Source organism: Caloenas nicobarica, chromosome 19 (genome assembly GCF_036013445.1).
Source record: "Caloenas nicobarica isolate bCalNic1 chromosome 19, bCalNic1.hap1, whole genome shotgun sequence".
Classification (NCBI taxonomy): domain Eukaryota; kingdom Metazoa; phylum Chordata; class Aves; order Columbiformes; family Columbidae; genus Caloenas; species Caloenas nicobarica.
The window spans coordinates 5,451,904-5,596,082 of record NC_088263.1 but is presented as its reverse complement, the minus strand read 5'-3'; the positions used below and the strand labels follow the sequence as shown (position 1 = coordinate 5,596,082).

The 144,179-nt window shown below is 43.1% G+C and overlaps 2 protein-coding genes across 2 annotated transcripts in view; both read left to right on the top strand.

Annotated features, from left to right (window-relative positions):
* The window catches only part of MEGF9 (multiple EGF like domains 9), a 48,185-nt gene extending 4,222 nt beyond the window's left edge, over positions 1-43,963 (top strand). The window contains exons 2-6 of the mRNA XM_065648662.1: positions 19,308-19,509; positions 32,377-32,516; positions 36,225-36,359; positions 37,319-37,591; positions 41,516-43,963. Coding sequence (XP_065504734.1) covers positions 19,308-19,509; positions 32,377-32,516; positions 36,225-36,359; positions 37,319-37,591; positions 41,516-41,970 — 1,205 coding nt within the window. The 3' untranslated portion in view covers positions 41,971-43,963. The remainder of the gene's footprint in view (positions 1-19,307; positions 19,510-32,376; positions 32,517-36,224; positions 36,360-37,318; positions 37,592-41,515) is intronic.
* Positions 43,964-49,881: 5,918 nt separating this feature from the next.
* On the top strand, positions 49,882-125,606 carry CDK5RAP2 (CDK5 regulatory subunit associated protein 2). The gene is made up of 39 exons (XM_065648579.1): positions 49,882-50,023; positions 50,185-50,243; positions 51,506-51,573; positions 55,671-55,781; positions 57,208-57,284; positions 58,465-58,588; positions 59,869-60,020; positions 62,198-62,354; positions 63,765-63,818; positions 64,218-64,337; positions 64,933-65,025; positions 66,744-66,962; positions 72,501-72,671; positions 73,430-73,603; positions 79,744-79,841; positions 82,897-83,027; positions 84,529-84,644; positions 86,118-86,246; positions 90,788-90,883; positions 91,602-91,649; positions 92,276-92,463; positions 93,744-94,209; positions 97,090-97,327; positions 98,739-98,855; positions 100,934-101,534; positions 103,526-103,758; positions 106,162-106,210; positions 106,566-106,750; positions 107,890-108,015; positions 112,261-112,377; positions 112,591-112,780; positions 112,996-113,117; positions 114,505-114,753; positions 116,378-116,443; positions 116,570-116,829; positions 119,082-119,228; positions 120,692-120,830; positions 124,074-124,120; positions 124,977-125,606. Exons 1-39 carry the CDS (start codon positions 49,971-49,973, stop codon positions 125,034-125,036), a joined length of 5,850 nt encoding a protein of 1,949 aa, XP_065504651.1. The 5' UTR covers positions 49,882-49,970; the 3' UTR covers positions 125,037-125,606.
* The last annotated feature ends 18,573 nt before the right edge of the window (positions 125,607-144,179 follow it).

The following is a 144,179-nucleotide window of genomic DNA, read 5'->3' as shown; positions in this document are numbered from 1 at the left end:
ACAGATACAGCCAAGTTGCTGAAGGCAGTTTTGGGACATCTTCCCAGTGCTGGTCCTTTGCAGCTCTGGGTGACTTCTCTTCTTCCCTCTTTCCATCCAACCATTAACCCTTCAGTAGAGCTTTCCCACCCAGGTTTGCCCCGTGATCATATTTTTCCCCGTGCTCAGTGCAACACAGGACTCTCTCCGGGATGCACGTAAATGTTTAATGCCCTTGCAGCAGGTTGGGTTTCCAAGGCTGAGGCTGAGCAGTAGGTGAGGCTGAATGTTTGCGATGGAATTTTGCAGCCTTAAAAATCTGTCTCTTGAGGTGCAAGCACAGGTTCTGCCCTTTGGGGCTGGGCTCCTACGCAGGGACCTGCCTGAATGCCCCTGCTCATCGCTTAGGCAGCTTCAGCTTTCCTCATATGAGGGCTTGGGATTGTGTTCAATGTGGTTACCAAGATAGCTTGCTTTCAAAATGTCAGTGGGATTTACATATATATTTTTTTAAAGAAATGGAAATTACTTTACAGACACGAAGGCTGAGACTAAGGAATATGGTTGTGTTACTTGGGATCAGTATGGGAGCAGTCAGAGCAGAGAGTGCCTTTTTGCAATCAAGTAATAAATTGTGGGGTTTGTATCTTTGAGCTTAAAATTAAGGGACGTTGCCCACAGCAGAAAATGTCACTCCCTTGCCTTTCTCCCTGCCTCCATGCTCCTGAGTCATTCTCGAATCAGATGCATCCAACTGTCCTCACTCAAGATTTTGAGATTCTTGGACTTAGCGATGCTCATAAAAATCAGGATCTTTCTGGGAGGATCTGCAGAGTATCCAAGGTTTTGATTGTCAGTTGCCCTCTGCAGGGAACAGTGCTGGGATTTTGCCTTTTTTTTTCTTGTAAATGATAGCTGGGATTCAGACATCATCACATCACTGAGCTGCACCTTAGAAAATACCACATGTAAAATAAGCCCACTACTGCGTGGTGTGTTAAAGTTGTTTATCTGGATGCGCCTGATAACCCCCGAACACCAGCCTGGGGGGTGACCCCTGCCAGCCTCTGCAGCAAAGCTGCCGAAACACCAAAGAAAGTGGTTTTCCTGGAGCTGTGTGGTGGGCAGGAGGTGTCCCAGCCCCGTTTGCTGATGCCAGTTGTCCTCTGGGCTCTGCAAGGAGGGTTGTGGTCCCCAGGGGCTGGGACAGTCCGGGCAGCGCCCAGGGGTCCGGGTGCCAGAGTGTGACCAGGGAGACTCTTGGAACACAGACTGGAGTTCGTGTGGGGCGCAAAGGTTGTGCCCGTCCGAAAAGCTGGGAAATGTGTGCGATGGGTTTCCCAGCCAGGGGCTGGTTTTGTCCCTGGAGCATCTTCCCAGGGCTGTCTGCTGCCAGAGAGGTGGTGGATCATAGAATCATAGAATGTCCTCAGTTGGAAGGGACCCACAAGGATCGTCAAATACAACTGGATGGATGCCCCATCCCTGGAGACATCCCGGGCCAGGCTGGACAGGGCTCTGAGCAACCTGATCTGGTGAAGATGTCCCTGCTCATGGCAGGGGGGGCACTGGATGGGCTTTCAAGGTCCCTTCCAACCCAAACTTTTCTATGGTTCTATTAATAACCCCATCGTGGAGGGGACTGTGGTCCTTGTGCTGCTCCGGTGCAGCCATGGAGGTGGCTGCAGCATCTTGGGGTCTACCCAGATGAGTGGTGGTGACAGGGCGCATCAAGCCTGTCCCCAAGTCTGTCCCTACCGGCTGTGCGCGGTTGGGCAGCATGAGGACAGGGACATTCAGGACTTTCTACACCTTGTGGCTGTGGGCAGAGAAGCACAGAACAAGCTGTCCCTGAGGACATGAGTCTGCTGAAGTCAGGGAAACATTTCGGAAATTTTTTTTTTCTTTTTCTTTTTTTGATGGGAGCCCATAGCCTATAAATACGCAGGGCGAAGTCATTGTGCTGCTGCTCATATTTGCAGAGCCAACGCCAGCTGACTGTCAGGAAGTGCTGCTGCAGATCCGAGGTGCTCGCTGGTGCTTCCAAGAAGCAGCCAAGATCTTAGCAGTGGCGTGATGCATCTGCCATCATCAGAAATAAACTCATGCCTGCGCTGGGTGCTCAAGGCAGGGATTTCTCTTGCAACCATCTGGCTGGAAGGGAAGGCTCCTTCTGCTTTACCTCTGACAAGCACTTAAAATAAAACCGAAAAATTTAAAATGTTAAGGGGCTGGATTGCTGTGTGGCACCTCGGCTGCACCTGAGACTTCATTGAGCTCTTAAAGGAGGTTGCAGCAAGGGCTTGGGCTTGGCTCAGAGGTCCTGGAAACCCTCAGGCTTTGCTGTCCCGGCTCGTGCTGCATGTCTGAGCCCAACAGAGCTGCCTTGTGCAGCGAAGCATCGCTCCGTGAGGGCTGGGGGGCAGAGTCTGGCACTTTATAATTGGTTGTGGATATTAATATGTTTTATGAGCTACAGGCTAGATTGCAATCTAGCCATCTGCCCTGCCTTAGAGGGGTCGTGTGTCTCCACCACCCCAGGAGAGCAGAACCGGTGGCAATTCAGTCTCATTAAACGGGCTGAAAACCAGGATTTCTGGTTCACAGGAAATTACTTGCTTTTTTTATTTTTTTAATTTGACTTTTGGGTTGAGTCAGACTGAAATGAAATGGTGGTTCTTGCTTTGCTATGCTTCCAGTGAGCTCAAGGGTCCTGCACCTTGAGGCTGCCCCATAAGGTCATTGTCTGGGTTTCTCTTGGGGTTAAATCCATCCCCAGTGCAGAACTGGGGGCTACTGGGTCCTTACTGAGGGGAAACGCTCCCAAAATCCCAGCTGGGTTTGTCTGGAGGGATCTTTTATTGGATTAAAGCTTGTCGGTCTGGAAGCATTTTGACCAAGACATTCTGGACTTCAAATAATTGAATTTTATTTGTTTGGACAGAACTCTTTTCCTCTAATTTGATAGGAAACTTCCCGATGGTGCTGATCCTGGCTCCTCTGCAGCTGCCTCTCCTGGGGGAGTAGTGGAGGATGTCACCTCCTCTGATGGGGACATTGGCTCCCCAAGGGCTCCTCTCCCTGCTTCCCCCCAGCTGAGGATGCTGGAAAAGTGGTCCAGCTTCTCCTGCATCCCATCCGGCCGGGCTCCTGCAGCTTGGGGGCAGCCTGGCTGTCACCCCTTGTGTTCACCAGCTATTTAAAAAGGCAGTGAGTACCGAGGGGGGGATGCTGGGTTCACGTGGTTTTTCTGGATTGCGCCTAGCTGCCCGTGAAGAATAGACCCTCTGAACACACTGCCGGGGCGCTAATCAGCCGGGGACGGTTTGAGCTGCCCGAAGCGGCTCTTTTGTCAGAGCCTGAATTCCTCCTCTGACTGATGCTCGCCTGGATCTTCCCATGCAAAATTCCTATCGCCCTTCGTCATGCAAAATGCAGCGGAGTCGTGATGCTGGACAGGCTGCCAGCCCTCGTGTTTGGCAATAGCTCTGCTCATCCGCTGTCAGGATTTTTATTCCCCTCTCTCCCCTAAAAAGATTTTTAGGGTCCCTGCTCCTGCTTTATACACACATGGGTCCTATTTCAGTAAATGAGGAGCTTCCCCAGAGCTGCATGAACTAATGCAAAACCTCAGTTTGGTCTTGTGCTCCTTCCAGTAGGATTTTTTTTTTTCTGAACACCTGCTGTATGAATTAAAATTTGCCTTGTAAATGTAACCAATTCAGAGTCTGCGCATGAAAGATGGGTGTTTGCTTTCTTGCCTGGAAAAAGAAAAAAGCAAAACCTCAAAGGTTTTGCTCTTGAGGCAGCTTGGCCACAAAACAGGACAGAAGCCCAAGTTGCTCTTTTCACCATTTTCTAATTCAGTTGCCCCCTGTCCTTATAAATAAGCCACCAGAAACATGACAAGGCAAGCATCTCTCCTATTTATAGCTCGTGCTGCTCCACATGCCTGTTTTAAAAATCAGCCAGCTAAATGGCTCTGCAGCCTTTCAGCAAAAGGCTTAATGACACCGGCATTCGATATGCACGGGGAGATGGATGGATATTTAAAGGCCGTTGCCCGTGAGCCTTCAGCCGGAGCAGGCGGGAGGGGGATATTTCACCTGGGTGAAGGGGAGACCCTCTAGAGCTGCTTTGCTTCTGGGGAAGGGGCTCTGATTTAATCTGCACCCCCAGGGCTCACCCCTGCTCCAGCCATCGCCATCCAGCCCCAGCATGGGACTGGTGCCACTGGGGATGCGCCCAGCAAGGTCGGTCCTCCCACCTCTCCCCTGCACCTTGGCTTTTCTGGAGGATTACCATTAGACAAAATATACATTGATATTCCCCAAGATTTTTTTAATTTTTATTTTTCAGCTGCATTAACCCTTCATTTTTTTTTTTTTTTTTCCCCCCTTTTGTGGCATCACCTCCGTGTAATTCAGAGGCTGCCGGTAACCTCTACCCGTTTAACTGGTCATGCCACTTCTCAGATGAATCTACTTTATTCCTGGCAAATTACACTGCCAGAGTTTTCAGGCAGCTTTACTCTATTTTGATTGACTGGCTGACTATATTAACTGATAGTGCTACTTGGGCTGCTTTGATCCTGTATTATTTATGGAAATGATGGCACATAACTCTGCACAGCTGATTAACGCTGCATGTATTTTTAATGTGCTAGTTCTACTGTTTGATCTGTGCTAAATGATTATTCTCTGATGCGTTCCTGGGTTCATTTTGCTTCCTTATGAAAAGGATATTGAAACGGACTGTTTGTTTTGTTGCTTTCTTTTCCCCAGTGGTCTCATCTTGTGCTGGTTTTTAAGCTTTCACAGATCGTTTTCCCAAGCACAGCTCTGCTGCTATCACGTGGAGCATTTACACTTTATTGCTATTAATTTGAGCGTTTCATTGGTGGCATTACTCCAAATTCATCGCTCTGTGTGACATTTCGGGGAGATACAAGGTGGAAAAACAACCATTCGGGTGATGCTCAATCCTTCCTAGTGTGTGATTGCTGAATCCCAGCTTGGCCGTGACTCAGGTCCAGCGGCATCTGAATGAGAAAGAAACCCGTCTAAATGGGAGGAGGTTATAATTAATATTTTCTGTGGCCCGTCACAGGATGCCTGGGACTGGTTGATATTAAGAAGATGATTTTAATTGCCAGGGAGGTGTGTGCTTGACTCACGTCTTCCTCCTCCGCGGCGTGAGTCGTGGTTGTGGAGGGACCGGTGGGCGAAGGTGACGCTTCATCCCGGGAAATACCCACCGCATCCCGCGGTGCGTCCCCTGCACGTGCAGCTGGGGACGGACTCTGACGTCCTTCATCCCTCCTCCAAAATCCTCCCCATTAACCAGACGTGGCCAACGGGGTGGAAAGTGGGAGGTTGTTCCAGGAGGGACCATCTGTGAGCTGGAGGATCAGCATTTCCCTTCCCTGGGGGCAAAACAGAGTGGGGGAAGCTGATTTTTTTTTTTAATTTTAATTTGTTTTTCCGCCCTGCCTTTTATAACACCTGTTTATTTTCGGGGTACACACAAGGGTTGTCTCCTAAGCCCTGCCCGTACCCAGCACATGGTCAGACACACCTGGGCGCACCGTGCTCCAGCAACAACAGGTTTGCAAGGATGCTTTCATGACCAGCGCCGTAAAGCTGTTGAAAACCTCTAAATTAAGGCTTTTTTTCCCTCCTCTGAACAGGGCTTTTTGTTAAAATCAGCAAGATGTATATCTTTCTGCAAAAGATTCCTTTTCCATTAATGGACTTTATATTGAAAACAGTTTAAAGTTGACATTTTGTTCCTTCCCTCCAAATTTTTAAAGCTGCTTGTTCCATGAAAAACTTCAATAATTCCATTTTCCTCCTGCCTTCTATTTCAAAGACGACAGATGTCAATACACATAGGTATTATAAGAGAGAGAATTTTTTTTGTTTCCATCAGCTATAACTCTTACCTTTTGCCACTGGGAACAAAGCAAACCTTATAGCCTGTTTTCTGGCGTTCTTCCCCTGCCCCCAAACAGAGACGTGCCAACCTGAGCTCTGGTTATTTGGGTGGAAAATTGAGGATGCGCCACGTCGGGTGCTGAGGGAAGAGGCAGGATTTTTGGATACGGCTCCGCAAACCAAACTGATTATTGGCAACGCGTCTTGATTGCAGACGTGTGAGTAATGAGGCAGAAACATCCACACCTTGGGTGCTGTCGATGGGGAGAGGAGCCTGGGCAAAGCACAGCGCCCGGCGCTGGCAGAGCTGGGGGGGGTCTTTCTGTGCACCCCAACTACCCCAAACCACAGCCCGAGGGGTGCGGGGAGCTGCACTGGGATGCGCTGAGGACCCCAGGATGTCCAGAGAAGGTGGAGAGTCTGCTCCAGGTTGTTCATCAAAACAAAAGGGTTATTTGAATTAAAGCAGAGCGCGCGGACCTGTCGGCTCTTGCCTGGGCTGGGTGTTTGCTCCTTTTGTGCCAATACAGGAGACGTCTTTGCCGGAGCCTCCCAGCTTATGTTCTACCCTGCCATGGTCACTTAGGGTTTTTCCCAATCCTCGAGGAAGGATTTGAGGAGTGGTTTTCCTGTTTTAAAGCACCCCGAGAGACTTGGACAGGAGTGCAGCCATCCCATCTCCCAGAACTCCCCTCCCCGCCAGCGGCTGCGTCATGTTAAGATCTGTCTTGCGGGGTTTTCCAGCAATGCCCCCCAATTCCCAGGCAGGGCTGGGGTGCCCCCGTTTGTGTCAGGGGAGCTGTCGGTCTGTGTGGCATCGCCACATCTCGCCCAGCATCCCCTCGGCCGCGGGTCCAGCTGGCACGGGGAGCAGATGGGGAGGTGGAGCCGCGCTGCTCGCCTGGGTTTCAGGCTACGATAAGGCAAAGTGACGTAGAAAACTAAATACCTGTTATCAGAGAAAAGCAAACAGAGCCTCCACCTGCCTCCAGCCTTTCTCCCTTCAAGGGCAGGCTGCATGCCCGGTGTGTAGCTCCCTGTAAAAGATGTTTTATTATTAACGTGCGTGCTTTGGCTTGGTTGAGTTGTTGAGAAATCCAGGCTTGACTCTAGATAATGAATGACAAACATTTGTCTGGACTTAACCATTTTATTCTGACTATTTTTTCCCCTCCTGGAAGTTTACAGTAAGTTGTCAACAGCATGCCCTTTGATGTGGATTAGTGCTGACGCCTCGCAGTTGGATCTTCCCATTCTTTTCACATCTTGGTTATTCCTTTTCAAGGGAGGCTTTTGTGCATGTCTAATCCATTTAAAATAAAAAATAAACAAGTAATGGGCTGATCTCTGAAGGGGCAGATGGGTACGAGGGTGGTGCTAGATCCTTGCAGAAGACGACGATCTTTGGGGTGGGATGCAGGGAATGATGGTCCTGCTGTACCCAGGAGAGGTTCTTTCCCCCCAGCATCCCAGTGTGGTATCGAGGGGTGCCTGGAGCAATCATTGTTACTGATTTTTGGCTTACAAACCCCTTAAAAGCTTTCCAGTTGGTGTGTAGATGGTGAATTTGAGCTTGTGGGCTGGGGAATCAATGCTTCCCTCTCTCGTCTCCACCACCCATCACTTTGCGATCCCTCTTGGGGACCTCCCGTTTGTCCATGCTCACATATGTACATGAGCTGGATGGCCCTTGCCTTAGACCAGAAACCTGTATATGTGTAGTGTCAGGTTATATGTGTAATAGTGTGTGCAATGTTGGCCAAATCAAACTAGAGCATCTCTGCGTTGCCAGGGTTGTGTCAGGTGCCTGCAGCTCCCTCGGGTTTGGTAGGATTTTGGATGCCCCTTTGCAGATGGGATGCTCTTTTTTGCAGAGTTTCTCTTCGGCAGCAGAGCTGGTGGAAGAGGAGGCACTGCTCCTTCTCCCACAATGCCAAAACAGTCATTATGACGCCCTCAAAAATTGGAAAATGGTTGAGATAGAAATGTCAGCAAACCTCTTCTGGCTGGTCTTCTGGCTCCAGGGGAATCCCTGTGGTTTTGAGCATCTCTGATCTGGGATCAGGCTTGGTTTTGCCAGCCCAAAACTGAGCACGCTGCCTTTGCTAAGGGTCGTTCCCCCTCAGTGATGCCGTCCTGGTTGCGAGACGCAGGTGATGTGGTGCTGCCGGGGGGGCTCGGGTCTGACCCTGCAAATCAGCGGTTTGGGTTTAGTGTCTTGGCTCAGACTTGGTCTTAGCTTAGTGCCTAAGCTGTGGGTGAGATGAGTAGCATGTCACAGGATGCCTGAAACCCTTGAGCCTGGCTGTTTCCGTCCTCCCCATCACACTTTTAAAGGGTCTGCCTATGTAAGAGGGTTTGGCTTTTCTGCGGGACACGGCTGCTGCCTGTTGTACTGCACTGGATAGCCTGGTATTTATTGTGAGGTTTTCAGAGAACTGGCCTAGACTTTAAGTCCCTGTTTATTTGTGGTGGCTGAACTTCTGCTGTTTAATGGAAACACTTTCCTTTTTGAAGGTGAACTATTGCTGGAAATAAATACAGACGATACCTCGTGGCTGAGGCAGAAGCGAGGGCTGGACGGAGCTACAGCATCTGTCGGTGTCGGCAGCAGCAGGATGACTAAGCAGGGAGAAATTAAAAGCCGACATGCAGCCTTGATTGAAGTCATTAATCTGCTGCAGGGCTTGGGGGTTTAAAGCAAAGGTGAGGGGGAGGCAGGGGCTGGCGGCTGCTCTCGGGGGGGGATTCTGTTCCTGCTCAGTGTGCACGGGGTGGATTTGTCCTCTGTAAATTGATGCCATCCCTGCAGCTGATGGAGAAGGGTTTGGAGTATAGCTTAGATGCACCGATGCACTTAGATGCCGAGGGGAGACCTTATTGCTGTCTACAACTACCTGAAAGGAGGTTGGAGCATGGAGGGGGTTCGTCTGTTCTCTCAAGCAGCAAGTGATAGGACGAGAGGAAACGGCCTCAAGTTGTGCCAGGGGAGGCTTACATTGGATATTAGGAAAAAATTCTTCATGGAAAGGGCTGTTGGGCATTGGAACAGGCTGCCCAGGGCAGTGGTGGAGTCACCAGCCCTGGAGGGGTTTAAAAGGTGTTTAGATGAGGTTCTTAGGGACACGGTTCAGTGCTAGAGTTAGGTTATGGTTGGACTCAATGATGCTGAGGGTCTCTTACAACAGAGATGATTCTGAGGTGTCCCCTGCTCCTGTCTGCTCCTGCTCGCCAGGTCCCCAGCAGATGATATTGGAGCTGCTGCAGTTCCTGTTTCCAGCGATAAGTGATGACGTTCTCCGTCCAGGTGTCTTTCTTTCTGTGACATGGGCTGGGCTCATATCAGTTCCCCCTTTGAAAACTCAACTTTTGCTGCATGGATTTGCCAGTACATTTCATCTCATGGCAGTATCTGCAACCCAGTTCTGCTGGTGCTGGATGAAAGCAAAAGTGAAACAAGTTCTCAAAGGAGGAATTAAACTCACCCAATGTGAGCTGGAGTCAATACGCCACCCTGTCCCGTGCAAAGTGTAGCAGGGCGGGCACAAGGTTGCGTTATAAAATAAGATAATAAAACTTACGGAGCAGGAAAGCTCTTTTCTCAGCTCAGAAAGCATTTTCTGTGCCCTGTCCCAGCAGCTCTCCCTGCTTGCAGTGCATTATAACTCACAGCTCCTTGTCTGGCAAGAGTTATGGTAACTCCAAATTAGCCCTTAGCTCTGTCGTCATAGCCTTGAAATGGGCCCGAATGGGAAAACCTGCCCCAAACCAGTTGTGATTAATCATGCTTCGTGCTATCCCTCTCCCCTGCTGGAGTTTCTGCTATGGTAATTCCACTTATTAAGGAAGGAGACAAAACACCTTTATTAAACTTGGAACTGAGCTCAGGAGCAATGAGGGAACTTCAGACTGTCAAAAGGATTTTCTTCTCTTTGAGCCCCTTCTCCCTTCCTCTGCACAGCCTTCAAAGTGAACGGGAGAGGAAGAAAGACACTTTGCTGTTTGTGATGAATAAAAATCTACATTTAAGTATGTTTGTTTAGAGTAGGAAAAAAATTAGGAAAGTGTATTGGGAGTGAATCCTGTGATGCTGAGACTTCACTTGATCTCCAGGCTTGGAAATGCAATGAGCTGAGGTGGTTGGGGTCTTAGCCCAGGCTCTGTAAAGCTTCTTTTTATTAATACTTTCGGTAAGTGTTAATAAACACTGTGGCTAAAAGAAGCCTTTGTTAGCAGGTCTGTCCCTTTGCTTCTCCAGTGGAGAAACTGAATCTTGAAAGGAATTGCCCTGGGCACCTGCTGGAGTTACTGATGAAAGTTTTCATTCCAGATTTTCTCCACAGGCTTAAACATAAAACAGCCTAAAACCCTCCAAAGCAAGTCTGCCCTCTCTTCCTTCTTAAAAAAGCAAAAAGAGAAAAAAAAGTTGTAAAAATGCCTTTAGCTGCCTGTGTGTGGGGCCTTGTGCCCCGTGTCTGTGGAGAGCATGGCTTTGTGCTAAAACAGCCGAAAAGACGTGCATGAGCCCCGTCAGCAGTTCTTCTTGAGAGGATTTGAAGAGAGTTGCTCATGTTGTCGTTGGCTTTTGTTCGTCTGAACTGCCGTGGCATGGAGAGGAGGGGGGTCTGCTCTGGAAGAGGAGGGTGTTGTGTCCATCATGGAAGCACCTGCGCAACCGGGGGATTATCCGGTGACAAGGGGGGACACGTCTGCCTGGTCCTGTGGTCCACAGGGCGCACTGGAGGAGCCGGTCCTGCCCCAAGGTGGGACTCAGGGTCTGACCTTTCTTCTTGCCTTGCAGCAGTGTGAACCCCCCTTGGTCCATCTTCTACTTCTTGTGGATGTCCAAAGTCTCCCTTTGAAGGCACCTTGGGGAATGAGGTTCTTAGGGACATGGTTTAGTGCCAGAGTTAGGTTAGGCTGTGGTTGGACTTGATGATACTGAGGGTCTCTTCCAACTGAAATGATTCTGTGATTCTATTCTATGATGAGAGCAGTTTGAAAAGCGTTCCTGGTCACTCAGAGAAACCTGCGTGTGATACTTGTGCTGCCCCCAGAGGTGAAGGCCTTCTCCAGAGGTCACGCATGCCCAAAGCTGGCCGGGTGGCCCTGGCAGCCCTCCGGGGAGCACCTGCGTTCTGTCTTTCCTCCCAGTGAAAGTGCGATTGCTTTAAATGAGAGAAAAGAAAAGGGTGATTTCTCGCCACATCCATCCTATGTTGAACCAAGCTTTGGTAACTCTGGTAGCAGTGGTGGGGGAAAGCTGCGGCTCCCTTTGTATGTTGATGGAGCACCTGGTTACACCATGGCTACACCTGGTGTAAAGAAATCAGTTTGTCTCTGCTACCAGAAGAAAGATGCATTTTGCGGTGAGATCAGCCATGTGTATTTGCCACCTCACCAGGAAACCTCCCCAGAGGTCCAAGCTCTGCAGCTTTTACCATGATGTACCTCGGCGGAGGGACGTAGGCTGTCGGTCCCCAGCAGCTCACCTCCCTTGGGCGCACGTTTCAGCCACAGCAGCTGAGGGTGCTGCAGCAGATGCATTATCACCTCCTGTATGACTTCTGTACTGAGCAAAAAATGCCTTTAGAGCAGTCTGAGCTTGGCCATTCCCTTTTCTTCTCGAAGGTACCATCAACACACCATGTGATGCTGAGGCTTCACTTGATCTCCAGACTTGGAAATGCAATGAGCTGAGGTGGTTGGGGTCTTAGCTCAGGCTCTGTAAAGCTTCTTTTTATTAATACTTTCGGTAAGTAGGGCAATGGTGGCCCGGGACTGCAAAAACCACTTGCCTGCACCCACATAGCCCTTGGGGTGGGTAGTTCAGTGGATGCTCAGCACTGAGCTGGGTCCAGGCTGGTCTGGAAGGAGGAGGTTGGAGGTCGCGTCTGTTCCTGCTGAAGCTGAATTTGGCACTGAGCATGAGGAGTTAATTGCGGTGACTCAGGAGAAGAGGAGCTTTTGTATCCCCAGGTGCTGTCAGCAGGCAAGGTCCAGAGGGGAAATGGCTCCAAGGCTGCACACCTTGCAGCAATGGATTTTGGCTCTAAGTAACTTAATTGTGTGGGAGCAATGTGCAGGCAGGAGGCAGCTCCCGGAGCTGGGCAGATGAGTTCTTTGCAAGCTGGACAAAGTCCCCACTTTGCAGCCTGCACAGCTTCTCGAGGTGGGGGGGGACAGGCAACAACTACTGCGTTTGTGCAAAAAAACCTGTTGGATAAAAGAGGAGGAGGCGGCAAGCTCTGGCTTTGTCAGTAGAGCAAAGGAGTCCCCCTGTGCGTGTTTTTCATGGGTTTTATGGTTGAAGAAGATTTGGGTGATAAAATACTGGCCCAGGTTGCCCAGAGAGGTGGTGGATGCCCCATCCCTGGAGACATCCCAGGCCAGGCTGGACGGGGCTCTGAGCAACCTGAGCTGGTGCAGATGTCCCTGCTCATGGCAGGGGGGTTGGACTGAATGAGCTCTGAAGGTCCCTTCCAACCCAAACCAGTCTATGATTCTATGATTTGCCCTTCTTGACTTGCAGTTTGTGACTGTCTTAGAGATGGAGGTGTGGAGAGCGCAGGTCTCTGGTGATTCCTTCCTTAATTGTTGTATATTTAAGGTATCTAGTGGCTGTAACCTGCATTATATTGGAATTCCTTGCAAAGCAGTTAGTATTTGTTAATTCAAGCAAGGAGAAATCACTTGTGTTATCTTCCCAGCACGCAGCTCTCCTGCCAGCGGGGTGCTGCCTTAATGGGTCTTGGTGTTCACTGGGCGATGGTTGGACTTGGCAGCACCAAGGGATGTGGGAGCATCTGCTCTCAGCCGGGCGGCTGCTGCCGAGGAAGATCTGCGGCCGTCAGGCAGACGATGCCTCCAACCGCAGCGGGGCAAGCAGATGCCGTCAAGTGCATCAAGAACAAAAAGTTGTCTTTATTTCTGCTGCAAAAAGTTTCAGCAGTGAACCTGACGGTTATTTAAAGGAAAGGCTTTACGGTGCCCTCACTGAGATGTCACCTGGAGGAGCCTGCAGCTTGTTGCTGAATGAGAAGGATGCACGAATCGTTTTCTTTGCTCAACTAATGGTGATGTGGCGTTTCCCCCTTGAGATGTCACACCACATCAGTGGTACAGAGGCAGCTCTTGAAAGGTTTGGACGTTCACTGCAGAGAAGCATCTAAAAATTTCTGGCTTTTAAAAACTGAGGAAGCAATTGGGTACATCCCCAGGACTGGAGTGAACCTCTTGCTGCATGGCTCTGAGCCTGGGCTGGCATCACCTGCCCGTCTTATCTCAGCATGAGCACTATGTGAGGTTTTAACCAATTTATACCAGTCTTGAGGGGAAGAAAAAAGGTTAATTCTTTTCATATGGAAAGTTATAGTCTTAAAAAAGCCTTATTAGCCTTCTGTTTGAAAATCTAAAGTCATGCGAGTGTCTCATCTCATGCATTGCTGTTCTCCTTGAAATGCAAACATAACTGGGTGGTTTCCCCTTCTTCTGCTCCAGCCATGTCTGGGCCAAAAATTAAGGAGTGAGGGATTTGTCCTCAACGGATGATTTATCCCTGGGCTCCCCGGCAGAGCAGACTCAGTGACCAGGAGGGCTTGGCTCCCCCCTTTCTCTCAGCTGTTAAAAGTGGGAGCAAATCCCCCAAAGCGAGGGGTGCTCATTGCTGGCATCTCCAGATTTGGTTTGGTGGCTTGGGAGATGCTCACCTGGGTCACCTTGGAGACATGTGGCTTCCCAGACCTCTGAGTAGTGAGGGTAGAGCTTCCCCATCAAATCCTGTAAATTCACATAAATCCAGCCCTGCAGGGTCCCTCCTGGGAGATGTCTGTGGTGCAGTCAGGTTTCTTAAATAGGAGAGCAGGGAAGGCAAAGTAACTTGGGTTTTCATGCATGTGCAGGAACCTGGAGGAGCCAGTCTGAGCTTAAACCCGACCCCATCCCTGGTCCAGGCTGGTCCCAGTCCCAGCTGTGTGCTGGGAAGGCTGGGGAAGCGATAAAAGGTGGAGGCTCACCTGAACTCATCCTCCAGCTCATCTCCCAGCCTCTCTTTTCTTGCCGATTATTGATGCAACACAACTTTATAGCCCAAATACAAACGATTGAAAGGACTATTCTTGCTCAGGGTTTTTTCTTCGTAGTGCCTGTAAAGCTCCTGTATAAATTCACATGTTCATTCATTAGCTGCAATTCCCCAAAGCACCCACTAAAGTTTGTGATTTTAATTACTTTTTGCAGGGATCTGAGCGTACGGAGACTTCAACAGGTTATTATAGTTCATATTATTCATGCAGCTTTTTTTAATCCCTTTCTCTGCTAGGACATGGTCGATAGATACTAAAATTGAAGTCTGATAATAAATTCCCAGCCCCGTCCCATGTGAGGTGTCTTGATCTTTGAACTAAAGCATTTTGCTGACAAAACAACTAAGCTTCCTGAGAGGCGCTGCAGAAAATCTGTCTGTAAGGAGGGTGTGAGCTGCCAGGGTCGCTGTCTGCTGTTGTGGAGGCATTTGCCAAAGTTACATTTCATCCTGTTTATCTCTAAACCCTGAGCTGGGCTGGTTGTGTCACACACTGGGTGGTAAAAAATACGAAGATTTTCAAACAGAAGCACGGAATATTTATATGATTGCAGACGTTTGTGGAAATATTAGTGGGAAAATCTAACCAACTAAAGTAAAACGCCAAGAAAACTGTTTTCGAATTAATTAAAAGGATTTGGTCCATTTTTTTTAACTGTTGAGATTTTAATCCGCAAGCATTTATTTGTTTTGTTTGAAGTCACTGTATCTTCTTGTACGATAAACATTTTAGAGCCTCATTCTTCTTTGTACGTAGTCTGCTGAGTAAAGACCCAGAGGTTTTCTCTGTTTAGGGAAATTCGTTATATAGGAATAATTCTATGTAATCCCTCCTGTACAGCTTTCTGTGTCCTAACCTGGTTTTTAATAACTCTTGGACCACTTCTGTGACATCTCCTTGTCTCACTGATGGGAGCTCCTTGGGTATTTGCCCTGACAGTGCCATGAGCTGGGGACCTCCCAGTGCAGGAGGGATCCGAGGTTAATGAGAATCCATATTTAACTTTATTTTTTTGCTTATGTTTACGGGGTTTGATCGTTTAGTCTCCCAAGACAGCTTTGCACCTGTGAGTCTGACGTCTTTGATGCACGTTTACTGGGGGATGAGCTGGTTCAAAGCTCCCTGTGCAGGTTGCTCCTTGTTTAGCATCCAAAAGGAAGGGAAAGCAACAAAATTGCTCGGTGCTTGCATTGCACGGAGGAGCTTTCAGGAACTCCTCAGAAACCAAATTGCCTCTATGTTCGATTGCAGGTGCGGGAAAGGAATAAAAATAACTAATCCCAGGAGTGAGCAGCCTTTGCATTTGTTTAAAGGCTGAGTCCTGGCTGGGGTTAGCCCAAGGAGGTTTGCTTGGGGCTGTGAACTGATGCGGGGAGCGATGCTGCATCCCTCTGAAAACACAAAGAAAAAGGACGACAAGGTCTGGGCTGAGCCGGAGTTTGGCCAAAACCCCACGTCTGCCAGCTTGATGCGCTGAAAAGCGCTCATGTGGCTGCTGGAGACCCCGGGAGTTGGGGCCTTGGCTTCGTACTTCTTTCCAAGTGATAAGAGAGATTTAATCTCATTTAATTTTCCTCAACAAATATGTTTAATCTTTTAACGATATCGCAAGGGATGTATAAGCATTGAGAAATCCTCGTCTTTCCCCCCCTCTTGACCCACACAATCCTGTTATGGAACAGCACAAGTGACTCGTGTAAAGCTTTTAACAGCATTAATGTGAACGATGCTGTTCTTGTTGCCGGCAGCACGCCTGACTCTGCGTTGGGCTTGATGGAGGCCGTAAGTGCCCTGAATCTGATGCACTCAGTAATAAAACGAATGCAAAATAACGGAACACACTGCTATATGTACATAAATTTTTTTGGGGGTAGGCAGGGATCCTCTTCCTACCACTTTGCCTTTACATTGTAGCCCCAAGTGAGAGTAAATTACAGGTCTGAGCACTTTAATACACCTTTGTAATGCAAGAGTCAACTATTATTTTGTGCTGAGCGCTGTGTAGATGCAAATGGAGCCCAGGACTTGACAGCACCCCTCTCTTTAAGAAGTTAGAGCATCAGCTCGTCTCTGATCCTGTTCTTGCAGAGCTCTTAGCCCATGGCAGATGTTCCTCAGCACAACCAGATCTGCTGCAAACCACAGGTGAGGGCACGTTGCCTGCAACGGCTGGATGCGAAAGCATCTTACAGTGGACTAACATCTCCCGTGTTCATGGCATCAGCTTGGTTGCACCAAGCTTGGAGTGATGGAGTTGAATGCAAAAGCCAGTCCAGGGCAAGACTTGACCACGTGGAGACGGTGGCATCGGAGGTGCGGGAGGGACGGGCTGGAGCTCAGTAAATTGTTTTACAAGGGCTGCGATAAATAAGACCTTTGCTTTTAAGAGATGGCAGCTTGTGGGGAGGCTCACAAATACTCTTGTGATTGTATATCCCGTGCTGGGATGGTACTGTCCAGTTTGCTGGGGGAGGTTTAGTCCACTGGTGCATCATATAGAGAAGATGAAATATCTTCTCGAGGTTAAGGGAAATATCCTGTTGAGAGATGAGGGGGAAAGAGCAGCAATGCAGCACAGCTGCATCTTTGGCTGTAATAAGAAGAAATTCCCAGTGGAAATCACCATGTCTGACTGTTTAAGGGGGATTTATGTGTTTGGGGGGAGGAGTGGAGCTGCAACCGGCCCTGAAAACAGGGGGAAAATCAAAACTGCCAGGCTGGGTCAGACCAAAGCGTCACCCATCCAAGACTGGCCAGAAGCAGATGCCAAGGACAGGGCATAATTCAGATTTTTCGCAGCCAGCGTTTCAGGGACTTTCCCGTCACGATGCCTCCTCCAGATCCCTGTTGAACAGCTGCCAGCAGACCTGTCCTCCCTGAGCTTATCCAGTCCTCCTCTGGAGCTGTAGGTATTTCTGGCTCCCAGAACATCCCCTGACAATGAGTTCCACAGTTTAATTACAAGGGGGAAAGGAAATGGCCTTGGATAGATATTTTTTTTTTAAACCCTTTGCAGGGTCCCTTTATTCCTGTGTTGTCAGAAATGGTGTCTGGAGAGGGATTGTGAAGGGGCAATGAGGGAGAAGAGAGAGAAGGTAGGGCTTGAATTTGGGAATAAAGTATGGGGAGAGTGGAGTAAACTGCTCAATTAACACCAAAGCAGAGCCTTTCCGGGGATGAGATGTGTTATTTTTGATTAATCAAGTCTAGCAGGCCTAATGGCACTGCGCGCAATGAGCTCTGAAAGGTAAATTTGTTTTGATGTGTGTTTGACAAACTCCAAAATGCTTTTGCACAACAAGTTTTCACGGCTCCCGTTGGCTGGGAGAAGCCCAAGTGCCCAAATCGATAAGGTTCTGCTCGGATAATTGAGGAGGGAATTTGGTTCATTACGTGAAGTGGATGCTGAAGTGGATAATTGCAGATCTTGAGGTGTTTGTCCTATATGCGGGTTTAGATTGAAGAAAGTTTAAGTGCAATTTCACAGGTGTGTAGGTACAAAATGACTTCTGTGGGGATACTGTGCTTGTATCGATAAGGTAATAAAGCTAAATAACTCATCCTTCTTGGCGTGTTGGAAGAAAACAGATGAAAAGTAAAAGCTCTGAGTGCTGCAGCCGGGCTGGCTGTTGGTTAGAGGTCCTGTGGTTTTGCATGGTCCCTTTTCTTTGTGCAGGAGAAGGGATCCTTCCTTCCATTTGGCTTGGAACGTTCCTTGAAAAGTCAACCTATAATTCTGGTTTTACGGTCACTCCGTGTTTGCCGAAGTGCTCTATAATCTGCCTCCTCGTTCTGTCGCGGTCCAGTGGCGAATGCGCCCAGGGAAGGTCATCATGGACCCGTTACGGTGCTGCGGTGATGGGGAAGACCTTATAGCTTGTATTCCGAAGGCTCTGAGGTCTTCAGCGTGGTCTGATTTCAGATTACCTATTTATTCATGAATTAATCTTCATTCAGTCACTAGATTTTAAGTGTTGTTTGATCCAAGCACCTGGTGAGGTCCTTTCTGTTGGATGGGGGCATGAGCGTGCCATGTAAGTGTTAAAAAGAAATACTAGTGCTGAGGTATAGCATTTGTGTTGAGTTTTCTTGACAATATTTGAGCTTTATGTCAAGTTTTCTTGGGATGGGGCCCTGGTCTGTCCTTTTATAGTGAAGTGCCCTGAATATTGGCTTTTCTGAGGGAATAACAAATACCAGCGGTTATGTAAAGCCCCTGATGCTCTGTGCACTATTTCTGCAAATAATCCTTGTTTATAATTCACCCTTGGCAGAAAAAGACTTTAAATTATTAAGGCACTAAACACTTCGCAGTGAAGGAACAGAGATAAACCTCTTGGCGGAAACAAATTGCTGAGGAGAGGTTGTTCTCTTTGGTGCATTTGGTACTTTAAAGTATTAGGAGAAATAATGCGCGGGGGGACTGGGAATTCATTACTTGATCCAAAGATTTGTCTCTCTCTTTCAAAAGCAGCTTCTCGGTGTGTGCTTTCCATAAACCCTGCAGATAAGGAGTGTCCCCCAGGCACCGGTGTGGGTCCCCGGAGATGTCCCCGCTCACCGGGCAGCAGAAGGTGGCCCCATGTGGTGATGGGTGGTAGCCAGGAGGGCTCTGTCCTGCCCCCAGCTCCACCACCCCAGTTTTTAAAGCCTTTTTCACATTCTCAATGCTCCCTCAAGGACAGATTTCCAGGGGTGCAGTGGGGACACCCCCATCGGCCCAAATTCCTGGAGCTCCCCTGTTCCCGGTCGGGGGATTCTGTGTCTGTTCTTCAGGAATGGGAGACGCCGGTGCCGGTTCATCGTGTCACTGTGTTGTGTGTGTCCCTGTGTCAGTCACCAGCCTGTTGGTAAACCAGGGGTGTTCCAGTGGTGTGAAACAGAGGGTCTTATAATTGGTGATTTTTGCCACCTGTTGCTTATTTATCCTGTTGTTACAACAGCTGGCACGCATGGGCTCCTGGAGTCACGTAACCACACAACCATCCGTGTATATTATATACAGCTACATATAAGCATGTACATATAATACATATGTATTTAAGTAGTTATACCTACAGTTTTCTAGCTCTGTTCTGGAGAGAAACTTAAAACATGAACCATCAAACCCCAGGGTACTCCCAGGTTTTTTTATCATCTCAACACTTTAAAGCAAATATCATCCTCAATGCTGACGATGTTTCCAGCCTGGGGTAAGCAAGGGGAGGGCAGCTGTGCTGACAATGCCCCATGCAGGCTCTTGCTCCACATTGTACCTCCTCCAAACTGGTTTCATCTTTTATTTTAATTTTTTCTTTCCTCTTTGCAGGAGACTTCTGCAACTGCAGCGCCGTGGGGAGCGCCAGCGCGGCCGAATGCAACGTCACGACGGGGCAGTGCCCCTGCCTCGACGGCTACGCCGGGCTGCGGTGCGAGATCTGCGCGCAGGGGTTCCACGCCGAGCCCAACGGCCCGCGGTGCCGGCCCTGCGGCTGCAGCCCCAGCGGCTCCAGCAGCGCCCAGTGCGACCAGTGAGTAACGTGTGCGTGGCGTTGGGGTTCGGGGGTGTTTTGGGATTCGGGATGCGGATCAGGCAAGAATGGGTCTTGTCATTTGGTGCTAGTAGTTTGTTTTTTTTTTTTAAAAAAGGAGGCGGGAAGGAAGCTGGGCTTAGAAAAATTGATGAAGCTTACTCTACCTCTTTCAAGATCTGGGTTATAAAAATATCCATAGCTATGGCAAAAGCCCTGGCAACCCACAAGGGAGTAAAATTGCATTTCTGAGTTGTACAGATGCAGAACCTCTCCTCTAATGCAATAGACTGTATTGGACGGGACAGCCTTCATGCTTGAGCTGGGGAGGGGAGCGGAGGCTGGGATGGAGCACAGGGCCTTTGGAGAGGTTTATTTTCCAAAGGGATATTTGTTACAGCAGAGGAAAGCGAAGCTTTGTGCTCAGCCCTTGCTGAGCATCGCGACAGCAGCGGTGTCGGCTCCTGTCTTGCCTGGTGTTTAACCTGCCGTCCCCTCACCTTTGCTGTGTTGAGAAAATCACCGTAGCTGATGCTTTGAGCTCTTGGATGATGAATGTGTTCCTCTTCATCTCGCCTTACCCACTCTCACATTTTGCCTTTTAAAAGCTGGCATGCAATTATTTTTGTGGGTCTGCAAAGGGAAGCGGTACCTGCGTGCAGATGCAATGGGCTCCTCGTTGTCTTTTAAGGTTTGGTCCAGGTACAGCGGCTGTCGAATGAACACCTGCACTTTGCTGGCAAGGCTGGGGCTGACTCAGAAGCAAAATGTTCTGCAGGGATGTGCCATTTGTAATTATTTTATACTTTTTTCTTTTTTTCAAGCCCCATATTGAGGTCCTTTTTGTTTCATTGCTGCACTTTTCTGCTTGCATAAGCTCCAAAAAATCAGAACTTATAAGCAATGCTCCAGCTGACTAGAGTGACCTTGTTACTAAAAAAGGTGATTCTTGGGGGTGGAGAGTGTAGAGTTTTTCACTTATTTTTTTTTCTAGTGGCTGTTTTGGGCATGGGAAGATGTGCCTGAAGCATCAGGGTTTGCCACAGGCAAGAAAATCTGATTTTGGTCAGATCTACTGGAAAGGCAAATTGGGCAGAAAGGCAGGTGGGGCAAATCTTATCTTTGAGGACTGGGAGAGGAGGGAGGTGCTGCTGGAACAACTGGGTTAACTGGGATGGCACGTTCTCGCCCTGACTCTGAGTCACGGGCAGCGGGTGAAGGAAGGATGTGGGTGACATCTCCCAACGCGGAGCGAGACAAGAAACACCCCTGGGGACTTCAGGTGAGATGATCCAAGTCGTGATGGAGAATGAGGTGGAATTTGTGCACATAGGGAAGCCATCAAACCCAACCACAGCGTGTATGGACGCAGAGGTGGCAGAGGACCTTGCTGCCTTCTCTTCAGCACTGTTTTACAGCCTTGAGGGACATGGGACATGTGGATCCTTGGGCATTTGGAAGAGGCAGCACAGGGCAAAATTTGGAGGAAGACTTGGGGAGGAGGACTGATGTTAACAGAGGTCGCTCTGTGTTTCTCTTCCCTGCTCAGTGGGGTTTGCTGCAGATGGAAATGACCTCTGGGTGTTTAAAAAGAGGAAAATAGGTCAGTTGTCTGTGTTGTAGGGCTGAGGGCATTGGTTCGGCTGCGAGACGGGCAGCGTCCTGCACAGCGGTGTCTGTGGGGAAAATGAAGCGGGATGCAAAATCCTGTGGGGCGAATGCACCATCGTTCCGATTGCATTAAAGTGGGACAGCTGTGGGCAGCAGAAGTGCGGTGCCAGACACATCTACTGCTGCTCTGTGGCAGGGATGGATGGGGGAGGCATCTGGGATGCGGGTACCGAGGTGCACCCCTGCAGTGGGGTCTGTCACGATGGGTGGGATGGCCTCTTCTGCATTGCAAGGAGATGCGTGCGTGAATCCAGGAGCGAGATTTTTTTTTTTTTTTGGCTCTTGTGTTGGAAACATGAGGTCTGGAGCTCTGGGTTTGATGTCCACCTGCTGCCGTGTCCCTGGATGAGTGGTACCTGTCCCTCTGGACATCCCTGCTTGGGATGAGGCATGCGAGCGTTGCCCAACACCAGCAACCAGCTTCTGTTTCATTGACAGTAAAAATACTGTAAGCTGTATATATTTTTTTTTAAAGCACCATCCCAGCTATAACTTGCACAAGTTAATTCCTGCTTGCTGGCTTAAGAAAAAAGGAACTGCTGTTCAGATGAGTCTCTGAGAAAAACAGCAGCATGATTTTTGGACTCTGACCCTGCTTGACAGCGGCTGGTTTGAGAGGCAGAAGGCTGAGCTCTCGGGGCACACAAAACATGCCTGAGAAGGTTCAATCGGCTTGCCCAGGCTTTTGTAAAACTGCCTTTTAAAGCACCACCGTATGATGATGATTAGTATTATTTCTAGGCACGCTCTATGGCTGGCCAGATGGCACACCTAAGTACACTGTTTATTAACTAGGCCTCAAGTGCAGACCATCAAATAAAAATTTAAAAAAACCCCTTTCCCGAGGCAGACAGTTGATTTTGGGAGTGAACATTGACCTGACACGCTGTCGCTATGAATGGACTCCACAGCCACTAATCAAAGGTCTGTTTTGGTGGTGTTAAAAATTTGATTATCTGAGGAGATCCACAAAGATCCCCCTCTGGGATGGCAGAGGATTTCTGTGCTCTGGTTTGGGTGATTTTTTTTTTTTTTTTTTTTGTTAGATGAAAAGCCATGTGCAGTTGAAGCTGGGGCCTGTTCTGGGGCTGGATGCAATCCTGGGCTGCACGGAGCGGGAGGGGTGTCCCCCATGTTGTGGTAATGCCTAGAAACCTCAGATAAAACCGCATTTCACTGGGTTGGATGCTGCGTAGATCCTTGCTAAAGACAGCTGTGGCCTGGAAGCATTCATAGTCCGTAGATGAAGGGTGGAGCAAGAAGTGACGTTTCAAGGGCCATGGTCAAGGTCATGGAGCAGTGGAGAATGAGGATGGTGACTCATGTGGGTGCACAGGCTGAGCTGGAAGGGGATGGTGCCTGGGCAGGGAGGGCGTCTGGTGGTGGCCCCAGCCCATGGAGATGTAGCCCCAGCCAGGAACGGCCCCCACCAGCCTCATCTCCCTCACCATCTTTTGGACACCTCAAGTTAAAAGCCGTGTTGTCCATCAGTCCATCCTCCCCGGGAGCAGGGATGTCCCTGCCTGGTGGAGGAGGCAAAGGTGAAGATGATGCTGCTGGAGAAGGTCATCATGTCCAGGCTGCCCAGCTCAAATCTCCCAGGCTTGCACCCCCGGGCATTTATTTTTCTTTATGTGAGCAGAATCCTCTGCCTGAACTCTCATCTCCTACTCCCTACAGCCGGGCAAGAAGCCAAGCTAGCGGCAGCAAGGATAGTCCGGGGGGGACAGTGGTCTCCAGCCCTCCCGTCTGGGGCTCCTCGCAGTGTCTTTTCCCAGGCTGTCACTCGTGTCCCTGGCTGGCTGGTGACGCAGGGACCTGGCACAGTGGGCAGCCCCGGGAGGTGACAGGAGATCGGGGGGAGCCTTTCCCTGCTGCAGAGCAGCCGTCGTGCACCGGCATGAGAATGATCTGCACAGGCGTAGCTGTTTAAATGCACGCAGAAATAATTTCCCTGTGTAAACCCGTCCTCTGGCTGATCGATTTAAAGGGGCAGGACTGAGCCCGGCCTGGCAGAGGCAGCGTATGGTGCCCTCCTGGTGAGGAGGACATGTCAGATGACTCTGCATTTTTATTTATTTTTGTATTTTTTTACCTTGCCAGCAGCACTGGCCAACCCCGCAGGGGGCTGCGAACATGAGTAAAAGCTGGCCAAGGGTCTCCCAGTGTGTCCCGGTGGTCTCATCCGCCGTGCTGGCGCCAGACCTGTCCCTGCCCCTTGGTGAGGGAGGGAAAGGTGTCACCGTCCTGATTTACCCCTTGCAAGGCGTTCAGTTGCGGTTTTCTTAGCCCAGCATGTATTATGTTGTGGCTTTTCTCCAAAGCATGAGCCCATGGCCACAGGGACAGCATGTTTAACCCATGAGCAAGTGTCCCCCCATGGGTGCTTTTGCACCCCACAATTTGCGATGTGAATGGAGGAACTGAGCTGTGAAGCAGAGAAGATGTTGAGATGCTGCTGCCCAGCAGAAGGATTCAGTCCTCGGTTCCCTTTTTCCCCAGGAGGTTTTGTATTTTAAACTAACCCCAGTTCCAGGGCAGACAAGGCCATGCACCCTTCAACTCTTGTCACACTGTCACCTGGGCTAGTGAACAAGAGGAGAGCTGTGGCTGCTGTGGGCTGTTTGAGGGCTGCCGTGTGGTTAGCTAAACCCAGCTTAACCATCTAAACTGGCTTAGGTCTTTCCAGTTCCCTTAAAAAGCTCTAAACTAAACACACATAATATGTTGTCGTTGTCCCTAATGAAAACAGATGCTCGTTAAACTGGGGTCGGCGAATCAGTTTAAGTTTCTCCCTCTCCCTGTGCCTCAGTTTCCCCACAAGCAGAAGGGTGATGGGAAGCAGAGGCTCCGACATGCTGTTTGGAGGCCACGTTAGCTTTGGGTTGTGTCCTGTGGTGAAGCACAGTGTGCAGCTCTCAGCTCCTCTAACCCAGCAGCTGCCGGCTGGGGAGACAGATCTGCAGCCTGTGATCCCGGTTCACGCACAGTTTGTGCCGCAGGCTCGGCGTAAGTCATGTTAGAGGGAGCTCCTGTCACTCATTTCCGCTTAAAAAAAAAAAAAAAGATAAAGCATTCATATAAATGCTCAAGTGTTAATTCAGAGATGTTTTGCCCCCTCAAGGGGTTCTGATCCTTTGTGTTTGCATTAAAAGGAATTAAGGCAGAGTGTCCCTGTGAGCGTTTATACATGGCTGTCCCCTGGAGCGGGGACGCTGCGAGGCTGAAAGGGGGTTGCTGTTGCCATCTCTACGTGTCTTTTTTTGTAGTGGGCTTCTCTTCGGAGGGGCTGATCTCCTGATCCTTACTCATATGGATTTGCACGAGCGTTGCTGGCGAGAGCAAGGTCAGCGGTGCTGGACAATGTTCTTTGTTCAGGTCTTTGAATAAGGGCTGGGGTTTCTGCCGGGGCTGGGCAGGGAGAGCCGCACGCTGGGTCTGCAGAGGTGGCGGGATGTGAGAAGGTGCAAAGAGGTGATGGAGGGGGGGAAGCGACAAGAGCCATCGGTCCTGATGGCCTTGGGAAGCACCTTGGTGGGTCACAGACTAGATGCACCTTGAGCATCATGTGGTATGAAGCTACGTAGGGCAGAATTTTGGGTTTTTTTGTTAGAAAATGCAGATCTATTGAAATTCAAGGCTTTTGTGGAACTTCTCCAGCCTGGGCAGGAAGGGTGTTTGTGGCAATGGTTTGAAATGAGAAAGACCTCATGTTCCCAGGGCTTCTGTCCGTCCCAGCCACGGGAGGTTATTTGGGGGAAGGCGGTGGAGTTCTCTTTCTGCAGCCAGAAAATCTTCATTTTCTGTCTTCCGGGTGTTATCACACTTCTGAAATGTCTCTTCTTTGCGTGGGAACTGTATTTCCTTCCTACTGTATTTTTGCAGTCCAGTAAACCGCATTGGGCACTACCCTCCTTTGCAGATAAGACCTTGGGAGCGCCTACTCCTCAAGGAATTGTATATTAAAAAAAAAAAAAAAGCCACAATCTCCCCCACCTTTTTTCCCTATTTTAAAAAGACTGCTCTCCCTTTTATAGATTAGCTGAGCACAAGTGGTGGCTCATTATCTCCCAGTAATGCCTTGTCAGCATCACTCTGCAGAGAACAGAATTTTTTTTTTTTTGTAGCGGAAATTGTTACATGTGGACATCATAAGAGCAGAAGAATATCCCGTTAGAGCATATTTTTCTGTGTGCTTTAATTATCTCTCATCCTTCACATCCAATTAGCTCCCATCCTCTCTATCCTCACCAGCAGGTAAATATTGTACCTGCACCCATTTTTATTTGGTTGCAGACAGGGATGGGAAATAAATGAGTGACTGGACACAGCAGCAGCAAAAGGTAGATTGTTATCATCTCCCCTACAATAATTGTGGCTTCTCAGAAATCCTGTTATTTTGTTGATTTTTTTTTTTTTAAATTTTAATTTTAATTTTTATTTTTTTAAATTTATTTCCAGCAGTCTTTGCCCTTTTGGTGTTTTCTGTTGCAGACTTGCTGCTCATGTAAACATTGGCTGCCCTCAAAATAATATTGGTTCAACTTTTGAAGGTCTTGTGGGTAAATTCTGTTTTGGGGGCGGTGGTTGTTGCCTGCGCCTCTTTCTGCTGCCTGTGAGGAGGCATCTGCAGAGATTTGGAGGATGGAGGGACTATGTTGGGCAAAACTGGTGTGTCCAGTGGGGACCAGCCCCGTCTCCCTCCCTTCCTCATCTTTTCTTGCACTGAGGTTGCCTGTCCCATCCCCATGTTGCTGTGATCTCCAAGGGATTATAGAATCATAGAATAGTTTGGGTTCACGGGACCTTCCCAGCTCCCCCAGTGCCCCCCATCTGCAGCAGCTCAGGTTGCTCAGAGCCCCGTCCAGCCTGGCCTGGGATGTCTCCAGGGATGGTTCATCCACCACCTCTCTGGCCAACCTGGGCCAGGCTCTCACCACCCTCAGTGGCAAAGTTTTTTTACTTGTGTCTAACCTGAGTCTTCCCTCCTGTAGTTTAAAACCATCATCCCTTGTCCTGTAGCAACAGGCCCTCCTAAACAGTCTGTCTCCATCTTTCTTATAGGCAGAGGGGCAGAATCCTCTCCCTTGACCTGCTGGCCATGCTGCTTTTGATGCAGCCCAAGGTACAATTGGCCCTCTGGGCTGCAAGCACACATTGCCAGCTCATGTCCAACCTTTCATCCACCAGCACCCCCAAATCCTTCTCCGCAGGGCTGCGCTCCATCTCTTCATCCCCCAGCCTGGATTGATACCGAGGGATGCTCTGGGAAGCCAGGAGCTGCTGGTTTGGGCTGAGATTTTGCAGTTAGTTAGGTTTTTGCTGCTTCTCCTCGTGCCACGCTGTAGAGGACCCCATCCAACCTCACTATCCAGGGTCATCATGCTCTTTCCATCGCTTCCTCCTTCCCCAGCCGCCGAGGTCGTGGCGGGGGGTGCCGGGAGGGCACATGGAGGAGACAGCACAGCCCCGGGCTGGACATCCCCGGCTTTCCCATCCTCGGTGGGGGAGACGGGGTGGCGGAGGCGTCGGTGGCCAGACAAGGTGGCCCTTTGACATTTACAGAATGGCCTTTCAGAGCTGTGAAGTGTCCCCGCTCCGTCGAGAGGCTGCCATATAAACAGATGCCGTCCCCCGGCACAGAGCGAGGAATGCGGCGCACAATGGCCTAATGTTCCCCAAAATAAAGCTCCTCTTCTTCTGACCTCCACAAAGGCGGCTCTGAGAGGGGCGCAGGGTCCACCAACCCTTCCACCAACGGGTTTCGGCTGCTGGTGGCTTTGGTGTGAGCCGAGGGAGCAGGGAGGTGAAACCCAACCGTGTGCTATATGGGGCTTTTTCCTGCTCTTTGCATCCCCACGTGCTGGTATTCAAATTAATTGACCTAAAGGAAAATCAACACATGGGTTATGAGTGTTCTCGGTTTGCTCAGGGTGAGTGTTAACAGTGTTGGTTTTCCACAGAAGTGACTTGGAGCGTTTAGCTTTCAAGTGTTAACCCCTCTACATTGCTCAGGAAAATGTAAGAGAGATTTATCCCCTTGTTGCTGTCAGACATCACAGAAGATCAGCACAAAAGGAGCTGAGCTTGCTGGAGAAACGCACCATTTTCAGCGGCATCTCTTCTGAATCCTAATCTCATGCAGCATCCTTTTGTCTTATCCCATCAAAGTGTGACAAAGCCTTTTTCACGAGGGTTGTTTTACAGATGCTCGTAGTTCAGCAACATGTTTTTCCTCATTCATATGGAGTGCTGTTAATTGTGTATGTTACAGGAACACCTCCAGGCCCTGCTGGGATGGGTGATATCTGTAACCAGAGGCTGGCACGTCAGTGGCTGGGAGGGGACAGGGTGGCAGGTGAAGCTGGAGATGCCGCCGGGTCGGGTAAGGGCTGGCAGGACCCTTGGTTTCCATCTTCCCCAGGGCAGCGTGGCCCCTCGATGGCTCTTCTGGGGCTAGTCCTGGCAGGTGGTGTTGTCCTGGGAGATGCTGAGGTGCGAGGGGTTTGTGCACCCGCTCTGTGCTTCAGGGTGAAGATGGTAAATGTGTTTGGCAAAGCTCTTCTTGAAAGCCATGGGGGGTTTTGGGGGGCTCACCCACCCTGGTTTGAGACCCATGGGAGCTCCTTCCTTCTCTGACTCTGCCCCAACATCTTACCAGTCTCATGGGTTTTAAAAATAAAGGCACCAAAGCTTGGTGCTGTGCTGTTTTGGCTGGCTCTGACTTGGCCAGGCAGCCCCTGGGCTCTCAATGGCAGCTGGGAAAACATTCAAAATGAATCTCTCCCTTCTCTCCTCCTTGGGAGGAGGAAAAAAAAAAAAAAAGGAGAAAATAAATTATCAGAGCTTGCTAAGGGTTTTCTGTTACATCATTAAAGCGTGCACAGCATGCCTGCAAACAGCCCTTAAGGCGATGGTCCTGTGTCCTCCCATCCATCCTGTCTGTCTTGTCCCTGCTAACTTCAGGATGTTTCTGTGGAGGAGGACGAGAGGCCCATCGCAGGTGCAGCTGGACATAGCGATTGGTCTCAGATCACAAATGTTTTAATGCTGTTTTGTTTTGGGTTTTTTTGCCCCTTGTGATGAGGCTTCGAGTTCCCGTGCTGTCCTGTGCTAAGGGCATTGCCTGAGGTCCCAGACAGAGCCTGTCCTGTCGGCGTGTCCTTCCCTGGCCGGCAGAACCGGCAGAACGTTATGTGTGTGATGCTCTGCAGCTTCAGGCCATGCACAAGATGGGATTTTAGAGGTGCTGCCTGTTCCCCGTGCTCTGCTCCTAGGATGCTTCCAAGTGGGGTCAGAACTACCTACAATCCCCCTCTTTAACAGCACCCGGAGCAATGCACAGAGTGGGGGGCTCTGGTGTATCCCCCATAACTTCTGTGGCAGTAAAGCTGCAGTCCCGTGTGAAATCCCACCCTGGGGAACGTTTCGTTGCCACCAGCGGCACAAATCACTTGGCGAGCGATGGGATTTCTTGCATCCCATGGCTGTTTCCCCTTGGGTGGGCGGAAGTGAAATCAGCCTGGCTTTTGTAGACGTATTTTGGGGTGTAGGCTGTTCCCCTGGCCCAATATTTTGGTTTTATTTACAGGCCCGTGGCCAGTGTTGCCTGCAGGGCACCAGCATCAAGACAGCAGCTCTTGAATGTGAAGCCCAAGGGCTGAGGGCAATTAAATGCCTTGGGGGGTCCCCAACCCACGGGCAGCCCTCACCCCCAAAGGGCTGGATCACTTGGTGTTGCATCTGAGCCTTGCGCATGGTCCCATTCCCACTAATCACCGCCTGCTCCGTCTGCCAGGATCTCTCGTGCTGGTGATGTTTTTAATCATTAGGAAACGTATATAATAAAGTTGATGGATGATGTGATGGTGATATACACTACCTGCACGGTCTTTAAAGTAAGTATAGTCGTAAAAATCTAGTAGAAAGCAAAGCTGGCAGGGGACTTTTGTAACAAAAGTCTGGTTTTGTCCCAACACATCCTTCCATCAATTCTTTTGTGAGACCTAAAAATTGGCTGGCTTCAGTGGAGTTAATAATCATCCGAAACGGAGTTGAGCAATTGATGTCGCTGCGTCAAAATGTTTCCCTGTTCCTGTTCCCTTCCCCCAAAACAGAAATTCCTGGCTGATACTCAAAATCCCCTTCAGTTCTCACTGTGCAAGTATTAAACTGTGGGTCTTTTCTTTCAAGTTTCTGGGGTTTTTATGGGCACAATCGGTCTGTTAACAGGACTTTTTTTTTTTTTTGGTGGTTTCAATGCATTTATATCATTGACCTTTGCTTTAAAAAGTGTCTGACAGTCTTTACTGGACTGGAGCTATGAAAGGGAGTGTTGTAAGGGGGCTTTATTCTATGGAAGCAATGACCACAGGCAAAGCTTTATATTTGCTGAGTGATTTAATTCTTGCACATGCAGAATTTGGCTCCGTGCCATGTGTAACATGTTGAGAAAAGGTCTGCTTGAGAGGCACTAAACCCAAACTTTCCAAAACTGTCTTTTTCTTTTTTTAAAAATAGCTTTCTTTCCTGTTATTTTTAAGCTAACGAGTAAAATTGAGGGACGCTGCACCAAAATGCTGCGTTGAGCTCTAGCAGAGTCATTGGGGAAATAAACCTTCCTTAAAATAATGAATGGGAGTCTGGGAGGAGGGTGTCGTTAAGATAAAGTCTTGATCGGGGGACAGGAGAGAGAACCTGGAAACTTGGGAAGATGAAGATTATCCAGCGCTAGTGCTGGGTCTTGTAAAGCCCGACTCACAGGGCACATCCCCCAGAAGATGAATTTTCAGGCTAAAAATATCAGATCCCCACCGAATTAGTTGCTTTTCCTTGCTTGGCTCTGCCCATCCCCTGCCCGCTTACAGGAATATCTGTCCAGTAGCGGTCAGAAGCAAATACAAATAAACCGCTTATTGTTTGATCTTGTTTTAAACACTGTGACAACATTTGGATTAATGGCAAGTCTTGTGAAAAAAGCTCTTTAAAAGTCATACTGAGTTGCTGAACAGCAACCCTTTGAATTCTGCATCTGCCTGCTCCATTTCCAGAGAATGGTCTGGAGGGTGAGAAAACATTGTTTCTTTTTCCTTGTTGTAGTCTGTCCATTAAATATGCCTCAAATTTCATACTCTGAAACTATTTAATTTTGTAGCCACTTGGGCTGAGTTCTGTATTTTGATGTGCTTTTGAGTATTTCCTCTTCCTTTGGCAAGCAAACAAACAACAGAAATACTAAATTACGTTAATTTCTAACAGAAGCAATGTCTTCCCCATAAACATTGCAATCTACTGCATTTTAATTAAAAACAACACATCGACAGCGCATCAGGCCATTTGGAGCCTCTATTAGGTTTAATCAACAGATTTTTCTGGGGGCTTTTAGAAGCAAATTGTGTATTGCTCGCTCTTCCCCAGGAGGAGCGAGGGAGAACAATAGATCATCTTCGTGCAGACAGACCGAACATGGAAATACTGGATTTAAAAAGTGTGTGAATAGGGTGGGTGTTGTGTACGGGCAGAGCTAAGAGGAGAGTGCGCCCGGCGGTGCGCAGCGGGGTGGCAGCCGCCTCGTCTGCTGCAGCCGCAAATAAATCTGTCTCCTGGAGGAGATAAGTCCCGTTTATTCGGGTTGCTGTCCCGTGTCCCTGCGCGGCACGCAGGGTCTCCTGCAGGTCGCTGTCGGAGGTGTGCAGAGGCACTCCTGTGCTCTCCCGTCCTCGGCTCCCAGGGATGCAGGGGATGAGCTGCAGCCGCCGTGCGGGGAGTGGGTGGAAAAGGAGCACGAGTGTGATGGGAGCGGCTGAGGGACCTGGGGGGTTCAGCTGGAGAACGGGAGCTGAGAGGAGACCTTCTGATCTCTCAGCTACCTAAAAGGAGATTGGAGCATGGAGGGGGTTGGTCTTTTCTCCCAAGGAACAAGCAATAGGACAAGAGGAAACAGCCTCAAGTTGCACCAGGGGAGGTTTAGATTGGATATTAGGAAAAAATTCTTCCCGGAAAAGGTTGTCAGGCATTGGAAGAGGCTGCCCAGGGCAGTGGTGGAGTCACCATCCCTGGAGGGGTTCAAAAGACACGTAGATGAGGTTCTCAGGGAGATGAGTTGGCGCTAGAGTTGGCTTCAGTTATGGCTGGACTTGAGGATCCCGGGGGTCTCTTCCAACTGAAATGGTTCTATGATTCTATTTCGTCACGTGCAGCGACAGGAGTTGGACTCAATAATCCTTGTGGGTCCCTTCCAACTCAGGACATTCTATGATTATGTTCTATTTTATCCATTCCTGTGACTGCTCTGAGAGCTGAGCCTGAGTTCTGCTAGTCTATAAAGTCGCTTACAAAAGCAATAGGTTTGAAGCCTCTGTGTGGAGATGCTGGCATGGAAAGCCAAAGGAATGAGGGTAACCCCTGCTCTTTGTAGCCTCCTGGTATTTTCTTGTGCCAACTAACACTAATACCCTCTATATTAGACTCGGTGCCCAAGCAAACAGGCTCCTGCTGGGAGTTCGCTGTGCTGGAACCTGCTGGGGAAGGGAAAACCCTTTGCCTTCCCCTTGATCCACTGGGTAGAAGTCGACTGGAGAGAGGGGCTTTGCCTGGGTGGCCATGGGGAGGTGGTGTGGAAGGGATAAATAGGATGATGGAGGAGAAATGGAGGGAGGGTGGGTGGCCAATGCCCGAAACTCCAGTGAGACACCCAAGGGGCTGTACCAGCTCTGGGGGAGCCGGGACAGCAGGTGTTGAGCAGGGGATTGTCCAAAAATCTGGGAGGTGCTGCTCAGCGCCGATGCAGAGGGGAGGTGATGATCCATGTGGGTGCTTTTTTAGTGGTCAGGGTGTCCCAGTGTCCTGCAGGACCTGGGGCCGGTGCTCGATGGAGCTGGGAATGGAGAGGGGCTGTCGGAGCATCTGCTGGCAGCTGACGCGTGGGGATGGCTTTGGGCCAAGGCTTTCCAGAATGAGCGATGCTTTCTGGTGCCCAGCTGGAAATTGCTGTCAAGGCAACTGGTTTTGCAGAGACTCAGCCTTTCTTGAACTCCCCATCACTTCTTAGAAATCGTTGCCCGTGGGTTTCATGTCTTGCATTTCTGCGCAGGGTTTCCCGCTCTGGAAAGAGAATCCAAAATGCCGAGCACAGGTTTGTACTTTGGATGCCTCCCAGCACATCCAGATTTCAATGTTTGTTTTGTCTCTGTGCAGCTCTGGGAAATGCCAGTGTAAAGTTGGTGTCACGGGCCTGAAGTGTGACCGGTGCAGTGATGGATACTACAGGTTTAACGAAACCACCTGCGAGCCGTGTCAGTGCAACAACCACTCCAAAACCTGCGACAGCTCCACAGGTAACTTCTCGTGTGACCGTGGTGGGTGCAGACCTTGCCTGTTTCTTCTCTCTCTTTTTTGCCATTTTCATTCAGCAGACCTCCTGCATCTCCGTGTTTATACCTTGACTACTCAGAATCTTTACCTTAAAACCAAAATTAAAATGCAGGGCAAGGCTGGAGCTAGTCCGCTTCTTGAGGAAGTCAATAAAAGCTGCGTTATTTACCCCAGGCTGCAGCACAGAGCCTCTATTCCACAGTCTTCATTGGAAATCAGTGCTCTATTGTTCTCTGCACTCACACAAATACACAACGTGGGCTTTTAAAGAGCTTTTGTTTAACAGCTGTTTACCTGGAAACATATACGGTACTGGCATTGACGTAAGGTGAGTGCTGTTGCCACAGATAACATGATTAGCGCAGGAAAAAACTGGTGGCTAATTAATATTGCCCGCTTTTTCTGAATGGGCCGCGTTCATTTTCCTTGATCATTTCTTTGACTGTCTCTCGTATAGATGTTGACGGAATGCAAATGTGGAAGCACCTGTGCTTGAATAGCTCATGGGAGGGCAGGGGGAATGTAATTGCTTTCCCATCTCTACTGAAAGGGGAGATCCCGGAGGAGCAATGTTATGTGACCGCCTGCCCAATCCGCGCTTTAGCAACAAAACTCACCCTTCAAAACCCAAATTCTCATCAAAACTTCCAGGCTGAAATGCAATTCTGTGATGTTTATCCAGGAGCTTAGAAAGGGCAATAATTTTAAAAATGTTGCAGGTTTTTTTTTTTCCATAGCTGGCAGAGAGGCAGAGCTCATGAAATGTGGGATTTCTGGGCAATTTCAGCCCCAGTGCCTGTTCTCTTGTGGCCTGTGCGTTTGCAGCAGAGGAACGAGCGGCCGCAGTGCTGGCTGCGCAGGGCAATGTCCTGCTGTTTCTGTGGGTGTCAGGGATAGCAGCGGCCACCAGATCTGTGCTCCTTGAGGTTGAGTTATTGCATTCATTCCTATACTGAACTTTATGTGCTTAGGAGTTACTGATACTGAAGGATATAAGGCTGTGCCTAAAGCTGTGCACACATCAGCTGTGTTACTGATTTGGAGCTGCGTGTGTGGGTTTTGTGAAGGAGCTAGATAATCTGCTCGTCCTTTTTTTTCCTCAGTGTTCCCCCTGCTCTTGATTTTTTTTTAAAAAAAAAAAAAGGCAAAAAACCAAACCAAACCGCAGTGCAGACCTTGCCTGTGGGATGGGGCTGCTCAGGCAGAGCTGCTGCTGGGACCGTCCAGCGCTGCCCCTGGCTCTGCAGACACCCTCTTTTTCCTCAACGACCTATTGTTGATCTGACAGAAATCCTTTTTAAAAAATTTTCCTCCATCTGCTTTATTTGCTGCCGGGGGTGGGGGAACCCAACAAAACCAGAACAGAGAACAGTCGATTAGAAATGAGGTCTGACGTCTAATAAGTAACGCGGCGCACTCGGCCTGCTCTAGAGACTGCACTTTGTGTGACCTCCCCAGCTTTATATCAGCTGTGTGCAGTCTTTGTCAAATTTTCAAGGGTTTTTTTCGCATTAATGCTGTACTCTGGGCTCCCTCTGCTGGCTCTGCCACTGGCCCCGCTCAGCGTCGCTCTGGCCAGGAGAAATATTTAAAATTACTGGGCTGGAAATGGGGCAGCCAGAGCTCCCCAGGCGACAGCATTTCCTTCGACACGACCCTCGGGCCCCATGTTGTGTCTGTTCGATGAGTTTAGTTGTTTCTTCCCAGCTGGGCTACTGTGAGGGCTGATCCTTCCTGAGGGCATTATCAGGGTGGGAAGTGCTATTAATTATTAAGGCTTTCCACAGCGATACCTGCTTGCGAGCCCGTGCGTGCTTTGCATGGCTGAGCCGCTTGCTGACTCACTGGCAACGCAGCCATTTCGCAGGGTTGGTGTAGATAAATGCGAGTAATTTCCGCCGATGGGAAAGGCATTGGTCCTGAAATGACCAAGACTGTACAGAAAACGCAGGTGCGATCCCAGATTTATACGACCATTAATTCATACAGAGCACGGTTCACTGCACCCTTAGTGCTCATCGGGCAAATTGACCTTCCACAAGCTGGCCTGTCCCAGGCATCCTGATTGAGGTTTGCAGCTGGAAAAACCAAGCCCAGCAGATAATTTCCCCCTCTAATCCTGACACCTCTCCCACAAAAACCACCGGCTCGTGTCTGACAAGCTGTTGGGTGAAGAGCAAACAGTGTGTGGGAGCCGAAGCTGTGCAAGTGTCCTTAGTCATCGGGTGCTGACAGCCCCAGAGAGCTGGTGGAGCAGCCGCTTCCCAAAATCGGCAGCTGCCAGGGTTTGGTTCCTGCCCTGGGTGACACGTTTGGCTGCAAGGACACACCGAACTTGCAATGAGGGTGGTGGGAGCCTGGCCCGGGTTGGCCAGAGAGGTGGTGGCTGAACCATCCCTGGAGACATCCCAGGCCAGGCCGGACGGGGCTCTGAGCAACCTGAGCTGGTGCAGATGTCCCTGCTCATGGCAGGGGGGCACTGGGGGAGCTGGGAAGGGCCCTTCAACCCAAACCATCCTGTGATTCTATGCGCAGGGATGCTCAGCTGCAGAATTTTCACTGTGCAAAGAGAAGAGCAGGAGCCACGCAGCGTGTTGGGCTTGCAAGGGAACCAAACTGTTCCAATATTAAGAAAATCTGCTGTGTTTTTTTTAACAGTCAGCATTAGCCTAATTCAGGATTTTTTGGTGTGTGTGTGTGGTTCGTGTTGATATGAGACTTTTCCATACCCCTGCAGCACTGCTAGATTAGCTCAGTGAATCTCCTGTCTGTGCTTATGTGTACAGTGAATAAACTGCTCTGTGCTGCCCTGGTTTGTTAGAAGGTGGCTGTTGCCTTTTCAGAGTCTTGTACATGGGATTTAATTAAATAAGCTTCCCCTGGGTCACTGCCACCTCAACAAGGAGCCTGCTGCTGATGCTGTTGATGGATGGGCTTTTGATAGAGGCTGTGCTTTTATAACTAGGGAGATTTTTCTTTCTCTGGTCACAGCAGTATCAGAATGCAATTTAGAGGGCCGTTAGGACACAGCCTCTGCTCAGACACAGCACGTTGATTTTCTGATTCAGGGGCTTCCCTAGGAAGAGGAGGTGGCTCAGCTGAACCCCCAGTTCTCCTCTGTTTCTCCACGAAGGTCAGTAATTGCTGCTGCCTCGTGCTTGTGCTGGGGACGGAGGAGCTGGAGCCGCACGGGTGGGATGGAGCCATCTGTCCCCAAAGCAGGACGGTGGCACTTCCCTACCCCTGACCGCCAGCTCTGTGGTGCAGGAATAATTTGCAAAGGTAGGAACTGGAGGGACCCCTCGTGAGAGTGGGGGGTTTGAAGCATCAAGATCCAGGCTCCCTGGCGCAGTTGCAAACCAAAACCCATTCGCTTGAGGACCATTTAATATTGAGAGCGTGTGTTTGCCTGCGCTGACCTTTTAAAGTGACGAACCATGGGCTTCTGTGCTGCAGCCACCTACTTTTTCACATTGTATGTGTGTGTGCGGAAGGGGGAACGACCATCAGAAGGTCATAAGAGGCCAGGATCATGTTTTGGCCGGAGGGCATCCAAAATCACCTCTGAGCTCTGATAATTGAGAGCACTCCATGCAGATTCTTGCTCCAAATGTTCTGCTCCAGTTCCTGCTGCCAAATGGGGTTTTTTTGTGCTCCTGTCCCTTCCCCAGGCACCTGCCTGCACTGCCAGGAGAACACCGAGGGGAACCACTGCGAGCTCTGCAAGGAGGGATTCTACAGAAGCGCCCACGGCTGCCACCGCTGCCCCTGCTCCACCGTGGCATCCAGCGGCACTTGCCGAATACGTAAGGCTTTTATTTTGGTCTAATTTCTCAGATAACGAATGTAGCTCTTCTCAATTAAATCGCCACTCGGAGTGCATCAGTGGTACGGGAGGTGGCCAGCAGTGCCACATAACCATCCATACCTCTGCGAGCCCCCTTCCAAACATCTCCGTGGGACTCCAAACCTCAACCTTCTTGCTCTATTTTAATGTAACTGAGAGAAGAAATCATAGCTGCAATAAACATATGTAAGACTTGTTGTTATTTCCTTAATCACTTTTGCAATGAAGCCGCCCCTGGCTTCATGTAGGCCAAAAAGTTCCTGCAGGTTGCAAGAAATAGTTCTAGCTGTTTTCTGAAATGGCTGTTTGAGATGGAAATGTTCAGGAGTAATAATCAGTTTGCTTAGCAACGTGCCGAGCATGCTCTGTGCTGCTGGTACCAGGCATCAGAAACCCCGAAAGCTTTTTTTTTTGTTGTTGTTTTTTTTCACCTGGAAAGAGAAAATGCTGCAGTTCATAAGTTATACAGGGTGTTTCAAAAAGGTGGACCCAATTTCAAAGATCTCTTTGGCTCCGTCCTTTTGAAACACCCTGTATTTTTAGCTTAAAATTCGAGATTGGTTAATATCCTGTTTCCCTGAAAATAAGACCTACCCCAAAAAAAAACCCTAGCATGATTTTTCAGGATTTTTGAGGATGCTTGAAATATGTCCTCCTCCAAAAATAAGCCCTAGTTACAGTTCATAAAAAAGTCAATTTAAATTGTGTCCAGGCAGCTATACATGTAAAAAAAGTAATAAGTTTTGAAGCAAAAATTAGTATAAAACTCTGTCTTATTTTCGGGGAAACAGGGTGCTCACTGGCTACCGATTTTTATCGTAGTGACTTGTGGTCAGGTCCCACAGAACAAATCCCGCAGCGGGAGTTTCTCTGCGAGGGGCTCTGGCACGCACCTGGTTTGTTTTCTGTGTCCTTTAGCGCCCGGTGAAACCGCCCCGAGGTGTGACCAATGCAAAACCGGCTACGCCGGCCCCAACTGCAACCGGTGCGACAACGGCTACTACAACTCCGACAGCATCTGCGTCGGGTGTAAATGCAACGGGAACGTGGACCCGGCGCGGTCGCCCCGCGTGTGCCGGCCAGACAGCGGGGAGTGCATCGGCTGCCTGTACCACACCGCCGGCTTCCACTGCCAGGACTGCGAGGACGGTTACGTCCGAGAGCCCGAGGGGAGCAACTGCACCAAGAAAGGTAAAAGATGCTCGTCGAATCGGTGTCCAAGCTCGCTGTGCGGCGGAGCTGGGCACAAGCTGCCTGGAGGCTGCCGAGGGAGTACTGGGAATGGTTCAGATTGGTTTAGATTCATCTGGCCTGTGGTACAGGGAAGAAAAATAGAACTTTATACACATTGGTGCCTCCCAGCCTTGAAACCTGCGGTTTAGAGTTAGCTCTTTAACCACCCTGATTCCCGCTAGTGAACAAGCTGGAAAACAAAAATTATTGGCAGTGTTTTTAACTCTTTCAGATTTCTGTTGCCTGATGTACTTGATCTCTTAGTGCTCAGTGAATTGTCCTTACTGACTAGTCCACTCAATAGCACTATCTAGTTCCCTAGAAAGAGTGTTTATAATAAATTTTGTTACTTCTCGTACTCTGCAAATGATCAGTACTTGGACCAAGTTTAGATTTTTTTTTAAATTTTTTTTTTTTTCTTCCTAAATAGGGAAGCCAAAGCTCAGAGAGATGAGATCCAAACTTGCACAGTGAGTTAACACCAGAATTTACTGGTACCTGCTCTGGAGTCTCTCATCAGGCTTCAATCCACATCTGAGACACTGTATGCAGCATCTCAGGCACAAACTAGCTCTGGTACTTAGAGAAGCTACTGCATAGCAGGAGGACTTAGAATAAAATGAGATAAAATGGTTCTTAAGTTGCTCCTTCAGTGCTTATCAGGAGGTTGGTCCACAAGGTGGATCTCCAGCTCCATGCATGGAAACATTACAGGTGTTATGTGTTAGTTAAGAGAACCCAGAGTTCAGGAAAGCGTCGAGGCCCGAATTTGTCATTGTCACCAACAGAGATTTAATTCAGATCTTCCATTAGGAGCTAATGTGGTTTTCACTCCCGTGCTGCTCTCGGGAGGTGTAATCACAGAGTCCTCTGCGCAGGGAGATGATCAATACAAAAAAAGTTGAGTGCTCATTAGCTGGAACTGTACAGTTACAGGGCTGGAAATGGCACTTTTGCATCAGCTCATCCGTTATCTCCCCATGCACAGCTCTGTTTTTGTGCAAAGAGCTACATGACCTTGCTCCGTTAAAATCCATATGTATGGCTTTGCCTGTATACTTGCAGTTTTCACCGTTCAGATTTATTTTCATGGCATTGTTATAGCCAATTCCTGGTGTGGGGAAAGACTGTCCCACTTCAAAGGGATCGGGACTTGCTCTTCTAGCTTTCCTGTTTCCTCAGCACCTATTTTTTTCCCATTCTTATTAAGTGATTAAAAAGGTGTACAGTTTGTTTCCAGTTTCTTGCACACAGTTTGCCTAAAAATGCTGAGGTGCTGTGCATTAGCTAGTTTTAGGTTTAGATTTTCATCAACCGCTGGCGCATTTGAGAGGCCTGGTTCTGAGTGGCTTCTAGAGTGAAATCATCACCCAGGCTCGATTTAAGTGGTCGCAGCTGAAAAAAAGCCAGTTTGTTCTGTACAGCCTGGGCAAAGCTAAACCAAACCTCGAGCACCCACAGGGACTGTTTGGGGTCTTAAACCTGACCGAGACGTTGATGCTTTCAAGGCTGATGGAGAGAATTTCCAAAGGATGCAGGGGGTGACCCAAGTCGATACGTGTGACCCCTGGGTGGGTGGTGTTCCTGCTGCCCAGGTGAGGCACAGCAGTGTGGATTTAGTGATGGAGCGTGGCACCGTGTCACCCAACCGAGCATCACAGTGTCCCCAGGAGCCGCTGCGTGGGCTGCTGCCCGTGCCAGTTCATTGCAGGAGCTTTGCAGAGATGGCATTTCCATCAAGCAGCTGGATGTGACGCTTGTGCCAAAGCAGCCCATTGACTGAGCAGCTGCTGCTCTCAAGGAGCTGCTTTGGGACATCTGGAGCGCTGGCACAGCCCCGGCCAGCGGAAACAGGCATCGCTGTGTGACTGCCCGAAAGTCAGAGCGCGGCACTGTGTCCCCATGACGTTACCGTGGGTTCCAGGAAATGTTTTCACCCATGTCCCCTTTGCCAGCGCTTTGCTGGTGCTGACTCACAAATAAAGCCCAGAGAAGTCCTGCTTCCTCGCTGGTAAATCAGCCATTGTCTCTGTTCTGGGTTTTTTTCTAATTATAGCTACTGGCAGGGTTTGCCAAGAAGTGAGTGGTGATGAAGGAATTTGGAAAGGATGACTGAATTCCTCATGCCTTTCTCCCAAAGCTGTATCCAGGAACCCCTTGCTCTTGTCACGTTGCTTCCTACTGTGAAATTCTGCCTGTTGCCCCATAGAGAAATGGTGTTTCAGCATCCTGAGTATCCTCATCAACCTAAGGCAGGACCTGCAGGGAACAGAGGAGCTGCTGCAGGGAGGAACTCTGAGCAGGACCCTAAATTAGGTGTGTGGTGCCCCCTCCAGACGGATTTCTTTCTCCATTGCCTGAGCTGGGAGTGTGACAGCGCAAAGTTAACTCGTGGGAGTTCCTCCCGTGGCAGGAGATGCGCTGAATATTTGCAGCTCCTGTTGCCAATGGAGACGCATATAGTGCAAAAATTAGTCCTTCGGAAGTGACTCTCCTCCTCAGTCATAATTAGTAGATGTTCTCTTCAGGAGAGCTGGATCCATACAACACGGCACCGGCAGCTGTAATTGCTGCAGCTGTAAGTGGGTTTCAAATGAAGTTGCATTTCTGAAAGCAGAAAGAGAAACGAAAGAGAGAAGGAAAGAGGGTGCAGAGAGTCTCATGGAGCAATAGATGTAGAGAACGTTTGGGTTGACTGAGGGTTCAGCTTCTGGAGGGTTCCTGCTGTCCGGACTTGAGAATCTAAAATAGATCAGGTTATTCCTGTGAATAAAATGCTTTATTAGTTACATTTGGGAGCCTAATACTCAAGGCTCTTATGGTGCTTTTTGACATCTATAGCTCAACCGGTTTGAAAAAGGTTTAATGAATTTGCATCCCACTTATGACATCTCCAGTGTTAATTTGTCACCAACTCCTACATCTGAGAAGGGAGTTTTATCCCATTTCTGGGACCAAGGCAGGTTCTTGGCTATTTTGTGCCCAGGAACAGGCTGCAGAGGAAGACGGAGCTTGTGGCAGTCTGGTAGTTCCCATGTTCTCATCCACCATATGCCAGCAGCTGAAACCAAATCAGGATCCCAACTGGCTTCTACTGCATTCAAAAGCCTCATAAGAACATCCACCGTCTGTTGTTGTTGTTGTGATGTGGTTATCTTCTGCTTCTGGTTATGCAGACTGGAGGTTTCCATGAGATTTGTGCATGACTTCTTCATTCCATAGCAGAACTGGGATTATTTTGCCCTTTTACATAAAGCAGTGTAAATATTGAAACCCATTGCTAACCACTGTGATGGCAGAATACTGATGGTTCCTTTTTTTTTTTCATTTTTGATCTTCTTGTACAGGTAAGGCAGAAATAAATCCCATATTGTGAATATAAATCCTACATCCAGTGTACTGACTGTGAAAGGTTTGGGCTTCCGGAGCTGCTGTGTCCTGGTTGTGCAGCCCATGCAGACAATGAGCTGAGTCCCTTTGTGTCCAAAGTCCAAACTCTTGCTGAGCTTGGTAAAACCCCGTTTTCATGGGCTGGATATGAGCTGGACTGGGTGGCTGGCTTTCATTGTGAGCTTTTGTATCTAACACTGAATCTTGGCTACTGCACCTATCCATCCATCACCAGATTTTTCAGAGGAATGCCGCAGTCCATGAGCACTTACCACACAGAATTATTTAAAACAAAAACCAAAACCAACCAAACAAAAAAACCAAAATCCAACCCTGGCTAACCATTTTTGTAAACTACTTTGAAAAAATACCAGCTTTAACAGTGTAGACTTAATTGCCATAACAACTGTGGTATGAATGTCCAATCTCTTATGTTTGTGTTTGATTCCAGCTTAGCATATTTTTATTGATCATTTTTTATTTGTTTTGTAGAAGCCACTCTTGGCCCAGAAACAAGGGAGTTTACAACTTCTGCTCCAAATGCCAGCAAGGCAACAGCATTTTCAACTGCAGTGATAAACAGTACGTTGTCTCCAACAACTATACAGACGATACTTCCTATGAGTTCCTCTGACAATAGCACCTCTGCTTTTGCAGATGTTTCATGGACCCAGTTTAACATAATTATTTTGACAGTTATCATCATTGTTGTGGTCCTACTAATGGGCTTCGTGGGTGCTGTCTACATGTACCGTGAGTATCAGAACAGAAAACTCAACGCCCCGTTTTGGACCATTGAGCTCAAAGAGGACAACATCAGCTTCAGCAGCTACCACGACAGCATACCCAACGCCGACGTCTCGGGGCTCTTGGAAGACGACGGCAACGAAGTCGCACCAAACGGGCAGCTGACGCTGACGACGCCCATGCATAATTATAAAGCTTAGAAGCAGCAGCAGCGATCCAGCTATTCCAAAGTTGGCGCAGAAGTTACAGGGCTTGTTGGAGGGGTATCGGGATCCGCGCCGAGGCTCCACGCCGAGGAATTTGCTCTGCAGATACTCTTAGGCTGGGCATGCTGTAGCTCGCAGGTGAACAGGAAAAAAAAAAGTGTAGTACATCCGAATTTCAGGTAATAGGGTGGAATGTATTCAGTGTCCTGTTCTCCGTAAAGATCCATAGAATTCACTGTTGTTAAAGACTTGACTATGCTGATCTTAAAATATATTTTCATGAAGAGGTGGTGGGGTGGGAAAGCAGGGCCCCCTGATTGATCAGAAGCTACTTGACTTCCAGCCTGTAGTTTGAAAAGTAGCTCATGAATTAACAGTGGATTTTCAGGAAACAGACCTTTGCAAAGGCTTCGTATTAGTTCCTGATATAAATTTGTTCGAAAAGGAGGACGAAAAAAGGGAAATAATTGTTCACTGTACTAGCAAAGAGGCAAGTAGAGGAGTGAGTTGCACACTTAAAAGAAGTCACCATTAGCAGTTTCCAGTAAGCAGGGAAACAGGAATAAAAATAATGAAAATATTGGAGTTAGGGAGGAGACTAAACTTTTCCCTTTCCGAGTTATTTATACAGGGTGATGATGCTATTAAGACATAGCAATCCATTTTTTCTTCTAGAAGGAGTTAATGAACTTGTGTAGTTCCTGTGCAAGGGAAGACGACAAGACATCTCAGGGTTGCCGTGTAAAAATAAACGCTGGGCTTAATACCCTACCCTGATAGAAATGGTGTGTTCTGTATATAAAATGTAATATATCTTATTGGAATTGTATTTGTAATTATTTGTAAAAAAGACAACCAACCAAAAAAGTCCCAGTGACAACTCCCCAGCCTTCCCTATTCCCCATGTCATATTTTGTCATCTAGATTTTAATTGTACAGCGGTTAGTGGAGTTGTTTAAAAAGAGAAAAATGAGGATTGTTTAAAATACTGTAAATTAGATGGCAATATTGTTGGAGCTGGGACTCTGGCAAACACTGACTGCTTGAAGCTTTTCTTCTAGTGTCACTGAATAACTTTCTTTTTTAGAGAAAAATGTGAGTGCTCCCCACTTGCATCTGTCAAATTTCTCCATTCCTTTAAATACAGAGTGAATACCAGTGTTGCCATGACTAGCGCCTAGTAGGTGTCCAAAAATCGGATGTACCATTCTGTTACTTGCTTTTAAATCTTTATACAAAATGCAAATATGCTGTCATGGATGCGTTGAGAGCCTGATCCTCGATGGCTGAGCTTTTCCCAAGCGGCTGCTCATCTCATGGTGGATCTCGTTGCATCTCTCCCGTGTGGACACGGTGATGAGGGGACTTGCCGGAGGGCTGAGTGCAGCCTCCTGGCAAAAATCCCCTGGATATGGGTGGAAACAGCTTTTAGCTGAAGAGCTTCCAGGAGCCGATCTGCACTTCTAAATTTAAAAGCTGAAAGTGTGTGGATGCTTTCAGGAAATTTATGTAGCACAAGGCGGTGATGGGGAATCGGCTGTCAAAAAAACCCACAGGGGACTTTAGGTTTTACAGATTCCCCTGATTTTTGTGGGAGGCTGGCGGGCTGTTAGTGGGGGGAGGACAACAGCACCGGGAGGTGACACCGTGGAGCTTATCGCTTGGTACCTGCACCATGCCCTCGCTGCGCTGGGGAGCTGCCAGGTCCGACCCATGAAAATCAATAATTATATTTAAGCAAGGTGTGAAACAAGTATTCCACCGAACTCCTGACCAACCTCAGAACGCAAGCGGCGTTGCGGTGCGTGTTGGTGCTTTGCAGGCGATTGCTGCCGGGGATAAATGAAGTACCTGCTGAAGGGCAGCGGGAGCCGACTGATGCATCCTCAGAGCCAGGCAAAAGTCAATATTTCTCAAGACGAGAAACAGCAGGAAGGATGTGGTGATTATTTATTTGCTTTCTGGTGCTGCATGGAGGCTTTTCTTATTGGAGACTCTTTTTTTGGGGGGGGGAGGGCGGGGGAAATAGGTGCTTTAAACACGTGCACAAAGATGCCATTTCTGCCTCAAAAACTTGCTGCCTGATTTAAAGATGAGGCACGGCAAGTAAGAAGGAAAATAGTCGAGGATGACCAAGGGAAATGGTGAGGGCAGAATGCGATGTTGTGTATAGACCTGAGCCGATGGGAAAGCTGTTGCCTGCTGTAGGCCTGGGTGAGGTCCCATATTTAGGTGATAAATTTGGCTGATGTCATTCAGAGTAATGTTAGTTATGAAACGGGGGAGGACTGGAGGAGAAAATCTGGATGTTGGTAATCCTTGAGTTACTCATCAAACTTTTAAAGAGCGGAGTGGTGACAAAATAGAAGATTTCCTAAAAATTGTAATTATTTCGCAGTGCTGATTTAGTGATACGTTTGCACTTGGTCACTTCATGGGGTGGGGAAAGGTAATTTAGGACGTGTTAGGTTCTGGGGCTAATGCCAGCAGGCAAAGTGAAGGACACATTGTTCACTTTAATGTTTCCAAAATATTTTAGTAGATCTTTCCATCTTTGCCACAAAACACCTCTTCCTCAAATTTTGGTATGACTCCAGGCTACTGTGTAACAGGAATAGGCTTGGATTTTTCCCTCAGTGAGGAAATAACGCCCATCTGCAAAACCAGAGGGTAAGTTCAGGTGCTGAGCCCTCCGAGTCCCTGCCCACCGCAGCACGGGACGTGTTTGCATCTGGGCTGCTTCTGGCCTCCAAGCTACTGCAAACGCTTTGTGTGTGAGCAGAGAAGGAGGCCAGGACGCCTTACGGTCAGTCTGCAAGGGAGGGTGGTCCAGCCATGGCCTGTGGGTTGCACATCTGGATGAAGTGATCTAGATGGCCCTTGCAGATGTGGTGGGAAGCTTGGTTGGGCAGGGAGGACTTGGCTGCCCAGGTCTGGCCAGCAGAGGAAAGCACAGGATGTTCTTTAGCAGGGAGTGGAGCACAGCAAGGATGTGGCAGCGGGACAACGCTTGGCAGATGGCAGAATGAGTCGGCAGGAAGATACCAACCACCTCCAGCCAACCGGGCCTTTGGTGCGGAGGAACAGCATTTATAAAAGGAGATCGATGCCTCAGCAAGGAAAGAATAAACAGCTTCTTGTTTGACTTGGGTGGTGGGGGATTAGATGTTCCTTGCTGTCTCCATCAATCAGGCAGCTGTCCCCCGGGCACCACCGGAGGTGAGGAAGAAGCTGAGCTGGTTGTATCTCCAGTCAGCTCAGGTTGGCATCGTACTTGGACGGGGTGCGGAGCTGAAACACCAGTGCCGGATACTAAAGGCCACCAGGACCGCTGACCTGCCGTGTGGCATAACTTGTCGTGAAGCCTCCCAGACGCTGAGGTTTGCCCTGTGCCACACCGGGGTTTGGGCAGGTAAACCAGACGTGGACTTACAGGGCTGTGCTGGGGCCCAGCTCAGGAGCCATCGAGACAAGGGGAAGGCATTGAGGTGACTTGTAGGGCTGGTGTGGCGATGCAGATACCGGTGGCACTGCTGAAGGGCCACCACGCATCACCTTCTAACTGGGCGTGTGTCCCTGTCTGGCCGCGGTGGCATGGCTGTCGTGGAGAAGGGCAGCTGGTGGCATGGTGCGGTGGCTGTAGAGCATGGAGAAGGTACGACGAGGCAGGGGAGGGCTGGATGGAGGTGGGAAACCAGCTCTCAAGGCAGGTTCCTCAGGGTCGTGAGGGCCCCGTGGATCCAGCTGGTCTGGGTGGGATGAGTTCAGTTCCACAGGCCAGTAACTGAAGGCAAGAGGATATAATGGAGTGGGAAAAGGGCAAAAAGCAATGATGTGTCAAAGGCACGGGGCAGCCTGGGTGGCCCACAGCTTAGGAGAGCAGTTGGTGAGCACGGAGCGCGACAGGTGTGCAAAACTGCGTTTGGGTTGATGTGGACAGGTGATCTCGAATCTGATGCACCACTGTTGCTGGAAAGAACCGTGTGGAGCGCGAGCCCTGGGGAGCTGTCTGGAGATGTCATCCCGTGGAATGGTAATTCCCTCGGACCAGGCTGAGCAAACTGAGCGCACTGGAAGGCGCGTATGAAAGAGGAGGGGATGTATTGAGCATCCTTCGGGCATCCCGGGCCAGGTAACCACTGCTGTGCAGCATCTGAAATGTTACACGCAATGTAAACGTAGCAGAAAGTTTGCACAGTCTCCTTTAAATAAAGGATAGAAGATTGAACCCTAAAAATACATTTCTCTTTAAAGCGAAGTTTTAAAATGAGCTCCCACAGGACCCTGTGCTTCGTGTGTCAGAGGAATGGATTAAAATAAGAAAAATGTGGGCCTTAAAAGTTGTATTTGCTCCCAACTGAAACCCATCAGTCTTACTACACATCCAAATAAGGCGTCTCCTAAGCATATGCTATGCTTACAAATGCATTTCTAAAAAAAAAAAAAAAAAAGTGTATGATTTGAATATATGTCAGAATTTATACAGAAGAATGTTATTTAAAATGAATAAAAATAAATGTATATAATTTGTATCTATGCCACTTGGATTTTTGCATTTGTTTTTTTGTTCATTGAAGTTCAGCAGGAGTCTTTCCACTGATAGCAACCAGAGCTGGCTTGAAACCTAAAGAATTGAATCTGATCTCGTCTTGGTAATGACATTTGTTCCAAGAGAATTATTCCTTCATTACACCCCTGTATGTGAGATGAGAACTATGGCACAAAATATTTTTACCATCAGATATTCATTCATTCATTTAGCATCAGTTGACATTCTGTGTCAGATAATCCATCTGAAAAATGAGCCTTGTGATCTCTTGTGTCTGCTTATTAACTATTCCAGCTTTCAGCTACTTCCATTAATGTGTTTGGTAGCCAGACAGTCAATTCATATTTCTCCATTATTGTTTGTAATATTCACATAGACGTATTTTGTCAGAGATGTATGCAGTCATTTGCAATGAAACGTACAGAGCAAAACTAGAAATTGGAAGAGGATATTTTATCAGATTTTTCTTCATGACCACAATGGATCTTTCAGAGGAAATTTATGTTAATACATACTCTGAAATCCACATCTGTGGCATTCATAGTTTTAAATAGTTCTGGTAGTGTCTGCAAAAGGACCTATGGAAAACTTGCATTTCTTTTTCACTTGTCAGTGTTAGGAAATTGATTTTTTTTTTTTTTTTGGCACAGAAGCAAATACAAATGCTGAAGGCTAGTTTTTCCTGCCGAATGTTACATCTAACTCATTGGTCCTTATTAAGCAAAGAACTTGGAGAGGTCAGTCAGCATCAATTAAGGGAGCACTTAAAACTAAATATTCATTCAGATGCTTAACCGAGCCACAGCTGTATAAGCAAAGGCCACGCTGGTGAAATTCCGGGGAGTTTATTGAGACGTGATTTGTGTTAGTAGAACAGTTTGTGTTTGACACAGCTTTGGAGGAATTCTGCTCTGAACTCATAACAGGAGGACACAACTGAATGCTGAACTGGGTCCCCAGAGCAGGGACTTGAGGAGAGCAAGGAGGACCCGTGCTCGGCTGGCGGTGACATCTGTCCTTGTGCCACCATCGGCTGCAGCCACAGCGCCGGAGCAGCTGGATTTCATCTGGCTCCTTGAGAGTGTGTGGCCAATTCACACATACATCGCGGTCACCATGAGTGTTTCTTTCCCAGACTCCCTTTACGACTCTCTTTCGGAGGTGGTAAAGATCTCAGGCTGCCTTGTAAAGTGGGCAAGCGCCGTTCCAACGCGGCTTCCTGGTACCAGGATTTAGCGTAATCTCCCCAAATGTACCACTAATTAAGATAAGGTTAAACAACATTAAGCAGATTATCAGAAGGCGAGTCGTTAACTGCTTCTAAACAAAATACCTACCAGCCCTTTCTGCCCCTCGCAGCTTCTTGGTGCTGCTGCAGATTTTAAAACATCGGGCAATGCAGTAACCGAGGGAAATTTTCCATCATGTCTCTCTATATATACATGTGTAGATCTATATGCCCTTGTCCATCAGATGGCCATTTCATGAAGTGATAAACTTAGCAAGGATTAGCTGATTTCCTTCAAAAGATCGTATGTTGGGGCGTGCACCGTGGCTCTGCAGACACACAGGCGCTGCACCAGCCCGTTGCACACAAGCAGTGAGTGATTTGTGCTGTGCTTGTGGCTGACGGATCAGAAATGTAATACACCACTGCCACCTGAAACAAGAGCAAACGGCTGTCCTCCTTTTGGTAAGTGGACTCATTAAGTATGCTTGATTTTATGAAGATCTGCTCTGTAAACATGTGAAGCCACAGTTCAGGCTGATCAAATCCTGGTGCCATATGGCAGACCCGATTTTGCAAACTTCGGCTTGGCAGGAGGTGAGGCCACTGCAACAGGGGACCCAGTCACCTAAGGTGACAAATGTCTCTCAAAGGTCATGCGGGAATTGAAGGGACTGAACATCTCGTAGGGTCATCAGACCCCAAGTGCAAGGCATCAGGCATGTCCAAGCGGACAGGAGATGAGATTAAGAGCTCGGTTGTGCTAAGTCGTGCCCGGCTGCTCCATCACACGCTTGTACACATGAAATGGAAAGGCAGAAGCAGGGATGGGAAGCCCACCATGACCATCCACATCCAGTGTTTGCAATGGCTGCTACCACCAGTTTAGGGTGTTTTACAGGCTTTCAACTTTCACCTGTCTCGAACAGAGAGTAGAGCTGGAGCAGGTACCTGGAGAAAACGGAGCTAATGGGGCAGAATGGCCATTTGGAGTAATAAACCCACAAAATTACCACGGCCCATGGGCAGCCCTTATCCATGTCCTATTTCCTGGCCAGGTGAGAATCCCCTTGAGACAGCCCAGATGATAACAAGTGAAACCTGACACGTTCAGTACTGAAAAGGAAACCAAATCTAAGGCTTAAGCACATGGTTACTCCTGCGGGCGATCGTTGCTGGATCGGAGCTTCCTCACGTTACCAGCGATGCTGAGTAAGTCCCAGCGCGGTGTCCTGGCTGAGGCTGTAAGTGCTGCAGGAAAGTGTTTCAATCCTACACACAGGTTCCCAATAATGAGCTAAAAAACACGGTGAAGAGCGTGAGAAGCCAAGCGGGGTTTGGGGCTCCCAGCACGGCCACCCCGGCCAGACACTCCTCTAGGAGGGGACACCCCGGCAGGATTTAATTCGGTTTAGCTTTTCCAGCCGCCGATGTTCCAAAATGTTCAACAAAACCGCGTTTTCTCTCCAAAAAATTGGGGAGAGCTGCAACGCTTCCATCTTTATGAAAAAAGAAAAAAACCCACGAATGTTTAAGAATCAGCCTGCTTCAGCGCGGGGCGGGTTATGGCAGCACCCGGCTTCGCGGATTTTCATCCCTGCCAGTTACAAAGAATAGCGACTCGAATTTGAAACCAAAGTGTAATTATTTCTCTCTCCAAGTCGGTTTGGCGCCGGGGGGGACATGGAAACAATCAGCCCCAGCGGCTCTGCCAGGAGCCCGGGGACCGGCGGCCCCCAGTGAAAGCCTCTTCCAGACGCGTGTTTCTCGGAGCGGGGCCCCGAGGCCCCCGGGGGGAGGCGGGTCCGGGCCCCGCGGCCCCTCGGCCGCGGTCGCAGCGCCGTCCCCCGCCCCGGCCGGGCCACGGGCTTGAACAACGTGCCCAGGTTGCCCTCACTCAAGATGGCGCCCGGCAGCTTTCTGCCCCTTTGCCCAGCTGGCAGTCGCCGTCATACCCCGCCCCGCTCTGCCCTCAGCCAACATGGCGCCTGCCCGCCCAACCTTAGCCACCGCCCGCACCAAATATGGCGGCTTTCCTTTAGTTTCCATTGTGCCCGCCTTCTGCGCTCTCCTGAGGTGGCTTCAGCGGCTTCGCCTCTGTCGACGCAAAGATGGCGGAAGCGATTGCGGCCGTTTGAATTCCAGTGAAGCCGCCAAAGCCGCGCACAAAGGGGCCGGAGCTCGGGCCGCCGGCGGGACCCGCGGGCCCGCGCCGCCATGGACTCGCTGCCGGGGGAAGACCCGACGCTGCCGGCGGCGTTTGAGGGCAGGTAGGCGGCCGGGAGCGTTGGGCGGGGGCTGGGCCCACCGCGGGCGCCGGGCCCACCGCCCCCTTCCCGCTGTGCTGGGCCTGCCGGCGCCGAGCGAGTGTCGGGGGGACGGCACCTCCCCGCGCTTTCGGCTCCTCAGCGCTGTCCTCCTCCCTCCTCAGCATCTCCCAGCTGCCAGACGTCTCCCGCGGGGACCCCCGGCCCCCGGCCGGCGGCGAAGGTAAGGCCGGATGGGCGGGATGGAGCCCCCGGGGCGGGCGGGATCGGGCCCCTCAGCCGCCTCTGCCCGGGGCTCGGGGCTCCGGGGGGGTCTCGAAACCTGAGCGGCGGAAAAAAGGGCAGAAAAATGTTTTAAAGTGACGCGGCAGCTTTTTGTAAGTTCTGTCATTATAGAGCTGCAGTTACTGCTGTCCCTCTGTGGCCTGTGGTCATCAGGAGTCTTGCATGAGGTGATGAGCGGTTTTGTGGAGCGTGTACTTAAAATGCTTAGAGTATCAAGCGAGGCAATATTGCTGTTTCTTATTCTGCTCAGCTTGAGGGAAGTTGCATGCTGCACATCATTAGGTTGTTCGGTTGCAGCTCAGCTCTTCAGTTACTTCTGCTTGCAGGCCTGACCTGGACTCTGTATCTTCGCTTTTATCTATTTCTGCATTAAGAAACCTTCCTGTCTAGTTCCTGTTGAACGGCAGCTGTCATTCAGTGCATTTTTCTATATGACGACCATGTAACTATCTTCCTCTCCAGGTGTGGGAGACTTGCTTGAAACACTTATTTTAAAGTAAAACAACTGAACAGTATTATTTCGAAACTTATCTATGGGCTTAACTCTTCCCTGTTCTGTAAATTCAAGGTCTATGTTTTTGATTTCTTTTTACACATGCATGTAACAAGCAAGGTAACTTGGCTGACTTCAAGTAGGTAATTGAAACTGACTCGAATTAGGTGGTTGCACAGGAAGATCTGTTTGCTCATGAAAATAAACAAATATAGGAAACATAACAAATGCTGCAAAGTGATGTTACTGTGTTCTGCGTGTGCTCTAGGAAAGCTGTCTTGTGAAATTAATCACAATGTCAAGATCTAAAAACCACTAGCTGGCATTCTTTGGGTTATTTTCCAGATTCCTCTCCATAGTTGCATAACAGTTTTGGAAGTACATTAAAGAAAATATTTTCCTTTAGTTAGTATGACAGTCAGTCTGAGTCCTCAGCTACCACTTTATATTTAAGATGATGCAAGTGCTACATGTTTTATACAGTCTAATTATTCTGATTAAAAGTTTGCTCTCACCAATCAGAATAGAAATAAGTTATGCAGTCCTATTAAATGTGGCTGTTACAGAATATATGTGCAAACAGAAGCTTAAATACACGTACATTCATTTTAGGAACAGAGATTAACGCAGACCTTTGCTGTTTCCAAATTGAAGCCTAGTTTAGAGGTTCTGCTGCCTGAACTTGTTCTGTCTTTTTAAATGTCTAGTGTTACCAGATGTGGCAGAGGATACAGTCTCGCCAAGTAGAGCTCGGACCATGAAGGACTATGAAAATGTAAGCAGATTTTTAATATAAGACTCAGTGGGAGATTTATGGCCAAGGTATTTCAAACATGCTGGCTAAAGTGTTGACTCTGGGTGAGGTTCTTACTTTGTGCCCATCAGCACAGATCTGTTGGAGGTGTGACGAGCTGCCTATCTGTGCTTTGAACCTCTGTTTCCTAAGTGTTGCTTTCAAAAACAGGAAAAAAATTGTTGTTGAGACTAACCAACTGCTGCTCTTGAGTTGCGAAACAAAAATTGGCAGCCTCTGCTCAGACATTCACACAGTCACCAGAAACATAAGAACTTGGTTTGCAAATCTGCAATTGATTAATTTCAGGGAAGCATGATGTTTATTTTCATTGAGACTAGTACAGGATTTGACTTTTTAATTCATTGACTGCTGCATAATACCTTTTACCTTTATAATTATGTCTGAGTATGCTTGGAATACTTTTGTTGTAAAGGTCTAGTATCGTGACAATTCTGTAGGTAAAACTGTTCTTGGCACTTACTAGAGTATAAAAGAAAACATCAGATTTTTTAAAAAGGTATAAATTGTATTGGTTATTTAAACTGAAGAAGCCAATTGCTCATAATTGCTGAATGATGGTTTGGTTGGGGTATAGCTGTGTTGCAGGACAACTTCCCTGTAAAAAGTTTTAAGTCGTTTAACTCAAGTTCTTATGATACTGTGAAGAAACTGTAGAGACGAACGCAATAAAAAAAATCTCGGAGATGTTTGCTACAGATAAAGGCTGTGGCTTGTGATCTTCAGGATGTGTTCAAGTGTCTGCAGTTTCCAGTGCTTCTGTGGCTGCTTTTGCCTTTTGTAACATTGTTATGTTCGAAATGAGTGTTGCTTCTGAACTCTTTCAGTTTCTTGTGGCCTTATGTCCCTCTGAGGAGAAAGCTATACCTTTTGTTCAGAATTTAAAGCTTGATTTGGAAAGCGCTGGTGAAGGATGTTTTTTATAGTCCATATCTATTTCACTTTCTCTTTTGTGTATTGGCTGGGGTAAAAAGAGACAGCCTTGCTATTAGTATGTGCTTAAAATCTTTGATATATGCTAAAGACCTGTCTAGAATATACATTCTGCAAGTGGTTTATCTGCTGTGTTTGTTTGCACAGGGGAAGGAGTTGTAGAAAGGAGGAAAAATCTATTGTTTGTGTGTGATACAGAGGAGAAAGTCTCTCCCCACAGATCTCTGGCTTCCTGGTGCATGCAGACCCCTTGTGTTAAACTGAGCTGTAAAAGGTCTCAGAGGCTTTTATGGATGCAAACAGTGTAATGAAGCTAAAATATCCATTCAACTGAAGAAAGAAGAGTCCTTTAAACGCAGATATTTCTATAACTTCTGCTTTTGACTCTTTGAGATTGCTGGTAGCTGGAAGGTTAAACTTGACAAAGAGAGTAGTTGCTTTTTTGTCCTTTTACTATTTACTAAACATCCAGTAGCAGAGAGAACAGGATGGTTGTAATGACCCTTGAAGATCCACCTAGAAAAGGTCCTTGTATTTTCAGACCTGGAGAAGATGCTGAGCCAGATAACATTAGAGGTGTAGGTTTTTTTTCTAGTATTTATGGTGTGTTCCAATTTCTTGCAATATGGGGGGGAACCACCTTGTGATAGAATATGTGATTACATGGGCAAAATGAAAGGCATCTTTAATTGAGGACCTTGTTATGGTTTATTAGGTGTTCATGAATAGAAGGGGGATGATCGATATCAAGTTAGGGAGCTAAGTAATAATATTTGTGGGCTCTTTCTTGTCTACCCAAACCCACTTAGAGTTTTACTGTCTTGTAAAATGGCCTCTGCTGGCAAAACCTGTGTTGTGCAGTGAAACCACAGCCTCTGCTGACAGATGCATAGAAGTGGCTCTGTGCAGACTTGGAAAAGAGCTCCTGAGCCAGGCAAGTGGTATTTGCTGTCCGGAGTGTAGAGTGGATTGCATTGTCCTGCTTTCTCAAGAAGTATCGGCTGCTTCTCTTCTTTCATTCCTTTTTTAAATACAGAATTCCAAATGCATAAAGGAATTACAACGAAGCCTTTTAAATGCATAAGTTGAGAATGTTGCCATTAAAATCCCTTTGTAGTGTGAACTTGTTCACATTTTACACGTTGTCTTTTATTAAGCTATAATTTTCAAATTGTAGTCTGCCTCAATTAACTTTCCTCTGAGAAACTGAATGTCAGAGACAACATTTGTTTCACTTCTTGGTTTATGATTGCTTAGCCTGTTTTGTTTGCCTTTTGAAAATAGTACCCTTAAGCTCTGCCACTGAAATACATGTGAGCAGAATTAAGGAATGCTGAGTTCTTTTGAAACTGTTTTGTCCTTTTGACTCCAAAATGTAATGAATGTGTGAATACTAACTAGAATTTCAACTGATACAGTTTGACTGTCTTTGGCACTTGGACTTTTCCTGAACGAACAGGAAATGATCTACTGGCAGCTTAAAAAGAACCACAAACCAAACGCTGGAAGATCTGCTCTCGCTAGTTGAACATGGTATTGAAGTTGCCAGCACGACATGCAGGATCTGGCCCAGATCTGCATTGTTTTCACACTTACATCTGTTTGAATATTCCAAAATGTCGTCATTCCAGTTACTCACAATACTCTGTGATACTCATGAGATGTCATGATTTAAGCAGTTACAATTCACGTAGGTCAGGTTTATATCCACTGCCGTTTGTGGCCCTCCAATTAGAATTGTAGGGAAACAATGGTGAAGTTAAATATATGTATTGCTACTGCTTCTAAAGACGGGCTTCTTCAGAATGTGTGAATGGGCCACAAAGTGCGTGGAGCAAGTGTATTTTCAGTTGCTTGGATGATATTTACTTATGTGAATAATGCTGAGGCATCTTGCTGGGCAAAGATTATTAAACTGAAGAATTGTTTGCAGCTGCAGGTTCTGACTGCAGTTACAAAAAATAATCTTAGGTTTCACAAGCCAAATATTTTAAGAATTGTGTTGCTAATAATTTTTACAAGTGGTACTATACTGTTCTGGAGAAGCCTACATAAATATTTTGTTAGTAGCTCTAACATATTAGGTTTCCTTTTGCTGAAAGCATCTGGCAGGAGGCACAAGTCTTATTTGAATGAATGTTTTACACTCAGTTCTTAAAACAAATTTAGAGGGAGTCTCCTTTCTTTAATGAAACCATCAACTATGTTACTACTTCTACTAGGAAAGTTAAAAATCATAACCAGTTTTTTCCCAAAGATGAAATATGGGATGGGATAAAGGTTTTATTGGTGTTCGATTGGGCTCATGTCTTGTGTGCTTGTGGCTTTTCTTCCCATGAACAAGACTGCCATGCCAAGCTTTTGCCAAGAACGTATTTCCGTTTCAGCGTGACATCTTACGTTTTGTTCAAGTTCTGTTTCATAGAGGATAGAACTACTTGGATCCCTCTTGGATTCTTTTTGTGTAAAGTCAGACACTGTTTGATTACCTAAAGAAGAAATATTCTAAGAAGCACCGCCTGCACAACAGCGTGTATTATATATTTTTAAACAATACTATTCTGCAATTGTTATTTGCGTAAGTGTATTAAAGTTTTGCAAGGCTAAAAATAAACGCAAGCTAAATGGTAACATCATACACAAACACACGACGTTTACGTGTGTGTCAATGTGCTTATGTGTATTTAAAATAAAACCAAACCCCAAGCCCCAAAACATTCAGAAGGGGTAAGCTGGAGTGGGATTTCTTCTTGTTCAGGTGAGGAGTAAAGATGGGAGAAAAATGTTATGGCTGATATGGGATGGTGGGATAAAAATATGTTCTGTGATATGCGTGGAAACTGGAGAAGGTAGAAACCTGTTGAAGGACTTGGAGTATTTGCAGCTCCCTGGGTGAGACTGTTTTGGAGGGATGTTTCATTTTGACTTGGGTATCATGTGCTGTTAACACCTTCACCATTCGAAAATATATATATATGTGTGTGTATCACCCACATTTAACCATATTAAATCTTGAATTCTAACCTCGCACTGTGCAGAGCAAACCCAAATGATAGTTGTTTTCACTCTTTTACTTGATTTGAAACACGTGACATAATTTGCTTGTTTTCTTGCTTATTTCACAGCAAATCACTGATCTGAAAAAAGAGAACTTCAACCTGAAGCTTCGTATATACTTTCTGGAGGAGCGAATGCAGCAGAAATTTGATGGTCCCACTGAAGAAATATACAAAATTGTATGCATTTAGAATAACTTAATGGAATTATATATATATACACTTCTAAGAATTTGTTTTGTGAGGACGTTACCTGTTTTACTCAACCTTTGAGTCCTTTTTGTTGTTGGAAATTTTGATATGAGTTTATTTAATTCTGGCCTAATCCTTTCAGTTATAACTAAATTAAAGTGACCTTTATAAGGTGTGGAAGAATTAGTTTCAAATGTATGTGGGCCTGTAGTTATGGGACAGACTCAGAGATATTATATTTCCTGTAAGTGGTTATGAATCTTTGATAGTTGTTCTGCTGAAGTCATCTACTGAACGGGGAGCAGAGGAAGCAGCAGCACAGTTCCCCTGAATTTGGTATGTAGTTATTCGGCTTTCAACTATTGGGCAGTTCAGTTCACCCTCTGTTCCTCTCTGGGTTTATCAGCTGTCAGTACAGCTACCCAGAGCCTGTTTGGGCACTCCAGCTCAAAGTTGCTTCCTTTGAAGCACATAGATAAATTTTTATTAGGGCTGAGTGTAGCTTGTAGTTTTATTGCTCTAAACTGAAAGAATGTGTATTTGTACAGGATTCAGGAAATCGATGTGTTTCCCATGTCAGCTTGTAGAAAAACTTGTATCTTTTTAAGTTGGAAGAAGGATTTGAGTCAAGCGGTATGTCTTGCATCCTCGTGATTTCAGGTTTGCAGATGATAAGTAAGGATTTCTTAGGCCCTTTGGTGCTGCCTGCGTTCTAGAAGGGAAGAAGAGTCATTTTGGTAACGCAGTAGCATGTTATTTATAACAGATGCTTGCATCAGGTCTCTTTTCTGTAATAGGATGGAAACTGAAGTCTCTCTTGATGCTTGTTGCAGTTGTTAAGTACATAAATTGATGTTTAGCTTGGTCATGGTTTCAACTGAATGTTGCTGGTTGGTGTCTGTCCTGGTTTTCTACACTGGTGTCTGTCTTGTAGGTGCTAATGAATTGAAATGGTGTCTGTCTGCTTGCAGGCCAAGAAGTTCTTTGTACAGTGTGTGCTTATGTCATGAATAGCTTTATCAGGCTATAACAAAATAATTGTAAGGTTATTAAAAACCTCCATAGTTGATACAATCAGGTTTTTAAAAGAAAATGAAAAGAAGATATCTCATAACTTAAAGAACCACCATGCATGGAAGCTCTAGAAACTCCCTGTTATAGTAGTTATGTCTCTGTGTGTGTAGGGGATTTGTGTTGCTTGAATACAACGGTCCTGAATGCTTTTTGAGATTTCTGAAAGTCTTGGACCTTGCAAAACATGTCCTTTAAAAGCTAACATGTCTCTATGCTATTCTTAGCCCAATTATACTTTATATTTGCTGGTCCAAGCAAAAAGCAATCTACACATTGTCAGTAACTTTTGGGTAGGGTGACCTCTGAATTCTCCCCAGACAGTTTTATTCTTTTGTCCTAGAACATTGAGCTGAAAGTCGAGATAGAAAGTCTGAAGCGTGATCTGCAGGAGAGAGAGAAACTGCTCATCAAAGCCTCGTAAGTACCAGTGTATTTCTCAATGTTACTTAGGATTTCCAAGATCTTGCTTCTATTTTTTTTTTTCCCACTGAAGAAATATACAAAATTGTATGCATTTAGAATAATTTAATAGAATTATATATATATACTTCTAAGAATTTGTTTTGTGAGGATGTTACCTGTTTTACTCAACCTTTGAGTCTTTTTTGTTGTTGGAAAATTTGATATGATGAGTTTATTTAATTCTGGCCTAATCCTTTTCAGTTATAACTAAATTAAAATGACCTTTGTAATGTGTGGAAAAATTAGTTTCAAGTATGTGTGGGCCTGTAGTTATGGGACAGACTCAGAGATATTATATTTCCTGCTGTATTTTAGGTAAATAAATGACTCCCTAGTTGGGAATGGCTTAGCATTCCTCCTATAGAAGTTAAGCTAAGAGCTTAATTGTCTCGACAGGTGAAGAGGTGGACTTCTTAGTTTTTTACAGCACTGGATTGAGAAGACATGACAAAAACCACTTCCCTGTCAGGCTGAGAGAGCAGTTCAGAACTCATCTAGAGTGAATCTTGTGGCTTTTAATGGTGTAGAAATGAATGCACTTAAAATTCCTGCTTTTCTGTCAGAAGCTCTTTTCTAAACAAATACAACTTATTTAAAAATTATGTAGTGTTACATTGTCTTATGGCATGGGCAAGGTGGAATATGCTTTGGGGAGGGAATGGATGACCGTAGGGCTGACAATAGCCTGTTAAGCTGCTACTCTAGATGTCTGGTTCAAAACTATTCCAGGCTGGCAATGACTGACAGCCACTGACTGCTACATGAGCCTCGTTTTCTGTGGAATTTTCTCTATGCGGTTTACCTCACATGGCATTGACTTGTTACCAATTACCCCTTTTTTCAGTACTTCACAGAAGCCTAGTTTCAAGTAGAGCCTTTAAAAATATGAAGGAAATATTAGACTTTTTCAACATACATATAAACTGCTTGCTTATCCACTGTGACAAGGCTTCTGTGTGGGACTGTCAGACTATAATTGCAATATAGTGCTTATATATTTTTATTTAACCTTAAAGTGACAAGCAGGTACAGATGAAGTGGAGACACTTGTGCATAATCTGTCAGCCGCTTGCACTTTAAATGTTTTCCACTCTGATATGCAATGGGATCTCTATCTATTATTATGGTCTTTCAGTAAGGCAGTTGAAAGCTTGGCCCAGGGCGGTGAAGCCGAAATACAGCGTGTGAAAGAAGAGGCACAAAAGAAGATGCAAGAAATGGAAAAAATCCTGACTAGCAGAATAAACTTTCTGGAAGAGGTGAGTGGCCGAAACTGAAGGAGTAGTTAGAAATCAGTACTGTCCTTGTACGATTGTCTGAGACTTGATACTGTGATCTACATGTATTTTCAAAATTGTTTCAGCTCTCCTGGAAAAATAGCCAGTGCAAAACCAGGAGGAAAAATAATGAAGGGGAAGATGGTTTTAGCTGCTCTTGAAATGTCAAATACGAGGATCGCAGTTCTTCAGGAAATTCGTACCCATTGGTGGTATTTTAGGTACACTCAGCACAAACCTTTTGGTTCCTGAATTCCAGTGTGAGGAGGCTCCACTTTCAGAACTGCAATCTGTGTTTAGATGAGGAGGGGCTGGATTTTGAATGCTTCTACTGATAAGGTCTCAGCTTCACATATAGCTTCACAAATAGCTGAAACCACCTCGTAAGCACTCCTGTCATTTCCCATCCTTAGAGGCGATGTCACTGTTGCAATACAGAAAGCCACAGAATCTTGGATTTGTATCTCCGCTCTGTGTTCATTATGGGATGGGAGAGGCCATCAGCTGAACTGGTGGGCCTGCGGGCCTTAAACTCCTGTTAGATTCACTTTTATCTGCCAAATGTTACTGGCTTCTGCTGTCGCTACATCACCTTTTTGCATAACATTCTACTGTTCCACAGGGTTGTTCTTAACAATGTCTTTTTTAATTCCTTGCTGTCTGTGCTTGAGACCGTTTATTCCTGTATTTACTGTCGATACCTTTATGGGAGAATTGCTTCACATTTTCCTTATTTTGTAGTGTAAAGGCAACCCCCCCAAAAAAAAACCCCTCTGTATGAATAACATGGTTCCTCAGAAGCAAAGAGAAGTTCGGTTTCCTGTAAAGAACAAATTTGATATTGAATGGTCTGTGCTGGAAATGTTTGCATCAAGCTCTAGAAATACATAAGCTTGTGACTGTTTTGCCTCGTTGACTGTATGCACTTACCTGGAGGTGTGGGGTTTTGTAGCTGTATTTGTGAGGGGAATAGATGCCTAGTGCTCTTTCTGTAAGTAAATAGAAATAGCACAAGTGTCTATATTCCAGTATTTGCTTTCCTATCCCTAAAGAATGAATTGGTCACGGAAGATGTTGGTAGCAGTCTCCTGATGGTATTTTCTATCAGCATGATTTAGCAGTATTCACAAAGGAGGAAGGCGAGGGGAATCTCTATGACCTTTGTTCAGTTTAGTGGAACTGGGATTTCTCAAAGCATCCTTTGTGCTATTGGATAGGTAGAGAAGTTCCTAAATTACTGGGATTGTGTGTTTTAATTACAGAATCTTAAAACAGCCCAAGAAGATGTGGAAAAAGCTATTGCAATGACAGAGAAGGAGAAAGCCCTGAGAGTAGCTGCTGAGCAGAAACTTTCTTCAATTATGAATGCCCCTGCAAAGGATGTGGATACAATTACAGGAGCTGAGAAGGACAGGTCAGAACTCCTGCTGGTGATGTTTCTAACTACTGAAATTGTTTATTGCTAAAGTGTGACGAGTTGACATGGGTTTCAATAGTTTGATCTTACCCTCAGATACGTGCGTGTTACTGGCCATCTAATCTATTCAGCTATTAAATGAACACAGCAACCAGTTTACATACTGCACGATAGCAAAATCATCTTCAGAAGTTGTCTGAAAGTGTCAGAGAATCAGTCCGCATGTGACATGACCATGTCCTGCTTTAAAGCATCTTTGTAACTTCGCTGACTTACCTCCTGCTTGCTGCTGTCTTGAACCATTGCTGAATAGAACTTGGCTCTTTCATTTGTGTTCGTTTACTGATTTCGTGGTGCTTATGTTCTCTTCAGTCCCAGTGATGGATCTGTTGATGTTGGTAAATCTAATGGGAAGGGAAACGCAGTGTGTTTGAGCTTCATGGGTTTGATTGTGCTTTGCAAAGCACTGGCTTTGCTTTGTTTGGCACGTACTTGGAAAGGTACGCGAGTTGTTCGGTAGCTTTCGGTAGGGAAAATGTATAAACTCAAATCTCAATAATTTGGAGGTTGTGTGTTTTGTGTGGTTTGTTGTTTTTCTGGTGTGTCGTGTTTTTGTTTGTTGGTTTGGTTTGGTTTGGTTTTTTTTAATGACTTATGTAGGGTAAAGTACTGGGAGGCTTGCCAGGCATGTAAAGCTTAGTTAGGGGATGTGAGCCTGGGGTGGAGATCAAAAGATTGTTATGATTCCTTATGCTTTGGAGTATCCTTTCCTGTCTGTTTGTGACTGAACCCGGCAGGTAACTGCCCCGTGAGTAGCTGCATAATTGGTGTACCCTGGTACAGAAAGTTGCGCTGGCCTGAGGCTTTCATTTCGTCGGTTTTGTATTACAGTAGGACCAAAGCAAGGCTTGCACTGTTTTCCGGGCAGTTTTTGTAAAAGTATAGAGGTTTAAAACTGCAAATCTGAAATCTACAGTGGCTTAAAATTATGAAACTATTCTAATAAGTTTTGATACTGCACCTTATGTGTCACCGTAGTAATTATAACCTGGCTTTCATATGACCCCCCTGCTTCCCCTTTCCTGTTTTCCTCTTTCTATCCATTAGTCATCTGCATGAACACAGTTGCTCTCCTGAGTGACTTGAGCTGGGAAGGACTTAGGAAACCCGTCCCTTTGAGAGGTACTTTGGTTGCCAGCTCTCTAGATTCTGTGAAAACAGTCCTCGAAGTGTGGAAACAAATTGTCAGGATTGGGTCACTGAAGTGAAGGCTGAGTGGAGTATGATGAAGAACGTGTGTGTGTTGTTTTTTTTTTTTTTCCCCCCCCTCTCTTCCCCCCCTTCCACCCGCTGTTGTTACCCAGAGTTAGCAGGATCTACTGTAAGTACATACTGGTAGAGCAGTGTAAGGATTCACAGGACCAGAAAAACATAGTGCTAATGGAAGAAGAGAATACTTTCTTCTTGAAGTGAATCAAATATTAATGTGCAATGCTTTAAACTTGTCTGGGTGTAGCACATCTGGAATTCATATGGTGTTAAAAAGATACTTTCACCATCTCGGCTACAAAATACTGAGAGAATCACAGCTGGCATCTTATGCCAGGAAGTTTTCACATGTAACCCTTATGTCTGTCAGAAAACTCAAGCATTGTTGTTTTTCTCGGTTGGAATACTGGAAGTGTCGACATGTGTATTGACTAAAGAAGGTAGTGTTGACCTAACTTCTTTCTTTTTTTCCGTATGTGAAACAAGAACCAGCTTAGGTATGAATATAAGTGAAACTGGGTACTTGAGAGACACTTAGCGATGGCACATAAGGATCGGTGGTGTATGTGCTAAGAAGTGGATAGATTGATACACTTTTTGTGTGTGTTAAGAAGGACGATGTAACTGAAACATTGAAGCTTAAGTGTTGACATTTGAAATGGTACTGGAGGAAAATAAAAATGAGCACCTTGCGGATAGCTCAACCCTGCTTGTTGCTCTCTTTGAAGTTACGGTGCCTTTTCTGGGTTCTCTGGAGGGAGAAGGGGCTGTGAAAGTCTCCCCTCAGTTTTACAGGTATTGGCTGGAGTCTCTATGTAGGAAAGTTGTCTGCAAGATTTACTGCAATGACTGGAGAATTTGTGGTAGATGATGCAAGATTAATAACAAAAGTCTTGTAATTTTAGACTTATAGAGCAACTGAATCTGTCATTGAAAAGTAAAGAAGCTCTAATTCAACACCTGGAAGAGGAAAAGTCTCAGAGTGGAGATGGGAACTTATCAGCAGAAAAAATCAGAGAACTTACCATCGCTTTGAGGCGTGAAAAAGATAGTGAGATAGAGGTGAGGAAACTGGCCGAACAAGTTACGTGTTCTAAATCTCATGCGGTCTAGGATCTTAAAGGATTTGTGCTTGGCAGTATGTGACTTAAGCCAATTTTTAAAAATCTTGCTCTCCACAGTTATTCCCTTCTCCATTCCCTGAACATTCATGGGTTATATTGTGGTTTGGCAGTCAATATTTATCCTTGTTCTCCATGCTTACTGTTCATTCTATGAGAGGTCATGTTTCCTATTGACTTTATGCCTGTATTTTATTATAGATACTGTGGAATTGCTTTTTAGAAGTACATATATAAAAAAACGCAAGATGTTAATAGATCCCTCAATAGATTACATGACTTCTATAGAAGTTAAGAATGTGAGTCGAGAGTTTATGTTTGGAATATCTCTACTATTGTGAAAAAGCTGTGGTAAGGGAGTTAGGCATTAAAAAAAATCTCATGAACTAAAGTGAAAGTCTGACCTTTAGCCTACAGAAGGTGTTAAGAGTCAGTATTTTATTTCACTTGACTCTTAAAGCAGGAAGATGGATCTCCTGAAAGCTGAAAGGTAGAAACAGATTTTTAAGGCTCATTGTCTTTTTTTTTTCTTTTTTCTTTCCCACTGATTATTCAAGCAATAAATTAAAGCTCCAACAATTAAAAGTAGTCATGGAGGCTGTTGTGCTTCTGAGAAATTTTCTGCCCTTTTATATTGGAACTTAATATTGAGCAGCACCTAAATACCCTTTTAGTCTGTAGCAAGAATAGGCAAGTGAACCTTCTATGGCTGGACTGATTAGTGGAATTGTGTTCAGTTCTGGGTCTTCTTGCAATTAAATCAGTATGTGTCAGGGAAAACTACCCTGGTTTCACAAAAATATTTGTGTGTCAAGGTGAAAATGAGGACAGCGTCATCTTTAATCATTTCATAGGAGGTGGACAGACTGTATTATCATTTGGGGATGCAGTACTGGAGAAAAAATTCTGATGAATACCTTTGCACAACTCTGTTTTTCCATATGATTACTTTAAAAAAAAATTCCGTAACTTCCCCGAGGAAAAGTGCTAATTAAAATCTCTCGTGAGAAAAGCATCTTGCTGACATAGATAAATGTCTCTTCAAAATGCATTTTTGTTAACCCTACAAGTACAGTTGTCCTGTGTTGTGGAAGAACATATTGTGTGTTGTGGGTTTTTTTTCCTTGTCTTCTTAATGTAGACAGGCTCATACTGTGCCCAGGTAGATTTGTAGACTACTAGGAAGGAATGTTTAATGTAGTACAGTTTTGAGGTGTATACTAAGTTTTTTGTGTTATTTTTTTTCTGCCCAAGGTTTTTAAGCTCATTTTGCTTTATTTTGATGCTTCATGAGTTACATTTATGTTTAGAATGAAATTACTTGTATGTAACAGCTGTTTTGTTCTCATAGGCTATTAGAATGGAGCTTAAAAATGAGAGAAATTCCTTTGAAAAAAAGATTCAGGTAAGTTCTAATCTTGTTTCTGTTTCCTTGCCCACTTCCAGTGCATGTTGGTGTCTCTTGTTATGCATTCATAGATACAGAGAGACCTTGACGCGAAAAGAAGCAAAGCAAGTCCTCTGGTAAATGATCCTTTCTGGTTTTCAAGCAATATTCAGTAAAGCTGATAGGCATGCTCATCAAATATTGAAGCTGATGCTCATGGCCAGCCCATGAGATTATGCTTCTTATTACTATATTCCAGGCACATCTTTAAAATGATGACTTGCATTTTGGGGCTATATTTTACATTAGTAATCTGAGTGATATGATACGAGAACTCTGAGTGAATGTGCTTATTAATGTGTAGTTACAGTATCTCTTAGTGGGAAGTTAATGCAACTTTCACATCACCTCATGTAGTCACTTCAAGAAGAGCTGCAAGAGAGGGAAAATGAGCTTGCTGTGGAAAAGAAGAATGGTTTGAAAAGGGATAAAACCATTCAAGGGCTAACGGTGGCATTAAAAGCAAAGGAAAAAGAGGTATGATGATGATGATCTTGCTGGTGTGTTGAACTCTCACTGGGAGGGGAGTGTGGTGTGTATGTGCCAGGGGTTGACTGATCATTAGGAGGCTTCGAGTGGATCCTTAATCACAACTGCCATATCCGTAAGCAATTCTGTTTATCTGGAGTTTTGGGTCTTGGACTGGAGGAGAGACGAAAAAGCTCCTTAACTGATACTTTCTCTCTTAAGAGCTTTGAAGAAAAATGTTCTCAGTTGCACATTGATTTTTATCAGCTCTGAGCACCACTTAAAAGGTACGAGAAGTATTTTATGTTGTTGGGTAAGTGGAGTTGTCATAAAGACAGCGAAAATAGGAGAAGTTGGCATCAGCTGAAATTCAGATTTTGCGGAAGAATGAGAAACATTTAACTTGAGTGATAGGCAGTCTAGTGAGTGTGGTATAAGAACAAGAATTTCTTTATAGAAGATTTGTTATAATGTATTTGGTGTTTTTAAAGTATTTGTTTTGTGTAGTTGGATGAATGGATGATAAGATGGGATAGCTATTGCTGGATCACCATCCCTTGGAAATAACTGTTTCCACATAGTATTCATTTTACTTTATTTAAAGAATGAGGAGCTTGGTTCTGAAATAGAAGATCTAAATGCTTCATTGGCAAAGGCAAGAGAGGCAACTCACAAAGCACACGTCCAAAAATTCAAGGTAAGAAGCAAGCAATTAATGTGGCTTCCCCCGTCCCTGCTCCTCCCTTCTCCATAGTGCTTTGTATCTTTGCAAGTAGAGGAATGGAAAATAGTTTAAAATGTTGTTTAAAATGTTTAATTTTTCTTACTTTGAAAAAAACTTACCAAACCAAATTATTTAAATGATGCAGTGTTAAAATGTCAGGTTAGTTATCTTGTTTCTTGAGCTTTTTCTTCTATAACAACTGAGAATTATTAAGGGAGAAATGTGTGAAAGCAAAATGAATTAAAAATAAAGACACAAATAGTTGTGGAGCTGAGATGATTTGAGCTTTCTTTGACCTAAGAATGTTTTGGTTTTTCTTCCAAAAGTACGGTAATGGCACACTCTTCATGTTAGCAGAGTTGAATTGATTGAGACACTTGTTTGGATTTATTTATATAATAAATATGAAGCCACTGTTTCTAAAATAGTAGAATGTTGTTTGTGGAAATGTGATTTAGTAATGGTTTCATGTGTGCAGAGGAGAAAGGACTTTATGATGGTAATTTATGCATTATAAAGGTCTTAAAATGTAAAATGGGAGCAAGAACAAATTTGATATTAAAGCAGACAATGTAATGTCTCTCGTAATGTTTTCAAACTCATCTACAACTAAGTCTGATAAGACTAACACTGATTAGAGGCAGCGATGAATCTTCCATGATGATGGTTGGTCGTCCTCTTGTTCTCTTAGCGCAGCAGGAATGGCAAAGGTTGAAACGCTTCCCTCCCAAGTACAAACACCCGCAGCTTTTGTGACTGACTGTGCTGGGTTTGATTTCAGAGTCTAATGCAGCAGTAACGTTGAGTTCTCACAGAGCACCTCCATTTCTTCAAAAGCCATTTGTTTCACTTAAGGCCAAATTTTAAACGTGGTCTATTGAGAAAAGTATATCCTATTTCTTATTCAGGTCACTTTGGCCTGTGTGCGAATCTGTAGCGTATATTTGCTTTTTCATACCTGTGAAGTCCTACTTAGAAACATTACTCTGATTTTTTTTTTTAACCCTTTCATTTTTATGTGAGCTTGATTATTTTTGCGAAGTTCTAAATTTAAAAAGTGTGCAACTCATTCCTCCCGTCCACAGAACCCGTGTTGCACGGTGGGTGACAGAGCAAGCCCTTCTCCTCATTACTCTGCTCCTTAGCTCCAAGCTTGGGTTGAAGGCAGTTCTCTGTGAGTAGATCACGCTGGCCAGCCCACTACTCCTGTCATCTCCATCGTGAACTTGGAGGCTGGTTGTAACAGTATATGATGGGGAAGAACGCAAATCAGACTTGCTATTTCGTATAAAAACTACGCTTGTGGCTTGGTAACTGCTTGACCTAGTCTGGATTCAAATAAACCCCAAAGTAGAAAGTTTTCTGGAATAAGAGCTTTGGGAACCAATAATAATTATATGATCTCATTTGCACTCTGGGCTCCTTTGCAGGTCAACCTTTATCTAATTCTTAATTATCTAAGATGCTCTCATCCTGTGCTGGATGTCACAGAAACCTGTGTTACGTTAGCTCGGAACATTTTCAGTGTAACATTTTCCCTCTTGTGTAACTGTCATCTCACTGTATTTTTGCACCACAATTGTGAAGTACTGGAAAGATGCGCGGGGGAGTGGGTTTGGACACAACAGGAGTAAAGACTTCCCGTCTCTACAGAATACCTTCTAGAACTTGAATGCTGCTTTATATTTCAGGGTGCTGAGGATTATCAAGCTCTCTTGATGGAAAAAGAGACCCTCTTAGCAGAGCTGCGTTCAGAAAACCTTACAAAGGATGCTGAGAATCGTAAACTACAAAGGAGGATTAAAAGGACCGATCAAGAGCTAAGCGATTTGAATTTAGAAAGAGAGAAAATGGAGAAGGAGCTGGATGAAGCACAACTACAGAAGAGCAGAAGTGACAAAACCATTAATGTTATTATCATTTTTTTCCTTCACTTCATAAAGCTTAAAAATAATTTAGCACTTCTAGCATGTTCTTTTCTAACAATTAGTTTTTTAATTTGAATGATTTTTTGGAAAGGTAAATGCACTTGCCTAAAGCTAGTGTTCAAAAGAATGTGGCCAAGAAGATTAAGGAAAATTCTGGCACATAGTGTGCATAGAAATATATTTTAAAATAAATAGAATTTTGATAGTCTTGGTCAGGTTCCAGGGGAAAGAAAAACCCAACATTATCCTTTCTAAGTGGTAGATGGTTACTGTTGGTTTCAGTTTTTCTGAGAGGAGAATCTGAACATGAACAACAATGTACATTTTATATTTCTACTGTATTTGTCTTATTATATGTCTATACTTTATCTTAAATTACACTATTTAAACTTTAGTCTAATTTCTAATGCAGAACAGGAGTAAGTAGCCAGTTGTTGCAGCCTTAAGCCAAACTCTGGCTGGCTTTTTGCTCTCATAGCAGGGTCACTGTAAAGGTTGTATACTTAGTAATTCCTGCTTGTAAAATTCCCAAAATACAGGATTAGTTGATCACAATTTAACATAAAAAATGATGTGCTGTATCTATTTTGCTTCATGTTCCATTTAGGTTTTTTACCTTGCCGTGGGTGTTTAAATAAGCACCTTTGCGTCCAGTACATGCAGCTTATGCAACAAAGTGAATGAGCAGGTTTCTTCTTTTCTTCCCTTGGAAAAAGGATGCACCTTCTGCAGAGCGTTTGACATAAAACACACAATTCTCACCACATATGTCTTGCCATGTGAATTTTTTATAAAGTCTTCTCACCTGCAGTCCCGCCTGCACACAAAGTCTAGTCCTCTTCAGTTAGGGATTAGTCTCCTGCTATATTAAATTACATAAAAGATTAAATGAGCTTCTATTTATTTAGTGAATGTTTTGCTTCAATTATTAAATAAGGATTTCAATAAAGCAGGTATATGTGGAAATTGCTGTCCCTGCAATATCACTTAAAACCAGTAGAGGGATCTCTTTACCTACAAACAAATAAATTCTTCTCCACGACTCCTGCCCCCAATTTAAGTTGCATTTTTGGTTGATTGTCAACTGCGGTTAGGCTGCCGTCACAAAGTCTCTATCTTTGGTGTGCTTTGAAATTTCTTCAGGGTGTTGAGGTTAAGGAGAGAAAGAACAGATCGCTCCTGTCAGTAAAACAGCCACAAAGAACGTATTTTATTGATTTAATATGTTTATATTTAACTGCCTTATCCATTCAGAACTTTTTTTCATCTTTCAGGGGAGCAGGAATATAACTCTGTATAGGAAAGATGGGAAAAATAGGACTGAGTAGGGAGTTGCCAGGGGATTTGATGTTCCTTGTATTACAGAAGCCTGTTTGACTCCGTTATGTCCAAGTTTTTCATGTAAATGACTGGCTCCTTGGGGAAAAGCATTCTTGTCAAAAGATGAGCAGTCTTAGAAAAATTATATCCCTAACCTATTTCCTGCTCCTTGCAGAACAGCTGCTTCAATTTCAGAGTTGCTCATACATTTGGATATAGCAACATTACCTGTGAAATGTTACCCATTAAGTAGCAGATATGTGAGAGCAAAAAAATATGCTGTGATATTTTGCTCTTTGACAAATAGAAAACCACTTCAGTGATCCAATGCAAACCTTTTATGAGACAGCCTTAAAAATTCTGTTCTATTTATTCTCAGAGATATCTATTTATCAGCGTTTCTATTTTATTAGAATAAAGCCAACAAGAATGTGCCTAAACTGTAGAAAATGCCCTCAACATCTGTAATGAAGTGTTGTCTTGGCTCTGCAGTCACAGTGAAATTTTCACTGACTTTTCATATGCTGTAATTGAGATAATCTAAATTTTTGCATATAGCTATTAAAAAAAAAAAAAACAACCAAAAAAACCCAACAAAAAAACCCCAAATCCAAAGATCCAGAAATCATCCTTCTGCCCCGTTGTAAACCCAGCTTGTCGAGATGCTTTGGGCTTTACTGTCCTGGAATGGAAGAAGGTTAATTAAACTAAATTAATTAAGACTGCTACATGTGAGCTGATCATCCAAATGGCAGACTGTGCCCGGTATTTGGTGTCTCCTGGAGCAGTGGCCATAGATGTCCTGGAACAATTTATTAGCTCTTTATTAGGTCAAGTTTAAAAGCAAAACCCAGTTCTGTACTTCCCAGAAGCTGCTGTTAAGCAGTAGTTCAGCATCACTTTAAGCTCTTTAAAACAAGAAATTTGAGGCATATATCCTTAAGTACAATTGATGAAGAATAAACATCAGTTCATCCTTAATGTTGCTGGTGTCCACCACGTTTCTGTGTCTACAACAGAGATTCGGTGCCGCTTGATGGAAGAGTTTGTTCAAATTTGCATGATTAAACATTTTAAGGACCCATTCTCTCTCCAGGCCTAAATGTAGACAATTAGAGTGTGTTTACTAGGTACTCATATTTGATCAGGGGAAATGCAGAATAACTCATTAGGCAGAATTTATTATTTAGTCTTCCTGCCTGTAGTTTAGCCTGACAGAGAGGTTTTGGAGCTTCGTGACTTAATTATTCACCAACCTGTTTTCCACCTGACAAGAAGGGGGAGGCGTCCGCTCTGGTCTTCTGTATTGTAGTGTTTCACATTCATTTTTCTTAGTTCAACTATCATTAATCATAGGGAAGTCTCTTGGGAAAACGGTTGGCAGAGGGAATTGCAAAGTTTATGCTCCGCGAGCCGTAGGTACTATATTATCCTTGCAACTCAGTGTATAGAAACCAATAGATTTTCTCCCAGACAATTTGAGTGGTCAATGAGTTCAAGCAACCTGCTACGGTGATGGATAGTTTTGTGTGTTACAGAATTCAAGCTCATGCAAAGAAGATAATTTTCAGCCTCAACTCTAGCCTGTTTTGGGAAGGATTTAGGGACCTCTGGGGGCAGAAATAGTAGAGGCAAAGTATCTACAAATTGCAAATCACTCTCAGTTTTTTTTAACTTTTTCCACAGTTGTGTGCCTTGTCAGTCCTCCTCTTTCCATAAACGTAGCCAGAATATTTTTGCTGCTTTAAAGGCAGAAGCGTAGTTTCTGTACCCGGCAAGTGTTGTACGCCAAGATGACTTGAGATCAGATAACGGGGGGTGCAATAGTGTTATTGCGGCAGCACCTTTTCTGTCTCTGCATGTCTGTCATCTTCTGAAAGCTGTTTAAGGTTTTCATAGAGAGAAGTCGCAGAATGTTGGTCACTTAAAGTTATAGGACAGGTCAAAAGTGTTCCTTTGAAGTTTAGTTACCTAACAGGTAATGCATTCACTTAAAGCCTCTCAGTGGTGCAATAATATAAAAACAGTGCAACAATAGAAAGCCGATGAATGAATTTTGCAATGCAGTGAAAATCGTAACGCTGCAGTTGATCCTTTGCTTCGAATACACCTGTTTTATGTGAATATGCTGGATGTGCCCCACTTGAAGAGCTTCATAGCTTGAAGCCAAAAGACTTTGTGGTTACCAGACCTTACACTGCTTCCAAAAGGCAGCTACGCTGTGGTTTGTTGTTAGGAGTTAGGAAGAAACAGAAACACCTTTGAGAATTTGTGTATGTACACAAAACTTGGGCCTGATTCTGTAATTCTTCAGGTTTCTTAGTCAAGCAAGTAGTTCTTTTGGTCCTGAAAAAATTAACTTTATTAGTTTGCAGAACTGAAGGTCTAAACTTAATCATTCTTTGAACAACATTTGAGTTTTCTTGGGAGCTATTATGGATTTCTTAGCTGAATCCTGGTAATGAAGCTAAAATTAAGCGAGTAAACCGAAAGGCATTGTAAATGACTATTTGTGTTTAATGTGCAAAATAAACAGAAGTAAAACAGTGAAGTAGTAAAATTATGTTAAGGATTTGACGTAAACCTGCATGAAGCAAGGTAATTAAGTCAACAAAAGGACATAAAACAGTTTGTAAAGAGATTGCAATTAAAGTGTCACTAGTACTATTTCTTTGTACTTAGAACAAGAAACAACTATTGAATTTTAAATCCCACTGGAGGTAAATGTAAAGTTTATAGGTGACTACCATATGTGCAAACTATTTAAAGGGCTTATGATACATCACAAATGGGCCCTTTTCAGGGAATAAATGGAAAACATTTATTTTAAGATGTCGGCTGTGTTACCTGGTTCTTTGGGTCTGAAGAGAAGTTTAGATAGTATAAAGTCTTCTGTAAGTTTTAATTGTTTAATTTAAGACAACAGCTCCTTTGTTACAAGTTTCTACCTCTCTTTTTCCAAAAAATCCATGCCGTAAATGCTCTAGATCTTGCGGAGTCAAAGCTAATAAAATGAGGCTGATGTATATGCAAACGGTGCCTCCTTCGATTGACAGTGTTGAAACTTCCAACAAATCAGCAAAAAGTTTGAAGTGACACAAACTGGTGGGAGAGAAGGTGGAAGGACAGAGGAGCCACATTGTGGAGTTTTCTGCTGCCCTGCGCTCTTGCGTATTTTCCACTTTGTAACTGGGAACTATAAATTGTGTGCTAATAATTTCATATGTATTTCCATCCATTTAGAGATTGTCCCAGTTCGCAGCAAAATGTAAGGAACAGGAATTGCTTGGTGTTATTGCTTGGAACCCAAGGCTTTATCAGGTGGTCAGACTTTGAAGGCCCACAGATCGCTCCATTTTCAGATTGTGGATTTTCAAGTGAAGGGGAACAGGATCTGTAGGAATGCAGAGGAGAAAGATATTGTGGTGTGCATCAAGTCTGTGACCTGCAAAGTGTAATCCTGCTTTTTATATTGCAATAGTCCGTGTTGATCCCAACAGATCCTTTCAAGTCCCTATTGAAAGGAATTGTTTCTGTGATTTAGAAGCAAAATGAATGAGAAGTGCATGTTTCTCTGCCAGAGAGCTGGAGATGTGGAGACGATGCAACTAATTTTGGAGCTGTAGGAAGTAATTAACAGCCAGAATTGAGATCAAGTTCTGTTCATAACTTCAAATCATGGTCATTTGAAGTTTCTGCTCTTGTGAAAAGAAAATGTTTTAGCATTTCTGACCTTTTGTTTGATGCAAAAGTAACTAGTAATACAATGTTAGTGCAAGAATTTTCATGGTGCGATGAGAAAAAGAGCAAATGACAAACTGAATCACCCGTAACCTATTTTCTCCTATTTCTAGCAAGGGAGTAAATTGACTCAGAAGTGAATGTTCATTTTGACAGCAACAACATCTACGTGCATGATATTCCAACAACCTTGGACTCCAGTCATTCTGTATGAAAGGCGTTTAAACAAGAACAGCCTAGATTTTTAGAAGACAATACTGACACTCATCTAAAACTTTTCTTTCTTTAATTGTGTTCGTTGATGTCAAGAGAAAGATACTGACTTAAATATATTCTCCAGGCTATTCAGTGGTATGAGTAATTTAAAGCAATGGAAAGTTAAGCTAATAATGTGGATTGTTAGTCTTAAGCTTTTTTTAAAGTTGATTTGCTAAATATTCGGTTTCTTTTTTGTTGCAGGACCTTAGAAATCAACTAGAGAAATTACACGGTGAAATGAGTGAGAAAGAAAAAGCAGCTGAACATCATTACAATATTCTTTTGAGTGAAAGCAATCAGAAGTTGCAGAGCCAAGAGCTAGTTATCAAGCAGCTGACAGACAATGTCAATCAAAAGGACCTGCTGCTTCAGGTGGGTAGACTTAAGTTGAAATGAAAACTGGAAAGTTATCATTTGATTTTGTTTGAGGAATTATTACAAAAGCACATTCCTATTTGGAGTTACTGTTGATTTTTATGATAATCCATCACTTTTTATAACACTGTATTTGCAGAACAGACATATAATTATAGAGTGTGTGTCATTCAACAAGATTTCTTGTTAGGGTTTTATGAAGCGTGTGGACAGAGGAGGAAGAAAGCTTTATTAATAGCTACGTAGAATATTCACTGTTGTGGTAAGATACTTTAAAAGCTCTGAAGTGCCTATGATTTTCAGTGCATTGTGCAGAAACTGAAAGTTTAGGACTAGGTAGAGATACTGAAATATTTTATCTGTCTTTTGGAGCTCATTCAAAATGATGTATAAGAGAAGGGAGCTGCCTGAATGTTAACAGACCCCTGCACAGTTTTGTTATAACTGAAGGTATAACCCTGAAAACTACTGTTGGTATTAAACCAGCAGTGCAAAAAGTAATAGTTGAGGTCACTCTATACCTGGAGACCAAAGTGCATGTTTTGACTTATTTTTAAATACTTAAAGGATTGGGTAGCTGGGGAAAGCTTCTGTTTCCTTTTATTTTTTTGCTTCCATTATCTTAAGTTGAGCTCTTCTGAGGTAGGTAAAGAACACATCCTTGAATATTCTCCTGAATTTTGTTTGTTTGTCTATTTTACAATATAAAACTAGAGTAAATTTTGTAAAACTGTCTCATTGTTTTCTTTTGTTAGAAACTTGATGGAACAGTTAAAGAAAAGGATGCAGAATTGCAGGAACTCCTGAATAAGTACAAGAACCTCCTAAGAGCCTATGAAGAACTTGAACTGAAAAATGAGGGCTTAGTAAAGGAAAAATGTGCTGCACAGTCTCAACAGTCAATCATCAAGATAGTCAGAGAGTTAGAGGTGAGTTTTTCATAACTCTGGTCATTTGCAGATAAAACCTTGACTTTGAATTGAAGAGAATTTTGACTTTGGCTTCAAAGGTGTGGACTCACACACGGTGTCATTTGCCCATATAGCAAGGGGTTGTTTTTCTTTCAGATCAATATAATCACAAAATGTTCTGTATTGTTAAACTTATAACAATAGCTTCATTAATAATTTTGTCGTATGATTTGTATGATTGTGGTGGTGTTGATCTGGTATCGTAAGAGTACATAGTATTGTACTCTGATGGGTTTATATGGTGTCACTAAACCCCTTACTCTCAGAAAGTGTGTAAAATATTTTATGTGCAGCAAAGGGGTAAGAATTTTGTGATCATTAGGATAGAAATATCTGCATTTCTGAAGAAAAGAGCAGAGCAAAATTTGTACTTCTGATAGATAAGGGGAAAGATTGTGCAGAGCTAGTGACTGCAGGAGATAAATGCAGTTTAAGGAAAAATAATGGAGGTAGGAGTGAAGATATGTCTAGGGCAAGAAGAAAATTACTTTCAAGCAAAGAAAAAAGAAAACAGTAGAGAAATATATATATTTTTAAAGGGTGGATAATATATGCCTAGTATTGTATTTGGTACTATAAATTGCAAAGAATTGTTAGTACCTGAAACTGAAGGTCAAATTTCGAAGTCTTATGTAGAGTTAGTTCCAAATAAGCTGCTTTTGGAGATACATTCCTTGTCTTCCTTTCCGTTGTTTGCAACCTACTATGTTATGGTGTCCAAAAGCATCAGGCACAGTAAAAGAATTAGACTAGTGCATGCTAATGATGGAGAAAGCTATTTCATTTCTTTAATAATATATCAGTCATTAATGAGATTTGCTCAAGGATGTTTAAAATAAAGTGAGCCAATGGCGAAGAAAATATGAGTGCTACATCTCGTGTCACGTTCTGAACACACTAGTGATGAGATGGTTGGTGTGTTATGGGCACAATTATTAAACAAGGTAGCTGCAAGCGTACTTTGAGTCATAGGTTATTTGACAACCTCAGAGTAAAGGACTCGCATAACTCTTTGCCAGGGTATATCAAAGTATATATGAATATACATGCAGGGAAAATGAAATCTGTAAAAGGCTGCGCAGAAATTCTATCTCTATAAAACAAACTTCAGTGCACGCGCGTAACTTTTCTCATGAAGGGACCCAAAAGTGATGGAAAATCGGACAGAGTTAATGAAAATCAAACACTGCCTTTCCTCTGTACACCCCACTTCCAATACCGGTGTCTAACCAGGAGAGAACAGTGGCAGGTGAAGCCGTGCATGGTAATGACCCAGCGCCACCTTCTAATCACCGTCTATTCTCTGTTGCTGGTTCACTTCGTGATTGTGAACAATACCTAATCACAACCCTTTGTCCTCTCGGCTCAACCTTGATGTGAGATATCTCCTGTAAGAACCCACTTTGGCATATTAATCATAAATTTTTGGACACAGATCATCCCGAGCTCTGCTCTCATTGGCTGCCGCGGACTCTTTGATGACTTTGCAGCGCTCCACCAACTCTCAACAAACGCACAGCTGGATCCTCCCCACCAGAGAGAACAGAAACCGAGCTCTTCCAGCCCCACTGATCTTTAAAGTTGAAGAAACTGAATTGAGAGATGCAGAACTTTCTCTCTTTCATCATATCTTTTTGCTTTATTTTAATGTAATGATAAATTTTAAAGCAACCAACATCCAAAGCCCTGCTGGGTGCCTTGGCCAGGCCAGGAAAGATAAGCGACAGTTTCTAATTAGACTTTGGATTCTTGAGCCACTGTCATGGGCTAGAGAGAGAGTGTGCAAGGGCACTGATAATTAGGTTAGTCACGCTACTGCTGACTCTGGTATCTATGGAGTCTCGGAATGAAATATATTTTATAGCCAAGGAATTTAGAAGTGCAATGAACTCCATATAATTTGGAAACTTTAGTTGGTTTTGTGGTTAAAGCTCTTCTCTCACAACCAGGACTCCTATACTTGCAAAGCTCTTTTTGTTGGAGTGTTTGTTAGGTAAATACATTTCTAACACATATTTTTAGACCTTTGTGATTCATTTTATTACTGAGAAAAGCAGCAAAATTGAGGAAAGGGGCTCTTGTTCCGTCCTTGATCTGTGCTTCTGGGTTCTGTTGTGTTGCACACAGCTGATACTGCAGTAAGGGGCCGCAGTGATGTGAGCTTTAATTCGAAATTGATTTCACTAAGTGTAAAAAAACCCCTTGGATTTCCCGTAATGTAACCTTTCTGTGATGTCTGTTTTTTGGGAGGGGGAGCTTATATTCCACTTGAGCGTGGAATAGGAAATGTAGTTAGCTGCTACACTGCAAGGCACATCTGAAGCTTCTGCAGACACAAGGCACTTTCCAATTCCTGGATGATCAGCACGTTATTTGCCTTTGGTTATAATTACTCCTGTATTTGGGGAGTTAAGACTGTGCAGTCAGGGAACTGAAGGCTGTGTGCACACAGTTGTGATGTCTAATTTGCTGCAGCTGGAGGGATTTTAGTCAACACATGGAAGTTACTGACGTAGCCAGAGCATCGCAGTTGATGGGTGTTGTGAGAAGTGGAATTGGTGCCATTGCTGCAGTGTGCAGGTTGTCGTTGAATCATCGTGAAATTGATGTTTTGAACACATAAGCAGGGTGGTAGTTCAGTTTCTGGTTTGATGAGTTGAGGTTATAGCTGAAAACAGCAATCTTTTTTGTTGATATCCAAGTCTTCACACACTTGAAACCTGATGTTTTTACCTATGGCACTGAGCATGGCCCCGGTGATGGGAATGGATGTGGTTGGTGTGTCTCACCATGTCCACATTGGCAGAAATTTCATCTTGAAGGAGGTAGCTTGATGATGGGATATTTGGAGATCTGTCTATAGTCCACTGGTCTTACCTCACGTATCACCCATAAGTTCCTCAGAGCCATCAGCTTTGTGACGTTTTCTGTGGTTGAGATGACGTCTTCTAAAAGCCACCACCAAAATCTTTTGCTGTAGTGATTTTCATTTTTAGATATGACTCAGTGCCCTGTAACAATTTTAATCTTATTAGTGATTGTTTCAGTTATGGTAGACCATAAAGTTTTACTGCAACGTTAGAAGAAATTATCAAATTCTGGTCCTGGTGGATGGATGGATAGGTGATGAGGTGCAGGTTATGGCCTTCTCTCAATTTTTCATCCTCTGACCTTCAGAGAGTTTAAAATGATCCCAAGGGTTGTTGTAAGCAAGAGAGTGAGGCAACTGGATATTCTTGTGACTTCGCCAATAAGTTATTTATTGCAGAGGTATAAACCTTTTACTTTCATTGCTTACAATTTGAGAAACCTTTAATGAAAGTAAGTTATGTTTTCCACCAGTGCTGCTTAGCAATAGTATTTCAGACTTAAATATAGACTTTAATGTATTAGATTGCCTCCTTTCATGGGAATATAAATCTTTCACTGCAATATGGTCCTGAATGTCTTGCAGCTATCTCCTCTAACACATTTTCCCTCACACCATGTGTCAAGAGGTTTAATGTTTCATTAACTCCCACAGCATTATGGTCTATTTAAGTTACAGAGCAGCCTTATGGTTTGTGTACCATTGGGGAGCTGATTGGAATAATTCACTCCTACGCTTTATTTAGAAATGACAATAATAATGTACCAAAAAAAAAAAATCTTGCTCTATCTTCTTATCCTTATTATTCGTGAAAGTTTCTGACAAATCAAGAACACTTCTTCATGATTTTGTGAACCTCTACGTAGTTGAATTTAGAATTTAATAATTTGTGTATAGTCTGCGGCATTTGGAATTAAGAAACACCTTGTGACTCCTGTCATGCAGGAAAAAAAAAGGGGAGGGGGGGAGGAGGATTTCATGAGCTGAGACCTTGATGCAAATGTAGAACTAAATTAACATGGGAATTCTAAAAGAAACATAAGAAAGCGGAGCCTGGTTCTGTGTGTCGTGCTGCTTTGCTAGTACAGCAGCCACAGACCCCGAGCAATTGGTGACAACCATCATCTAATTTGTGTATCGTAAACTCTTCAGAGTGACATTACTTTGCCAGTGCTTCGGAGAGAGCTTTTAATTAGGATCTAGTTCTGTAGTGGCTTCGGTAATAATTGCAAGGCTTGTATCAGACATATGGAAGAGTTCACTAAAACTTTTAACAGACTGTTAACCAACTAAATTAAGTAAAAAGATTTATTTTTTCCTGTTGCTTTCTACGTCATTGATTAGTGTCACTGTGATCAAACTTTTTCCAAGTTCAATTGCAATCTGTGTATTTTATGTTTAGCGACTGTTCTTGAAAGGCTGAGATTCCAACGCATTGATGAGACTCCTGAATTCAGGCTGTAAGATGTACTTTTTCACAGGGTTTTTTTGTGAGATTTTTGTATTGATGGACTCTGGATCACCCACCTCCATCTGTTTGCCTTTGTTTTTTCTCGATACTCAGTGAGCAGAAGCTATTGCTGTGTGCTCATCTAGATAATAAACTGGAAGCTCAGTATTTTGCACTTCGTATATAGAGTAATATTTAATAATTTAATAGATGGCACTAGAATCTGGAATCCAGCTACCATTAGGAAGGACGGTAGCTGAACATGATGCACATGGAGAAAGGCAAGGTCACTTCTTCAAAGAATCTGTAGCATTGGGTGGTAGAAGCTCCTCTTTCTGCAGTAAGATCTGACATGCAGATTACCTTAACGGGAGGAATCTGATCAAAACTTGATTACACTTGCAAAATATTATTCAACATATTTGCTAGCATACTGTGAAGTATGAGTGTAAATAATTAAAAGTAAACAACAGTTGTCCTTGATTTTGTGCTATTTACTTTGCAGAATACGGAATTTTTCAAATTAACAGTGTCTTTGCATTGTTAGTGTGAATTAACGAGATGCTACTGTAGCTGAATTTTTGTTGCAATTCCTTCCTTAGGAATTGCAATCGGAGTAATAACATCTGCTTAAAACTCCTGGGTGTAGATTTCTTCCTTGTTAATGATCTGTTCACTAATGATTTAGTACCTCTTGAGAGTTTAGTTTCCAATCTTGAGATTGTAATACGGCAAAATAGAATTACCTCTCGTTCTTGCTCTCCAGAGTTATCTTGTTGTACTACAGCTGTGCACATTCCCCCTTAGCTGTGGCACTTTTTTTGTTCTTCCTTTCAGTTTTCAGTTGAAGAAGAAAACTGAGACAAACAACAAGACCAACTGTTCCTCTCAGAGGCAGAATATGCATCTGACATTAAGACATGTAAATTTCCTATAGATATCCCAGTTATTGTCTCTTCTGAGATGGCTGGTATCTTACATATTTTTATGTACTAAGTGCAAGCAAATACCCCTTTAAATAGCTGCATTTTTTGCCTCCCGCTGAAAAAGTGGCAGTGTGATTATTTTGAAGTGAAAAAAGTCTGGGGAACTTATTGGATCCTTACTGAGAATGCAGCATAAGCGTCTGGATTTATTCTAATAATAGTAATATACCTTCTGTGAGCAAGACTGCAGGTAAACAATTTTCTTTGCACAAGTAAAGAAGCAGCTCGTAGTGACCCCAGCTGAGTGTGCAGAAAACCGACTCAACGAGCGTGTATCTGACATGTTCGTCCTTTATTTGTCTGCTTCGTATAGTCCTTTTGTTCAGAAGTGGAACAGAATTTGCAGAAAGCAAATTTTATCCAGAACACAGAAAAGGCTGTTAGGACAATGTCCTAAAATGTGTGCTTGGAGCTTGGGCTTGTCTAATTTCCCTGCCCTCCCTTTTCCTGCTCTGAAATCTTTACCTGCCAGGTTGTCCCTGGGTTGTTGAGTTATAAACCTGGCAGGTGCTTGGGATTGGAAGAAAAGCTTTTCAGACACTGATAAAAATGATAAACCACTATTTAGATATACAACTCATGGTAGGTAAATAGTGAAAAAGCATTTGCCTTCTTCAATAATAGCTATTTTTGAGTATCATGAATGGTTTCCAGATCCATATTAGGCTTTGGAAGTGGGCAGCAGATTAGTATTTCTTTCACATTTTCTTCAGAACACAGGTACTCACATAGTTGTAGACACGCAAACTTAAAAACTACACTGTAAGCTTACTATGTTCTTGTTATGATTTAGGAAAATAAAGAAGCTGAATATGAAAAGCTGATCCTTGCTTTAAGAAAGGAACAGAATATTTATTCTACGCTAGTGAAGACCTTCAAAGAATCGGATAGGTAAGTACGTTTTCTGTTTTGGTGGATAATCTAAACTTAAAGAGCAAAAGTCAGAAGTTGTGAAAAAAGGTGCAGCTTAACTGGAGTGCTGATAATTTTGTAACAGGCAATTGTTCATAAGGCATAAACTAGCTGCGGTAGTCTCCTTAAAAGATAAATGTTTTTGTAAGTGAGGTTATATTATCTAAATTACTTAAATGTTTCTGAAAATACTTCTGTTTGGGTTGGAATCTCCCATGAGCCCCATTTCCATTTAGGTACCAAAGTAAGCAGCTAGGTTTTCGGGAATCACGTGTCCAGTGTTGGATATAGGGGAAAAAATCAAATCACGGTGAATTTTTTGGAGATGGACGATTTGCCGTGGTTTACTCCTAACATACAGATAATGCTTATCTTAAAAGTGCCACTGTGAGCATTTCGATGAGAATATATGCCAGTAAGATTTTGAAGAAGGTTAAACAAAACAGAATAATTAAAGTTTGCATTGTATGCTTTCAATGTAAAGCATTCCAAAGCATGGCAGGAGCAAGTGGTTTTTAACGTTTTATAATCAAAGAACACATCATTTTAGAAAGAAATCTGTGGCCTACTTTGTATCCTATCATTACTCGGCAGTTGAGGAGGGGATGTTCTGATAAAATAAAGAAAACTCTCAGCCTCTGGGTAAAATAAGTTTAAATGTTTTATAAAAAAATTACTTTTACTGCTATAATTACAAATATCTTAATGAGGTATTGGCAGCATTTGAGTGCTAGCTCCTGACCCTGCCTGCCTGAAGGCAACGGCTCATACCTGCCAGCTTTGTGGGAATGTGTGTTTGTATTTTGCAGTTGGATTATAGCCCACTATAGTTTGGAAACCATAAAGTGAGTAGCCCTAAAGTAGATGAGATCTGGTCTTTGAATTAAGCGCATAAATATTAATGCCATCATGTGCTTGGCCACAGCTCAGAAGCTCTTTTAGGTATTAGAATCTTTTTCATTAGAAATAGTGATAGAAGTCAGATTATGGAGATTATTTCTTATCTCTGGGAAAAGAGCAATGGCTTGGGTGACTTTTCTGTCAAACAATCACCAAATGAAGGAAGAAGCCAGTTTGGTTTAACATTTGCTATGGAGGGTGTGAGCTGCCATTGGAACACGGTCTGTGGGTAAAGGCGATTGTCAACGCTCTGTCTCGGAATAACAACAAATAACACCGCTCTGATGCCAGTTTTTCTTAGAATATCTTTCAAAGGAGGAAAATTATAACCGTAGTTACCATCATTAGTATAACAGGAGCTTTACAATTAATTCTGTGGGATCAGGAGCAGGATCATTAGTTCTGTTTTCGTGATGTGGAATTACGGGATGCACAGAGCGGTGCATGTTCATGTAGGGGTTTGCAGGGGATGCGCAATGATTCAGCGGCAGAGCTGGGAGTTGGAGCCAGGTCTTCTCATTTCTCCTCCTTGTAGTTTTGTGGGCTGAGATGTGCTGTAAATCTCACCAAGGAAACCTCGTACTCCCAAAGTTCTGAGGAGCTGATAAACAAGCCCTGCAGATAATTTCAGCGTCCTCATTTGTGTAATTGCCATCAGCAGTGACACGGATTTTAGGCAAACATCTGTTTTCTTGCTGACATATCTTCTTTTAGGCGTTATTTATTTTAAGCAACCTGGATGGTTGTTTATCAAAATAACCTACCGGATGTCAGGACCACGACATTTCTTGTCTCTCCAAGCAGGGAATCAATGTTTTTTCTTTTAGAACCTTTAACTCATGAAAAGGAGAAAATGTGCTTACTTAGCTTCTAGTAATATGGTGGTTTGTTTTTATTTTTAATGTTTTTCCGAGCATTTAAGAGCTCTTCCTTCAAAGATGCTCTTGAGTGAGGGAGAATTGGTTAAAGCAACATTTTCTCGTGCAGGAAACACACCAGCGCACTTGTCAGAAGACAGACTGCGAGTCTTTTCATACGTGCTCTCTTTTAATTAATGCATTTCTACAATATGCTGTTATTGTCACACAAGTATGATGTGCTATATGTTCTGTATAGCCTCCTGTAAGATGGATTTACATTTTTTTTTTTTAGAGACTCCTGAATTCTCTGGCATTTAGTGCGGTGGATTGGAAATTCTACAGCAGCTTCTTTTGTCTTAAAACAGTGAGGTTCTGAATGAAATAAATGTGAAAATAAATTAGTTCAGTAATACCTTGTTATTTGTTATTAAATTAAGTTTGTTTCATTTTAGTATAATTTCACTTTTTAGTGTTCTTAAGTCTTTTTATGGACTGATCGGAACAGTCTGGTTGATGTTGTCGATGGGTGTGGGGACGATCTAGCAAGAGACAGCCAGAGGTGGTGACACCGTGAGCTCTGGGGACAGTGACTGATGCTAAAGTAGGAGCTTCGGTGGCCACCTTAGAAGAAACCTGCTTCACGAATTAATTCACATTGACAAATTATCATTTGTAAGTTTTGGTACTTACACCCCATTGAGGTAATTGAGACAATTTAGACCTTAAAAGGTCTTTTTACAGACTGTAGGATAAGCAAAGAAATAAAACAGTTAGTTGTGTCTGGGTCATATTTTCAATGAAACACAATCTAAAAAAAATTTTTCCTAAGTGGAACATTAGATTATAGAGTGTGGTTCTGTAGCAAGGGAACAAAGGTTCCTTGGTCACTGTATAATGGAATCACAGAGCCATCAGTATTATAAAAATGATATTTTTCTGGCATACTTTTCAGAAGTTAGTAATTTTGGTTTTCTTTAAAAAGAATTACACAGAAGTTGGCTGGTAGAATATATCTGTCATGTTTAAACTGAGTTACAAGCAGCACAGCTCAAAACAGCAAGAAAAGGACGTATATGTAAAGGTTTAGTCTCATCTTTCTCTGTAGGGATTTATTTATTCTTATACAGCAAAACGATGTGACTGTGTGATGAAAACCAGCAGTGGCTGATGTGAAATGGGCTCTTTGTGGAAGCCTGGATGCAGAAAAGACGTGGAGGTGCACAACAAAATGTTTCGAATTGAATCTTGAAGATTCTTTTTCTCCTTTTCTTTAGTCTAAACAGCTTGCAAACGGAACTAAATAACATTTTCATCTTACGGAAACAACTAGAAGAGGATGTTTTAGCTAATCGGAATCTGCAGAAGGTATTAGAAGATCAGATTAAGGACATTAAAAACCGCCAAGGTGTGTGTATACTTGTGCAGCCCATCCCTTTTCTTGATCATCTTGCACAAAATAAAACTGGTTTTATTACAGTCCATTTGTTGGGATGAGGAGAAATGTTCGAGAGTAGAAAAAGGTGTGAAAGACTTCGGCTTTATATACTGAAAATGATTTGTGGGATTTATAACAGATTGTCTTTGAGCAATCAAGGCATATGCAGAGGGTCAGATTTCTCTTTCCATACAGCAAATGTTAGTAATTCTATGGTAATTCCACTTCAGTGATCATTTCAAGCTGCCTACAATTTTGTACCCGTAGAATGTACTGTTTTCTGCAGACGCCAGAGATTCCTGACTTTGGATAAATCTATAGCTATGGGATCACTTTCTGACCTTGGAATGCAATTATTTCCTAACAGAGGAAGTATTGCCAGAGACAGGAAAAAATAGCCAGAGGTTTTGTTATTTTGTAATTCAGAAATAGTAGAGCTTTTAAATGTAACTTACCTTCTAGCTTTTTTGTTGTACTTCTTTGGAGGTGCTTTTAGTATATACTTAGATATAGAAAAGAATAATGTGAGCGCGCATCGTTAAATATAGTTTACTGCGTATGTACAGATGTATGTGTTTTATTCCATAGGGAATATATAAATAACAATAAAGCCTGTTCGCTTACCCCTTTAAACTTAGATTTTCAATTTTAGCATCACTCCCTTGACAGCCATGGTAAGTGAGGAACGAGAAGCTGCTGCCGGTTCAGAGTTTCCAGCCCCAAAAGCGCAGAGATGACGAACACCCAGGACAGGCCAAAAGGTCCTGAGGGTACCCTGAAAATTAGTAATAATTTCTGAAGCTTTGGGTCCTCGCAGCAGCCGTGGGATCAGTGTCAGAGCTGGGAGTAGGATTTGGATGTCCCTTCTTTGTCCTAATTTATATATGCCTTCTCCCTATCTAATATTTATAGAATTAGCTGTCATCTATATTGTAAATGAACAGGTGTCTATTGAAACATAACAAATAATTCCTGCAGTTATAAAGGAAATTAATAAGTAGCTATTTTCAATTAAATTAATACAATCTTTTGACCCAAAAGCAAAAGAAATTCAATAACTTTGTCTAGCCCAGCTTTTTGCCTTGAGACCATGATTTCATGTTCATAAAAATATAGTTAAAACAGAATAACTATTCATGCCTTACTTATCCTTCCTAAAAATTATTTCTAATTGTAAAGCTAAATATGCAAATTATAATTCAGAATTACATTCACAACTCATGCTGATAACCACAGAAAATGCAGCCACAGAAAATACAGCATGTCTATGTGTCAGAAGAACAAAGAAATATGAGGACAAAATTTGTTCAATTAACCAGAAAGCTTATTTTGGAGGATGAAACATTTTAACTGGCCTCCCACAGACTTACTAGTAGGTTCTTATTCAAAAAGTCCTGTCTTTGCATTTTATTCTGTTTTCTCCTGCAAACAGAGTTCCTGAAGTAATTCCTGTCCTTGGTTATTTCGACAGATGAAACACAATCGTTCTGTGGAGATCAAACATCTTATATGAGTATCTGTTTAGGAGAGCAAGACCATTTAAGCCTACAGATAGACCATCTCTCTCTTGAAGAGCTTAAGAAAAAGGTATTGATCTTTTTTTATTTTTTACCATTTCTGACGAATTAATTCTGCTTCATTTCTAGTTTGTGCCTTTCTCAAAAAGGTTTATGTAGGTACAGTTGGGTAGTTCTGAAAGGATTTGAAGGTCTCATCTCTGTGGTTTGATCCACCTTTTACGAACTATTTAGTCTTGGTTCCACCACATGAGCTTCAGAATCAGCTGAAAGATGGATGGTTTGCTGCCAAGGTTTTATGATCATTAGACACCTGGATTCAAGCTTCAGATTCAATACCCTATTTTAGTCATCATGAAGTATACCAACTCCAAAGAAAAGTTTTGACATTAAGTATCCTACAATGTGTATTTCATGCACTTTTATTAATCACCTAGGTGGTAGTGGTGTCTATCATTTATATTTCTGTATAGCACACTCTGTCCAAGGATTTGCAAATCTTTTGGTAAGTATGGTGGGTTGTAAAATAACCCTGAGGTAAGTTAATGTTGTCTCCATTCTACATGAGGAGAACTGAAATCCACAGAGATTAAATGTGCAGACCATTGTCACAAGATAAAGCAGTATCAGAGTTCAGAACTTGTTTTTCTGACTCCTTAACCTGTGCAGTGACCTCTGATTCATGCACCAATTTCTGATAACGATTTATTTCGAATATGGTCGTTTGGGAGCGAACGTAAGTGAAGTTTTATATTTCCCGTGGCCAGCTGAATTGTGGGCAGGTGTTCAAAATCTGGAGGTGGGTAATCTGAAGGAAAGAAGTTTGCCTTACACTGAACAGGTGTCAATAAAAAAAGCCCCAGATTGTGTCCCAGTCCCATTCTGGGGTTGTGCCACTTTTATCTCTGAACATATTCCCTTCAGTAGGTTCAGGGATGCTCATTAGCAAAAGACATTTATAAACCATTTCTTACCTGAAAAAGGGTTTCTGTGCCTGAAAGCTGATCTGTTTTTTTGCAAATGTATTAATTGATCTAATAAAAAGATTTCACTTTCTTCTGGAAACATTACCTTTTTGATATACTGTGTGAACGTGATTGTCCATTCAGATTTTGTATGTGCGAAGCTACTTAGAATGACAGTGGCTTATAAAGGGTGTTTGAGAGAGAAGAACAGGTGGTTTCTGGACACCACTATTTCCCTGTAATGCTGGTTTCCCTTGCACTAAAGTCTTTTGTCTCAAACCAGCCTGCTGGTTTGAGGTGCCCTCAGGTTTCTTCTTCCTACTGAGTTGTGAAACTTGATATTGTCAACTTCATGACATGGCTGGAAATACAGTCTTACAAGTTAAGATTTCTTGAACACTAACTCACATAAATAATCATATTTTTTATACATAGTGAGATTGCCTCATGAGCAGATGTAGAATCCCAGGCTTTCCACCTTGGCAGTTTAGATTTAGCTGGAAATGTACATGTCATCGTTTGTTTTCCTACTAGTATGGGTGTTACTAGTTTTGCTTGTTCTTCTTTTGGTTATTTAGGTTACTGACCTTCTCTTGATGGTAAAGGATCTGCAGTCGATGAACCAAGAGCTTAAGAAAAAACAGCTCGGGCATTGTTCAACAGATTCTCAAGGGAAGGAAGCACTGAAAATATTAAACCACAGTGAGGTAGGTTTTCTGTGTTAAAGTAGTGAATCTGACTCTCACATCTAATATACCTTGTGGAGTCATTTCCATCAGTGCAGAATGAGTGTAAAACCCCCAGGGCTTAGGTTGCTAATTCCTTATAATAACTTTTTAAATTAATGATGTAAACAACTTCAAGATGTTAGCACAACAGAATCAGCTCAATGCAAGTGCTCAGTGATGTCTCAAGTTTATTTTAAGGAAACAACTTACACATTAAAATATTGAGTATGTGATACATTTGTTTTGCCAGTTGAAAGGGGAGGAAATAGTTAATTTTACAAAGAAAGCACTATCTTATATAACATTTTAGCTATTACTGAATGTCTGCTGTTCAAGAGTTGTTCTCAGGCTGTGTCTGGTTCTGTAAGAGCTCAGTTCATATCTCCTCTGCATCCACAGAACAACTAAGGTTCACTGAGGCCAAAAAAGAAAGAATAGCATGTTGGGTCACTTAAACACATGTTTGTTCCTCAGTGTAGCACATATAAGTATATGAAGAAGCGGCCAGAATTGTGGTGGGTTGCTGAGGGGTGCAAGGAGGTCATCCTTGCGGGGGTTCCATTCTTTTGCCCAAAGCCAAGGCCGCTTTGAGCTGTGGGGAAGAAGAGGTCTTGGCAAAATTCTTCCACTGAGAAGCATTTTGGATGCTTGGTCCCCATGTGTCATATTATGTGTGAATGCTGGAGGATGTTCAGGAGGCTCCGGCAGGTTCTAGTGACCCTTGGAGCTTGTTATGATGTGGTACCTTTCTTTATATTGTGCTGTGGTTTTTGCTTTCAGTTACATTGTTCTTGCGCACCACATATTGAATAGAAAGGTAAAAATATTAAAGCAATAGTGATGTTGCTAGTATTTTGTGTCTTGGATTTCTGAATTAACTCAATTAAAAATCAGGCATAGTTTGAGTCAGTTATGTGTAGGGATTGCCTAATTCTAGACCTGGGACTATGGCATTGATGATTTTTCTGCAGGACAGTTTATTCTGTAGAATCTGGAAAAAGAATCGTGTCTTTTACTGTATGTGCTGCAGATGCAATGGGAGCAATCATCAAAAGTCACAAAACAGTCTCGCCGTTTTCAGTTTTAAGATGTGCTCATGTTACCTTTAATTGAAGTATGTTTTAATTTGTAGATCAACTTTCAGGGATGCCATGGCTTTCATTAAAGTAATGAATTTACATGTTCCTGTAATAGGTTCACATGAAAAGCTTGTGGGCAATCTGTTTCAGAGTGCATGCACTTGCCATAGATTAATTATATTTAGCAATTTGCCTCATCATCCGGCAGAGGGTGCTGCCCCCCCACCAATGCCGTCATTAATGCCCAAAGAATTTGTGTCCTGTGCTAAGATGATCATGACAAGACACTAAGGTGATCATGACAAGACACTGTGCACTCCTGCGTTGGTCTCAGCATGAAAAGAACATATAGGGCTACTTACTTAGAAAACTGTCTACGTGAAATTAGATGTAGGATGACAAAGAATGAAGCTTGTAAAATATAAACCAACCTCAAAATTCTGGTAAAGGAAATAGGGAAGTAAAATATGGTATTTTAACCTGGGCCAGGATGTTAATAGTACTATGGAGCTCAAAGGTTAAAGGATGTGTAATTAAAAGCTTTTAGTTTAAGAGGTACCGTTTTATCAGTCTTGGTAATAAATAGCTGCCAAGTTTTTGGCTTATGGATTGTGACAACAGGGTGTTTTGCATACTAATAACCATTGTCAAAAACCCCGAAGTTCTATTTTTTTGTGCGTATTTTGGGCTAGAATTTGTTGGCAGGTAGTGCTGAGATGACGCTAACATATGTGCTATAAGAGGAATTTGGACAGACACAGGGAGACGTATCCTTCTCGGGTTCTTAAAATGAACACAGCTTTCTTTTTGAGCACGAATCAGACGAATCTGCACGTTGGTGCCTCTGCAGGGCATCTCCCAAAGGTCTGACAGCCCCCAGGACTCTGCTTCTTGGCTTCGTGTTCGAAAGGGAGGGAAAAGGAGGAGAGGAAAAGGTTGTTTTTGTACTGTCCTCTGAACATCTGCTTTCTCGGAGAGGAGCGGCCTCAGTGATTTCAGCCTTCGGGGCTCCAGGGATCTTTGCAAACCAAGCGTATCAGTGGTTCATTTAGGAAAAACATTCTCAAGGTTTCCAGTCTCCAAGGAAATACTTTAAACAGGTAGCTTAGTCTTGGTAGGCTTTTTTTTTTTCCTTGCCTTAAGACACTTACTTTCTTTTAATCTTTCGTTGAACATTAGGTTGTGGTCCTTGGAGCGCAGAAAGTTTTTTTTCAGCCTCTCAGACACAGAACTGTAGGACCAGGCTCAAACTGCGTCATTTATTGTCATAGTGTCCCATAACCTGCTTCTCATGGAAGAGTTTCATTCTAAGAAGCATCACTTATTGATCCAAATAATGACCTGGGAAAAGCAAATATTAAAAAACATTGAGTCATAAAAGGCAGTCGTTTTGGGTGGATAAGTTCTATGTGCAAATAAGTTTAATTTTAATACACGAGTGCGGGCTTTGATCTGAATCAACACAAGGAAGATTAAACTTCAGCACTTTTTTTATAAAAGCCAACATTATTGGACTTTGGGCATCCCATGATTACAACAAAAATATGGTTTTTTTATAATGCATGCCCTTGCTGTATGTCACAATCCTATCTGTGTCTTCCTGCAGTTTTCAGATTGTCTTTACTTTGTGTTGGCCTAGAAAACAAAGTCTGAGTGAAAATACCAAAATAATTCAAACATGACTCCAAAGTTAGTTTTCAATATAGATTTCTAATAGTAAAAGTCAACTGTATGATATTCTGCGCCATTCAATTCCTACCTTTTACGATTTGTACTTGAAACCATCAGAGTTGCTTATCCTGCTAGGGGTTGGAAGATAAAAAGGCTTTTCTCATTAATTTCAAAAAAATATATATATATGCATACATTCTGTGCATAATCAATTGAAAAAATCAAAACCCACACAAGCATTCAATTCCAAGAGGTTTTAGGAAGCAAAAATAACACTGCTTGCAGAATCCTGTTTCTCTGCGACCCAACTGACGAGCTGTGAGCTGAGACTTCCCAGCACGTGATTCTGGAGAAGCAGGTTTCCGTCCTCATGCCATAAGTCTCAGCACCGTGCTGTATATCCCGTGAAACTATAAATATCACATCCACGACCCCGAGACAGCCGTTTCTTTCCTTCCAGTCTGTCGTCTGAGTCTCTGTACCTATAATCTCAATTTTCTGTAGCTATGCTCAAGATTCTACTTTTCTGGTCCTAAGGCAATTTGTCTTTAGCCCAAGCCACACCAAAATATGCTGGTTACACACAGTGGTGGTATATTATTGCCACAAATGTTTTAAGACTAAAATATTATCTAAGTTTGATTCCACTGTGCTGTATCCTGCCTATGGTTTAGGCTAATTAGACATAACATTGTTGATATTTACCATCACTCTCGCATATTTCTACTATTTAATGAGATTTTAGCAGCAAAGATCTTAAATATCTGTATTTTTGTATTAGATGTGGAAATGTTGCTGCAAACCAAGATGATATAAACGTTCAATCTGGTCTTATCACAGGGGGGCAGTGGAATGTGGTAACTGAAAGACTGTCCTTTTACTCAGGGTGTTTTCTGGCATGATGTGGCTATTGAATATAGTAATTCTTTGTAAATATGAGTTTTTCTTAGTATTATTAGTAAAAAACTGACACAGGCCAGGCTAAATTCTGTCTTCTGCCAGAGGAAAAGGGGTAAAGGAGGTGAGTTGTGAGCAAAGTGGAAATATTCTTGGTCTGCCGTATGTGAATGAAGCTCATGTAGCGTTGGTCTTTGTTGGGAGATGAGCAACATGTGGATCTCATCCCCGCACATCTGTTGCTGAGATGGAACATCCAGCAAACCAAAGGGATTCTGCTGGGGTCAGGAACTCGGGTTCGGGAAATATTTGTAATGGGAGATGGTTTGGGTTCTGTGGCAAATCAGGAGAAAAAGGTGATTTGGCAACATTTGCTTACAAATCGGCAAATTTAGGCGAGACAAAGCAGATTGTGACTTCGGTGTTACAGTAAATCATTTTAGTGCACAGCAAGCTACATGGGCTTTGTTTTACAAGCATCTGTTTCTTCCTAAATTGTGTAGCAGGTGAAAATAAATTCTGGAAATCGGAAAATAAAATAGGCACAATTATAACAAGGCTGAAGACAGGGGTCCTTTGCCAGAAGAGGTTAAGTGATTTTGTATTTTTTTGTAAATTCTGAGGAGAAAGGGTTAAATGAAAATGAAGGAATGTAGTAGATCAGGTTTCACTGTATTTAATATGAGTCATTCCTGGGGTTTATATTAATTTTCTTTGATCTTGTTGAAGAAATCTAATTCCGTGTTTGTTACTTTGTATTACAGGCTTTTTTTATTTTTCTTTTAAGACATGTCACTGACTTATTTATGCATGTTTCATCTCACAGTATTTTTTTTTGTGCTACATTTTCACATCATTCCATACTTTGTGTAGTGTCTTGAAATAACAGAGGAGCCTGTGATGGAGACTGAAGATGGTGACAATGACAGGAAGATTCGGAACAATCCATTTTCTGAGAGGGTCAGCCAGGTAGGACTCCAGTCTGGGTACATTATGTTACAGTGCTCTTTTCTCTGCATGCCTTTAAACATTCTTATTTTCTTAGAACATGAAGTCTTTTGCAAACAAAGCACACTTCTCTTGGTATCTGATTTTGCTTTCAACTAATTGTTGTCCTAAAGAGTTTCTGAAAGCTTTTTCCTATATTTTTCTGCTGCTAGGGTTTTGCAGTCATGATAGCTTTCATTCTGGTCCTTATTTGCTTTTGTTCAAGTGCTCGTAATCTTCCTTAATGGAGATGACAGAAAATCCCTGGAAATGGTGTTTCTTTACATACACACGCTTTGATCTTCAACCTCCATTGCAGTCAGGCCTGTAACACAAATTGTATAAGATTCACTTGCTGCTATGATTGAGGAAAAAAAACACTGTAGATCTTCCTCAGAGTTGAAATACTTGATGTTTTGGTAACTTGTTGACCACATTTTCATACACGTAGGAATCTGCTGTTCTCTTATTCTGTCATTCAAAATTGATGTAGTATAAAGCATCCCAGAATCATAAAATAACTCGTGTTGCAAGGGACCTTAGAGAATCATGGAGTGCAATTAAAGTTGAACCTTTCAGGTTTATAAGTTATAACATGCCAAAATGTGACACAAAATAGGGCATTTTGATTAGTACTGTTGAAGAATAATGATGTTCTGTTCTTTGAAATCTGTAATTTCTGTGTTTCTCTGTTTACTAGGTATGCCTTCAAGTATCTTTGGATTTTCCTTGCGAGGTGGATAAACAGGTGAGTGATGTATTGCAAAGGTTCTCTTGACTCTTTAACATCTTTATTTCTTGCTGCTGATGGAAACTGGATCCAAATGGGCTCAGTATGGATTCTCACGTAATTGAATCAAAAGATTTTCACTGATTTTAAATGGAGGTTGAAATACTGGAGAGAACCCGTTTAGAAATTTCCTAGGACATGTCTATGGTGTTACATACTAAAAACTGGCAGTTTGTAAATACTTCAAGTTGCGTCCTGTCCTGGCCATCAGGGCTCCCATCTGGAGATCGCAGGACAGAATTTGGTACTGTAAAGACAGATGATTCAAAGGTGAACTAATAAAAAGGTTAGCTGCAATCTACAGGCAACATTCCAGAAGTTTCATAACTCTTCATAGATAAAGACCTTCAGGGAAATCTACTTACTACTTGCCAAACAACTGATCCCTATGAATTAATCATATGAAATAGATGTTAATTAGTTTTTCTATTAATAAATAGTACGTGAAATGTCTACGGATGCTTCTTAATGTAGATAAAGAGCATCAGGAATTACAAAACCCGATTACAAAAAGATTACAGCCCTGAATTTAATAGAACATTAAATACCTGTGTAATAAGAATATGTTTGCAATTTTTTCACAGATAACTCCATCAGGCTATTCAGAGAGTTTCTGCAAAGATAGACATTATAGGAGTCCAAATAAGCCTCAGTTTGAACATGATGCAAATGGCAAACACTTTGACAGAACAGGAATGAGTGAACATGAAACAGAAGAGAACTTGCTCACATCTCTTTTAAGAGAAAATAGAACATCTGTACTGGAATCTACGTAAGTATGAGGGATATGCTCTGCTTTTGACAGTATTTCTGTTTAAGAAGAGAAGAAAGTAATTTTGCTAAAGTGAATTTAGATAATGGCACTGTCTAATTTACCTGAGAGATTGGCAGGATGCCTTCAGAGCCATTTTAGTCTATCATGCAATTAAGTAATTAGGAAACATACTATCAGTAGAGATCCTTATGAAACACGCATTACAAGGAAAAAACTCTCAGAAGTTACTGGTATACGAAGCTTTACTGTAGGGGCTGTTTGCAGGGTGGGTCTAGTCTCTCCAAAAGACGTAAGTGGGCTTAGTTGTCAAAGCACTAGTTAGTGGTAAATGGGGAGATACTACCCTGTGAGAAGATGAATAGATAACGTTGTTATTTGTTAACTTTTCTTACAAGTCTGCTAATGAGTGATTCCAGCATCATCATCTTCACCATTCTAGTGTGTGATCTTTTCGGTGTTCAAGTAAAAGTGACCAGCTTGACTGGTGATGAGCCTGTACTTTGCATAACTGAATTCTCCCTAATGACATTAGGTGGCAAAGACATAAAAGCCTGGTTAGCTTCTGCCATTTCAAATGCTGGCTGTACAAATGCAGTTGTCTTAAATGCTGGTTTATGTTTAGTGGCACAAACAGCTCTCTATTGGACACATGAAAACGTCTGTAGAATTTGAGGGCTTTCTTATTCTTTAAATGCCTCTTATTTAGCTTAAGTTTCTCCTAAAACATTGCTCTCCAAACTGTTGGCCATGGACCAGTCGTTATCTGGGGCAGTTTGATGGTCTGAAGTGAGCTCGTTTTGCAGGCTTTGGGCTGCTTTCTCAGTTTCCTTCTTCCCTGTTACATTAGAAATACATGAAGGGATAGATTTTTCAGAAAAACACAACATCTAGAGTCTCCTGTGTTTTTGATACAATTTTATTAAGGTAGTTAAATCAGAGGGTAAACTCTATTAGTATTTCTTATATTGCTATGTAACGTAAGCAATTGATTGAGTGACCAGAGGTTTAGTATCTGTTCACAAATGGGGAGAGGGGCGGTAGAGCATATATGGTCATAAATAGGAGAAGAGCACTGGTGAGATAATTTATGATATAACTTTGTGTTGTGGAAAGGTTTCAAACATACTGTTCATTAGTGAGTAACTCGTTAATGAGTAAAATGGAATCTCCTGGGAATTTCAAGTAAGTCAAGACACTGCAAAAGAGTTTCTTAGAATGTATTCGTGTTTGCTTAAATAAAGATCAAAATTCATGCCTCTTCTTTCTTCTGAGTATAGCAGACAAGAACAAATGAAAATTGTAAATGAACTGTTAGATCATCTGAACACAACTGAGGAAGAATGTTCAAGTGAAGATATAGAGAAAAAGGATGAAAAAGATCTCAGGCAAATGATTATTCAACTAAGAGCTGAACTCAAACATTTCAAGCAGGTCAATAAATTCTTAAAGCAGCAAGTAGAATTGAAATCAACTTTTGATGGGAAAGAGAAGCTTTATCTGGATGCAGTGCCACAGATTAATAAGGATATAGAGTTGTTGAAAGCGGAATTGAAAGATGCAGCTACACAAACAATGACTTTAGAGGGTAATGTCATGAGATTCAAACATGAAGGCAAAAAAGGAGCCTCAGAAGAAAAGCCAAAATATTCAAGATTAAATGCAGAAAGAGAACATCAGCAAGAAAATGTGTATAAGGAGGGTGAACAGCATGAAAGACTTTTTTATAAAAGGAGAGCAAATGAAGTAAGTTTATTTAAAATTCTTTTTTGGGTACTTGGGGAATAGATGTATAAAAGAGAAAAATACGTTTCATTTCTAATATTAAGTCTTGCTTTTGTGTAATTTTAAAAATTAGAAAAAGAGATGTAACCCAAATATATTTTAGATAATTGTTCTTAATGTTCAGAGCTTTTCATCGCATACTTCAGTGTGCTTTAGAACAGTAATTAATTGAATTTCAATCCTCACCGGGACTGGATACTAGTAAATATTATAGCTTTTGGAAAAAGAGATTGTTTCTAACATAATGGTCTGAATATGTAGTACCTTATATCTCTGCATAGATGTTAATAAAGTTCAGAACCAGAGTCTTCTGAACTGAAAGCTTATTAAGTCTAAATGGCAAATGAGCTCTACAGAACTGAAGATTTGCATGAAGTCTGAGAGCAGGCGGGTGAAGAGTCAATGGCAGATTTCAACAAATTCGAATCTTAATTCTGTGCTTTTATTAACATCTTATCATTGTGTCTTGCTTTTCGAGAATATGACCAGTAGCGCTCTATAAAACTGGGGCTCAGCTCTTCGTGTTTCTTTGGAACCTCAGTGCACAGAATCCCTTTTGTGAGTACAGACGTAATTTGCTTTTGCCAGATAAGTTTTCAAGCCGTTTGTTTGCAGACAGTCTGTGATCCCAACCAAAGAGGTGGGAAAACAAGTGTCTGCTAAAGGCTTCATCTGTATTGTTTTAGTAGCAGTTAGAGAAGCGAAGTTGAAAACTCTTTGAAGATCTTCCCTCTTGCAGACAAGGAGACTATTGCTTTTGATTTTTTGCATTGCTGATAGAGAACGTTGTAGCACCTTCTGCAAAGAGCAGCTTCCATGACTTCAGTCATCAAGAGATTTCTGTGAGCCAGCAATTGGGAACAACTCATTTTTATTCTGACTTGTTCCTGTTGGGTGCATTTTTCTGAAGGAAGGGCCTTGTAAACCAGGAGATGTTGATAAGCCTTTGTTCTGTACAGGCATAAACATTTTGTATAGTTCAGGTTTTTAAGGAAAAGATTTTGGTATGTGTGGTTGGTCCCTGGCAAGTGCCCTAGAAAATTCGTGCCAGTCTTAGCAATAGGTTCTGATACGCTTGAAAAATCAAAACCTAAGTAACTCACAAAAATTTTGTCTTGTTTCACTGAACATTTACATGTAACCAAAATCTATCAGAGTATCTTCAGGTACGTTCATAGTTTTAAAGTTTTCCTTATTGGCAGGAAGAGTGAAGATGGGGAAGGGGTTTGAGGACCTGGTCTGGTAATGAAGATCTGCTTGTGATGACTTGCTTAACAACACTAACGATCTCTTGGAGTTGCTGGTTTTACTTCTCAGGAATGAAGAATAATCTCTCATACCTCGAGTTCTTTCTGCAGTTCTCGTTTTTTCAAGTTTTTGTTTCCATCGAGTTTCCGTATACTGCTTTGATTCAGCGCTTTCCAGATTCCTCTCTAGTTTAATCAGTTGTAACCTCAGTGCAATCCCTGAGTCCATTGCGTTAAAAGCATCTTGTTCGTACTAATGCGGTGTATCTTCTGCTTCTGAATGGCTTTTATAAGTAATTTTGTGTAGCCAGCTGGACTGGACTTTGGGTAATCTGGGTGACATATGTGTCTGGACAACAGCCCTCAGACAGCTGGAAATTGTTCAACGTTATTAGCGCAGTTTAGTAAAACTAGCAGGAAGTTCATCCCGCCTGGATTTATTTCTCAGCCTCCAAATTATATTGTATTCATGTATGTATGAAAGAAATTGAGTATGTCATTAGGAAAATAGAACTTGCTTTTTATTATTTTAAATTGTGTAAGGAGTATAATTGCTACGAAATGAATGTGGAAAGGTATTTCAGAATACACTGGGTGGTAAAAGAAATTACAGAACTTATGACTCTAGTGGAGCAAATGAACAGCAAAAAAACCTAACTGAATCTATCCAAACATGCCATTATTGATTTTTGTTATTATTACACACAATTCCATAACTTTCATCAGCATATAGCGCGTTTTTATCTTTTTGGCGATAGCACTATTTTATGCTCTGTGGTTTAAACAAGGACACGTTTATTTTATGCAGTCTTCAAAAGGCGAGAGGTTAAAATGTAGTGACTTAAGAAATTTAACTTCCTCCCCCAACTCCAATGATGGGATATCTGTTACAGCAGGAAATGGGAATCATGCGGAAGCAATTTATAGAGTGTATGGGTGAAGAAGCTGCTCTTGTTCATAAGGAATTTCTCTATGGCAGAATAAATTTCCTCTGTGGCTGATGCGAAGTTATGTCGATTTGCTCAAAGGCGTGAAAGAGGCTGGTATGAAGTAGGGCCTGTTGGATGGAGGCAAAAGGAAGAAAGCAAAATATGTTCAGGAATTTGTGAAAAATTAGGAGGATCTTCAATTTAAAAAAAAAAAAGGGGGGAAACAGTTACTGAGCATTTATGATATAAATCAGGAGACTGGGAAGTAGCAGTTAGTGAGGTCAGTTTGGGTGAGAAGCTATTTTCTTAGGGCATACACACATTCAGGGTTAACTAATACACCTACTGATTAAAAGCCTTTGCCAGTCGATGGTGAATTTGCTGTCTTGCTTCATGAACTGGAAACCGTTCACTGTGTGGCTGTGGATGCGTAAGCAGCACTTACAGAGTATCGAACCAGTGCGATCGTTTGGTTTTTTCTCTCTGAATGTTTGTTTTCCACATTGCAAGGGTATTGTGATCATATTTTCAAAACTATTTAATGTGACAGCTTACTGATCTTACTGGAAAATGTTTATTTTTCCTGGAATATTCATTTCTATTTCTTTTGCTCGACTGTTACATGCGAGTTACCAACTCTCTGTTTTATTCCATCCCTTTTTCAGACTGGTTCTACTTACCTGCCCAAGAAGTCCCGTCTGCCTGTTCTCTTAAAATCACGCAGATCATTAGGAAATGTGCCTTTGAACTCCCGCACGCAGAAGTCAGATTCCAAACTACAAACTAATGAAGGTCCGAAAGCGTGTGAAGTACAAACCAAACAATTTGAGAGTTTGGTATCGAATGAGTCTGTAACTGAAAACCTGCAAGAAGAGCCTGCACAGGAAAGCACATCAGTGAGAGGTAGATAAAGAGCAGACACAATGACTTGTAATGCTGCTCGAAATAGTGGCTTCTTTCCTTGTAGCAGAAAATAAAAACAGATCATTTTTTACACAGCTACAATGCTGCTTAATCTTAATTTGTTTGGGGTAGGCAAATACAGATCTTGAAAAACACTTTTTTTTTTAATCTTTGATGCTAGAGTGTAAAACAGCTTTGTATGGAACAGAAAGTGCTTTGTATACATGGCATAAAGTATATAATAAATGACGGTTTCACAGAGTGCCCACATATGCGCATGTATATGTCAATGTTTAGGTAAATGAAAAATTTCCTTTATAGGATGCCAAGTCTAATGAAAACTGTCCGTAATGGAGACAGAAGAGAATAAAAATACTGTATTTGTTTATGCTGCATAAATAAGTTTTTCCAATATTCCTCTGATCAGTCAAGTCATCCATGTCTGTTTGCAGCATGCCTGGGTTGATTTAAACTCAGGTGCTGACAAAGTACCTGGATCAGCAAAGTATGATGAATGTGAAGCCAGGAACAGTGGGTATCGTATAAAGATTTGGAGTGGTAAAAACAACATGCATTTAGCAGTTAGATTGAAAACGGAGTAGGGATGTAAAGGATAGGTGAGGGAGAGGGGAGATGTAAACATAAGAAACAAGATTTGATCAGATAGCAAGTGAGCCGCTGTCAAGGGCGGAGGTTGCAGAGGCTTTGTTGTTAATGAGAACGTTGTCGTGGCAAGGGACAGGTATAGAACAACCTTGTTGCAAATACTCCAGTTGGTAGGACTATAGCAATTAATTTTGGTAGGTGCAAAATCCACGGAGAATTCTGAGAAGGGCTGTATGTTGAATTGGATCCTGAAATGAATCAGAACCGATGAGCACTGCAGTCTGTGCTTTCCTTTCCACATGGATTTCTTCACCCCGGATAACAGCTGTGCTGCAAACGGAGGAATTCTGAGACCTGATGTGATAGGAGATTGCAGAGGATTAGTGTATGATCAATGCTCAGATTGGAGAAACTTTTTAGCCTTTTCTCTAAGCTTAAGATAAAGCATTTAAAAATGCACTAAGAATTGATTAACTGTTACATTACAAAGGTGACTTGCAAATGTTTATCTTCATTTCTTGATAGGAAGCCTTTCAATTCACATTCTTACTAGTTATCCTTATAAATAGTTCAGGTATTTTAAAAGTATGTACAAACGCTGCTTTGCATGACCAGTAATGTCATTTTCAATAGTTTGTCTTCCTTAAATAATTTTCCTGTTCCAAACTGTCAGAGAACCAAGTTTGGATTCATGGGGTGGGGGGTTTTTTGGGATTTTTTTTGTTTCGTTCTTTTTTAACTATCCCTACTTAATTTTTTCAGTCACCTACTGACTTCTGGTTTATTTTCCCCCACTGTTCACCAGTTGACTCGTTGCACAAACTGGAACATAGTGACGTCCAGGTGGAGTTGCAAAGTGTTGATCTGGGTACAGGGGACAAGAATGAATATATGATGGACAAAAATCAGCAAAACTATCAAGGTAGAACATTTATATGGTATAGTACAAAAAAAAAAAAAGGTCTAGGTTCTTCTGAATTGCACAAAATTATAAAATACTGGAGGTAATTGTCTCCCTTGCCATTATTTGTGTATTTTAAATCTTGGGTTTTTTTAGCTAGTATGGATTAATTTCTCTAAGAATCCAAGTCGGTCTTTTAAGGGTTATGCTTTCAGAAGGGCCACAGGGATTTATGAGTCTCATTTCCAGTAAAAATAATGAGTTGTATGCCTAACTCTGATCTCTATTGCTAATGTCCTCACTTCTGAACTCTTCTCTGAATTAAATGTTTGTTACTTATTACTTCTGCATCTAGTTATGAACTATTGGAATGAAGCAATTTGATGATAGAATTTTGCTTATCTGAATTATTTGAAGGCATTCAACTAGCTTGAAACCTAATGGAATCGTTTAATGAAAATGTAAATAGGCTTAATACTGTGCATTACGTGTTTCTGCATCATCCATTAGTCTTTTTCAGGAGGGCTTGAATAATCTGGTTAACATGTCACATGTAGACTACAGAGGATATGGCCAATTTTGCAATCCTTTGTCACATCATTAATTTTATTTGCATAAGTAGTTCCATTGAAGCCAGTCGGTTGGTTTGCAGGATTGTGCTTTATGGGTGCCCTATGTGCGTGTGGACACATATATGCACAGAGAGCTTATTAGTTCTCCTTTAATTAAAGGACAGTGTTTTGTTAACAAGTATAACCAGTATTATAATCAGAAATATTTCTTTGTGTGAAATCAGAATTGCGGAGTTGAAGAGTTCATTAGTTATCTGGGGTTTTGTCCATCTTAGTCCCCAACCTCCTGTGACGTGTGTTCCTGCAGCAGCCGCTGCCAGGGAAGGAGAAGCGAAGGAACTTGAGTGTCACATTCTCTTATTCAATGTGTCTTCTTGAATTCACACACAATGGAAGTGTTTCTGTCCCATGATTCTGTCACCCTCGGAATGACACATAATGGTGTGCAGCGATGTGTGTGCTGCAGAGAGCATCATCTCACCTTCATTTCATATGTGTTGATATCCCTGTATCGAAGCTTCATTTTTTTCCCGGCTTTTAGGTTATATTTGGTTTTATTCTTTTGTATTTGGGCTTGACTTGGTCCTTCCTATACAGCTGCCCCCCCTCCAAGATTTTGTACTGATTTAGAACTTGAAGCTGGGCATTCGAATTCTCCATGGAAACCTATTTGAAAGTATTAAGACCTCTGCAAGATCAATGAATGACTCCCAAAAGGGAGGTTCTAATTCGTAGTGATCTTTTGCAGAACTAATAGAAGGGGAAAATTTAATTTACTGGTATCCAGAAAATAACTATTTTCTTAGGTACTTGCACATACAGCTCTTGACATACACAGAACTATAAACATAGAATATATGTAGGAATATATAGCTTTTATTGGTCTGAGTCTGGGGTGATTGCATTACTTATGAATGGCAAAGTCAACTAAGGGATGTGCTGTGCATACCAAATGACTGGCAGTAAAACCTTTAACACCGATCATTTCTATGGATTTTGTTTAGAACACATTTTAAAAAGAAGTTATTAAAGCCCTCTTTTCAAATTTTACTATTTTGTTGATAATCTTTCTAAAATGCCACTGTCTTCATGCTCCAATTTGTTTTGTATAGATTTTTGAAGCGAGGAGAAAAAGAATATTTAATTAGAAGTTTTAGGAAGAACAATGTAAAGTCATAGAGTCTACTTTTAACTCGCAGTGCCTTATATTTGTGGTTATCACCTTTGTCGCTTCATCGGTATCTGATTCAGGACTGCATATAGCAAAAGTCATGTTCAGTCATTGGGGAAAAGAGTATTGTTATCTGAAAGGTGATAAGGGGTTTGAAACATTTGCTGTGCAAGTTGAATTAATGGGCAAATCATAGAAAGAAGTCAGAGGTTCAAAACTAATATTGTATAGTTTGTAATTATTCTGCATTTTTATTCTGTTGTTATAGAAGTAAATTAATTCGTTCTAGTGCTGTTAAGAACAGAATGTCAGATAAAGTAATATTAATATTCACACGCAAGCCTCTTGTTTTTCAGAAATGCAAAATCATCATAACATTTGCAACATGAACATCCAGCATTCATTAAAAGAGATAAATGAAGAGTTTTATTCCGTGGAACACGAGGACGTTGACTCGGCCACCTCATATCCAGGTTCCAAGTGCCTACGTTCTCTCAAATCGAGTGTAATAAGTACGGATGCACTTGATGACTGTGAAGTCATAGATGATACAGAAGAACTGAAACGAAGAATTAAGAATATGAAGTCTGAGCTTGAAAAGTACAAAATGTTCATGTTTAATTTACAGACCTCTGACCAGCTTTTATCGAGCGATTTTTCCAATATAGTTTTGAGTGACACAGCCTTGCCTGCAGAAAGACATGGTACACAAGTGCAACATACAACTATGCAAGAAATCAAAACACTTCCTAGTGTACATCAGTTGATGGATTACGAACTCCACACTGAAAACAGGAATTCAGAGTCTTCAAAAGCACCCAATACATGGACAGCACAAAACCTTAAGGAACTGCTGTCAGCAAATGAGGCGGAACTTGAAAAAGAGCAAATTGCAAATATGCATCTCGATGAATTGTATCATCTTCAGAACAAACTGAGAGAAACATCACCATCCAAGTGAGTAAAGCTATTACTGTTTCAGGTTCCTTTTTGTAAACAGCAATAGCAAATAACATAGGGAGGTAATATGAAGATAATTTTATTCACATAGGAGCATGTTGTTACAGTAAAGGCTGAATTTCACTAACATTAACATAGAGCAACTGAAACAGTTAGTTAAAAGATGCCTTGAAGTACAAACCAGGATTTCTCCTGCAACAGAACTGCTCCTGATAAGCTCGTATCATCCTCTGTGACAATTCTGTGCAGACACCCGTGTCTCTCCCCACACCTCAGGTCCACGACTCTTTGCTGCACAACATCCTCTCTTGAGCAAGGTCACGTCTCCCCAGGTTACTCTGAGACGGGCTGACCTCAGTACTCAAAGTATTATGCTTTTGCATCGCTCAGGTTTTTTTCATGTAACAAGTGTAAGAAAATGGAGCATCTCATTTGAGATGTTTGTGTGGACAACTGACAGATACATGCTGGTCCTTCTCTGAGTGTGACCAGACTCGATGGATAAAATAAGTTTACATTCTAGTTAGAAGTTGTTTTGCAGTTGAGTGCTGTAATGCCTTCCTTTGAAGGATGCGAAAGTAGATATATATATAAATGAATGAATGAAATTTTATAGCATAAGCTCATAACCTGGAAAATCATTTACGGGAGGCTGGGAAGTGTCAGTCTTGGTTTATGTGTGACAAGACTGGAGGCAGCATTTTGGCTAGAATATGTACAAATCACAGACATCAAATAGGGTCCCATAAGAGGAAATATTTTTCTAACTTCCACCGCCATCCCTGTTTTTTCCCCCTCTAATTTCATTATTGTCCCGAGGGCCTGTAGAATGGCAGGAGGTAAAACAAAAAGATATTTGGCCTGTTGGCTTTCTTCAGAATCCTTGAGTAGAAATATTTGGAGACACGGAGCAACCACCAACATGGACTATTGTAAATCTCTTAGTATTACTGCTATAAAATACAGTCATGCTCCACAGTACATATAAATTTACATACCTTGAAAATATACCTCATCCATTTTGCAAAAGAAGGTCTAAGTGTGTAAATTTAGGAATGAGACAGTATGGATCGCTGTAAAGTTTTTATGGCCACTGTCTTGGACAACGGCAAGAGTCACAAGTGACAGACCCCAGAATGAGTTATGCATTTCTATACAAATGACAATAAAAATTCTGTAACAACCCACACTGTCAGAGATTTTGTTTATGCCCTGTGTATTGTTTGATCCTTTGCAGCTTTTCAGATCCTCTCCCTTTTTCTTTCCACTAATGCACAATTCTGTAGAAATAAGTCTATCTCTGATACAGACATTGGTAGTAAAAAGGGGATGTCTGTGTTTGCGAGTGCAGAATAAATTCAGTTGGTCTGAATAGATATTTATATCCTGGCATGTGGAGTACAAGAGTTTGGACACTACAGTGGTTATCATGGTCATGTCTCTGGTAATAAACATACAGAGACAGGCAGAATTTTCAGGCTGGGTGAAACCATCAGCTCAGAAAGTCCAATATTGTGCTCCTGGCAGGAAATACATAAAGTTTCAGAAGAAGGGACAGCTCCAGTGGTTCTTCTATAGGGAATTAAAAACAAACACACAAACAACACCAAGAAAAACCAACCAGTGAGGAAAATCATGTGTATTCTTAAGAATTATTTTCGTGTATTCACTCTTATTTACTTCTGTTTGGCACCTTTGTCTGCCATCAGGTTATTTCCAAGCAGAAAACAAGTCATCACTTTAGTTTCTGCCCATCTTACAAATGAAGCAGCTAAATGAAGGATAATAACCCACAAGTTATGCCCATAAGTACAAAGCTCAACAGTTAGAGACAATACATTTCTCATTGTGGCTGTAAAAGCATTTTAAAATAAAATTGAGTCACATAAAATTATAGCTTAGGAATATAAATTTAATTCACTTTTTATTTATATTTAAATGTTATTTATGGTCAGAAAATTACTTTAAAGATCATTTCATTTTCTCAGGTGTGATTCATTAGTTCATTCACAAGCTCAAGAACTCTCCTTTCAACACCAGCAAACTAAAGAGATCTGCAGTGCCTGTGTCGCCTACCATCAGCATCTGACGAACCTTATTAAAGCTTTTGAGGAACTGCTTCAGGCCAGTGATGTAGATTATTATGTTGCTGAAGGCTTCCGTGAACAGCTGAATCAAAGTGTGCTCTTGTTTGAGAAGCTAGAAAGGAAATTCCTGTATGGTAAGTAGCAGAATTTTGTGCTTATTGTCAGAGATACATTAATGTTCTTGAAATTTGAAGGTTTGTTTGTTTACTTTTTTTCTTTTTAGTGAAAAGGAAGCCTTGCTTCCTCTTGGTTGCTTTTAAATGATTTTAGGGAGGACTGTCTTGGAAGGTAAAATTTTAGTGCTCAAACAAGGCTTGATTTTACTTTTGTAGTTGTCCTCTATATTGACACCTTCCATTTTGAGTTATCTTAGCACGTGCATATTTTAACTGTTCAAAATATGGTGGTTATAGTTTAGTAAAAGTTTAGTTACAAGCAGGCTTAAGGATTTTGTATTTCAGGAAACAGCCCAGCTGACTTTGTTGAGCTCAAGCACCGGATTTCTCCATTGAAGGGTTCACATGGGCATGGTTCACAGTTGGTTTTTAACACAATCGATGTTTAACTAAAAAGAAAAAATTACAGATTCCAGAAGCTTTTCCCCTAAAGTGCAAGCGCTTGTAAGAAGGGTAAATGTAGTGCAGACATTTGGGCTGTGCTTTTAGAGTGAAAGAAGGAATTATCACATAGCAGTCCATCTGGGAAATTTTCTATGGCCAGTGCCTTTAAAGAAACTGCAAGGAATCCTGCATTGGACAGTTGGAAGATAAAACCATGCTGATTCGCACATTATTGATACTCCTGTACAAATAACACCATTTAAATTGTATGCAGGTGTAAAATCATCTGTCACTGGATGCACCAAAAAAAAAAAAGAGCCGTAGACTTTATGGAGAAACCCATCCAAAGGGTTTCAAATCTGAAAATGCTCTTGTCCTTTGACTGTTTATCCCAGTTCTCCCAGCTATTGTTTAGCAAAACATTACCTTGGAAAGGCAAAGCCTTAAATGTTTAAGAATCGGGACCCTATCAGAGGCCATATTATTCCTGATATTTCTAATTATTTTCCTGAGAGACCTGCATCTTGCTGCCAAACAGTCTAGCTGGTTAAGAATAGCATGCTATCTTCCGTAACAGAGTTAAAATGCAACCATGTTTTGTAAAATGAGCATCAAAATCGACCTTTGTCACCTGAAGGAAGAGCATATCACGCATATTGCCTTTGGTCTGTACTTCGAAGAAAGTTAGCAGCGAAGCACTGGAAAAGAGATACTAATATGAGTGAAATCTGGCAAAGACAGACCTTTTCCTATTGCAAGCATTGCTCTTTCTGACCCAAACTACTGGTAATACAGCTGCAAAACCAGCATCTTCAGAGAAATACTTGTGGTGGCCTGAAATAGGGACCTTGACCCCTACGTCTTCCTGAAATTGGCTCTAGAAGATCCTTTGTGCAGAAACATGCAGGGCCCAGCCAAGTAATGATCTGTATTCTGCCTTTCATTAAAGATAGTGGCAGCATGTTGCAGTTTCGATTGCTCATATAAAGGAGTTGTGTATGAGAAAAAGGTATTATGGCAAGTGTGTCAGAGCGCTGTAATAAAAGATTGAGTGTATTCAATGATGTCGGTGGCTACAGAGATTCCTGGCATTACAAATGAGAAGACTGTGTGGTGAATAAACATTAAATGCCTTTAAAAAATCCCCAAACCAACAGATGGTATCCTATATACTATGAAAAGTCAGTGACAACCGAGACAATTCAATATATCTAACACAATGGTGTTGCATTGAATCACACATTAAAATAAAATGATGTTTGTAGGGTTATAAAGAACATCCAGCGTACTAAGAATCGACTGTAAAGAAGCAGCATAAACAACCGTCTCTGCATTTCCATCCTGACCTTCAGTTCATTCCCCTGAAATTTCAGCTGTGCAACTCTCGCCTGCCACTTTTGCTTAATTGCACAAAAATTTTAAAATATGGGGAGTCAAGGTGACACCAGGAAACTCTTATTTCCTTATTCATATTAGTCCAGGTCTCTTGCACTGAATTGTGCTCGTGCCGACACACTGTACCACTGAGAATATGGCAGGCAAAATCCTGCGTGTGCCCTTTTATTAAGGAAAATTGGTTAGCCTGACTCTGGGTGGACAAAATCCAAGTCAGATGGAATTGTTTTTATACGATTTTTATTGAAGAAGCAATGGCACCTAATGTACACCTAATCCTTGTGCCATCTAGCATAATATTTTTCATCTGTATGCTAACTAAAACACCACGGCTGTGAAATCTGGTACCTGTGGTATGTAGTTATTTTTTTGAACTCCGGAGAAAGCTATTGCTTTGTTGCTGGGCTATAAATAATTTTGCTCATGTACAGCATTTGACATTAATACACAGTGTGTTGAGTATCTGTTGACTTCTCTAAATTCTCATTAATTTACCATTCTGTATTTAAATAGTTGAAGACGGTGGGGGAAAAAATTATAATTCTTAACATCTGTTTTTAATCCAATATTTCTGCTTTGCAGGAGAATCAATAGGTACAGAAGGTACTATACTTTATGAATTAGCTCAAAGGTAAGAGTGCAATCGAATGTTTATCAAACATATGGTTGTTTGGTCAGTTGACAAGGATGCCCCATATTTTGTAGCACAACTTCCACTATTTTGCTTTTTGGGAGGGTTTTGCTTATGTTGCCTGTTTCATTAATATCCATTTTGTTAATAAAATATCCATTAAAAAAAAAACCACAAAGGCTTTTTTTCCCCACCTCAGTCGTAATATCTACCTGTGATGGGCAGTGGTTTGTCATGTTCTGTCGCATTAATTCACTTGCTTTACCTGTGTCCTGTAAATTTGACACTGTGCTCTCTGTTCTTGCTGCCAAAACAATCATTTTTACATTTTAAAATGTTTTGTTTGGCACAAAAGGGATAATGAGAAGAACACCACGATGTACCAGCAACTGAAGGATGAATCGCCTGTAACATCTGCTCTTCATAGCTTGTCTGACTTTGATTTGTCAGAAAAGTCGTCCCTTGGATCACCTGAGCACAGGCCTGACCTGGAAGGACAGCATGGCACGCTGGCACTTCTGCCAAACAAATTTCCCCCAGGTAATTTTTTTCCCACTGGAAGATTCACTAGATATTGGGAAAATGTGATAAATAAGACACAAGGGAACTAATTAAGAAATAATGAAGAATGTTTGTCTGCTTCGGCTTTCCAGTATCTTGCATAATCATTGCCGTTTCAGTAATAAGGCGTGCAGAGATGACAAGGATTTGAACTACCTCCCGTTTGAAACAAAATTAACTATGATAGTTTGTGTCTTTGTTGTTTTAGACTATCATCTTTTACAGTACTCCAGACGGTCTTTAAATAGACAAGTTATAAGGGGAAAATAGACAATTGTCAAGAGATTATTACACTGAAAAAGAGATATTTTTCTAATTTTATAAAAGCCAGCGTTATGTTTCCTTGAGAATTGTAAGTGCTGCATAATTAATAAGTGGTGTCATGTTTGACCTGGATAGTTTCGCTAAGCACAAGTGATGCTTGCAGTAGTTTGTTATAGGCAGCGATGAAAATTTAATAGCTGAGATAGCACGTACTGTTCCAGAGAAAAATATTGCAGAGTAAACCAGGAGTGTACGACATGGATAAACTGACAAATAAGATAGTGACAGTTCGAACAGATAAGTTCCTGAGTAAAGCCGAAACTTACAGCCAATGGAAGAAAAATTGTAGAACGGCAAAGCAAGAAGGAAAAGGTACGGTAATGAAACTCGATCGAACAGATTTATTTATTATGGCGTGCATTGTGTAAGTCAAAGTCAAATTTGTACCTGAGTTACTGTGTTAAGCTTCCTATTGTTCTAAGGAAAAATGTGTACTGTTGGTGTGTCGAGCCTGAATGTGAAGCTGCATTGCAGAACTTTGGGTTCATTTCCCGGATCAGGGAAAATTTGAACAATTGTTATCTACTACAGTTTTGTAGGAAGAAGAAATATAAAGACCCTTAAAACCAGACCATTGTTTTGGTTAAAATGTAGAACAGGAGTTTTTACTAAATGCAAGGTTTGGGCATTATATGGAAAAAGACTGTTGTGGAGTCTGATATTTAATATCTGCCATTTGGAACAGCTCTGTATCATTTTTTAGTATTAACACACATTAGATTTGACAGGAGTATATAGTGTAAAGGAATACAATCATTTATGCTGAACAAGAAGTGGTCTCTTGGTTTATTTAGAGTTATTAATGGAGCATCTGCAAGAAATTCGAATCCTGAGACAACGTTTAGAACACTCCATAAAAACTAATGAGAGACTGAGGAAGCAGCTTGAGAGACAAGTAACAGACAAGGAACTAGATCAAGGTAAGAATTTATCTCATGACAAATTAAATCCATATTTCCTACTTAAAGCCTGAGGGATCAAATGCTGCTTTTTCTGAATAAACTGTACCCCTTTACAGCTGGAAAATGATGTGCCTTTCTCTGAACACTGCTGCACCTTGACAGCAGCAGCAGACACAGCTTTTCCAGGCTTGTAGAGCGGCATAAGTACAGATCTAATGTGCCTGGACTCCATTGCTTCAAGTGTACCCAGTACCAACATGCAAATCTTTTATAGGATACGGATACACCACAGAGCCTCAAACCTACAATTGCACATATTACTAAGAGAACAGGACTACCAGGCAGTTTTATGCCATTTGATGGTACCATGGTTGAATTTCATCCAGAAAATTGAAAGACCCTTCTATTTGTGTTGTCAGCAAACCGCCAGCTTTATTCTTTGTCTTTGGGATATCAGTGTTGTTATAATGGTCTTGGATTTTAGGATGTCATCAATTCTCTGCCATGTCCAGCCAGGGGCAGCTGCAGGAGATGAAGCCCATTTTATCAACATAATTTTAATGGGTCCTGGGCCTCGTATGGATAGAGGAGGCGCTTTGCTCTAAAATACATCGCTGCTATTGATCCGAAGTAGGAATTTTGTGGAATTAGCTTTCGTGCTCCCACTCTGTGCGTACCCAGGGTGCTCGGTACAGCCCCACTGCGAACGGGCCTGTTGGAGATGCCTCCTCTGGAATTTTCTGACTGCTTTAAGGCCAGCTTGTGTTTATGGACAGCGGCAAAATATCCGTAAGACAGAGCCTAGGCCGTCGTGCTCAGCTTGTCATTTGAATTGATGGGTGTGATAAATGTGTTCTACCCATAATGACATCGCGGGTTTTTAATGAGAAATACCTGACAGAAATTGATGGACGTTTTAACCAAGAGTTGGTTTTCATTCCAAACTCTTAATATAAAGCAGGGGATGAAAAATACTAAAAAAAGGTATGCGAATTCAGAATCACTGCTCTCTGTTGCCAGTGTTCGGCATCCTTGAAAGCCAAGTGTTTAAAACTTTCCACAAGCAGGTAGCCAGGCTTTCGCTTGGGATGCTTTTCTAGCACCTTTTGAAGCACATGGTACCACTTTCCGAGACTTTACTCTGTTCTTGTTCTCCTTCCCACATTTCCCCTCATAGGACAATTGATTAATATGCAATATTACTCAAAGTGGAAGCAGGCAATAAATACATACATGTTTTCCTTTTTCTCAGTTCCTCTAATATTGACATTAGATTCGTTATGTTTTACATCATCCCCATGATGCATTTCTGTTGTTGTTTAAATGGAGACTACCTGCAAATGGCAGTTTGCCTTCAGAAATAATTTACAGTGATGGAAAGGTGTATAAAAAGCATCCATTTCATTCACCAAGTATTTACGCTGCTGGAAAGGCATACTGTTCTCGTGAAATAACCACACTGAAACACTTCCAGCTCTTTTACAGCTTCATAAAGATTCTGGCAAGGACATCCATTAATGCAGTGAAAGTATATTTTCTTTATAAAGTGTCTTGTGCCTTCCATCAGTCTTCTTCTTGCCTTAGTGCATCTACCAATGCATGGAGGAGAAATTTGGAAAAGAGAAAAAGCAACTACCTGTTGGAACAGCTCCTTTTTGTTACTATGTTCTTGTAGTGCTTCCTGTTTTCTCTGTTTTGAAGGTCTCTTTCAGGTTATCAAATATGTGTATTCTCTCTCCTAATAATGATGTTAATTTTTTTTCTGAATAGATGGGCTGCTTTTGACTTTCAGTGTAAAAAGAAGTTCCTAAGTGAAGGTGAAGCAGATTTTAGCTTTGAGACATAATCATTCAAAACAATTTTTTACTTTTAACCTAATATACTTAGTTTTTTTTCCTTTAAAAATCAAAACCAAACTGTAACATAATTGGTGATGAGAGCCTGTTAAATTCATGTGATATTGTTTGTTCAACCAAAATTTATGCGTAGAAGTATTCTTACCTGATAAATATTATATGGATGTAGATACACACATCTGCCCACTATTTTTTGCCATGATATTTTTAATATTTAGATTCTCTAAGTATTTAAATGCCTCTGGGTTGCTAGTATTCTATAAATGACTCAAGTGCTGGTAATGACTACATCGTTACTGTAGAGCTGAGGTTTGCAGTACAAGTAGAACTAAAATAATTACTTCAATCATTTCAAATGTTAGGCTTCAAAATAAAATCAAAGGTTTGAGTTTCCTAGGTTCCAAATGTGATTAATGGCAGTTAACATCAGAAAGGGTTTTTGTTTGCTTTTTTTTAACCCGTAAGTAACTAATATAACTGCTCAGACTTACCTTCAGCTTTAGCACGCCATTATTTTGCTTTACCTGGGAATGATTTGCCGTGATTTTCAGTAGTGCCTTTCAGTCAGTGTTTCCTTTGAACCCTTCAAGGTATGCTGCCTTAGCGCTCACTTTTTCAGCACAAAACATAATGAAAACTCAAGTGTGTTGCCATTGTAGGCCCTGATGCTCCACTTTACCCTGGTGAGCTGGACCTTTGCATCTCTGGAGAGCGTAATTGATGTCAGCGGGGCCCTGCACACAAGTCGTAGTCTCAGTAGTGGGTCAAATTGCAGGATTGTGGCCTTATTTTACCACTGACTCAACTTTATCCCTTATTATGTAAGATAACTAATAGTTATATTCTAAAGCCTTTCAGTAGAACTGTGATATTATAACTTTTCAAATAGGATAAAGCTGGGTGATGGGCAATAAATTAAATTAGAATCAAGATGAGACCATCAAGCCTTGCCACTTCAAGTTGAATTGCTTTGTTAAAATCTGAAAGGAAAAAGCCTTTTGAGTTCACCTAGCTACCTCAGCTCTTTAACATATAGATAGTAAAATGCCATTAATGCCAGGTTTCTAGAGCCTTTGAGTCTTTCAGTAACGACAAGAGGTGCATATCATGGCACACTACATCCCAGTTAGGTAGTGGGTAAAAGCTTCAATCGGGATTACAATAAAATGAGATTACTCAGAGGAAGTGCAGCACATCAAATTGAATTGAACTGCCAGAGCTGAAAGGCATCCTCCTCGTACATTCTGCTAATTTTTTTGCCAGCTGGTAATTTCTCTATTAACCAAATAGTTGACACTCATGTAGTTATCTTGAGCTTTAAAGCGTAAGAGATACTGGGATAACCAATCAACTGAAAAATAGTTTTAATAGTAATGTTAATTCCAGTGGGTCCTGAAGTGTTTTACTGACTATAAGCAAGTTATAAAGGGCAATAACAATCATTCGACTCGCATTTCAGAAGCAGCCACCTTGAGAATGGAATGTGGCACTTTTCAGGCTGTAACATTACACATCACTGTGGGATGAGTAGCATAAATACACTATATTATGAGGATTACCTAGGCTGGAATTTGACTGACTGGATACAAACACTTCTAGTCATACGACTAGTGCAATAAAATCCTCCGAGTAGGATTCATCACCTGAAAGTTTCTAAAAATTAGAGGACTGGAAAAAGGCACTGGAGAGACATACGTCTGTTGGCAGGGAGGTGAGCGGGGGAACATCGGATGTGTCGCTCTCTGGAGCTGCTTCTTTCTCCCTGTGACTGTTGATGGTTGATCAACACTGGCTCAGTTATGTAAATCTTAGATACACGAATTTAAGAGGGATGAATCTTCATCCCCGTGATCATAAACGGGTTCTCAGTTTGTAATCAGAAGCAAAGACGCCAGCCTTATGCTCTAGACTGGTGTATTAACAAATCTGCTACCAGACTCTTTACGTTACTTCCCACATTAACCACCGTGGATTAGTTGGTAGAATCCAGTGCTCCTATGCGGTGGTGTTATTAAAGACAACGGAGAATGAACAGAGCAAGACTGAAATATATGGTGAGCTTTCTTACAGCTTGTGTTATTTTCAGAGAAAAGCAATGTCACAAAATTCTCCTGCATTTTGTCCCGCTGGAGTATGAACTGATAGGTAAAGACTGCCAGGGATAATTTTGCAATTTTGGTAATGGTTGGCCAGCAATGAGAGGTACTTGCGAGGAAGGGCTTTGGATTACTTGGCATTAACTGGAGCTGCCTTTTAGTCTGTAGGGATAACCTTCAAAATACAGAGGGGAGAAATATCTTTCATAACATGTTTTTCTGCAATTTTGTAAATTGTTCTTGTCTGGAAAGTTTAATCTTTAATGACCTAGAGATGACTCATAAATCATCTTTTATGTATATATTTATAGGTTCTGCAAACATTTTTATCCATGGCTCAGAGCAGCATAATTCCCTGACTTCTGAAATACATTTCCTGAGGAAGCAAAATCAAGTTTTGAATGCAATGCTAGCAAAAGGATCCAGAGGTAAAAATGTACAATTGTACTTAACAGAAGCAGGCTGCAACTCTTTCCAGATCAGAAAACAATAAAATATTGGGAAAAATATTGAAATACTAAAATCCTAAAGCTCACAAGAGCAGCTCTTATTTTCTGACAGTCTCTGAAAGAGCCGGTTTTGTTAAAAAGCTTTAGTGGGCTGTGGGCATTGCAAATACCTCGTGCTTCTTCTCATTTCAGATAAACAAAAGGAAAACGAAAAGTTAAGAGAATCTCTTTCTAAAAAGAATGCAATCATTGAGCATCTTCAAGAGGATTATGAATGCATCAAGAAAGAAAACGAAAGGTTGCAAAAACAAATTGGCCAAAAGGATGATGAAACCAGATATCTGACATGTCAGATTTACAGCAGTCGTAATGAATTAAACAGGTATTGATTCTGTCCACATTTAGACATTCATTTAGAGAAGAAAATTGTCAATGTGACAAGCATGTGCTCAGCCATAGCAATTAACGTTAATGAGGTGCATAGATATATTCAAAAGGCAAGGGAGGAATTATGGAGGAAAGGGGAATGGATTTTAGATTTTGAAACAAAAGATAAGAATTTAACTTTTAACGTAGCCATTTATTGGGACTTAACAGGTTGCAGACAGAAATTAACGTCAAGCAACATCAGCTCTTTGAGAATGAGAAGTTACTGCAGTCACTCCGAACCGAGAGCAAGGTTTATGAAAAGTTGGAAGAGGCAAGAAGGAAGAGGACAGGTATAAATGCACCATTATTTCTACTCCCTGAGCCCTTGCAACCCTTCTCTCCCCAAATATCATCTTGTCAAAGGACAGTAGGGCTTGGGTCACCGTTTCTTTGTGTCTACGTGTGTCAACCATGCAAAGTAGAACTGACAACTTGATGATAAAAAGCTGCTTTTCACTTAGGAGCGTAACTGCAAGGCTGAGATGTGTGATGCGTTCCGACTAGGCACACCTAAGTTTCCTTTATCTGTTTAGCTAAGCTAAAAACAAATACTGAAGATTCAGTGGCTCAGGCTGGATAAGCTTTACTGAGATCTTAGATATATACTTGTTGTCTAAATAGATGCTGCTGCATCCTCACAGGTAGCACTTTACTCAGGTAGCTTGTGCTTTCTCTGGTCTGAATATGAGGGTGGTGTCTCCTCCTCAGGGCTGGGGAGAAGCCCTGGCACTGATTTCTGAACAAGACCTTTAATAATGTCCTGTCTGCTTTTCTGTCCCCAAAGGTGACGGGTAGGAATGAGACTTACCTGAGCTCTTTCTACCCCTTTTAAAGAAGCTATACCACCTCACAGCTGTTGGTAAGGTTAGGTTAAAAAAGCGAAATGCTGTTCCTTGCTGCATACTCGTTACAGGATCCAGTAAATTTCCCATTGGGAGTTCTTGTAAAAGTTGATATTTCTTCCTGCTACTTTACATAATACGCCCTGCCGTCACAGTGTCCCATGCCCAGCTACGGCCAAGAGCCCTGTTGGCATAACGCTTCATGCCAAAGTTGGCTCAGGGGTGGAAGGAGGTGTCTTTGCAGAACTGGTCACGTAATTAGAGAGCAGCAGCTGAGCCCCTTCCCACTGTCAGGAGAACAGTTTGATTTCATTGTGAAAGAATACATGGCATTATTTATGGACTGACCTCCTTCTCTGAAAAGATGAACGCAGCCCTTGCGTTTTTCAGGTTCAGATTTGTTCCTCTGGTTGCCAGGTGATCACTATTTTCTTTTTTCTTCTGTGTACAACATGAAACTCCCAATTCTACTCCATCCTGCCTCCGCACTCCGAGATTACCCATTCCTTGTTCTTTCCCCAGACTGTGCATTAATGCACTTCACATTTTGTAAATCCGCTTCATTCTCTTTTTATTATATTATTTCTGCTTTTGGCAGGAGACTTGTTAGCTTTTATGGTCAAAGTGAAAAATATTTTTCGGCTCTTTAAATCTTTTGAGGGTAGAAGCAATTAAGACAGGCTTTTTTGTCAAACCATTATCTTAATGCTGTTTGTAGTTAATTCTAAATATTGAGGATAAAGCTGGCTATAATTCACTTGCTCAGCATTCTGATAATGGCTAATATAATTTTAATTGTTAAAGATGTTAAGTGTTTCTTTTGAAATTGTCTCAGATCCCAGATGTGATGCGTCAGAAGAATTCCGAAAAGATCAGAATAATCCACTTGACTTACATGAACTATTGACTGAAATACAGAGTTTACGAGTGCAGCTCGAAAGAAGCATAGAGACAAACAAGTCTTTGCATGAAAAATTAGAGGAACAGCTTTCGAAAGAGAAGAGAGAGGAAGTGGGATCAGTGTCAGCCGTGAATATCGACTATCTTGTCAAACAAGAATCTCGGCATTATGCAGGAATGAATGGTACTGTACCATACGTGCTTTTGTTATACTGTAGAACATGTGCCTTGTGCTTTAAAGATGCTCTTAAAGTCTCAGACAACGTCAACTGTGTGTTTGGGAGCTGCCCACCAGCCTTTTCAATCCTGTTCCTGTTAGTGCTATTAGTGCATGGGGAGGTGAAATGCGCCCTGCGCTGTCTTACCACTTCCAGCTGTCACCTCCTTTTCATTCAAGAAAAGCATTTGCAGACAGTCTCTGGGACGGAAGGATGCCTACAGTAAATTGCCATCAATTTTGCTTAGCTGGGGGTTCTTTTTTTAATGCAGGGCTCTATGGCATTCGCTAAGGGTAAGCATGTATTACTCAAGAATGATCAATAAGTGCACTAAATGGTCGTTGTATAAATCAGTTGTCCCCTTTTTGCCCTTCAGGAATGTTTTACCTTTATTTCAATCACTGTTAAGTGATACTATTTTAGCAAATTTGCGGAAAAGTAGTGTTCGCACTCAGGGTTAGATTATTGTCCCAATACAGATGTATGTGGGACACTGAGGGCACAAGAATATCCTTTCTTGCTGCTAACACACTGCATAGTAACAGCTTTCCATACGTACAGCATATAGCCTCCTACTGCCCGCACATTGTGTTATGGGAGCCAATAATAATGGGCTTTTTGGGTCGATGCACTTCACCTGAACATGCCAACCTATATCTTACGTGCCACACAGGGCAGGCAGCACCACCAAGCAGAGGATGGGTGTGAGAACTTGTGAGACACAACAGGGTCTTTTACCACCTTACTGCTTTTGTGGGTCCATCATGTCCAATCAGAATCACACTTCACATGAAATACAAGAATAAGCTTAACTCTACCCTATTCTGTACAAGTCAGAAAGATGCAGAATGTAGCAAATAACACTTAGGGGTTGTTACCATTCTCTGTGTGCTTTATACTTGAGCACTGAATTACAGGCATATGCTCCGCGTGGGGATGGTTCCCAGTCATGATCAAGTGGGTGTGGAACAGCTCTTGTGGGAAACCTGGACCACCAGTATCCCCAAATTGCATTTGTTCCGGCTTAGTTTGTAGATAGAATCCTGGATGTTGCTTTTGACCTGCATCAGGTGGAAAACGGTGAATTGAATTATAATAGCTTGGTTTGCTATGGACCAGAAAGACTCCTGGGGATGTCAACAGCTGAACTTCTGAACTTGTTTGTTTTCTACATGTACTGTGATTAATCTTTACTCATTGCTTGGGCAATTTGGAAGGTCTGAAGGAGGAGGATGTAGGTGTGATCTTAAGTATGGTATAGCTGTGGAGAGCATCATACCTTTTTGTGGAGTGAATGGGAAGCTTACATTTGTTGATTAAAACATCTTCATCAGGATGTGTTGGAGATTTTCTGACTATGACTTGATTTTGGGAGATACCTAGAACTTTGCACAGATGCTAAAAAGATTAATGTAGGTAAATACTGGAAGATACATCACATGATACTAGAAAATTAGTTGTGTTTCCTGCTTCCTAAGTCCACGTGCAGCATCAGCAAAAAAAAAAGGAACGGAAGTAAAGCTAGGAAGTTTTTTTAATGCATGTTAACTTCTACTGATATGCTCTTCCTTGTCCTGTTTTTATAAACAGAAAATCTTTGCAAGTGCCCTGCTACTGGCAGAAACATTTCTGAGCTGCAGAAACACGCAAAAACAGGTACATTCCGAAGTATCTTAAACATGCCTATTACCAGTATCCCAGCCTTGCTGGTTAAGAGAAATCTGTGTCAATTAGTTCTCTATGTAAGAATGAAAAAAATTAAACACTTTTTTTCTGTCTCAGGTACGCACCCAGCTTCTAAAGATGATGTAGACAGCACTTCACACTGCAGCAGCACCTCGTCGTCCAGCACGGCCTGTACCCCCCGCCTGGTGCCCGGACATCGGATGTGGGCGGACAAAAACGGGCGCCACGTCCTTGGCTTGATCGAGGATTATAACGCTCTGCGGAAACAGATCTCAGAAGGGCAACAGGTTTTAGGAGAAATGGAGATTTCTTTAAGAAAGGTCACTGGTACGAAACTGCCGGAGTCTGGGATAAAGGTAAACAGTGAAAGCTGTTAGAGGATGGTGAATTTTACCTAGAGGTGCAAAATGTATAGGTTACAAAAGCAAAGAAGGGGGTTAATGGTGCAGCAGGCACCATTAACTGAATAACTGTCAGGACACCTCAACCTTGGCAGTCCAAGTCTCATCTAGATGAGGGCACCTATTTGTGATTCTGGGTTAATGAGGCTATGGATAAATTAGTTAATTCTGATCCTTTAATAAGCAATCTTGCTTTTACGTGCAACTTGAAATGAGGTGAAACTATTTGCTTTTACTATGGAAATTGGTGATTGTTACACTGGAAACGATAAAAAAGCCAAACAAAAACAACAACAAAAAACCGCAAACATAAAACTCTAAAATGCTTTAGAAAGGGCTTAAACTAGAGGTACGTATCAGTAACATAAGGATAAAAATAATTAAGATTTCTTGTAATGAAGGTGTTGGATAAACCCAGGGAATATGAGACAGTTAAAAGAAATCTGATATACAGCAGATAAAGTTCCCCACTTACTTGTATTCCGCCCTTCAGTAACACCAGGTGATAACAGTACCTTAATGATTGATGTATGCTAATGAAGGTTGGTTCACATTAGGGAAGCTTTTTAATATTTTTCCACTTCCTGGTATCAATTGAACACTTTAGCAACATCAGTAGCTAGTCTAGAAACTTGCATATCTCATTAATGATCAAATGTCTTCTAAGACATAGTGTATCATCCTTTCTGCATCGTGTGCGACACAGTGATATCAAGTTATGGTGCTTTTGCTGCACTCTTAAACACAGTAATTCTTAAACCAATAAAATGTTTGCCTTGTATTGAATAATGTCAATCCTTTTCCTCTAGAATCTGGAGAACAGCTAGTGTTTACTTAGGCTAATTTTTTCTTATTTAATATACAGTTAATAATAGCATAGTTGAGGTGGATTAAATAAGACAAATCTATCTACAAGCTTCAACGAAAGAGAAGGAACAATCTGTACATGTCTGTGGCAGCTAATAAGGAACTAAGAAACTTAAACCGCAACAGGAAAGGCTTGGATTGGGCATTTAAAACATCATACTGGAGTAAAAATACTGAAACACTGGCATGATGGAGGCTGCTCAAAAATTACACTTAATGCTTTCCTGCCTTGGAGTGGGAAAGTAAACTAGGTGACTAATGAAGGTCCTTTTCACCCCTATGATTTTAAGATAATATAAATGTTGTAAAAAAACATGCTCACTGCTCTTCGAAAACCAGAAGGTATTAACCGCATGGATAAATTTGTGCTACTTATTTTTCTAGTTATAATTAGTAAAGCTATTGAAGATGCAGTCTTCAACAATTCTGAAATGTTTTTTGCGCTATCACGTGTGCTCACACAGTCAGATGATGTCTGAATGACACTTGAGACTCTCTGAAGTATCATATATTTTCAAATGGCCTAGTTAAGATACTGATAACGACAGAAAAAGTAATCTCTCCATAAGTTTTTAACTTGTTTTGTTGGTGTAAAGATAAAAGCAGCAAGTTTCCTAATCTGCAGTTTCCTATCAAGCTTTACATCACTGAAGTTTCCAACTACTTAGCAAATGGGGTAATTTATGTGACGGGAGGATTCCAGTTAGCTAACAATGCTAAAAAAAGAATTTAAATTATGTGCTGCATGGGGCAGGAGCTGTGAACTCTATTTTTCATTACCCTTCCCCTTCTGTATCACCATTGCTTTGGTAATTCATCTGCTCCCCTTCCATTCTTTCCCTCCTTTATTTCACATCTATGCAATTTCTTCAATTTGCTTTTCTCATGTGTCAGCAGAGGAAAACACTTTATGTGTGTCCTGATAGTTATTTTAGCATTAAATGGAACAGTTTAAAGGGTCTGCTAAGGAAGAAACATCTATATTGCTTAAATTGATGTCTATAATCATTTGACTTTCAAATAGCATGACACAAAATGCAAATGGAAAAAGAAGAGAGTTGCCAACTGTTACCATGTGGCCTATCAGATCTAGTAAATACAATCTATTATTAATCATGGCTATTGATTAGGATAAATCCTCTCCCTTCCTGAAATTCTCAGATAGTGCATAATTCAGCAGTCTTTGTAAACGAACAAATTAGCTTTTGTGGCACACAATAGCCGGGTACATCATCTTAAATATGAAATCATACCAACTGGATTGAAACCATTAATTAAGATTTACATTTTCCTAATGTTTGAAGCATAAAATATAACATGTCTCTGATCCTATGATCCAGGTACCGGACCAGACGTCACCGCACAGCTTTTCTGCAAATATTCACACAGTACAGCAAATTTTAGAAGAGGCTGCACGTTTACTGAAGCTTCTCTGGAGAGTGTCCCTGCCCCTGAAAGCTGGACCTGGTACTGCTCATGGCACTCAGGTACTACTATTTTTCATTTTGGGTTTTTTGGTTAACCATTGTAATGTGTCAGGGAAAATGCAGCAGTTAGGAACATGTCATTTGGGAAAATCTTTTGAAAATCTTGAACCTGGGATGCCCCGTGTCTGGACACGTGGATTTATTCAGTTCTCATCACTGCAGGTTAAGGCTGAATGTGTCCTGATCATATTGTAAACCAGGGTGTTTATTTACAAAATACTTTATATTAAAGATGTAATCTGTAACCCTGTTATGTGATAGTCACGAATCCTAGACAGGTGGCAAGTGTTCCATTTCAACAAGAAAAGGTTTGGACTCCCTGTTATAGAACCAAATTCAATTTGATTATGTATATACTAGTAACAACAGAACTTCAGCAACTTTGATGTAATCTGAGCTATATTTTTATTTTATATTTTTGGTGCCTAAGCTGTAAAATAGGATTTTTTTTAAAGTATCACGAAACCCCAAGACAAGTTTTATAACATTTTAACTAAAAAGGACTGTGCTATGCAAATGAATGGAAGTAGACTGAATGAGGAATGAATTATCTGTACTGTCATGGTACCGACACTCAGTAATGAAACTGTTTCAAGCTCTGGCTTTAAAATAAATCTAAAGTGTTTTCACCAAGGTTTTTGTATGTGTTTCCTAAGGGAGGCTGGAAAACAAAATGAAACTTTAGGAAAATAAACATTTTAGATATAATTGTAATAACATTTTTGTTGGTATTTTCTAGCATCCTTAGATGTGCAAAATCACAAAAGCAGTAAGAATAAACGGCGCTGTCTCATACATTTCGCTGATGTTTGAGCTCCTATTTGGGATGTCTTGACAAATGTGCATACTTCCACTTTTTTACCCTTGTGTGTATATTCTATAGAGACAGCTGTATGTTTGCCTGGATCGCAGTATCTGAACAAATCACAGGTCTTTCAGTGTATGTGTGATGCATCTAATGCTTTACTGTAATATATTCGATCTAAACCACCTTCGTCTGGATCACTCTGTGTGTGGGACCCAAAATCCCAGGACTGCACCTAATTAGAGTCTAATTGCGTCTTTTCTGGAGTTTGTTACCCAACATTCTGAGATCTTAAGGACATTAGATTTCTTCTGATGTCTTAAATGCAGAGTATGAAAGAACATCTCTTGAAGCTTGATTCTAAAAGATACTGAGCATTCCCTGCCTTCTCTTCAGCCCCACAGGAGCTGTGAGTAATCTGTTCTTCTGAAGAGCTAAATGCTAGGGGCAAATTCCAGAAGACAGTATTATTTAACAAGTGGCACAACAAGAAAAATGGATAAGCTTCAGTTTGCATGAGGATGGGAATGTGAAAGGACATTTTAAATTGTTCATACTCTGAAGAAGCTTGAGGGCTCTTGTACAAAGTATTTAGCAATTAACAATGCACAAAGTAGTTTTATACAATGCCTTAATGTGTTTTCTTCTTGCAATTTAGGATGAAGGAATGAAAGCAGAAATATTGAGATTACGTAAGAAACTGTCCGAGCAAGAGAAGAAGTTACACAGCACAGTGAAACGCTTGCACTCCACCAACCAGCTGAAGGAAAACATGGAGAAAGTCATCATTGACCAGTGTAAGTGTATGCTTCAGTACTGGTGCTTTTTTAATTTTTATAGTCCGTGGCTACCTCTAAAATTGCAAAACCAACAAAATAGGTACAGGCACCCATTCTTTTGCAGTTGCCTTGGCTGGTGTTTTCTTGTGCACACTCAGTTCGTGACAAACAATTAATGAGGTTCAGCCTGTACAGAACTGATGGAAAGAAGTTGCTCAGCTACAAAAGGCTTTGTAGAATATCATGAAAAGCAGTTCAGTTTTACACAGCCCACTGATAATGTGTCACTCTACACAGCTGCCACTAATTGCCAGTAATTACTTGAGTTATTCCATTTCACATAGTGCCATTCTCCACGTTTTCTACCCTACAACAGTTCCTGGCAGAGGCAAAGTTGCTGGTGCTGTAGACCATCCCAGCCAAAGTGTTTGGCATTGCCCTCAGAATTGTGATTTTTGCCTCAGTCTTGATAACAGTGGAATTGGGATTGTAGATTTTCTGTCTGTTTTGTGCATCACACCAGAGAGCTGAGCACTGGGAAAAGCCAAAGCAGCAGGAAAAGAGATTTCTCAATGCTCCACACCAGACCGAGAAGTGCCAGAGAACAGAAGGCTCAGAACAAGTGAAACAAAAGCTTACTATGAGTCATTTTTTAAAGAAAAATTAAGACATGCTGTGAAATGATATTTTACCCTTAGCAGCCATATCGAGCAAATTATGCGGAAACATGAAAACAAGTGGGACATGGGATATATTGTAGCTGTGTTAAGCCAGGTGTCTGTTTTAAGAGATTAATCTCTTCTGCTTTAGAGTTTAATCACTCATCAGAAGAGATTTGAATGCAGGTAACCTCTACCTTCATGCTATGGCAATATGTGTATTGCAGGAGGAGGATTTCATTTTCTTCTTAAAAAAACCCAACTATCTTTACCTTCTCTTAAGAGGTGTGGGACTAAATGACTCATTATTCTATGCTAGAATGGCACTTGCGTTGTCAGTAATTCATCTAGACTATAAAATGTTACACATCACACAAAGTTATGAAAATGGCCATAATACTGTAAGTTACTCAAGTCATTTAAATGCAATATGGAGGAATAAATGTTATATTGCTCCATAGCCTGTAATTTTTATATCTAAGGTACATGTGTCTTCTGTGCCTGCAGATTATTTTTATCCAAAATTATGTTTTGTTCAGATTTTAAAGTTAAATAGTTCCATTTAGGGTTGTCATATAGAAAATCAAAGCCATTCTATTGTGTCTGTCCAAATAATATCCCTGGGGTAGATTTACTGGTTTCGTTTGGTCATTTCCTAGTTCCAGTGACATCTCAGACAGACATACAGGGTAATTTCAGTAGGGCTGGCCACAGTATAAATCAGCAGAGATTTTTTTTTTACCCTTATGGCCAAAATGTCATCCCTATGGCCACCTACCCACCCACACTTTCAAAAAGAAAACTGTAGCATCTCCCCTTGATTTTTCTCACTCCTTTTCAGGGCATTCAGCCTCAGCTGAACCAGGTCCTAACAAAACAAAGCTGCATTTCCTGAAATCTCCTTAATGCAAAGCACTGCCTGGGTAGCAGCAGCTCTGCTGTTAGTGCCGCATCCTCTAAATTCTCTTCATGTACTGAATTTAATATTTTTGATTTAGAAAAATCTAGTTTGCCAGGTGAAATGAATTTACTAGCAGAGTTCTTTATGAGCGGAGAGCACTGAGCTGCACAGAAAGACCTGGATACGATTTTCTATAAGTTTCATTCATTATGGGCATTACAGATGTCAAGTTACCTTTGCCTTAAAGAGCAATTTCAGAAATGTTGTTAAATTGCATCTGTACACAAACTCCTGACCAAGCATACAACAAAACCAGTGGATCATATGAAGCTGTTGGATTTTGTTAGGATGCTTACACTTGTTTTTTTGGTATTTCTTCCTTTCTCCTTTTGCTAGTAAGAAAGCAAAGGCACAGCAGCAGGTGACCTCCTCTGCCTTCATTCTCCAAACACTGTTAGCTGGCCACTCCGCTGAGGATATTCCGGTTCCTTCCGTTATTTAGTTGAGCATTCGTAAATACATTTAGAGGCAGAGACTGAAACGTTCTTGTGGCTCAGAGTCTTCTGTGTGCTTTCTCTGGCGAGAGAACTCATTGCTTATAAACCTCAGCTGAACCTCTGAACATGTAACAATGCAGTGCCAAATTGCAGTAATCTGCCAAGGGTGTAATTATCGCATGACAGCTATACCCTTGGAGTTGTTGGGTTCTCATTATTGTAATGAAAAATCTTTATTATGGCTAAATTGTTTATTTTTTTGAGACTGGAATGTTAAATTGATGCTTCTGAATGGTATTTTTCAGCAGTTACGGAGCTGACACAGATTAGAGAATCACATATTTAACCTGACATTTCTAAATATCGGTTTTCTTTAGAAGCATCCACTCCTCCGTACGCAGGTCTTGCGCTGTCCCCACAGAGAGAGACGAGCTGGATGAACAGAGAAAACTTGGAACCTTTCAGAGCAAGCCCTGACGTGATTTCCCCCAAGCAAATACAGCTTGTCTTGTCCTTGAACTGCTGGAGGATCTGGCCAATTTGTTTGCCATCTGGCCTCTTCCCAGCCCATTGTCCCCCATTAACCTCTCCACGGCACAATTTTTCTCCCCCTCCTGCTAACAGTCTCCCCAAATTGTAGTAAGATCATGTACCATCTCACCTTGAAATGAACAGAAAGTCTGTCTTTTGATGACTTAGATCAAGGGAACCTGGTCATGGGTATCGCAGGGCGCTGTTGAGATCGGTGCTGGTCAATGTGGTGATGAGCTGTGTGTGTTTTCAAAGTTTTTCTACCATACCAAGAATTATAAATGTTAAAACTCTTCCCTGATATTTAGATTTGAAAAGCAGATTATGTGCTAGACAGAACATAGGAACTGGCATTTAGGAGTGGCACGGCTTCAAACCTGAGCAACTCCTGCTCTGCCCAAACTCTGCTTGTACAGCATCACCCAATTTGGGGTTGTTTCACGTGGTTTCTGTACACCAGGCTGAGCTTCTGAGCAGGACTTAGGGTTGAGGAACAGCGCTGGAGTTTGGTAAGAAAGCTGAAGCGGTGGTAAGGGCTGCGGGTCATTGCCTGGGTGCTGCCCATCATGCAGACCCGAGTTCAGACATTATTTCATATTTAGTCTCAGGACTTGAATACAGAGAATATAGAAAGACTGTGCAATATTCTTTTTATTCTGCCCTTTCTTTCCAGTGGTTTTAACTCACGATGTCTTGAAGAAGGCTAGAGGAAACCTGGAAGTAAGTAACATTTGTGTTTGCACTTACTTCCTTGGTATATATTCATTAGAAAGATTCATTGCTGTGTCAGTAGTATTTTGCAGAATTAGTCCGATTTGCTTTAGGTTTGCCACCTAATCAAGTCCGGGTGACAGCAAGTTACTATGATAAATATTCTACAATATTTGAAGTTTCAATTAGAGTTTTATGACTGACCACGTAAAGAGCTAAACCCACTCCTTTCTGATGCTTTCCCTAGATTAATACTCATGTCCATCATCATCTTCCAGCAGTTTATTTTCAGCAGACCACAGTCTGGTGACTTGTCTACTGAATAAGTTCACAAAAGGCACCCTTATTTAACACCTGTGTATGTGTTAATAACACCCAACAGGAAAAGCTTTTGCAAACAGCTATTTGCTAATGCGATGTAATAAATTAGTTTGAGTGTTTAAGTAATCGCTGTTCAGCTTTGATTTCTCCCAGAAGGTTCAGACTTTACTCCCAGAAGGATGTAACACACTTCTTGACTCCTAAATCCCAACCTTCTCCTCACACCACTCCACTCTGACTGTACATTTCCCAGACCCTCCTTAAATTTCCTTAAAAAAACCCCTTTTCTGTGAATCTTCTCCCTCCTTTCACCAGCAAAACCTTGAACACCTCCCTATGCAGCTGCTGTGCTACCTGAGTTAAAGTGATGACATTAAAAAGTCTTTCTGCTTACAGAAGTCTTATCACTTTAATTTGAAGACCTGCTGAACACAGAAGCTCCTATTTGCAGATGCTTTTGCAGCATTAATGGCTCAGGGGTAGGGACAAATTGCGTGTGTTTGAAGTACTGTAGAACAGTAATAATTACTGCTTTTCTATCCAGGTCCCAGCAGCTGAGAATCAAAAATCACCTACCTATACCAGCAAAAAAAGGATTCTCTGAAGGAGAAAGTTCTGCTGATAAAAACCAGTCCTGTGGTGGTTGTTTGCTTCTTTATGCCTTACTATTTATTGATGTAAAAATGTTTGTTCAGCTCTTTTAATGGAATCAGCCTTTGACCAAAAAAAAAGACAAAAGAGAAATCTTTTGGTAAATAACTTATTTAACATTTTCTGTAATGTAAAAGATGGTTTTTAATATTTATTACAGAAGCAAGGTACTGGAGGTATTGAAGAAAAATCCAGATTTTTTTTTTTAAGTTGCCTCATTTGAAATTTTATATTTGTATCTGTCATGTTACAAAAATATTTGTTGTTATAGTCAAACAGGTCCTGAAATAATCAAGAATGTGATCCACCTCCCAAATTGTTTATCTACTGCTAAATGAATGTAGGTTAAAAAAAAAAATTCTGCCAGCTGTCATTGAACATTTCTCATATTGCTATAAAACAAGATTTTAAAGCATTTTAAACATACCTGGAAGGTTCTTCTGGAAGCTGCCTGATGCTGAGCTTTCTCTTTGCCCTGTTAGAAACTGAGACTGATGTTATGTCTGAAAATATTACTTAGAATCAGGCAATTAAAATGAAGAATAATTGCAAATGTGTTTGTGGTATTTTGTTTGAAACATCAGACCTTGAGCACCTATTGAACAAAGCAGCCACATTACAATGTTGGTTTCCTGAGTTCGGCTAAAATTAAGCCAATCCTTACCGGCCGTGTATGGGCTGGGGAAGCCCTTGTCCTGGAAAGTCAAAAACCATTTTGCTGTTGGCAAAACACGAATGTCACCCGTGTCCCAGACCTGTACTGAGCAGACAGAAGGCCACTTGAGGGACACAGCCAAACAGTTTTGAAATCCATTTTTCTGCTAAAAATTTTGAAAGATGTTTCTTAAATTTCAATACATCTTTTACAATGGGTTTTTATCTCCCATGTTGATACATGTAACAGTGATACTTCATCAGGGCCAGAGAACACCAGCATCAAACCTGCCTATTGTGTTCCACTCATCCCGCCTGCTGCCTTTACAGTTGTGCCTCAGGTTTGAGCAGCTGAGCACTTGGTTTCGCAGCAAAGCTGCGTGCCTGCAACTGGGAAAATGACTGAATTTCACCCTAACACAACCAGAATTTAAAGTCATTTGTTGGTTACAAAAGTAGATTTTATGGCTTCTAAATTGCAGCTTGATATTAACTGGTTGGAGCAGCTGCATCCTCCCTTCGGGCAGATCTGCGCTCCTAAATTCTGGGTGGGTGCCAGGACAAGAGCCAAGTACCCCACAGGTCACAGATAGTGCCTGGTCCTGGTTAGTGGGATGGTCTGCCAGATTGTGACAACAACGTAAAGCCGTGCGCTGTCAACGTGTCCCTGCCGGGACCTGCCTGCACAAGTTGACAACAAGGGACCTTCTCTGAAGCATGAAAATGTATGTAGTGGGAGGTCCCGCAGCCTTGCCGGGGTGTCCTGCTCCGAGAAATGTCGCTTGCCTTGGAGATCCCGACCTCCTGGCCTTACCTGGGTTGGTCTGAACCTCCCATCAAGTTCTGGCTGCACGTCTAGTCCTTTGAAGGAAATTAGAGCCCGAGAGCAAATCCTCGATGTCTTTAGCCTGCAGCAGGGGGAGGCAAATTCATTTGTCTGGAGCAGAGGAAAAATGCCAGAAAAAAAAAAAAATCAAAAAAGTTAAAAATAAACTTTGCAAATTGGAAAAGGGGGAGGCAAGGGAAGAGCATGCAGTCAAACTTGTTCTTCATTCTCTTCACACATTATTGTCCTCACAGCTCACTAAAAACGTCAAGTTAATTTTACTAAGTAGCTAAATTATAGACACTCAGATGTAATCAGAATCTGCTATACATTTCAACTTTCAAAATTAATCATCCTACGTTTTTGAGTTATAACACCTGAAGGAAACAGCTGTACATCTATATATAGTACACCCCTGTCTCTTGGTCTTGTTGCAGCCTTTTCACCCCCTACGCCATCTGTACTTAAAAATTAATTAATTATTTTTTTTCCCTTTCCTGAGCTGATTTGCCACTTCCCTCTTACCAGTCCCTGCTGTGCCCTCTCAGAGCTCTTGTCCTGACCCTTTTTCCTCCTGATCAGCTCCGATTGCTGCATCCAGTTCCCAGCAGAGGATGCGCTGGTGCCACGCAGGTCAAGGGGACGCGCTCACTCTGGAGATTCGGTTAACAGGGAGAAAAAAAACCCGTGGTATATCATTACCTCTTTAAAAACAGATGATCCTACAAGATCAAAGTATTTCATCTTAATGAGAAGTGCCTCTTAAACACACACAATTTACTGGGCCAGTTTAAAAAGAATTAAAATAAAAAGAAAAAAGCTTAGCAGATGGAGAGCTGCAGAAGACAAAGCTTATGGAGTGTTAAACTTTGTTCCCATTAAACAAAATTAAATTTTCCTTTAAAAATAATTATGCGGGAGAAAAATAAGCAGCGTAAGCAAATGGAATTAAAGGAGGGGGCTCATTTTCTTAGCGAGTTCCTGCCCGTACTTTCATTACATGCGCGAGGTGATTTGAAAAAAGACAGAGTGGTTCAGGAACGAACACTGGGGTAGGTGAGGGGAGACCTGCGGGTCTGTCGGCTTTACCTGTGACCTTGAACCTCTGTTCTTTCCCCAGGCCTGTGGGCAGAGCACAGGCTGTGGTCCTTCTCCTGTAGGATGCTGAAAGCCTGTTCAGAATAAGGGAAAAATAAAATAAAAAATAAATTAAAAAAAAAAAAAAAAAAAAAAGACAAGGCTTTTTCCTTCTCTTTAGGCCCAGTACAACATGTGGAGCTACACCAGAATAAAGGAAATATTTAGTGCCACAGGGGCAGAGCAGTGTTAGATACACCCCAGTAGCCCCGAGCCCCCCTCTCCTCCGGACAGCACGGCTGGAGCCGGCGGACCCAGCCTGAGAACAACGATGTAATTACCTCTGCCGGAGAGAACGGACAGAAATAATATTAAAAAAAAACCCACCACAGGTGGTCACTTGTATTAAAAATAAATCAGTGCTAATGCATTCAAGCGTTTAAAAACAAAAATGCAGCAAAGCTGGGTGGTATTTTAATCTGGACTAAAGCTGCCAGTTCCATTTTTGTGAGGGAGCCGGTGAAGGGTTGTGGGATCCCGTGTGCTGGGACGGGTCCCGCCGGGGGCCTGGGAGGGGACGGGGTTATCGTGGGGACGGGGCAGAGCTGCGCCCTGGAGAACCGAGCCCAGGGGAACGCGCCCTCTTCACATTCTGCATTTATTTTAAACGCTCCTGAACTAGACGGAAAGCAAATCCTGCCATCGCTTCCAAGTTCAACAGAAATGACAATATGGGAAGAAAAAAATTCTATTAACACCAAAATCCTGATTTTAAAGCAGCCAAACCTGACCCCTGGTCACAAGCTGAGTGGCACCGCGGGTCCCCAGAGCTTTTCCACCCCAGGCAGGTTTGGGCTGAGGGTTAAAGCCTGAGCCTGGGAGCAGCCGCATGGCTTTGCTGTGAGCAAGGTCAAACCACCCAGTGCAAACGTGCCCCTGCTACCGCACGTATTAAAGTCCTTCAGATACACCCAGCAACTGTTTCTAGGAGGCTTTTCACAGCTTTTTGCACCCCCGGGTGCAGGTTCTGCTGCTGGTCAATCGCTTCTGGCCATGGCAATGCAGCCGAGCACAGCGTTGCACCAGGGATGCTCCGGCCGGGCCCTGGAGGCTGATAAATACCAACATCAACCCTTCTGTACCAGCAGCGTGCCCTGCAGAGCCTGGCCTCATTTGCTGTAACAACCTGGGAAAAAGCTGCTTGAATAGCACAGATACCCCGCATTCACTTGTCCCCCAGATCTCCCTTCCTGACCTGGTCCATCTCCACACCTTGGCTCCCCAGGTCCTTTTTTGAGCCTTTCTGGCAGAGCCACTAGATGGCAAAAGCAAGTTGTTCTGGCAGAGACGCGGGGCTGGGAGCCGGGACTGGACGGAGCTGCGCAGAGCCCAGCACGTCCCTGCAGCTGCGAATCCTCCAGCACGAAGCCGCTGCTCTGGGTTTCTGCTCCTGCCCGTCTTGCACCTCTTCTGCTTGCAGCAAGCTGAAATAAACCCCAAACAAACCCCTTTTGCTCCTAAAAGGCCTTATTCTTTTTTTTTCTTTTCCCCCCACCACAAAGTTTGATATCACGCTGGACTCACAATCGAGCATCTGGGTTTCAACGCTGGGCACCGACCACAGCGCATCGCTCCAGAGGGAACCGCTATCGGGGAAAGGCAGGGGGCTGCTGCCTCCCCTGCAGTGAATAATTCCAATTTAGCAGGGGGTGAAGCATGGGGAAGGAGCTCGGTCACTTACTTTATGCCTTTTTGCAGAGATAAAGGCTGTAGCATGTGTTTGCAGCAAATAGCCTTGCAGGAGGAGAGGCTGCAGCCTCCGGCTTCTCTGGAATGCAAAGCAGCAACTGCCACAGCCAAGGCTGCTCCTGGGCTGGCAACACCGAGGAAACAAGAAAGATTTCAAGTCACTTTAGTGGCCCCTTTCCCACCTTTCTGTCCCTTTCCTCACCGTCCTCCCGCACATCAAATCTGGGGTTTGCACCACCTGATCCCGTCTCCGGAGAAGCAGCACAACATCAAAATTCAAGCATCGGCACAGAGTTGCAACACATCTTTGCAAAACAGAAAATCCAAAGCGATAAATAAATCACAAGTAGCCCCTTTTCCTACCTATCTACCCTAGGAAGTCACTCTATTAAAGTTCCCAGCAACACGAAATCCAGCCCTCAGCCCCGCTGGGCTCTCCCCGTCCATCCAGGTGCTTTGGTACCTGCAGCCGCCCCTGCCCTGTCCTGTGCTCGGACCCGCTGCTCCACACCCAGCAACCACATCGCCTTTATCTTTAATTTTTGAATAGACTCCTCCTGAGAAAAGCTCTGCATGCCTATTTTTTACGTGTTTATCTTGTCATTTCTTTAGAAAGATACTTGTTACAGTATTTTTTCCTCTCCTTCCCCCCAGCCCCGCCATCTGAGGAATCTACTTGGGTAATTTGTCGAAGCGGGTTGCTGGGACATGCATAATGTATGAGATGCAATCTTTGTTTTTTGCACTCCACTGTGTGCATTCTCAAACAGGGATGGCATCGCGTGCCCGCACGCAAAGCGAACATTAGCAGCTCAAAAAAAAAAAAAAAGAAAAAAAAAAAGAAAAAGGAAAAAAAAAGAAAAAGAAAAAAAGAAAATGCCCATTTATTTAAAGGAAAGCAAAAAAACCACCCTCCACTCTCTCAAGCTGTTCTAGCTGGGATTGCTCAGAGCAGCTAAACAGCAAGAGCAGTCAAGTTGTTCCCGCTTATACTCCGCTGTTGAACAAACTGGCTCAGAGCTGCTGCGTTCAGTGGGACACAAACAGCCGGCGCTGACGGCATTGACTGTGCAACATCCCCAAACACACCAAAGGGGACACGTACCTTCTCCTAGGAGGAGGCTCAGTCTCTCCATCCCTCCTGGTATCTACACATATATATATACACACACACATATATGCCTGTGCACTTGCATTTTTAAGCCCATTCTTGCTGCTAGAGATAATTAAATCTGTATTAGCCACTCCTGTGCACATCTTTTGTGCTACAACAGCTTTCTGAGCACATCACGGAGTCAAACCCCAAAGGGCACTTTCACCAAGGCTTTGAGCCTTTATGACTTTATTAATCCACCTTTCCCCCCATCACACCGCCCTTTACCGTCTCTGGGTGCGGGACTCCTTGGCCGGTTGCACCGGGAGCAGATGGTTTGCTGTGCAGTGGGGATGTGGCAGGAGCTGGTGACACCGGCAGGTCAAATGACTAAGGACACAAATGACTAAGGATACACGGCTGCTGAGAGTTGTGTCAGAAGCCTTCGGGTTAAATGCATAAAGCAGAACCACACAAAAAAACATACAGAAAATTCACAGGTCATCAAAACCATCCCTCCCTCCCCTGTATTTTATGCTTGAAGGTCAGCTTGTATTATTTTAGAGCAATAAGATGCATGCCTCATTTTAAAGTTCATTTAAAAGGCAGTTGCGACACCGCTGTTGCCCTCAGCCCCTCTGTCACCTCCCTTGCACAGGGACATGGGGGGCAAGAGGGGTTTCACCTCCACTGGGTCACCGGCACCCGAGGAGGGATGAACCTCCTGCCCTGCAGCAGCTTGAAACGGCTGGAGGAGAAAACGAAGGACAAGAAACCAGGTCTGTTAATCCCAAGAAGAGCACGAGGAGTGGAGAAGAATCAGAAAGTGGTCCCTGAGAAGGAATAAAGGGGGAAAATCATGTCAGAGAATGAATAAGAGGGAGAGAAAGACGACATGGGGAAAGGGAAAAGGGACAGGATAAAACAGAGACTGGGATATAAGACAAATTATTTTTGATTCTTTGGCTTAAGGGCTAATTTATTACAGTGGTAAATCATGCTTAGGACAGGTAATACAGCAGCCAGAGCCTGGATGTTATTTAGACGGTGTAATCATGATATTAATGCTCAGAAAAGAGGAAAATCTTAAGTGCCTACAGGCCACGTCTCCCTCTTTACAGTCTCCCCTTCTGCTCAGCCTGAAGAAATACAGCACTTTCCCAGAGCCATGGGGCTTCATACAGGGGCAGGAAGGTTTTGTGGAAAGGCACAGGGTGGGTTTTCCTTATTTTAACATCCCACCCTGAGCTGGGCTCAGGCTGCAACACCACGTTTTCCTCTCTCCCTGCCCCTGCACGCCAACGCTGGGGATGCGCCACCCACACATGAACCTGGCAGCTGCTCATGCATCCACCAGGGCACATATAAAGATGTAAAAATATTTTTTTTTTTTAAAATACGCAAAACTCAACAAAAAAAAGTATATGCTAGCTGGTGTATGTTCCACGCACACACAGGTGAAGGGGAAGGTGGGGACACGAGCTTCAGCCGTGATTTCTAGGGTAGAGATTGGCTCTATAAACCAACTAGGTGAGGCTGAGCCTCTCAACACACCTCCACAGCGTAACTCAGTTGACAGTGAGAAATCTTTACGCTATACAAAGATGGTGTATAGATATACATAGAAAGAAGCTTCCTAGGGGTTAGAAAAGGCGAGATGGTTCCTTACAGACACTGGGAAGCGCAGGAGCCGCCCCATCCCCGCACCCTCCGTCCGCTCGTGGTTCAGCAGGGAGGAGCGCACAGAACCAGCAGTTCGTTAAGGCTTCATTAAGATATCTGCACTGCACAGGGCCGGCACAACTCGGAGAAATCCCACCCTGACGCTTTGCCCGGCTCTGCACCAGTCTCGGGGCTGCCACGTCCATCCTTTGCCGCCTCCCGCCCCGGCTGCAGTTGGACCTGGGCTGAGCATCCCACAGCTCCTGCGAAATGCAGGTGTCCAGCGCTCAGCTCCAAACCTGCTGGCCCTCGAGGCAGCAAGCGATGTTGGCAGCCTTGAAAAATGATGTAAGAGACATGAAAAACCAACCTGCTTTGCCTCAAGTCATCAGAGCAAATTCTGCGTTCTCCAGCAGTCACGTAATATGAAATTAAATAACTCCATTGTGCGCCGATGCTGCTGCCAATGGGAGAGGCAAATTCTCCGCTTCCCCCAAGCACAATTTGACCCCATTTGCTCTTGATTTCCTCCCAGTGTCGCTTGCCATGAAATCTGTATTGTGATCCCAAAGCAAACATCTACTCCATCATCCCTTTGCGGCGCAGCACGAACTCACAGGTCCCACAGCCCTTCCCGTATTCTCCTCCCTGAAGGCATGAAAAAAATGGAAGAGGATATTGTACCATCCCACCAACCCATCCCAGTCCTTCGCGTGCTACACACTGGTGCTCTGATAGTCTCCACCAGTATTTTGCTTGCCTAAAGCCACAGCAGGATTTTTTTTTGTAGATGGGAATATATTCAAGAAATGTGTTTACTTATATCCCATAAAAGCACAATAAACTTATCTCCAGACATTGCATTAAAGAAATATTGTGATTTTAAAAGTTACTTTGTCTAAAACTCCTCCAGGCAAAAAAGATAATAAAAAAAAAATAGCAAGCCACCGGTGGTTAAAGGAAAAAAAGAACCATGCAGTTATAATTTCACTCAATGGCCCATCACTAACAGAGCAGCACACAAAAGGCACATGTGGGATAAGAAGTTAAAATATCTTGGAGAAAGCTGTTAATTTACAGCAATGGTAAACAAGGGTTGATGGGGAGAGCAAAGGTGCTTTACAGCACGGTTCATGTTATTGAGTCCACTAGATGTCAGATTGGCACTTGGGAGCCCAAGGTGATTTGAAATGCAGTACAGATTGTCTCGCGTTTGATCTTCTAAACCTGTCTCCATCCATCATCGTCAGCAACTGTCAAGATAACAGGGGACAAGTTTTGATTGGAGCCTGATTGTTTTTTGGTGGTGTAAAGGCAGAGACGTGTATGGTCCCGAAACCTGACATTTCTACTTCTTCTGCTGGAAAAAATGTGACTTTATGCAGAAACAGGGCTAACTTCCACTGTAAAACTCATTTGTTTGACGGAATTCAGCCTGCAGAACAGGAAGGATATTTGTGTTGACATGCGCTTGAACGCAGGCCGGCATGCACCCGCTCCTTGACTGGTTTTGGTTACATCTGATGACAAATGCAGCGGGAAAGATCAATATGAAGGGAGCTGGCCTGGTAACCTCCACCGACGGTGCAGAATTGACACTGAGACTTGACACAGGGAAACTGAGAAACAGCATGAAAAGTTTATGCCGCCAGAGCAGCTTTGTAATGACCTGCTCTCTGGGGACCCTCAAGGCCTCTTGCATTGTGCTGATTTTCCCCCCGGGCCGCACTTTCAGGAGTGATTTCGCGGGTCCTGGCTGGGTTTGTCAGCAGGGCCGACCTGTCCCCGGGGAGACCTCTCGGCCGCAACCTCAGCAAGACCGAGGGTTGAATCACAGAATCATTTTGATTGGAAGAGACCCTCAAGATCACCAAGCCCAACCATAACCCACCCCTGGCACTGCCCCATGTCCCTGCGAACATCATCTCTGCGTCTGTTCAGCCCCTCCAGGGATGGTGGCTCCACCACAGCCCTGGGCAGCCTGTGAGCGACAGCGACAGGATTTGGCTCCAGACATCACAGTAATACGGTGCCGATCACAGATTTTGCCAGCGCGAGCTTGTGAGGCGATTGCTTTCCTTACAAGTGCCAGTAAAACACTTATACCACACTATTAAATGGCCTATATATGCCACATCACCCTTCTGTAAAATATTTCATCAAGTGTTTTAAATTTTTCTGTCATCTCTTCTCCTTGTACCCCGTGGCTGTAAAACCAGGCTGGGTTTCACAGGCGGGAGCTCAGCTGAACAGAGCTTGGTGGGAGGGGGAAGCCACCTTCACTTCTTCACCTATCCCATGGTCTTAAAGAAATCCTTAGCTGTGAAAGCAAGAAATGGAGTCAAATTATGCAATGTGATCTCCCGTGTAAAAAATATGCAATCCAAAAGAATCCCATAATTCCTCTTGAGCCTGATAGTGAAAGTCTGGATTCACAGTTTATGGCTGGTGAAGCCTTTGCCTTCACTGGTCTCACAGCGCAAGGCAGAGGATGCTCCTGGCAAACTTGAATTTGAAGTCTATTTTTACTGAAGACTCCCAAGGACCGATCCGAATACATGTGCATCTAGAAACAGGAGGACCCATCTCCAGCAGTGGTGGAAACAATTTACAAAACATCAAGGAAACAGACCAAAAAAAACCCCCAAACCAGCCCAGTGCTGAGATGCAGCAATCTGGCTGACCTCTTCCCAGCATTCATCAGATGAGTACATAATTTTTGGAGAATCTTGGAATGAAAAACCCCAAACCCACCCTAAGGTCAGTCAAAGCAATGTGGCTTGTTCCTGAGGGACAATGAATGAATTAACATTAGGACAAAATCTGTTCGCTTAGCATAAACCTCGTCCGGGATGTTTTTCTGGTGGTGAGGGAAAAGATTAGCATGTGATCACTCCAAAATCTCTCTAAAAATGGAAACCGTACAGGGTTGGCAATGAGGATAATGCAGCTGTGCATTGGACAGTCCCTATAATTCCCTGGCACCCCCACAACCACCTCTGCAGTGGTGGTGACATTAAACCTGCCTGGACCCCTCACCTGCGTCACCTGCAGGGGTTTGGGGTGACAGAGGGCAAAGCGGGGGACACGGTCCTGCCCAGAAAGCTTCTGAATACACAAGACAGTGACACGAGTCAAAGAGGCTCAACCCTCGACTGAGATTTCTGGTCAGGAGGACAGACACACAGACACCATCATGTCCTGTGGTCCATGTGCAACACGACCAGGGCTGCCCAGAGCATCACCTGCAGATGTGAGCGATGCAGGTGTCCCACCAAGCGTTCCCCCTCACACCCCCAAAGTCTGTCTTGCCTGAAGTTAAAACATATCTCTACCAAAGAACCAATTTCAAAACGCTTCCATTTTCCAACCTCGGACTACTGCTCCTAGCATCTTGCTTTAATTTTTTTTTTTTGGGTCCCTTCAGGAACTGACACAGTTGAGAGAGCAGAGAAATTAAACTGTGCAGGATTGCCTCCTGCATTGATAGACTCAGATTCTTATTCACACTGAGACTTAAAAAAAAAAAAAAAGTCACTGGGATCTCTCTTTGCTCAGAAATCTGTATTGCATTAACTCTGGCATAAGGCACAATGTAAACCAAAAGAAAGAGAAACTCAGACCAGGGGATGGCTAGAAAACAGAGACAGAGTAAATTGGCATACTCAGTGTGTAAAGTGAACAGAGAAGTTTGACTCATATCAAACTATCCTAATGGAAGGAACAGTCAAACCCTCCTCGCAGCTGCAATAGAAGCCTATGGCTAAGAGGGTCCATGTGAATCTGGTGCAGAGATAAGAAGGAGCCAAAGCCCAGTGAGCATCACTTTTTTGCAATGATCAGCTGCTCTACTTGAAGCCGGAAAACACGTGCACCACACTTGGCAAAACAAGAGTCAAGAGCACCCTGACAGAAACCCACCATGCACTGACACCCAAAGGAAAAGTGGTAAGCAAAAAAGTGACAATAATCCCATTATACCGAGAGAAAAAGTTGGTTTCTGGCCCTCAGAGGGAAGTGGAAACTAGAGCAGGGTCCATCCGGACCTGGCGGGACAGCAGCTCCCGTGTGGCTGTGGTTATGGCGCTGGGGGGGCTCAGCACCGGGAGGGGCTGCAGGAACATCCCCAGACAGGAGCGGGACAAACCCTGCTCAGCGGTGGTGCCCGGGGAGGCCTTTTGGCAAAGCGAAATGGATGCCCCCCTCTTGCTTCATCCGGGAGCCAGAGCCAACCATCCTCGGGATGCCGGAACCCTTGACTGGATGAGCATGATCAGAAAACTTCGGGCAGGCAGGTGGCAAACCAGGAGAACGGGCAATGATTTGGCTGTGCGCAGCTACTGAGTGTGCTCTCAGCCAGCCCCCCCGAAAGCAACGGGCCCCCCTGTATTTCCCCACCTGTTAGTTCATGTCGGTACAAGCATTAGTGCAGGGGAGGACAGTGCTTATCTTAGCGCTGGTCCACGTGGTGCTTGGCACAACAGGAGCTCAGCATCGCCAGCGGGCAATGATTGGTGCACCCGCTGCGGCAGCAGACGGGGCGTGAAGCCAGGACCCCAGGCAGGTCATGGTCCCCACACCAGAGCAGTGACTTGTGGGGACCAACTGACACTCGCCGTACAAAATACCCCTTGTTTTCTCAGCGTGATGCTCTAGGTTGAAAGGGTTGTGCCACCAGCGCTGGCACTAATGAAGAACCATCTCCCACAGATTTGTGTCTTACGGCAAACGGCAAGATCTGATTGAAGCTCTTCCCGCAGCCAGGACATTCAGCCTTTCCCACATGGATGTGTTTGGATCCAATGAATGAGCTTGTGGGGCTGTTCTTTCTTCACCTAAGGCATAAATATTACACTTTTCTGCAGCATGACTGTTTCCACAGCATTGATAGGACATAACGATACAAAACGTTTGCACAGCAAGGTGCAGAGCCAAGGAAGGAGGTTGCAGTGGTAGGGAGAAGAAAGAATTATAAGATGGTGAGAGAGCTGCACAGGGGCACCCTCAGTGCCATTGCTGGATTGCAGTCTAAGTAATTTTAAAGCTAGGGCAAGGTATCTGTTTGCAGAAGTGCACCACGGTTTGTTTATATGCATTAATGAAAACATATTTGGGACATCTCTGTCAGATTGAGCTGAAATTCAGAAAAGCAATTAAATTCTGTGTACATACATGTAGGGACCGATCATGTCAGCCTGTTTCCTAAAGACATCTGCCTGTAAAAGATATTATATTAAAAAAAACCAAACCCCAAACCAAACGACGACGGCAAAAACCCCCACGTTCCCCCAGGGTATTGCAGAGCGCACCTTCCCTGTTAACAAATTCCCTTCATTCGCAGCCTTGAAGGCTTATGGCACTTGGATGAAGTTCTGCATGGGGCTGAGCTTCACCAGGAGAGGGAGGAGGAAAGAAACACTGCAAACCCCCGATGGGCTCTTGCAGCCCCTGCGGGAGCCCTGCCAGGGACCAGCCAGAGCACGACTGGCACACGAGCCAAATGGCACCGTTTGTCATGGTCCACGCAGGCAGAGGTGATGATGTGATGCATGCAGGGATCTTTCCAGCTGGAGGTATTTTAAACACATAGAAAATAATGTCGGAATCATAGGACTGCAATCTTTAAATTATATTCAAAAAAGATGCTCAAGGCATATATCATTGAATTATGAACAGCTTTGGCAGCTTTATTGATGATGTTGAATCTGGTTGACAGATGCATTTACACTGCATAAGCATTTGAGATGCTAGAGTAATTGCTTATTAGTCTTGTTGTGAGGCAAAACACCAGATTGAAATAAATAGGAGCTCATGAACACAGAATTTTGCTGCCTCTTTGATTATTTTTTCAAGCTAACCATCTGCTAAGCATCTGGGATTCTCAGAATCCAAGATCCGTACCACACACAGGTGGGAATTAAAAAATACAAATAGAAGGAGCTTAAGAACCCAAACAGACTATAATATAAAATTGTCCAGAATGACTAAGGAGTTTCTTTCCTAGCTGGCATACAAATGTAGGAAGTTAAGCTCTTACCCTACACACCGAGCAGATGCACAACCAAGCTACTGTGTCCATGTCCTGCACTCGTGCTCTTCAACACGTGCCAGGGCCAAAAAATGGTGTGTATCGTACCCCAAGGTGGGGCATGGAGGGTCTGCAGAGAGGCAGCCAAGCGGGGTACGTGGCCGCCGTGGTCCTTGACACAAATGAGACACAGCAGGAGAATCCAAATTCCCCTGAGCTCACCAGAAAAGCTTCCAGGGCTCTCTAGGGCTTTGCTTGCTAGGATTTTGGTAGACAACGTAACACTTGAGGTTGTCCCCATCCCTGTCCTCACCACGTCCCTGTGCTGTGTGGACTTGGGGGAGGCAGCACCGGGTACATCTGAGCCACAGTCTCAGTTGAGGAGTTGCAACCCCCACGATAAACAAAAAATAACGATCTGAAGTCCAAAACTCAAGCAGGACAAATTCAGGAGTCAGAATGATGTTTGCTCCGCAGTTTATTGTGGCCTGTGGGATGGCAGGCTTGATAAGAACATAAAATTGATATTTGAATTTTCCCCAGCTGCCATTGCACTTGATGCTGAGAATATGAGTTAATAAAAACAGCCAGTTAAATAACTGTCAAACTCTAGCAAATACCCATAAAGCAAATGTTCTTTTAAAAAAGCAAATTAGACATGCATTTTTCTCTGTGAAAAAGTGCAATTAGAGAAGCTTTATAACTAATATTTGTTTTTGTTTCTGAAATATTAAGGAACTTTCCTAAACACAGCACAGTGAAGGGTTTCAATTAATCTCCTTTGAACACACACATTCAGGTGTTTAAAAAGGAAAAAGAAGAAAGAATGATTTGTGCATCACAATCTATCATCTCCAAAAAAGCTGTAAACAGTATCTTAGAGAGCAGAGTTTGTGTGACAAATTTGAGATTAGGCGGATTCCAATCTAAAAATTAAATTGCTTATCAGAGAAATAATATTAGAGTAAAATAAATTAGAATCTCTACTGAAGACTCTAAAAGTAATTTTTAAAATTAATTAGAATCAAAAAGATGGATCTCAAAGGATAGGACAACTCTAATTTAGACAGACGGTAATTAATTCCTTATTTCAGAAATTCATTAAAAGGCTGTAAGAGCAAATCACTCCTTTGCTGGAGTTAAGCTCTAGAGAGAAAGATTCATCTGGAAAGGGGAGATGAGAACTCCCCTGCATCCGGGGCACAGGGGCAGCAGCTGCCTAAAGGGGGTCGCAGTGATTTATTTTGGGGTCCCCCAGGGTTTGGACCCACAACTGGTCACGCTCCCGGCTGAGTGGGGAAAAGGCTGCGAGCACAGAGGAGAAGCTGAACCACGGCCCTCGCCAGGATTTGTGGGTGGGGAAAATAAATAAAACCACAAACCATCGCTCTTATTTCTTTTGAAAAGCAACACAACGTGCAGCCCCTCTCCAGTTCTTGGTTTCCCCGTCTTGTTTCACCCTCACCGAGCTCCTGACTGACCGGTACAAATCCCACCCCAGGCCCTCAGGCCCCAGTGTGGAGACCAAAAACCTGGAGATTTGAGGGAGTTTTACCATAAAACCTTGGTGCGCAGCAACAGAGAACTGAGCTTAGAGCAGACAAGTTTCCATCTTCTTTCTCTGCTCCTACCTAAAGCCGAGGGACACATTTCATCGCTCTAAAAAATAAACAGCCTCACCCAACTGGCAGAGCAATATCCATGAAGAAAATAACTCGTGCACCTCCATAGACTTAGCACATGAATTTCCATTGCTGATAAATAAACGCCTTGGCAGCCTGGGCTGCTGCCAGACCCCCCTGGAGCAGATTCACAACCGCCACTCCGCTCTGCAACCCTTTGGAGATGCCAAAGCTCGACGCTGGTCCTTGCCAGAGAGCGCACTCGGCTAGCTGGCATCTGGATCCCTTTGATAACTGGTCAGGCTTGGAGCTCATCCTCCAAGCTGGAGCGTTTGTCGTGGGGAGGATAAGCAGGGCACGAATCTGCTGCCTGGACCCAACTGGAGAGAAGCCCAAACCTAAATCCTTATATCTGAGAAGACCTGAGCTCTGGATCTGGATCCGAGGAGCATCCTGCTGGCCTGCCCATCTGCGAGGGATGCAGCCCAAGTCCCAGGTCCGCTGTGCGGTGGGATGCAGAGCCATAAATATGGATTAAACCCTCCAGTCTGAACCCTTTGGGCTGAGGACTGTCACCTACCCCATGGCAGCAGTGGTCCTGGGCTTTGCCGGCTTCTTGGCCCCACTGCAATAGAAAGGATTAAATGGACATTTCTCCAGGGAAGGAACCTTGTGACCTGTGCAGTGCATGGACAGATGGTTCCCAAGATCTTTATCCAGATACCAGAGGAAGGAGATAGAAATACAACAGGATTAGCTAGTGCTGGTTGCAAAATAATCTCCCTCCATACCTTAACTCATGGTCCCTAGGTCCTAATGGGAGAAGCAGCTTCCCAGGAGGACAACGGATCCCCTGGCAGTGGGACTTTGCCATTTGGGACCAAAAAGGAGCCACACAACATGACATAAATATATATACATAGAGAGAGAGAGCGCAAAATATGCTTAGTACAAGATCCAGCATTTTGCTCACACTTCTCTGCCACAAGCTTAAGGGCGAGTTCACTCCTCACCACAGTTCATTTAAGCCCAGTTTTGTTCTGCAGGAACCGAGGGGGCTACCCAAAAGCTGAAACCAGCCCCCATGCTGCATTTGAGCCTGTAGTTTCTTTTCCCTAAGTCACAAGTCAGCCTAAACCTTGTTGGAAAACGCAAGTTGCTCCAGGTTGCAGAGCGCTCAGCTCTGAGCGCAGCACCCCAGGGTCTCCAGAAAATAAAGACAATTAGTGGCTACCTCTGAAAAATTAATTTAAGTGACAGACTGTGAAGCTGTTAAAAATCAACAGGCATGTGAAAACTGACTTTAAAAAAAAAGGGTTATTTTTTTTTTCTTTCACAGAGAGCTATGGCTAACCTGAAAATCTTTGCTCAAATAAAAAAAAAATACAGTTATCAGGTTAAACAGCTGATTAAAAAGGAAAGTAAAGAAAGTATATCTTTTCTTTCACTGTTTTTCTCCGAAGTTTCCTGGGGCGTTTGAGCTGGAGACATTCACATTGGCACAGACTGGTAATGGTGTATGATACAAAGCACTAAACCCAGGGAGTTTTGCGTGGCACAGTCTCATCTGCACAGCACTACGTGTTTGAAGAAAGGTTTGTACACTGGATAGCTTCCTTTCCTTTCCCTCAGTGGCGTCAGCATGTTTAAAAAGTCATATTAACTTCCACACAAGCCTAGTCTTGTTTCTGTCTGTAGAGAACCACAGCAGTAGAGAGCCATTTATATCTCAAATACACCACCAGCTGTAGGAGCCCATTTCAAACAAGCTGGGCTACAGACTTTGGTAGGTTTGACTATCAGCCTCCTGTGATGCCCACCCACGCCCTGCAGCATCTCGACCCCTGATGCACTGAGCAGCGTCGGGGCCGCCGTGGCACCTTCCTCCTCCTCCTCCTGCCAGCTGCTCCGCTCAATTTTCTCCCTGACGAGCACTTGAACGTGGTGTTGCGGGCAGCTGCCTTTACAGCTCAGTGAATCAAACGTTCTGCCCGCTGCCGTGTTGTCTCTTTGATTTACCATGTGAAAAATGCCTGGAAATTGTTTGGTTTGCTGTTATTATAACCCAAGGATATTAAATTTACATCAACTCAGCAACGAGAGCACAGCAAAGGAAATGAAACATTCCCTCCAGAGTGAGGAAGGGACGCGCATCCCTTCGAATACACGGTACGGGTTTGGAACTCTGCTTTTCCTCCTGCCTCATCGTCAGCTCCTGGGCTGAGCACAAACAGCTCTGTTTTCCTTGGAGAAGAGAGCTGGACAGAGCAGAAGGGATGATGCTGGAGATGCCTTTATCCCACATCTCTTCCAAGCCCTACATGCCCTGAGATCGAAGGCATTGTCCCCCATCCAGCCCCACACCACAACTGCTGGCACAGCTGCCATCTGCCACCACGTTTGCTGTCCTGTTCAATCACAGAATAGTTTGGGCTGAAGGGACCTTCAAAGCTCCTCCAGTGCCCCCCCTGCCCTGAGCAGGGACATCTGCACCAGCTCAGGTTGCTCAGAGCCCCGTCCAGCCTGGCCTGGGATGTCTCCAGGGATGGGGCATCCACCACCTCCCTGGGCAACCTGGGCTAAGGTCTCACTGCCCTCATTGTAAAAAAAATATACGGAGCCATGATTCACTGTCTGGTTCCTCATCCACAACCTGTGGGGAAACATCTGTCTGAGCACGAAGAGCTGCAGGTGGCCGGTCATTGTTCACCACGGCCACACACACTCCAAGCTGCTGTCACATCAAGAGTCTCCCCGTTCCCTTCGCGAATCCCCAGGGAGCCGCTTAGCTGCCTCCTAATCATCAGGAGGCCTCTGGATCCCTGTATTGATACCAAAAAGCATTTCCACTTCAGCGTAAGCTCCTTATCTCACCGAAGAGTGTGCTCAATGCCTCTTATCCCATTACCAAATATGAAGAACTCTCATTCTTCCACCTACCAGAAGGATAATTTTGGCATCTTTACAGCTTTGTTACCCGAGCATCTCCCTCCCACCCACCTTTCCCTGATTGTTGATAAACATGGAAATCCATTCCCCTCCTAGCAAGGGGAACAGGAAATCTTTTATCCTCCCCCGATAAATGGTAATAAGCTTCTTATCCTCTTACCAATAACCGAGCGTGTTGCAAATCCTGTATCAGACACACCAGGGTTAGGGTTGTTTGTATTACGTGAAGAGATTTTGTAAAATGACAAATAAAAGGCATATCGTTTTGTTCTTTTATCTGAAACTTCCTTCTAGGAGGGAAGGCAGAGTTGTTTAGAAGTGGATTTAATTGGGTATTATTCAGTATCAGGTTGAGGCAAGTTCTCTTGTCTCCCACAAAGAACTTCTGCACTAATTTGTTCCTGCTCGTGGATGAAAGGTCATTGTGCTGACTAGGAAGTTAAGTAAACAAAATTAGCATCTAATTTAAGAGACTTCTTATTCCCTCTGGTGTAAATTAGTGTAAAAATTAGCAAGACTTTCAGTTGCTTCTGTTTTCTGCATTCAAAATACATCAGTTCCCTGAATTTAATGGTGTGGAGCCTTATTATTTTTTTATTTATGCAATTGCATATATATGGGTGGTGAGATGGAAGGAACCGAATATATCAGCCTCAGAAGTGAAAGACATTCGAGGTTAGCAAAAGCAGGACAGAAGAGGTCACAGCAGCACAGACACACGGACACTGAGGACTAACAACTCTCTACTCACAGATGGGAAAACATTTTAAAAAAGCAAATGTGGCCTTTAGCTGTAAAATTCAGTGCCACACAATAACCCAGGGCAAAGCAAACCCACCTTTACTGCAAAGGCTAACAGGGTGCTTCATTCAAAGTTGTGTGGTTTTTGGTTTTTGGGTTTTTTTTGGTGTTGTTTTTGTTTGTTTTAATTGAAATAAAGAATGGTCTCTCTCAGGTGTTCATATCACGTTCAAATCACTCTGAGTACTCTCCAGAGATGAAAAAAAAAAAAAAGCAGTCACTGCTTGGATTAAGGTAAAAAACCGCAACAAATATGTTCCAGAAGCAAGTTCCTGATAAGTTGCTCATTAAAAAGCTTTAAACTTCTTCCAAATCATCTATTATTGATTATTGCTGCCCATTTGAATAAATAACCTCATGCTACTGCAGCTTTGCCTGATGAGCTTCACTTTGTACTGCATTCATGAAAAGAAACCCACACGGGGACAGAGGGCTGAAAAATAAACATGTAAGAAAAGAACCTCAGAAGGATGGCAATAGAGGTTTATTTTTTCTACCCTGCTGGGCAGAACAGCCTTCCAAAGCGGAGGTGAGTCCTGGGGAGGGAGGAGGGGTTGAGCTGGCAGATAAGGAGCGTTAAGTACGGGAGAGATTTTGTAATGGCTTTAAACTGAAAGAGGGTAGACTTAGATTAG

Excerpts from the sequence above, each read along its gene's own strand:
- CDK5RAP2 (XM_065648579.1), top strand. The coding sequence starts at position 49,971 with ATGGACTCGCTGCCGGGGGAAGACCCGACGCTGCCGGCGGCGTTTGAG. Across the intron at positions 101,535-103,525 it reads AGAGAAACATCACCATCCAA|GTGTGATTCATTAGTTCATT; the intron begins GTGAGTAAAGCT and ends TCATTTTCTCAG. Across the intron at positions 120,831-124,073 it reads GAAAGTCATCATTGACCAGT|TGGTTTTAACTCACGATGTC; the intron begins GTAAGTGTATGC and ends CTTTCTTTCCAG.